Below are 132,936 nucleotides of genomic sequence, written 5' to 3' on the forward strand. Positions count from 1 at the left end.
TTCGGTTATCTCCTCTATCGAATGCGCAGAATTTTGATCTCCCGAAGCAGGATCGCGTATGAGGATCCTAGCTCGTACGCGATCCACGATCGATAGATCGAACGATTGACGTATGTATTTTTCTCTTATAAGCGCCAAAAAGTGATGGCATTATTGACGTATATCTGTTTCTTGAGGCCGACTTGGTTCCGCGATGGCTGCTGCGGCACCGCCAGTTACAAACAGAGGTGCGAGATACGAGCGCGCGGTACGAGATACCTAAAAGAAAATCCAACAACCATTTCATTACCGTTTCCACACAAGTTTTGCGAAAAAGCGCGCCGTCACTTTTTTTTCTTTTTTTTTTCTTTTTTTTTTTCTTTTTTTAGCGTCATGGCGGCCAGAACGCGGCTGGAGGAGGAGAGAAACAATCGAGCGCGCGCGCGCGCGCAACCACGTACTGGAAAGCAGCGCGGAGCAGACGACAGCATGCTTTTCGATGCTCGCGAGTTTTGTGGTGAGTGCAGCCCCGAAATGAAAGAACACAGAAGGTAGATGCTGCAGCGGCATGTCGTCAACGTACTACACACGTTAACGGATATCAAAAAGACTGTCTATAAGACTGGATATAAAAAAGCCCTATATAGCGACCCATATTGAGGCTCTCTTCGGGAAAGTAAGGTTAATGTGCGGAAGGGAACGACATATGCTAGATGCGAGGGCCGTAACAGCTCAAGGTGGGCGTTTCATCGAAGAGCAAAATCAAGGCACTGAAGGAAGTGGTGGCATCTCCTACCATCCCATTTCCCACTGTCACATATTCTGGTTTACCAATTACGTCGCTGGATATATCGTTTAGTTAATCAACTTCGGGTGTGACGCTTGCGCTATTCTTCTTGAAACTAGCGAAAGAAGCAGCCCCGTGTAGTACACTCTTCTACGAGGACAATATTCTAGTGGACTGCATTATCCAAAACCAGAGCTTGTTGCCCTTGAACAATCTTTTTTTTTTTTTTTTATTTTCGAAAAAGCTGCCGTGTAAATACACTCAAATGTTCTCGAAGTACTTAAGATCCTGATTCAGTCAGCAATTCAGAATTCAACTCTGAGTTGCCCGAAAGGAATTGACAACAGCTATGTTATTAGGTCTGCTTCTTTGATATTTGGAACATTACTCAGAATTCCTCTTCTCTGACAGAGAAGACCGAGAGGCCAACTCCTTATGTGCACAAGCCGTGCAGGAAGATTTTGAGACTGAATTTTCTAGACGCGGGTCACATTTTGATGAATTGATGAATATGTAGTGCAATGTGTAACTTTGAAGGACAATTTTTTTGTTGTTGGCAGCAATTTTCGATTCTGCCTAACTGTTTATGCCCGTTTCCTTGATTAAAAGTAGTCGCGAGACTGCATATATATATCTACGGTCTTTCAACCGACTGATATGTTTTGAACGAAGCTAGAACAGCCCACCCCACTAGACAAGTGAAATTTTTACTATATGAGTAAATTTTTGTTCTTTACTCTGAATCTGAGACGCGCCATGAATTTTTGCCGGTGCCTCTTCTGATCTAAACGAAAACGGTAGCGGTTGACAGAATCTCCACCCAACAGTTCACCATGCACTCGCGTCAGGTCGCGCTTTACCAGACTAGGCACATTGCATAGTCTGGTAAATTTATTTTTGTACAAAACTTAGGGGTAAAAAATGTTGAAGTGTACCCGAAGTTTCATTCGACCGTGCACGGCCGCACTGACGAAGGCGCGCGCGCGCGAGCGGATTGTTGACTGTATTTTATTAATCGAATACGATAAATGTTCGATGCTGATTACGGCCTTTGTATAAACCATAAGGGGCGAAATGTCAGGACCTGCCGGTTGCAACTGACGCAGGCGAAGCTAAAAGGCACTGTACCCTGTACTAAAAGCGAGCGCGCGTTTCCCTTGCGTACCTTGCGCGTGAACGCGATTGGTGTCGCTGGCAATGGGTTTCCTTGGTTCCAAGTAACGCGATCATCAAGCCAAGCTGATCCAGTGTGCTTGATTACACGCGCAAGACACAAGACACGCGTGCGCGTGCCAAGCAACTAGGGCTTAGGAAGGCTTCGTGCGTACTGCGCAAGTAGTGCGCGCTTTCAGCATTCGAGGGGGCTAAGTTACCGGAGATGGGAGCAAAGAAACGAAAAGTAATCTTATTTCTGGATTTTACAGCATTTTGATTACTGATGCACTGTCTCCAATGCTTCTACGTGCAGTGTGGTTCTGCTGGCTAATGAAGGATTGGTTAGCGTGATGATGTTCCACGGCTCTTTTTTCGTAATCACGTTGTTTTAATGCAGGGACGCGCCGTGAAGGCGGCTAAGAAGGGAGCTGCCTCTGTGGAACCAGAGGAGATTTCGAAGGCACCTCACACATTTGTGATATCTCGCGGAACGCTTGGCAAGAATGCATCGGAGCTCATGCTGAATTTCAGGAAGGTTATGGAGCCATACACAGCATCGAGACTGAAGGCAAGTGTTGACTTTTTCTCTTCTTTTCTTGCAGCTAGTATTTCCATTTCACCACCTTAATCGACGGCAGTTATGGTGTTAAGGACAGGCGGAATTAGCATTGCGTTAATGATGTCAGCCTAGTGATACTGCCTTTTAAAGATAAAGTAGCCGTGCTTCTGCGCGCCCCATAGTCCGCAGTTTCCCATCGTCTCTCTCCTTTAATTCAGAAACGTAACCGAGGCGTTTCATGAATGCTTTCTTCCTGCGCCCTTTGATTGCGGCATAGCACTATTTACATAGTCTTTTGTGCTGTCACCAGGGCACATGATGCATTTTTCGACGGATTGATAGTACAGAGGTCTTTCCAGTGTACTAATGGACGAATAATCTTGAGGGGTGCGAAGCCTAATTTTCATTCTTTAGGGCAACTTTACTTTCGAGTACACACTCTTCAAGTTCATAATTGTGCAAGTAGGAGGCTATTGGTTTGGGGCTAATGCAAGGATGTGCATGGGGTGGTATTGGAAGCAAGGGGATCTTGCTCCAGGACAGCAGAGAGAAAAGCCTTGCCATGGTTGCTGAGAAGATGCGAGGCTCCATCGTACAGAAGAAAGGCTACAGGGGTAAAACGGACTATTTCTGTTGTGCACGGAGGCTATTGGTTTGGGGCTAATGCAAGGATGTGCATGGGGTGGTATTGGAAGCAAGGGGATCTTGCTCCAGGACAGCAGAGAGAAAAGCCTTGCCATGGTTGCTGAGAAGATGCGAGGCTCCATCGTACAGAAGAAAGGCTACAGGGGTAAAACGGACTATTTCTGTTGTGCACCCAGAAGAGAGAGCAGCAGTTTCAGTGTATCTGGTGTGGTAGTCCATTTCGGTGATTATCCAGTGATTGCCCGCCAGTTTCAACGGCAAAGATCTGTAAGTATTCATGCCTGTGACTTCGAACAAGGTTCACCCTTTTGAAGGAAGCCCACAAGACGAGACTTAGATTGACAGGGTACACAGGAGGGGGTGCATTTTGCTACAGTAGTCAAAGAGCCCACCTAGAATATAGCAAGTCCTGCTCATAATGAAATACAGGACAAGCAAATATTTGTTGCATGTCTTGTAGTTGTATTTAGCCAAACTGCACACAGTAGTTTTGTTTCTACACAATCACATACAAGTTGGAGTTCACTGAAGAATGAGCAATAGAGAGTTCCGCGTTTCAACAAATGCCTGCTGCAACTCTGAACAGAAGCTCATTGGAGACAGTGGTCTTGAAGTTCATAATAGACAGCTGTGGTTTTGTGCTTTCCACCATCTAGAGCAGGAGTTCAAACGCACAGAATATGAAGCCTTCTCTACAAAGAAAACTCCAGTAGCAACACATTACTGAACATGCAGAAATATTGCACATTGCTTTTAATATAGCCTCGCCACTGTGGCCTATTGATTAGTCCACTTGAGTGCCGAGCTTGAGGATACAGGCTTGATACTGGCTGCTGCAGCTGCATTGAGATGGGGATGGAATGCATGATGCCTCTATACTGTGTGTTAAAGGCCGGGGTCACAGTGACGTTTGTTAGGCCGCTAATTCCAACCAACCTCTAGGTTCTTTGCACCGTGCCGACGTCAGTTCAAAAAGAATTACAAAAATCGGCGCATGGAAATGAGAGTTATTCGGTTTATAAAATACTACATACAAGAAAAAAAAACAGCGCGTCTGAGCCAGTGTGAGAGGGAGCCCCTCTTCCATTTCGTTTGCAGAGCGGTCGACTTGGGTGGAACCTATGAGAAACGCAGCTGTCCACCATGCTTACCTGCCCAACTCAACCTGTAGCCGCGCTTTTTGGCAGCATTGTTACCATGGTAACGATGCTGCGAAGCTGTGCTATGAGGACCAGCTTCTCTGTCTGCCCAAAGCTAGCCAACCCCACCAGATACCACTGCTCCACACCATCTTTGCGGGGGTGTCGACGAGGCTGACCCGGCGGTCAGCCAATCTGCATAGTCATTTTGGTGCTCTGCTGGTGTCCATCGCTGCTGCTGCGGATCACTCGAGTGCTACTTGTGCGAAAGTTCGAGAACAAGTGCAGAAGGCGGAGACGGAGGAATGGCGTACGGGAGCTAAGGCAAATCTGTACAGGGCCAGCAAGGAGGTCATCTGCCGGGAACGACTATATGACAACTCCCTGGGCAGTGGCCTGCTGGCAGAAGCCTGCTGCGGAGTGCTGCAGACTTGGATGTGGCGAGCACGCTTCACGAGTGATCTCGACACAGCTTGTGCCATCTGTGGAGCGTCGGCAGAAACGATCAACCACATGATTTTTGACTGTCCACCGATTTTGCCGACCTCCGAGATCCGAATGTTGTCAGCTGCCTTGGGATTTGAGGAGCCTGCGGGAGGGGTGACCACAAAGCGGGCATCTTGAATCCTGGTGGCAACAAAGGTCACACAGCCCTGCAGTTCACATAGCCCTGCGGCTGTGTGACCTTTGTGCTTGTAACAACTGGAACTGGCGGACGTTTTTTTCTTTGTTTTTTTTTTCTCTCTATTCTTTTTTTGTTTCTTTTTTTTTTTTTTTCTGATTTCGCTGCACCAGAAGTCAGCTGCGATTCGCTGCAAAGGGCAAAGCCATCATCACCATCGTCACAGCAAGCAGACACTCCACCGCGCCTGTTGACAACAGCGCATTTACCCGAGTTTACAGTGCCTATCTTTACAAGCACTTCAATGAACAGACATGGAACTAAAACACCTTTTTGTTTTCTGCGTAGTAACTTGAAGAACATTCGATTGTATAATCTTAAGTGCGTGCTCAACCAATCAGCGAAGCAGCACCCAAGCGATAAGGAAATGTCATATCCGTTAACAAACTTCGCCGTCATTTGTTGCTCACATCGGTATCAAAACACTGATTATTGAAGCGGATTAAAATATTAGGTGCTACGATTTTGCCGTTATGATTGGGCTTTGAGGCATCGGGAAGGCATAAAGAACCTAGAGGCCTGCTAGAATTAGTGGTCTGGCGAACGTCATGGCACCCCTTTAAAAGGGTTAAATGTTAGGCTAGTTGGTGTTCGGACTTCATGAGCATATTTCTTAGTGCAAAAATACAGGACGACAGAGAGACAAGATGAACACAGCGCCCATATTTGTCTAATATTTCTGTCATTCTGTTTTTTTTTTGCGGTAAAAAATATGCTTGTAAAGTACTGTGCGATGTTAGTGTATATTAAGGGACCTTAGATGGTCAAAATTACTGGAGCCTTCCGCTATGGCATCCCTTGTAGCTGATGCCACTTTGGGACATTGAACCCCACATACTGTGTCGTGCCATACCGTACCACTATAGACCATAGTCTTTTATCCTCGCATGCAGGCTGTTTGCATACTCTTGACTCCTACACCAGGCACCATCGTTAGCACGCATAGCCCTGTGGGCTACGGATAGTGTGGCCATTGTGCATAAAATGCTTGTGTGTGTGGAAGTGTCCTTCAACTCTATCTTTAATGTGCTCTAATCCAAAATTTATGTATTTAGGTGTTTGCTCTACATCACTACTGGTATTTTTCCTGTACCAGGTAGTGCTATAGTTATTTTACATGCATTCATTTTTCGACACGATACTTGATGTTATGGCCTAGCAGACATGTTAAGAACTGGATGTCAGCATATATAAGTAGGGGGATGCGCTACCTTTTCCTTGTGACAAATGCTTGCCTGGTTTTTTCAAGTGTTGATGGCTTTGGACATGAGAATGTTTGTGTTTATTGGTTTAACCCAACAGTGTAATTATGTGCAAGATGGAGCCAGATCAGTGAACTGCAAAATGAAAGCTTTTAAGGCGAAATGTGCGTTTTTAATTACCAGTGGCTTGTCTTCTGCACCTATGTGCTGAGCTTTTTATAGCTTGCATAAACAAACTTCGCTTATGGGTATGTAAGTACGACCACTAGCAATTCAAATTATTTTCCTATAGGAAAGGGAAGCAGGCGTGCCAAACGGCTGACCGTAGTACCTTCCTGCTGTTGGTGTCTGTCTGAATAGCTGGAAAATAAACACTATTTTATTAGATTCTATTACACTAGCCCAAACGGCTGGGAATGCTCTCACACATGCAGGTTTCTTCTAAATAAAGCATACTCGTCTTCTAACTGCAGACATTATGAAAGCTGCCTTAATTGGTACTTATTCAGAATTTAATAGTGTGAGGGAAAACAGCGTTGCCGCAGCGTCTCAGTGGTTAGGCTGCTCAATTGCTGAGCATGAAGTTGTGTTAAAATCCAAAACTTCCTTTCACCTTGTAGCTCAGATCACAATGACAATTTGTTGATGTGACTGGCACTCCACCACACAGGCAACAACACAGTTGATGAGTGGCGTTTGTTATGGCTGGCAGGAAGGAGAGGCGACTGCACTGGAATTGGGATTGCATGCGAGTGCAATTGTCCAAAAAGAGCTTCGCTCGTCCTGTCTTCTCCTATGTCTGTGTCTGTGTTATTTGCGCTAGTCTTTTATTTATCATGACACACCAACTAGCCCAGCTTTCTGCATTGACAGCTTTCCCACCAGCAGTGTGCCAAGACGGCATCATCAGCATGAACGTGTGCTGAACACCAACACAAATAGCAGAAATGTGAAACTTATTCTGATGTCTAACGCATCGATTTTATCCCTAAGGTACCATGGAAAACTTACTGAAATGCAACATGCTGTCGAAATATTTTAAGCAGTCTATCACAGTGCTGGTAGAGCAACAAATTGTGGCTATCATACAAGCATGGCTGCAGAGAAAGCAGTGCCTGGCAGGCACCAAAACAACACCTGCGCGGCAGCGTGCTAGTCTGCAGAAAATGACCGCGTGCAAGAACGGCTCTGGATTCTGGTTTATAGGGTGGGTGCCTCAAGGCAAACATGGCAATATGCAAGTCTGTGTAAAGGAATGACGACGAATATGGTACGTTACACGCTGTCTTAGGGGATGACCCCATGGAAACCTTGCTATTGGAGGTGAAATTTTCAGGGCAGAGGTAGTGTGTACCTTGCTCAAGCAGTTGTGGATGTTGTTATCACTGCATGCTGTTGCTCACTATAGATTGCAAAGAAGTCACATGTTGGGAGGTACTAAAGTAGCTGCTTTTTTAAAGTAAAGTGTACATTTCAACCTGAGTATTAATTCTGGTTTGAGTAAACAGGACTGTAGGGCCGCGCCCGAGGATAATCACTTGCAGGTGCGCGTCTCTGCATGGTGCCGCCACCCGCCTGTTTGCTTCTGGTATTGTGGACGCGGTCCCCCTTCTACAAGTGTGGCGCGTGTGAGGAAAGCCGACCGGACTGTCGGCGCCGGATTTGCGGGACCGTTTTAGCCCAAAGGTCATTCATGGGGACAGGCGCAGCGGAACATGCTGCCGGGTGCTCACATGTATGGTACCCTTCGTACTGGCCAGTGGCGGGCACCCAAATGACCTTTAAGCCTTTTTTTTTTTTACACTGCGACTGAGCAGTGCGAAAGGCAGTCTCGTTTATCCTGTCTGCAGATGCGACAGAGCGCCCGAAGAGGCACTCAGGATTCGTCTCGGGCATTGTTCTCAGAGCGGGCACGCCAGAAGCTCTCCTTTAATCTGGCGCCAGGCCTTCAGCATTGTGGCTGGTTGATCTTTCCCTTTCCATGTCGTTGCTCGTAGTGGTAAACACGGTTGGCGCAGGGCAATGCACTGTGGAAAGGATTTAGCCAGCAGCAGCAGTGTGGATGGGGCAGCGGTGTGCGGGAGACAAGTGGGAAGAAAGTCTCCCCAGAGGAGAGGGTTCGACACCCTCACCGGGGAGAGCTTCACCGTGCCTTGTTTGTTGTAATTTGTATTGCTAGTGGGGCCCTGGGTTAGAGGCTAAGGCCAACCCACGGGGCTGTGTCCATCTAGCATATTTCCTTATTGGACAGTTGATGTATGGGGCTTGCCTCTGAAAATGACCGCCCCTATTTCTTTGTTTTGTGAAGGTGTAAAACGGGACGTGATCCAAGAGAGTTCAGTCCAGTCTGAGCTGGGGCTCCATGCGTAGGCATGTAACACGGCTGTTCTGCTTAGGCTCTAACCAGTTAGGTTGAAGAGTAAAGTAGCGCAGAGTGTTCTATTTGTAAATTCATTTCAACTTCCAGTTTTACTCTCTGTATATATATGTCATGCTGTAAATATATGCTCTACCATAATCACCTTCAAGTACGCCTCCTAGTCTTCCCTACGCCGAACTACATAACAGGAAGGGTTTAAAGAACCTTCCGAAGAGGAACGAACGACATAAATTCTACTAGGACCATTTGTTTTTTGGGTGCAATTAAAAATAGTTTTTCATGTAGCACCTAATTATTTATTTTTTTTATTTTTTTTTTTTGATGGTCACATTCTGAGAGATGTACAGAAATTGCATGTCGTTATTAATTTATTGTGCCTCTGTAGCATGAGCATTTGTTATTTTCTATCATATGCCTCTGAAAAGGGGCCCTTGTAACAAAGTGTGCGCGTATATGCAACCAAGGCATCTCTCAATGTGCAGCAGCTGGGCTGATTCTTTTCCCTTCCCAGTGATTGGGCCACCTGTTGTGGGATGGCAGTTGTGAAGATGCTGCTGAAAAGGGCCCCTTGTAACAAAGTGTGCACGTATATGCAACCAAGGCAACTCTCGATGTGCAGCAGCTGGGCTGATTCTTTTCCCTTCCCAGTGATTGGGCCACCTGTTGTGGGATGGCAGTTGTGGCGGAACACATCTGTAGATTTTACACTGCTGAAAACTGCTTGAGGCGAACTATGAATTAAATTTTTTGGGTTTGTAAGTGGGCTGGGGTAGTGTTTTGCTTCTAATGCAAAGGTGCTCATTGTTTCAATTAGCTGGGTGACCAAAAGCCCAGCACTGGAGGCGTCTTCAAACATTTTGCCATGCTTATTTGTACATGCAGTAGTGATCGAAAATATGTATTTCTGAATTCGTTCTTTTTTCATAAATTCAAGATGTTCTGAAAATAAACTACCTATTTGTTGTTTCTGAACTGGCCCTAATGCTTTGCACGTGTATTATTGTTTATTATTGGTGTCCCTTTTGGTTGGAGTAAAAAAATGCTTCCATGGTAGTAACCTAGCTTGGCAGGATTATCGGGGAGTGGGTGATGTGTGTATATGTGACAGTATCAATTCTCTACTGCCTTATTTTAGGTGCGCCGCAAGAATGTGGTAAAGGACTTTGTCTCGGTGGCGGGACTGCTGCATGTGACGCACCTGGTGGTGTTCACCAAGACACAAAAAGCCATCTACATGCGGTTGGCAAGGCTACCTCGAGGCCCCACGCTCACCTTTAGAGTGGAGAACTATGCTCTGGCACGAGATATTATCTCAAGCCTCAAGAAGCCCGTTACATACACGCATCAGTTCAGCTCGCACCCACTGCTTGTGCTAAATAACTTCAGTGGTGAAGGCATGCACTTCAAGTTGATGGCTTCCATGTTCCAGAACATGTTCCCCTCCATCAACATACACAAGGTAAGTAAAAATTACTTTCATTGCTGCCAGTGCTCCATTTACCTATGCAAACATTGTGGCTGTGTCAAAACTTTACTTACTTTGTCTACAGCTTGAGTAATGAATTAAGAAAGGCCATTATAGTCGAAGCTTGCTCTCTTACTTCCATGAATGGTAGGCATGAAAGTTATTGTGTGCTTGAGACACTTCCACTGCTATGTATTGTGTATTAATTCCTTGATGAGGGAGACCTGTGTTTATAGGTTGAGGAGAAGTTTGTAATTGAAAGAGTGGGAAATTGAATTTTGAATTAAGTAAACAACTTTAACAGAAAGTTGTCTAGCTAGCAAAACTGAAAGGGGCAAGAAAAGAACTCGAGTGATTGGGGAAAGCACTTAATATTTGGTCCTAAAACCTGGGGCTTCATTCAAGAACTTGACTGGAGTCCCTTTCAACTATCTGAAAATGGAAAGTACTGGACTGACATAATGAGGCCAACATTTGTAGAATTTGCATTTGTTGTACACAGCAGTGCACTTGGAGGAGGAGGAGGAAGAAACAACTTTATTTAACGCACTATTAAGCGTCAAGAATGTCCTGGGTCAGGGTCACTAAGGCCAACTGGTCTTTCAGCTAGTCAGAGGCTAACCAAGCCCGCCGCGTTGAGGGAGGAGGGTGTGAAAAGCGAGGTGACTGAATTGGAACAGGGCAGGAAAGCATGCAGCGTTCTAAGTTTTCATAGTGCTCAGAATAATTCTGGCATGCAGGGGAATGTCTGATTCGGCATAGAAAAGATACCCGTGCACTTAGTTGTTTGTGCTGCAGACTTCCTTTTATTGCACTCAGGATGTACCAGCTTGGTGCAAAGTATATTTTTGTTCACAGATAAAGATGCATTTAGAACATTCACCAAATCAAACCTTCATTTTTAAATGCAGTAGAATCTCATTAGTTTGATGTCTGTCAGGCTGTGAGAATTGTTTGATTTTCTGAAAGTGAATAAAAACAGAAGCAGCCAGTGAAAAACATTGTTGAATATGTACATCACCTTTATTGTTTATGTGCATATTTTAAACAGTGTGGGGTTGTAATAGGGGGATAAATGCGTTTTCCCCGCTTAATCGCGACTGAGAGTCCAAACCGCCGACCCCACCCAGTGATCGCGTGTGCTGCCGAGCGCACGCCGACCACTGCGGGCTGTGCTCTTGGAAACAAAGGAACAACACATGCTGACAACAAACGGGCATTTATTGCTGCAGTAACAACGCCAACTAGCAATAAAACACACTAATGAAGCCAGTTCCCCTACCGAAGAGAACTGGCTTTCTGGCGTGCGCAGGGGGGAAGGCTCCCGGGACTCCCCAGCTACCGGCACGCTGCCGTCATCTCTCGATAAGTTACTGGTAACCGCCAATGCTGACGCTATTTCGCGATAGCTAGAGTAACTACCGCGGGGGGAGAGCCGACTTTATAGAGGAACGAGGGGAAATCGTTCCCCACAACAGTCAGCGGTGACAGTGCCAATTCTCATTTCATAGTTACTGGCATTTGGGTTGTGTTTTGTGGTTGGCGAACCGCTTGCGGAATTTCATAACTGCCACCTTTGTACTCGGTAACACTGTGGAAGGTGTTCAGCAATGATACTGCTTGACTCCTGGCAAGCTTATTATGATTGATGTCTTAGCCTGTCCACTAAAACCGTCTGACGTTGAGGGAGTTGGCGCATGTATTAGTTTATCAGGGGCTGAGTTCAGTGTTGTGTGCACAGGGCTGTCACATGGAAATCTTGCATGGTTATCCGGAGCCTGCTCAGAGACCTGTGACAGTAGTCAACAGTGTAGCAGGCAAAGTGTTGAGTTGCTTATCAATTGATACAGGCTAGTCTCAGAAGTGCTGCAGGGTTTTAGTCAGGCAAAGTTATGTTTTGCTTGCTGTTTTTCCTCTTCCAGCTTTGCCACTTAGCTCTTCTTGCTTTTCTTGCCTTTATCTTCTGCAGTGCAAGTACACTTATGTGCATGCATGCATTGCTTCTTCCTCTTTCTAATTGTCTATCATGTGCAGTGTTTTAGAGATATGCACAGTTCCACCACAGAAGGTGCTGCAGCGTAGAACTTCTCACCCGTTGTGGTGGTGCAGTTGTTAGGGCGCTTGACTTGTGCTCACGGATGCGGCATCATATCCTGGCCACGGCTGCCGCTTTTCGACGGAGCCGAAAAGCAAGGCACCCATGTGTTGTGCGATGTCAGTGCATGTTAAAGAAATGGGCCGAAAAAAAATGGATTTCAGTTTTCCCCACAGAAGACGGTGGCAGTTATGTTTTCGCTCAAGCGAGGTATTCAGAACAGCCCTGTCCTCCACTTAAATAAAAAAGAATTACCGGTGAAAACTGAACACAAATTTCTAGGCATTACGTTCGACAAAAAACTTACATTTCTACCACACATAAATATACTGAAAAAGAAAGCTTCCAAATCTCTTAACATACTGAAAGTTCTTTCGCGGAAACGTTGGGGATCCGACAGGGCATGTATCTACATATATACCGCTCTGTTATACGCTCACGCTTAGACTGGGAGCATAGTATATGGTTCGGCTAGACCTTCATACCTTAAAATATTAGACCCGGTACATAACTTAGGCCTTCGCCTTGCGTGCGGAGCGTACAGAACGTCCCCAATAAATAGCCTTTATGTGGAAACGAACGAGCCTTCACTGAAAGACAGACGAAATGCACTCACATGCGCTTATGTTCTCAGAATAAGGACACGGAAAAAACACATCTGTTACCCGATTGTCACAACTTGCCCCTCCCGAACAAGATTCACAAATAAGCCTCAGGCAACAACACCATTGAAAATGCGATTTGAAGACATTTGCCGTGAGCTCCATATTCTGGACACCTTGCCTGATGTCGCTCAAGAAAATAGGCCCCTGGCCCCATGGTACAACTTTCCAACAGTCTGTGACCTCACTCTTACACAGTTCAAAAAGAGCGAAACTCCTACAGAACATATATTACAAGAATATCGCGCACTAAAAGAGAAATACAGCAAATGCACAGAGTTTTACACGGACGGATCAAAAACTGCCTCCTATGTTGGCTGCGCTGTAGTGGATCGGAACTCTGAAAAAATTATTCGACTTCCTCAATGTGCATCAGTATTTGCAGCCGAGTGTTATGCTGTCCTGGTAGCTGTAGCAAAAATTGTGTACGAGGGCACTGAGAACAGTGTTATCTATACAGATTCACTGAGTGTACTCACAGCTCTAAACTCCAGAAATGCAGTCATGCCATTACTCGGTAGCATAATACACAATGTAATAAAGATTCTCAACCCAAGGACATAACATAATATTCTGTTGGGTTCCAAGCCACATGGGCATTGAAGAAAACGAGAGAGCGGACGTGTGTGCTGCTCAAGCAGGCAGGAAAGAAATAAAGTAAACATACCTTATAAGAATTGCATAAAGTTAATTAAATGAAAACAAAAGAATATATGGCAGTCTATATGAAATAACCAAGAAAGTAATAAATTGCACCTCGTAAAGCCCATAATCGAAGAATGGGAAACAAGCACTCATCAGGAACGCTTCATGGAGGTTACAGTATGCCGTCTGCGTATCGGGCACACACATCTCACACATAACTTTTTACTAATGAAACAAGATAAGCCTATGTGTGGAGAATGCGGAGAAGTGCTCACAGTCAACCACATCCTGATTACATGCCCAAAACTAGAGACACTACAGAGAAAGCATTTCACTATTTTTTATGATCATGCCATCCCTTTCCATCCCAAATTACTTTTATGAGAAAGAGCAATAATAAACTTAACATGTGTTCTTAGTTTTTTAAAAGAAGTAGACGTTCTGAATAAACTGTAAACTTTAAGAACCTTTTTCCCCTTTTCAAATAAGAACAGATTTTAACCTTGCTCTTGGCACATGATAGCCTCAGTTGCTTATGCGCCAAAAAACCCCAATACAATACAATTCTCATAGCCTGAGTCGCTTTGTGATGCTGAACCCCATAAGCCAAACCTTAACTTCTAAAGACTTGAGACTTGAAGACTAGCCTAACCAAGTGGCTAAGCAGTTATGTTCTAAGGTCCAGCACTGCAGCCTGCATTCATTTTATTTGCATTCTTTTCATCAAGATGAATAGCATGCTGATATGCAAATGGCAGCAAGTCTGAGCACAAACCTTGGTAACAATTCATCATTGAAGTAGTTGTGCGAGCATAGGCACTGAGTGAATATAACTCCTTTGCCGACAGGGGCGCTGCTTGCGGTGAGGAGTGCACCTCTTGCAGGATAATCTTGCCGTCGCCTCAGCTACAGCGGCAGCATTCTGATTTCGGCATGAATGCTGTTGCTTTCTTTGTTTATGTTCAACATACACTGTTGCGTTAACTGCGCAGTCATGCACATAGTATTTTTAACCAGGAAATTTATTTATTTACCAGGAAGTTTTACAGTGTCATGCAGTCACTTGGTCATACTTTTCTCGCCTAGCTTTCTTCATGAAGGCTGGCATTTGTGGCTTACTGGGGGACGAATGCAGTTGGTATGAAGGCCAATGTAAATTTGTTCTTCAGGCGTCACTGAACAACATTGAGCAAGCATTTTGTTGGTGTTGTTAAAACATATGAAGAGATTACTGCTCGGCTGTGTTTATAAAAACGGTACTCTGACCATTGCTAGAGGATTGCTGTATTAGTACAATTTTTTCTGAAAGAACAAATCCTTCAGAAGTTCAATTTGGTGCGCCTACATTCGCAAAGCCAATATGACACCATCAAACACGAAATCGAGGCCGTCGAAGCTGTTTATTTGCGACGCACTAGTTGAATTTTCTAGTACACATGCGTTCGTTAAACAGTTGGTTGGTGCAAAGAAATACCTTGCTGACGCGATGGCTTTCCCAGGCTTCACACAGCACAGACTTCCACATCCCTGTTGAACCTGCCGCAGTTTCCCTCAATTTGATAGCCAACATATGCATATTTCAGGAAACAATAGCACATGGGGAAGGCACTCTTCTGCAGAACCTGTTTGTACATAAATCATGTTATTCAGTCCGTACTTTCCTAACAAAACATCAGTACATGGATCTCAGGGAAACTTTGGGTGCATTCTGTAAAATTAAGAAAATAAAAGTAGTTTTGAGGGACTATCCAGGAATGCTGTACTTCGTCTTGCTTGAAAGAGTGTGGTTATTTTGCTACTTGATTAGTATAGTGCTTTGTAAAGACACATCACCCATCTGCTCTCAGTATCTTCAAAGGCCAAAGTGCTTTAAGAAAGCTTATTTTAGCTAGTATCTACTGATTTATTTTGGCTGGAATCAACTGTCTCCCCACTTAATGTATTTTATCTTACCTGAACCGAATGCTGATAGTAATTACTGCCTTCATGCACTGCTGCGCTCCTTATGTTGGCCAGTTTCTCTAAGTCACCAAAACCTTACTCCTTGAATGAACAGTGCAGCAGTTGCACCATGCATATGTTTTTAAAGTGATAGCATTATAGGGCACATTACGCAAAACATCCGTCATCAGTATCAGTGTCGATGTCAGCATTGTGAGCGAAAAATCACTGGCATGGCGCCTGCAAGTGGTAGCTGGCAGCTGATATGGCAGAACACCGTGTTCTTCAATAGTTTCTGTGACTTGACTAGATCACACGATGTCAAAGTTTGTCGGAGCTGCCAACTCAAGTTGCCCATTTGAGGTGGGAAGGTGGAATAAGAATCAACCTTGCAGTGTTCTTGGATGCTGAATCAGGCACGCTACTCCTGGACCACGCAGACATGTTCACATAGCTTGGTTAAAGCAGGGTTTTATAGTATTTCGAGTGGCAGCCTACGCTGTCCTAAAGGCGGAATTTTAGTAGCACATTTGTGCTGTGTGGCTATAAAGATGTGACCTGACAGCAACACTTTAAAATCTGTTTTTTTTTCTCCCAGGTCAAACTGAACACAGTTCGGAGATGCCTTCTGTTGAACTACAATTCATCTGACCAGAGTATTGACTTTCGTCATTAGTAAGTTTGCCCCTGTGTCTTATATAGAACTAGCCACTATTTTTCATTGCATATAAATATTTTGAATGTTATTTGTAGTGATGGTACTGATGATGATAATAATAATACAGCAAACTTGTTAATTTGGCCTTCAAGGAACAAAAAAAAAATTTCAAATGAATTGAAAGCTCGAATTATCGAAAGGGCCTGAAAAAACTGCCAAAAACTGTGCGTCTCAGTAATTGCTTCTAATGAACGCCTGCATATATGCTTGCATTTGAGATGAAAACCAAATGAGAACAACAGTGCTTCCTAGTTCCTTCGATTGCTTTTCTTTGTGCACACTGTTGGGAACGTTGAAGAAGTGGACTAAAACCGGAAACTACTCCGTTACCCTTTTCGCAATGTGACGCAGTATCAGTGGTACCTCCTTACAAAACAGCCCCGTTACATTTTAAGGATGCTTTTCCGCATAGTTTATGGGGTGAGTTATCGCGGTAAAGCACACAGTGTGGTGAAACTTATTTCAGTGTACTAGAAGCAGCTGGTGTATATACTGTATTTGAGGAATATATGTGTAGGAGTTAGAACAGTGTTAGGTCATTTGAAAATAAAAATAAAAACAGTGGCGCTAAGCAGCGTCGAAAACACCGCAATTGACCAACATGTATGCCCAATCGCAGCTGCAAGGTGGCAATGTTTTGGCAATTGAGAACTTCTGACCATTGTCATACCCTGCCATAGTGCGCACACAGTGTGCAGACACCGCTTTTCCATGCAACTGAGGTTCAGGGAGGCCTGTTTCAGTGACCACTGGCTGCGTGGGTTGCACCTCGACGTGATTCCCTGTTAGAGTTAACCGAAGAAAGCCCACCCATTTTTCAGAATGTTTTACGGGCTTCCTGCGTCATAGTCATGCATGGGCGTCGGCTGGGATCGCTCCCCTAGTTTGAGTTATCAGAATTTTCGAAATTAAAGGGGGTTATTTTAAGGGGGGATGCAGGGCTAAAATCGTAATTTTCACCAAAAAAACATGTTCTTGAATTTTTGATGCTTTGGATTAAGCATGTACCGAAGAAACTTCTCATCAAGTATGGTTGTCATCTGTGCAGTGCAAAAGTTGTTTTTTTTTCTTGAAATGAGGTGCACTCACCACCGAAAGCGCCTATGAACACCGATTTGAAGATGCAGCCAGATAGCGGGCAAGAAGCTGAACGCGATATGCATTCCCAAGTTAGAATGCTTATTTTGTACGCTCTCTAGCCAAAAAGGGCCTCCTATAGAGGGTACGGCACACAGCTAAAAAGAAAAACAGACTGAAAAGGCAAATTTTGGGCTGTGGCAACAGTGGATTGGCTGGAAAAGCGAAATGGAAGCTTTTCTTTTTTTATTAAAGCGGGGCATGTAGTCTGTGAACACTGCTCTAGCACCACTGTGTGCCTCGCTAACCAAAGTGGTTGACAAGCTAGAGATAGAATAGGGAGCCTAGACGAAAATGCATGCCCAGCAACCAACCAAGCAAAGAATTTCACGAGCGCAGACAAGGGCACTGGACAACTGTAAAGCTGATGAAAAAAGAGGAAACTTGAAGCAGTCCCCACAGAGCAGTGTCATGTTGAAAAGGACAGCCCGACGTATACACCAGGCTACTTTGATATACTATTTTAGGCCCTAAACTTGAATAGCGTGTTCTGAAATCTTTGACTCATTTTTAATAATAATAATAATAGGCTCACAGGAAGGGAAAGGCGCAGTATTTGTCAAACTTATTTCGGTGGACACCTAAACTGCACCGTAGGGGAAGGGGGAATGTGGGAGTGAAAGTGTAAAGAGAGAAAGAGGAGTCGTAGGGAAGAGCTACGGAGTAATTTCTATCACCTGGGTATCTTTATCCTGTGCACTGACATCGCACAGCACACGAACGCCTCTTTGTTTTGCCTCCATCGAAACGCAGCCGCCTGCGGTCGGGACCGAACCCGGGTGCTCCGGCACAGTAGTCGGGCGTCTTACCACTGCACCACCACGGTGGAGCAACTCATTTTTCTCAGTTGGCACTTTTTGCAAAAGCAGAACCGTTAGGAAAACTGCCATTTCTGAACTCTTCTGCGAAAGGCTGCTTGGAAGATGGTTTCCAAACAAAAATTTTGTTGGGAACAAGATAGGGTACTTTTTGGATTCCTAATTATTCTATAAGAAAAAAAGATATCAAATATGTGACATGCAATGACAACAGAAAAAATGAAGTTCGTTCTTAAAATGCTCGCATTTCTACAAGGATGTCATGAAGAACCCTCAATTTGCCTTATCCTGCACAGTGAACTACCTGGAAGTTTTCTAAGCACAAATGGTTAGTACTTCGTCATGATTTGTGAAATAATAGCTTTCCTAAGCTGACACACTTACTCATTAGGACAGCTACAACTATTTTCTGTTTTTGCTAGTGTGATGAAACTTGGCATATGTTCTAGTAAGAGGAAGATAAGCCATCCCTGAAAATTTCATCAAAATTATCCAGCAGTTCAAAAGTTGACCCTTAGCCCGGCATCCCCCCCTTTAATGAGATTTGCTGAAATAATTTTTGTTGATTTTTCAGAAACAGATTTTTCAGAAACAGATCAAAAGTGCTAAAGCTGCATTAGGCTTTCGGTGCAGCACCTGAAAGGTGCACACATATGATGCGCAGTAATCGCCTCAAGGCCGGTTCCCTGCTTGATGTTTTAACTTTTTGTTTCCCCCCTTTGCATCTAGCTCAAAGAATTGTGCTTAGTGTAATTACCATATAAACCATATATAGGTCGGGTGGCAATATAGGTCGACCTCCTTATCTTGAAGTGAAAAAAGAAAAAAAAAAAAGAAAACAAGAACAAAGTAGAGAAGTGCATATATTTACAATATCAGCTTTGTCACTGCATCACCGAAGCTATGGTCTCGCTCCGAACTTTCAGCAGCGTCGTCGGAAGATGACTCTTTGCCGCTCGCTACCTCTCACAGTGCGTCATCGTTCATCTTAACCAGCCAAAAACACTGCACAGAAAAGCGAAGAAAGAAAGAGAAGAGTTTGCTTCTCTTTTCTTTGTCATGTTTTTTGGCTGGTTTAAGATGAATGATTACCAACTTGCCTAGTCGTCAACCTTGTCGATCAAACATGTTAATTAGGCAACATTTCTTGAAAGGTTGCATGTCAACAATTGATTTTATCCACGCCACCGCATTCTCTTGTTTAATGTTTTTTTTTTAAGTGACAAACTGTCGCTGAGCGAGCAACCATGGTGCCGTTTGCTTCAGTGAGCACCAACTTTTTCTGTAAAGCCGCTGTAAACTGCCTTCAATGCAGTTATTCATTCCTAATAAGGTATTATATGCCATTATAGGTTGAACAAAGGGGCGCACTCAAAGGCAAACATGCGTTGAACTGAACAAAGAAAATGCGAGCAACTGCAGGATGTCGATACATCTTTGACTGTCCGTTCATGGGCAGGCACACCACATGTTGCCAGACTGTGCCTCAAATTCTGCTAAAGACCGCTATATAAGATGGACGGCTTTAGCTCGCTTTTTTTTTTTTTTTTTCGTGAAAAAATCTCGACTTGTAGTTCGGTTTATACGGTAACCAGTGTTTTGTCTTGTGAACTTTAACATAAAATGTGCAGAGATTTTGCCGATAGTGCTGCTACCCAAGGGGGGAAGCTTCTAACACTTGATTAGCTCTGGAAGGGGGAGCTGTAAATGCTAATTTGATTGCTTGTGTCAGTGGTGAGGTTGTGAATTTTTTTGTATGTAGCTTAACATTTTTATGCCATTTGCAGTACCATCAAAGTTGCTCCATGTGGAATTAACCGTGCTGTCAAGAAACTTGTGCAAAGTAAAGTTCCCGATTTGGGCCATCTACGGGACATCAGTGAATACGTGGACCAGGGAGGCCTGTCGGAAAGTGAAGTTGAACTAGATGGGGCAACCAATCAAGTTGTTCTCCCTCAGAAGATCTCCAGCAGGGGCAACACGCTCAATCAACAAAGCTCTGTCCGGTGAGCTCTCACTTCTTGCCGTATGGACAATGTTCTGTATTAAATTTCAGGCATTTAGGAACTTGCTGCATACAAAAGCTGTTGTTCTGGTACAAAACGGTTGGTATCTGTGCACTTTTATGCTGGGGGCAGCACTATTCCTGTTTTGTGTCTTGTTACAAGTTAATACTGCAGTATATATGTAATTATGCCTGATACATGTAGCTTCTGTATAGATCTGGACATAAGTGGAAATCTTGGCTTTGAGAAACTTGCAATCGTAGTGCAGAAGTGTACGGAAGCCTGCCTTCTCCTGTCTCTCCTCTGCTAGTTGTACTGTGCAGCACATTGCCCATTATTCATTATTTTGGCTTCCACTAACTAACATCTATGTCGCTTCATTTGGACTAACTGTATGCCTTCTGAATTACAGATGCATTGTACACCATAGATGTTTAAAGAAGCTTTGAAAGTGTATTGATAAAGACATCATCTTTTTCATTTTGTGTGTCAGGATGGTTGAACTTGGCCCACGGATAAAGCTGAAATTGGTGAAGATTGAGGAAGGACTTATGACTGGGGAGGTGATGTACCATGCATTAGTCCAGAGGACCCCTGAAGAGGTTAAGGCGCTTCGTGAGCGGCGATTGAAGCTCAAGTAAGTGTAAACATAAGTGTTGGTATTTGACTTTCACAGACCACACTGCAGTAGTTAGTGTTATGTAATAACAACAGACTATATTCTCTATTTCATACATCATTTCATACATCAAGAGCAATGCAGCAAAAGCTACGCAAATAGTCCACAAGGAGCAAAAAGGCGTGTCCCTTCGCGCTTGTTTTGTGGCTGAGTGCTCTAAGGCGTCGCTTTGGGCCTTCTGGGAACTTATAGGGTGTAGGTTCAAATCCACTTCAAGAATCTCTCTCTCACTCTCTTTTTTTTTTTTTCAGCATTTCATTTTGGCATGACAGGGAACTTGGAGTAAGCAGCTTCCAATCCAGCTCACAATGTGTTTTTTTTTTAATAGCATTTTCTACTTGGCACCAATTTATTCATTTTTTTTCTTCAGGGCAGCTTTAGTACAGGGTAGAAACGATGGTGCAAAATGGCCTTTTCTTCATGATTTAGGCCATTTGTAATTTTTGTTTTTGCTGTAACCAAGGGCATTGCTCGTTCCTCTACTTCAGTTGTGGTACCGGGCATGGAATGAAAAATTCCATGCATGCAGCAGAGCAGCGGATTGTGGAATTGCGCGATGCACTTCTTATACTTCTTATTCTCAGACTATACTGATGTCATTTTTTTAAGCATTTTTTTGCAATTTTTGTTTTGTCTAGATATGAATGTCCTGTTTCTTGTCGTACAAGAGGCCTCTTTTAGCTGCATTCTTATGTGCAGAGCAAGATGCTTAAATTTCTGATAAAAAAAAAACTTCTTACGCCACTCTCGAATGGCATTTTCTCGCATAAGGAAAGGTAAATTTCGAGGAGTCTTGATTCATGCAGTAACAAAGTGTTAATTCTAATTTTTTGGGATCTTGCATACTGGCACAAAAAAAACACCAATATTCTAATGTAGCAATGAACAGGAGGCCAACCTTTGCAGTTGTTAAAACATTTACTTTTATTTTATTTATTTTTTATTTATTGTTACCCTCAGGGTAAGAACATTACAGAGGGGTGTGGGTGGAGTACAAGAATACAAAAAATGCACAACATAAAAAAGTATACAAGTAAAAAAAGATGTCAGCATAGTTAAGAATTGCGTAATGTTTCACAAGTATTATTTCGGACTCAAAAAATGTATTAGAAGATATCAGTACACAATATGTAAACAGTATTTTCTCGGAAATGTTTAAATACACGGTACTCTGAGGGGAACACAGAAAAATTAAAGCAAAAGTTATACAGTATTAACGAAAATTTGCATGGTCGACATTGCGCACGGCAGACTGGAATAATGAAAAATTAGTGATAGTTGCAATAGGAGTGGGAAGGCGATTCTAGTCTTTCGATGTGCGGGGTATAAATGAGTCAAGGAAACTTCTACTATTGCATGCAGTTACGCCCACTTTGTGAATGTGATCTATGCGAGATGATATATAAGAAGGTGGAATGAGCAGTTTATTGCGTAGGTCATCATGATAAAATATCTTATAAAAGAGGCATATACGTGCGAGCTTTCGACGAGTTGTGAGAGTTAACAGGTTGAGATTAGATTTCATTGTGGATACGCTGGCAGTGTGGTGATAGAGAAGATGAATCGAGCTGCGTTGTTCTGAGTCATTTCTAGCTGGTTAATAAGATCATTAGTGCGTGGATCCGAAACTGACGATGCATATTTGAGTTGCGAACGAACAATGGTTTTGTAGAAGAGAAGCTTAGTGCTAGCAGGGGCTGAGTGAAAGTTCCGTTTGAAGTAGCCTATCAGGCGGTTAGCTTTGTTGACAATAAATTCGACGTGAGTTTTCCAGCTAAGGTTAGATGTGATGCGACTGCCTTGGTACTTATATGATGTTACCGATTCGAGAGCAACGTTGTTAAGATGATATGCAGGTAAGTTGCCAGTCGACCTTGGCACTCGTAAGAATTTCCATTTGTTAACATTTAGTGTCATTTCCCCTGCATTGCACCAAGAGGAGATATTGTTAGTATCAGTTTGTATTGCGCGTACGTCATCATCATTTATTATTTCACGGAAAAGGACACAATCATCGGCAAATAGATGAATTGATGAGGTAACAGTATCAGGCAGGTCATTGAAGAATATTAAGAAGAGTAAGGGCCCAGGCACGGTACCTTGCGGAACACCAGAAAGGACGGGATATAAGCTTGAGTTAGTGCCATTAGCTGCTACGAACTGCTGACGTTCTGTTAGAAAGCATTCAAGCCATTTCAGTACATTAGTATCAAGTCCTATTGTGCGCAGTTTTAGTAGCAGAAGCCGGTGGCAAACCTTATCAAACGCCTTAGCGAAATCTAAAAAGATGCAATGTGCAGTTGAATGACGATCAAGAATTATATGCAGCCTGTGAGTAAAAAGGACAAGTTGTGTTTCGCACAAATATGACTTGCGAAAACCATGTTGTGCATGATGAAAAAACGAGTTAGATTCTAAAAAGTTTACTATGTGTGAAAAAAGGATATGTTCGAGAATCTTACAGGGGATACTGGTAATTGAAATAGGGCGATACAGTGAAATCTCGTTACTACGAACACCACATTAGCGAACTTTTCAAATTAACAAATTTTTTAAGAATCCCCGGCAGATTTGCCATGTTTTCAATGTAAAACTATTTCAGAATTACGAATTTCAAAATAGCGTATATTTCAGAATAACGAACATATTTTATTTCTTGTTCTATAATTTTGGAACATCAGTATTACGAATTTGGCTAAAATTAACAGCACCGCAGCTTGCAGCTCTCGCGTGAAACGAAACAGAAACCGCCGTTTCTGTGTGTATGGTCCGTGGGCTGTAGCTATCATCATCAAGACGTCTAGGACCAGCTCCTAGCGCCACCATGAAGCTATGGTTTATTACGCAGTAGCCAGCAGGCCTAGCTGCCTGCGTTTTTTTTTCTTCCTGTGTTGTGTGCCGTACGCAACTCGGTCGTTCGTGCGTTCGCGCATGCGGGCGGTATTTTTTTTTTTTTTTTGCCGCTGGTTATCTTATTGCGAAGTTTGTGCGAGATTGGCGATGATATTAGCCAGCGAAGTGCCAAGAAGATATGAATGCAGCTGCTTTCACTGCAAGAAATCGACGCAGGGAAAAAGCGATTCGGCCTCTACAGACAGCTAGCATTGCCCCATCGACTGCCGCAATCATTATAAAAGACCGAGACAAAATTTTCAAAGCTCAGGGAGCATTGAAGATGGGGTCATAAAAAACTCCGATTTTCTTTTTTTTTTTTTTTTTGCACATGGACAAAGTCCGTACTTTCATCGCTCGGTGCAATCACGCACGCGATGAGGTGTTCCGGAAAGTGGAAGGTGCAAGGTCTGAAGGTGTATGTGCTGTAGTGGTGTAATGTAGTGCGCGGTCGTGTTTGCTGCACGCGGCAGAAGAAAATAATGGATTTCTTCAAATAAATCACCTTTGGAGTTAGTGCAACCTTTTCACTTGAGGTTTTGCTTGTCTACACACGTGCCTACTGCCAAGGTACGTCATTTTCATACCTAGGTTTGACCACTGGCTTATAATCGCAGATTTTTCATTGCAACGATATTTCAAAATAACGAATGATTTTTCGCTGTCTCGCGGGATTCGTTATATCGAGATTTGACTGAGTTATTAGGTGAACGCTTGTTTCCAGATTTATGTACTGGAATAACTTTCCCTATTTTCCAGTCTGCCGGCATTGTACTATGCTCAAGAGATTGCTGGAATACTTTAGAGAGAATAATAGAGGAATATGATCTTGTTCTTTTTAAAAACTTTCAGTTTATGCAGTCAGTTCTGGCAGCTGAAAAAGGTTACAGGCCATCAATAATTTTGGCGATCCCATCGGGGTTGATAGTGATAGGGTACATTGGTAGATAATTATAGGCTCGACAAAAAGGTAAGTTGTTAGACAGAGATTTATTGAAAAACTGGAGAAAACATTTTTTAATATTGATGAGCATTCACTGTCAGGAATAGGTTCGTCGTCGGAGCTTGTTAGTGTGATTTTAGACCTGTCTGCTGGATTAACAACTTTCCGAAATTTTCTAGGATTTGCTAGCAGCATATCCGGTAAAGTCTTAGTGAGGAACATCTTTTTTTAGCATTTTTAACGGCTGAAATATAAGCATCATTTGCGGCGCGATATGTTGACTAGCGAAACTGGCTGCGTGAGGTTTTAGCTAGCCAGTATAAGCGTTTCTTTCGGTTAGATAGCCGCCTAATGTGCGAGTTATACCCCGGTGCCTTTGGATTATATGGGATATTTCGAATAGGAATGAAATGGTTAGTAAGCTCAGCAACCTTGTTCTTGAACAATGTCCAGTTAGCTTTAACGGGGCGTAGCTCGAAGCCTTCTAGAAGCTTCGTTAGAAAGAGGCTAAGCTCGTGGTTGATTTGGTTAAAATCGGCGCGATAGTAATTACGCAGTGTTTTAGTCATCTTTGATCTTTTCTGTTTGGAGATGGTAATGTGAAAATTTAGTACAAGATGATCACTCAAACCTGGTAAGAATTTTATTTCTGAGCATAATTCAGGGCTTGAACAAAGAACTAGATCTAGTATATTAGCTGTAGTATCTGTTATGCGTGTTGGTTGTGTGACAATCTGCGCTAGGTTAAAACATGAACATAAGTCTACAAATTCTTTAGAAGTCGAACTGGAATTTATAGGTATAGCGCCATCCAGCCTGTTAATTTCAGGAAAATTAAAATCACCCAGTAAAAGCATAGGTGTTCTCGGGAATCGCGTCGTTACGATGTTAATGGTGTCATGAAGCTCCTAGACAAATGTCGGTAATGAGTTCGGAGCACGATAACAAGCCCCTAATGTAACATGACGGTAGGTTAGCTTTAGATGTACCCATATCATTTCCAAAAACGTAGCTATGTTAAGAGCGAAAGATTCGATGTGTTTGTTAACGGCTATGAGGACGCCGTCACCTTGCCTTGCGCTCCTATCGCATCGATAGAATTGAAATTTGTTAGGCGAGTCAAGAATTTCACTGTCGCCAATGTGCCCATGAAGCCATGTCTCGGTTAGCACTAAAATATCAGCAGAACAAGAGTCAACAAGAGACGAAAGTTCAGTACATTTTTTGATAGCGCTTCTTATGTTAGTGAACAAGACAGACACGGGTGTTGGTGGGGAGCTGCAGCCACTACCCATCTGTAAACGTTAATCGGATGACGATGCATTTTGCTGCTGAGAAGGCGACTGTGCTGAACTAGCGATAGTTTGCTTTGAGGTAGTGTGGGTTAACTCTGATATTGTTACGATGAAATAGCAAAGGGGTGTTTATTTACAGTGATCTGGCAGTGGGATAAGGTGAAGCCTACTAGCCCCAGGCACCAACGCTTCGTCTTCTTCTTCTGCCTCACCATCACCATCCCTCATCGTCGTCATTAGCGTGACATTTCCCCCCTACTCAGACGAAGCCCTCTGGGCGTGTTCGTGAGTCGTGCGAGGCTGACACGGCTTCAAGCGGGCAACATGACACAGTTCGGTTTTGGCAGACCGGCGACCCGATGCTGTCAGGCGGGCTATCCCATAAGTTAAATCACTAAGGCGTTTGATAACCACATATGGGCCGTCATAATGGGCCAAGAGTTTTTGATGTAGGCCACGGCGCCGAATTGGACGCCATAGCCAGACTAAATCACCTACAGAGTACGTGACCCGCCGGTGACTGGAATCGTATCGCACTTTGGAACGTTCTTGTGAAGCACCAGACCGTAATCGGGCGATTCTCCGAGCTTCTTCGGCGAGACAGAGGGTCTCAGCCAGGCAGGGGTCTTCACGGCTTGTGAAGGGCAGGATAGTATCCAGAGAGTAGCGTGGCGGTCTGGCGTAAAGCAGAAAAAATGGACTGTACCCAGTCGTCTCATGCGTGGCGGTATTAAACGCATACGTGATGAAGGGCAGTATGGTGTCCCAGTTCTTATGCCCTGCGTCCACATACATGGCTAGCATGTTGATAAGCGTTCTGTTGACGCGCTCAGTCAAGCCATTTGTCTGGGGATGGTATGGCGTCGAGTGTCGGAAAGTTACGGCGCATAAACGCATGAGCTCTTCAACAACATCAGCAGTGAATTGTCGGCCCCGGTCAGTGATGACAATTCGTGGCGGCCCGTGTCGTAAGATGACTGAGTGCAGCAAGAAAAGCGACACCTGATGCGCCGTAGCAGATAGAAGAGCGGCGGTTTCACAGTAACGTGTGAGATAGTCCACGCAGATTACAATCCAGCGATTTCCATCCACGGACTTCGGAAACGGACCTACGAGGTCAATGCCTACTTGATCAAACGGTGCTGTCGGGGTCTTCACAGGGTGCAGCAAGCCAGACGGAGTTGCAGTTGGACGTTTGTGGCGTTGACATTGCTTGCAACTGGCAACGTATTGTTCAACCGTCGAGCGCATTCTGGGCCAGTAAAATCTTTCTTGAGCACGGTGGAGTGTTCTAACCGATCCCAAATGCCCAGAAGTTGGATTATCATGCATAACACGCAATACGTCCGTGCACAACGTCTTGGGAACTACGAGTAGGTATCGCTGGCCGACAGGCGAATAACTCTTTTTCCATAGGAGGCCATCATGCACACAAAAACGGCTTGTAGGTACGTTGGCTTGGGCAAAGAGAGGCTGCAGACTGGTATCATTTTGCTGTTCCGTTTTGAAAACATTCGTGTCGGGGAACGCTGGCTCGAGGGTCGATATATAATTGTCGAAATCGTCGCTTTCAGGTCCAGTCGTGGCCATTGGCATCCTAGAAAGACAATCTGCGTCTGCATGACGCCTCCCGCTTTTGTAAACCACGGCAAAGTCATATTCCTGTAACCGGAGGGCCCAGCGTGCGAGGCGACCACATGGGTCTCGAAGGTTCCGCAACCAACAGAGTGAATGATGGTCAGTTACGATAGTAAACGAACGTCCGTACAAATATGAACGGAAACGCTGCACAGCGAAAACTACAGCTAGGCATTCCTGTTCGGTGACTGTGTAGTTTCGCTCCGGCTTGCTCAGGGTACGACTTGCATACGCGATAACATGCTCTCGTTCATTGTGCCGTTGGACAAGGACTGCACCAAGACCGATTCCACTAGCGTCCGTGTGTACTTCTGTCATTGCAGTAGGATCGAAGTGACGTAAGATGGGTTTCGATATTAAAAGAAACTTCAGTTGACGGAATGACGCGTCGCAGTCTGGTGTCCAGTTAAAAGTAGAGTTTTTGTGGAGAAGGCACGTCAATGGGTAAGCAACGTCAGCAAAGCGATGTATAAAGCGTCTAAAATACGAGCACAACCCTAGAAAACTGCGCAACTCCTTCACTGTCTGCGGGGGTTTAAAAGACTCAACAGCGGCAGTTTTCTGGGGATCCGGCATTACACCATCACCATTGACAAGGTGTCCTAGCACCAGCGCTTGGCGCTCTCCAAAGCGGCACTTTTTGGAGTTCAGAATTAGGGCGGCGTTGTGCAGGCAATTCAAGACACGTACTAGACGGTCATTGTGTTCTTGGAAGGATTTCCCAAATATCACGACATCGTCCAGATAGCAAAGACAAATGTCCCATTTTAAGCCGCGCAAAACTGTGTCCATAAAGCGTTCGAATGTAGCTGGCGCATTACACAGCCCGAATGGCATAACATTAAACTCATAAAGGCCATCTGGCGTTACGAAGGCTGTTTTTTTCTTATCTGCAGGGTCCATTGGAATTTGCCAGTAGCCAGATCTGAGATCAAGACAAGAAAAATAGGACGCACCAAAGAGGCAGTCGAGGGCATCGTCTATGCGAGGAAGAGGATAGACGTCCTTTTTCGTAACAGAATTTAAACGCCGATAATCGACGCAGAATCGCCACGAACCGTCTTTCTTGCGTACAAGAATAACAGGGGCAGCCCAGGGGCTAGATGACTCCTGTATCACCTTTTTCTGTAGCATGTCCTCCACTTGCTCATGAATGACTTTGCGCTCAGATGGAGACACGCGATATGGCTTTTGACGAATGGGACGAGCCGAACCAGTGTCGATGCTATGATGGGTCCGATGTGCAGGGCGAGAGGTTGGTCCATCTGTTTCAGAAAAGTCAAACATAGGCGAAAAAGGTAGAAGAATATCCACAAGAGTACGGCGTTGAGGTGAGCTGAGATCGGCGCTGATCACGCGGGAGATTGAAGTTTCATCAGCAGGCAAAGGTACGGTGGCACTCGTAGCATCTGTGACCAAAGCAACGACGTGGGGCGCATCGGGTCCACAAGAGGCAAGCTTCAATCCCGTTGGTAAAACTGCGGGCTCGGACGATGGGTTGATGGTCCATAACGAGGCACTACCATGATGCACGGATATCATACAGTGAGGGATAATTACATTTTTCTTCAGGCATGCTGAGTGAACTGGGTGCACCATGGCCTGGAATGAAACCTTCTCAAGAAGTGGAACGGACACGGGGACGAACATGGCAGACAAGGGTGGAACTACTGTGTCTTCGGTAATACTAAAAACTGTTTCTTCATCACGGCCACTTTCAAAAAGTGTCGGCAGATGCGAGCCATCAAAATGAACCTCTTGACTTCGGCAGTCCACGGTAGCGCCACAAAACTTCAAGAAGTCCATTCCTAAAATGATGTCATGCGTAGAGTGGGGTAAGACTACGAATTCGGCTTGAAAAATTGCACCACCCACAGACACTTGCGCACTACACACACCCAGTGGCCGCAACGCCTCTCCACTCACACCACAAAACGTTGAAGCACGGTCATATTCAAACATCACTTTGCGTCCCAACAAGCGCCTAAACTGATTACTCATCACAGACACAGTCGCACCCGTATCCACCAAAGCTAATGTATACACACCATCAATAAACACACGAATTTTGTTTTTGAGCATTATAGTTGGAGGGATGTTGGAACACAGCACATTTCCAGCGGCCTCACCCCCATTGGTCGCGCTGGTTAGTTTTCCTGCTGAGGATGCTGAGGCGACATGGGGCGCCGTCGTGGTGATGGAGAACGACGCGCACGGAAGGCGGGTGGTGGAGTAACACTTCTATCAGATGCAGGGGAGTGGTCGCGGATATTCTGGTTATGGATGTTGCGGTAATACCCACGCTGAGTATTTGATTGTTGAAAAACGGGATTGTATTGCCGATTGTTGGGTACTGTTGGAAGCGCCGGACGGTTATAGCGAGGTGGGAACCTACTGCGGCAGTATCTGGCGATGTGACCTTCGACGCCGCAGCGGTAGCATATCGGCGGAGAAGGTAGAAAATGCTGTTGCGAATAAGAGCAGGGAACAGCTGGGTGCGTCGTAGGTCTGTCTGAATGCTCATACTGCTCAGGAATCCTGGTAGATCGAATGGAAGATCTATGGGCACTTGAGGCGACGTCATACCTTGGGGCGTCAGGCACCGACGCATTCCGGTTGGCGAAATGCATAGGAGGATAGTCAATGGAAGCTGCAACTTCAGGAGCTTGTGGGAAAGGCTGAACGGTAATCGCTTGTGGTGGTGAAGCCGGCCGTCTAGATACCCTCTGGACAGAGACCTCAGCAGATTCGTGCAGGGGAAGTGGGTTGAGCCGCAGGAGTTCTTCCCGCACGATTTGCCGGATCGTCGACGGAAGATCTAGTTGGGCGTGGTCATCAAGGCTGGCCACGGTAGGCACGTTGGCCAGCCGCCCAAATTTTGGCACTATACGACGCGTTCTCAGGGCTTGAAAAGCGCGGATGTGTTTAATGACATCGGAGACGGTTTCAAGGCTGTCTTTGGCGATTAAAAAGTTGTATACGTCAGCCGCGATACCCTTCAAAATGTGGCCGACTCTATCTTCTTCGGGCATGTTGGAATTGACACATCTGCACAATCGGAGGATCTCTTCTGTATAAGTGGTACAAGTTTCATCCGGCAACTGAGCTCTTTGGGCAAGGGTCTGCTCAGCCCGTTTTTTGCTCGGTACAGAGTCACCAAAGTTGTCTGCGATAGGATCATATGTAAAGCACTTGTTGTCGATAACTAGCTTATTGTACTTGAGCTTGAAGAATGGCGAGTCATGTAGGGATTTGGCATATTCGATTAACCTCTTTCTGGCTTGGCGTGTGGCTGGGGAAAAATCCTCTGTTATACTTATTTTGTTACCTTTTAGCTTTGCTTTTGCTTGCAAAACTTTTTCTTTGGTCTTGTAATTCGTGAATTTCACTATAACTGTGTTGCCCGATTCTATGCGCGCGGTGAATGTCCGATGAAGCTATCTCGTTATCGAGCAGGTTCAGCACTTTCGCATCGTTTTGCTGCCATGTTTCGTTTTCATCCACAATTCCGTAGAATAACAAGTTATCACGCCGGCTTCTGTCCTCCAGTTCGCTCAAACGCAATTGCAAAAACGCATTTTGCTTGCGGAGATCGCTGATTGTGTGTTCCATATTTTCTTTAAGATTGTCTATTTCTTCCACTTTTCGTTCAGCGTGTGCAAGCCTGCTGCCTATGTCTCCGAGAACCAATCCAATATTTTCCTGACCTTGACGGATTTCTTCAACACTTTGTTTTAGCTCCTGATTACTGGCGGTCATTGAAGCCGACTGCTCCTGCAGAAGCCTTAGGACGTGCAGTATCTCGTCGTTTTGGAAAGTTGTTGCTTGGGTTATAGGCACGCATGGTTCTACTTGGTCCGCGGAGCTTTCAATTGCGCTAGCGGATCCTTTATTTTGAGCACTGCGTGTTAAGGGGGGAGGGCCGGGATTTTCTTCAACATCTCCTGACATCAGTAATAAAACACCATTGTTTAGGCACTCGAATCATATTTCAAAGCAAACCCGTGGGCACGGGAACAGCAACAGGCAGTGATTGTCATTCTTTTGTGCGTGTATAGAAAGACAGTTACGCACCTGTAGCAGTAGAATAGGTTGTCTGTCAGACATGGCTGAAGCCATGCTGTCCGCGTGCCCACTGAAGAGCGCAGGGTGTTGCTGTATCTTTATATCAGGCGCTGTGGAGCATGTCGATGATGATGCGATTCGCCACACGATGCAAGAGGCACCGGCTATTTACAGCAGCGCCTCTATGTCTTTTCGCAGCGCAGGGGTATAGGCCTGTAGTGGAATGGGGCAAACTACCGGAACAGGGCGAGCCGCAGGGACGGGACAAGGCGCATGGACAGGATAAGCCATAGGGATGGGGCCGATGAAGCAGTGGGCTGAGATTCACCGCCGTGCTGAGAACCACAGTGCACCAGAACGGAAAGCAGGACCTGTAGCAGTAGAAAAGGTTGTCTGTCAGACATGGCTGAAGCCGTGCTGTCCGCGTGCCCACACTGAGAATAATGGGTTTAGGGAAAGAGAATAGGTATTCGGGTCCTCATTCCCTGGCTTCGTTGGGCAAAAAAAAAAAAAGACTGCTTGATGAGTGCTCGTCGCTTCTTGTGGTTTGGGCTAGACAGAACTGCCTCTAATGTTGGCTCCACTACAGTTAAACCTCGATATAACGAAGTCGGAAAAATCGGCACTTTGCTTCGTTAAATTGAAATTTCGTTATGCCGAAATTCGCCTTCCAGCATGCAAAGGAACTTCCAAAACGTGTTGTGAGTGCGGTGCACGCACGGCAAAACGCTTTATTAATGGTGAAAATAGTCTTATCTTTTTCTGCGCTTTTTTTTTCATCAACAAAGGCGTCGCACGTCGTTCGTAGGCCCAGAGTGACTGGATGGCATCTTGGTCTTCTTCTGCGCTAGCAAACCGCCTGAGCACATCGATCGCGTCGGCCACTTCGCAAGTGGTTGGGATGTCGCACTCATCGTCGGCTTCGCCTTCGCTGTCGTCTTGAGAGTTTCCCAACACGTCGTTCACGATCGTTTCCACCGTCACCTCCTCCGTCGCGAGGACACAGGAGTCTCCAAAAAGATAGTCATCCAGCTCGACTCCTTCCGGGATGGCACCGTCGCTGCGAAGACGCTGCCACCTCTCATCAAGCGCCTCTTCTTCCAGCGCGGGCAAGTCCGCCTCAGAACTAGCTGCTTCATCTGTCTTGAAGCCCGCTTTGCGGAAGCAATTCTCAAAAATCTCCTTTGAGGTGGAGTTCCAGGACGCGGACAACATCTCAAGGGCCTGAAACAAGTCCACTTTAGTGGGGCGTTCTAGTCGGAGGTCTTCAAGAGCTAGGACTTTGCGTTTCCCACTCATTCTTTCCGAGATGTCAGGCGCGCGCACAAAAACACAGCGCGAGACACATCGACGCGTACACTTCAGCAGCACAAAACCGTCAGAAAACTTGCCGTGCACGCTTCGGTGGCAAGGCCTAGACTGCGTGGGTGAGAAAACTGCGCGACTGAATATGTCGATGCTAGTGTCCTCTAGCGGACTTGCTCGACACAACGTTCGGCAGTGTCACCCGTGCTACCCCAGATGGCGTGGCAAACGCAACCTTGTCATCATCATCGCGATTGCCAGCCATGTACAGCTGCGCCGCGGCCGTTTTTAGGGGCACAGGTTAGTGCGTGCACACTTTTCAACCACTAAACTTCGCAGTATGCTTTTATTAAATTATTTTGGTTCATCTCGAGCCAGCAACAAAATTTTGTTACGTTGAAAGTGCGCCAGAACTACTTCGTTATACAGAGGTTGAAAATACATTGTGTTCTATGGAAGCGAAGTTATAGAAACTGAAATACTTCGTTACATCGAGGATTTCGTTACACTGAAGTTCGTTACATTGAGGTTTAACTGTATATCCCAGATTTCACTATATCTTTGCACGGAGTGCAAATTTCCACCTTTGAATTTGGCACCCGTAACATTTAAACTTCCCCTGTCTAAAGCCTTTCAATAAACCAAAAGTAGCGCCAACATGTGAAGATTGCCGCCTGCCTTCACTCCGGTGCTCTCCTTCGGCATTCGACGATTCCATTGGCCGAGCGCCGTCACGTGTTTCTGCATGCTTTTTTCTTGCTTGTTGCGTTGGCTGCCTCCTTTCTACCAGTGTAAAACGACGCGTGCAGTGTGCATATGGTCGTGTGCTTGGCTACGGCTTGCACCCCTTTCACCCCCTTTTTTTTTTTAGTTGCTTTGTTCGAAATGCCATGTGCTTTCCAGTGCAGCACACTTGGACATGATGACAAACGGTTGTTTATAATGCCGTCCGCGAATCTAGATGCGGCGCGGAGGAAGATTTCACGGCACCCAATCGACCGGGCGGACTCTAACTCAACACTACGGTCGCGGCTCTGTGAGTTAAGTGAGCAATTGCTCATCTCTAAACTAATATGCCACCACGCACTTTGTACAGATTTGCTCATTTTTTTTATCTAAGTATAGAATAAGGTCCTTGGTTTCTAGCTACTCAGCTATGTTTTCCGAGGCGTTGTCTTTGTCGTGAATGTAAGCTAACTGCATGTTTTGAGCATGCCGCCGCATTTAACGAAACAGTGACTGCTCTTAGGCGACCGGATAAAGCCGCATATTTCGTGCTTTGCGTTCGTTTGGTGTGCTATTACTCGATTTCGCACGCCACGCATGCAAGCGCAGATAGATCTGCAGCTGAAGTTGTAAACACATGGAAGACAACTGCTGCTACGCTTCTCAAATTTACCGGCAGCTCGCAAATCAATCAAAGCTGCAAAGAAACCATACTGAGACTGTTGCTAAATTGTTCCCGTCTGCCGCCTAGTTACAATTTTTTTAAAGCATGCCACTCAGTTTGGCCAACGGGTGACCAACTACAGATGCATGGAGGTGAAGGCGAGTTGAACCAACGCCAAAATTGCGCACATGTGGTGTAAGACACTGACAGCTGAAACTATTTTGGCGGGAAATTCCTGTCAACATTCTGTATTGATGTTTCAGCAGCGAATATTTTAACCTGAACACATTCCGACAAAATGCAAGCTGAAATGCTCTGGTGAGACCCGGCACCAGCGCTTTTACCGGCGTGCGCGCTGATCCAGGCCGCCGTGACCAGCGCGTAGGTGGAACCACGGTCGAAACTCGAGAGGAGGAGCGGCAGCTCCAGAGGAGACAGGAGATAAGGCTACATTTAGTTTTTTGAGGGGTTTTAGCCCTTTCGAGTATGTGGTGCCATCTCTTGTTGCTACAGCGAAATGTGTTTGTAAACAGCAAGTAAAGGTGGACGTCGCAGCGTTTTATGGCTGGACGGATCAGCACTTCTTATTCTTGCTTGCCTCTTTCTAAACCGACACCTAATAATAGTATTTATTGTAATGAATGTGTCAATAAGGGAATGTAGATGTTGCATGCCAGATTTTATCATCTTAGACATAGAAAAAGTGCTTCAGTGGACTTTTAGAGTTTTGCGTCTACAGATGTGGACACGGCGACTTAATGCCGAAATTGTTAATGTGTCCGTGGTACTTCGTTATTTCGTGCAAGAGCAGTACATGATACGCTGATTTGCGTGCAGGTGTCACAGTCTTGCAGGTGCCAAGGTATTCGCAGAGGAAAACATTTATTCATGCCTAATAATTACTTAGAAAATGCTGAAAATGTTGCAATGTTTTCATTCATGTAGCAGCTTTTATGCGCCATGTCCACATATGTGGACGCGAATAAAATATAAATATTTTTGCATAATATTTTATATTTAAATTCTGCCTGGCTTACTGCTCATGCATGATGCAAAAAATATTTTTCTTTTCAGAAAATTTAATTGGTGCCCGAAGGGGATATTAAGTGACAGGCCCATCATTTATAAAATAGGTCCACTTTTTGGCCGCAGAATTTGGAATGAACTAGAAACTATTCCTTGTCAGTGGCGCATAGTTTATATTGACTGGTGTATGTCATGGTTTGGAGCCATCTGAGATGACACTCAATGGTCCTGGAAGCATTTTTTCTCAAGGCAGAGCTGCTGGAATATGTCTGAATACATAGTCAGCATGGCAAAGGAGACCGAGTTGGTAGGGGATGAGGAGGGGTCTGGGGAGGAATGATCGGGCCAAGGCCTGCGGGCTGCACTCATTTCCCTGTACACCTTGTTGACCAAGCACCCACACCAGCCGCTTTTGTGAGGCATGTACATGTGACATGTGCAAGAATTTTGTGGGCCTGTGGGACCACTATGCTTCGGTGGGTTCGATAAGTCAATGCAAAACGTTCCAGACGGATTTGGTGCCGAGGATTCCGCAGAAGGAACCACACCTGGAGAGCAAACTGTCTTCAGCAGGGATCGATGTGCAATCCTCTGCTTGTTGCATGAACTTGGCAATTTTGAGCTTGAGTTTGCCATTATGCTGTTGGCAACACCAGCACCTGAGATGTCGAGATGCCCAGAGATGGAGAAGATGAGTGTATTTCGCGGAGTGGGCGTCTGCTGTTTGTAGTGTTGATTCATAGTAGTGGTGAGGGATTGAGTGCACTGATCATAGTTTGTGACTGGTGCAGAAAGAGGTTTCTGTGTAAGGAGCCAAACTCGTAGAGTCAGCTGTCTTTGGAAAGGAGCCCGTTATACTTTGTGGCACGGGCAAAGGCATGTTATTTTTTATTTTTTTAGGTGGCCCCACCATAGAATATGTCTCTGGAAAGGGTCAATGCGCAGTCCTCTGCATGTGGTATGAGCTTGGCAATTTTGAGTTTGCAATTATGCTGTTGGCGACACCAGCACCTGATGAGACGTACAGCTTCCCAGAGGTGGAAAAGGCGAGTGCCCATCGCAGGGTGGGCGTTTCGTTGAAATGTCTTAGGCTATTGATCAATAGTAGCAGTGAAGTATTCAGCTCACTAGTCATAGTTTGTGATGAGCACAGTAAGGATCGCCTTGGAAAAGAGTCCAGTGAGCTTGGCTTGTCCACATAGTTGGCGGTGCTTTTTTTTTGTAGTCAAGGCTGATTTGGTGGACACAGTGGTCTTTGCAAAGTGTTCTGCTATTCATTTTTTTGTGCGTCTTTGGCCAGAATAAGGTTTGGGTAGGTATCTCATGAGACGCTGTTCCAAAAATTTTATGATAGATGTGCAGCACTGACTGATTCCCTGCTGTGGCTGCTCACTGGTTAAGGCACGTGACTGCTGTACTCAAAGATGTAGGTTCAATACTGGCCACAGTGGCTGCTTTTTGATAGAGGCAAAAAGCGAGGTGTCTGTATGCTGTGCGATGTCAGTGCACGTTAAAGAATCCCAGGTGGTCAAAATTTCCGGAGTCCTCCGCTGCAGTGTCTCATAGCCTCAGTTGCTTTGGGATATTAAACCCCCCAAACAAAGAAATGAACAAACAAACAAGCACTTCACCTAAGTCACATGCTCTTCAACACCTTTGAAATCTTCATCGCTGAAATGAGCAATCGACTCATCAGAGAAGAAATCACACAAGTTGCAGATACTGAAGACGAGAGGTTCCATCTGTGTTCACAATCATGTCCTTTTTCCAAGCCTCAGCCTCAACTTGCTGGGCATGGGCACAATATTTTCCCCTGTTTTATTGGGTTACACAAGCCAGCACTTCCGGTAGGAGCATTTTAATCGCCACCAAAGTGAAACCTTTGTTTCTGCTTGCAGTATAGCCCTTAACTTGGCTTCAAATAAGTTCATTTGTGTTGAACTCTCAGTGGTATTGCGAGATGCTGCGAACATTGTGGCCATGGCAGCCGCCAAGGTGTCGCTCCTGTAGACAATGCTTGGAATGTTGGCCTTTTCTGCGAGCTTTGCCCTCATCATGTCGGCAGTCCAGGGGACCCCCTTCTGTGTCAGCCAAAGCTGAATATCTGCTTTGCAGGTTGATGTTGTAAGGGCCTTTTCAAGCGCCACACTGCGGTATGGCGCATCATCTATGACAATAATGCTGTTGCCTGAAATTTTAGGCTGAAGCATCTCTGTGAACCACTTCTCGAAGCATTTTCCATCCATATAGAAGTGGTAGTTAGCCTTATTTCTCTTCTTTGCTTGGAAGAAGTCACCAGCTCCTTGCACAAAGCCTGTTGCACTGCTCCCAGCATGCACAAGGATAAAACGGGCCTCTTTGCTCGAGGGCGTAGGCAGTCCCGTTGTTGGGGCTTTTAGAAACGTATCGTGTGAAGACTTGACAGTTTTGTCCTGCCAGACAGTTTCCTTTCGTGTGTCTGGTATTCACCCAGGTTTCATCATGGTAGAGGATGCACGTGCACGAAGCAAAACAAAATAATGGACGGGTTAATTCACATTATTAAACATCACCCCTGGCTATGCCACAGCAGCAATATGACTCTTGTCATGAATATCACTGACAACACAGCGCAGAATACAGTTAAACCTGGCTATAATGAAATCGTAATATGTCCACGATTTTTCGTTACATCCAGGTTTTCGTTACATGCAGTTTTAGCGTGAAGACCCAAAATGACAATGTAGAACGAAAACCAAGTGAAGAATTGATGTAAGGGAAAATACCTTGAAAGTGTTTACAGTAAATCAGAATTATTTGAAGTCATACAAGGGGATGTTTCGCGATCGCGCTGATAGCGCGGCTGCCTCCGCGGCTTGCGCGACGCGTCCACGAGGGAGCGAGCGGGGAAAAGGGGTGGAGGAGAAATCAGTGTGAACGAGAGCTTGCGCGTTGTCCCCCCCCCCCCTTCCACATGCCATGTCACGCGCTCTCGCCCACTACCGTTGCCCAAGGAAACCGACTTTGCCTCGCGTCGCCAGCGCGCTCCGCTGTTCCCGCTGCCGACGCGCGGGAGCCCGCGAGCGGCCACGTGGCAGCGATGGACGTGCGCTGCTCACCCTGTGTCCTCTTTCTGTTATTTTTGGCAGCTTTTACGCATGAACTATTGTAGTGCCATGCTCCGACAGCGAAAGAAGCGGAGACTGCTGTGCTGTGGAGATGCGGCGTCGGCGCTGAAAAACGGCGAGCTGTATCTGCTGCTGTCACTCGTTGCTATAGTAGGCGTTCCTCTCACTTCAGTTCGTGTTTTATCGTCCTGAAACTTGCGGGGTTCTGGCAAATTTCCCCTAACTCAGCTAAGAGACAGTCGGCGCCTCGAGTTCGTTATATCAAGGTCAACCACCGTGACATGTTCGTTACATGGAGTTTTCAAATACATTCACTTCAATGGGGGCGGCATTAGAGAATTGAAAAACTTCGTAATATCGAGGAATTTGCTACATGGAGATTCGTTACATAGAGGTTTAACTGTATAATTAAAAAAAAAAGCACGAAATGTTACTCGAGGATTACCTTCATTCTTTGGCTGTCAAATGATATATACACGAGATTACCAGTTGCTTCACCTTGCACCCCTCGCAAGAATGAGTTCTGTGATTGATTTCTCTGATGACAGCAAGATGGTGCAATGCATACTGGGGCCTTGATCACTGCAGACTTGTTTTTGGCTTGTTTTAGCAGACAGTGGGAATAAAAATGATTAATTCTGACCGCCCCACCGGGGTGGCGCAGTGGTTACAACACTCGACTACTGTGCCCAAGGAAGCGGGATCGAATCCCGGCCTCGGCGGCTGCGTTTCGATGGAGGCGAAACAAAGTGGCATCTGTGTGCTGTGCAATCTCAGTGCACGTTAAAGAACCCCAGGTGGTCGAAATTTCCGGAGTCCTCTACTACGGCCTCTCTCATAGCCTGAGTCACCCTGGGACGTTAAACCCTACAAACCAACCAACCATTAATTCTGACCACTTCAGGCATAAAACATAACCAGCCGTCAAATGCCGCCTCTGTGCGAAATTTACGTCGAAGCGACTGCGTGGTTCAGTAAATTTTTCGTTTTTTTTTAGTATGCAAAATTCATTACCAGTTCTGCAAGAAATCTAGTATTAATATTATTAAATTGTAAATGTTTACATAAGTTTGATGGGCCATTCTAAACATGCTGTGTGAGAAAGGATGCTAAGCATCATTCTTACCTGCCCTGCCCTATCTTCAGAATTCCTTAATCGCCTGCAGGTACCATTGACGCCAGGCAACGATATCACTGCGCTCGATCAGAGAAATAGTAATGATATTTGATTTACAGGAAAGGAAAGGCACAGTATCTGTCACACTTATTCTGTGGACACCTGAACCGCACTGTAAAGGGAGGGAGGAAGGTGGGAGTGAAAGAAGAGAGGAATGGGTGCCATAGCAGAGTGCTACGGAGTAATTTCGATCGCCTAGGGATCTTTAACGTGCACTGGCATCGCACAGCGCACGGATGCCTCTTCGTTTTGCCTCCATTGAAATGCAGCCGGCGGCAGTTGGGATCGAATCCGGGTACTTCGACACAATAGTTGGGCGTATTAACCACTGCACCACCGTGGTGGGGCCGATTAGAGCAAGATTCCATTTTCTCTTCTCGAATATGAAGCCAGTGTCCTTCAACAATCTCCATAAGGCAGTTTTTCTTGAGGTTCGGCATGTCGTCGTCTTTGTTGACAGCCTTTTGAATACTGTTCAGTGTGGGTATCTACCTCTTAGTGTATATAACATGTTCCTTTAGACGGATGGCATGCAACGTGAAGTTGTTACGCTTTACCATTCGTGAACTTAAGATCTTTTCTTCGGAGACTGCAGTGGTCCACACAGGTGCTTCGGAGCACCTTGTATTTTGTGATGACACGCGAAGACACTTCCGTATCCTCACTCGCAACACTCGGAATATTCCGCACAGATGTTTTTGGGAAACGGGCTCTATTTCGAGCATACACGTTTGCACTAACCTACTGTGCGTGTCTGGACATCTTCGAAGGATGAATTTTGAAAAAAACTGCTCCAGAGAGGCGGTAAAAATCTCTTCGTTGGACGCTATTTTCTCAAAGAGATATGTGCAGGATGAAGAGCACAACTGGCATGGTTATGGGGCAGCAAAAACGCGACATGAACAAAAACGACGAAGCATATAAATTCACCGATTCGGATCCTTTCCCTAAGAAGTTGTGGATGAAACGTACATGGCACAGAACTTATTTTTATTACTGTGCTTTGAATAACCTGTTGTTATGCGCTGTGCTTTTGATTTCTCAGTGTCCAGAAGCAAGCTTTTCTGAAACTTGTAGAAACGAGCTGCAGTTTCATTCCTTAGCTCTGCACATGCAACAAAGCCACCAAGAGCATCTAATACTTGGTGCTCTGCCAACTTCACTGAGAACGTCACCCCCGCAGATCTCATCAAAAGATAAACACTTGGGGATGTTATTGGCACTGTGGAGCATTTTTTTCCTCCATGATCGGCACGCAGCATCTTGGTACGCTGCCAAGGTCAATGCTGCGGACTGCAACAGCAAGGTCGTGAAACTGAGACCCACTAGCATATTTAAAAAAAGAAAGTAAATTCTTGGTGACATAAGAGAGAGGGGTTCATTACACGAACAAATCATACATAAACATTGGCTACGTGCTTTGCCGTTACTGTAGTTACTATCACCCCCTGCTAGCACTTTTGCACTACCTCTTGGAGGGAAATTCGAAACCACGCAAATGTTTTTTCGGTTTATTATTATTTTTATTATTATTATTATTATTATTATTATTATTATTATTATTATTATTATTAGTGATCATATTATCCAAACCCATGTGAAAAAATTGAGGGGGGGGGGGGGGGGTTAAGCATGGCTGGAACCTAGTGATAGAGCAAAAGCTGTGAGTGTTTGTGATTGCCTCTTTAACACCCACTTTTCTTTCAGAGTTTTTTTTGATAACTTTTATCTAAATTAGGTTTTGAGGAAAGGAAGGAGTCTTACACTTTTGAGTGCACGCTAGGAATTGCGGACAACTACACTTCACCAAGTCAAGATCATGTTTTCATTTTTTTTTTTTTTTTGTATGTTGTACATTGGGGGGGGGGGGGGGTATAAGGAAGGAAAGGCGCAGTATCTGCCATACTTGAGAGAAGGCAGATAAGAGTGAAAGCGGGAAGAAAGAGGTCCCGTAGTGGAAGGCTACAAAGTAATTTAGCCACCTCTGGGCCTTTAACGTTCCTGGACATCGCACAACCCAGGGCTGCCTTTCCATTTAAGGGGGGATGAGGGTCATGAAAACATTTTTTTATTTCTTATCTTATCTTGCTGAAAACTGCCATGGTGATATATATTTGAACGCTGATTCCAAATATGTATTTAGATTTGAAATACCTCATCTAGACATGAAGATATGGCAAGATAATGTACCGCACATAGTGTCTTTTCTTACGGGCCATTACAATATTTTCTTAATTAACTGGTTTTAAAAATATGCTGTCATTTCCAAGGGCCTACTGCACATCCTAAAGCTAAGGAAATTTTTAAGAAGTCATTACATAGGTCATGAATGAATAACAAAGTTGGGGGGAAAAAAACAATGTGGGAGTAATTAGTTTACATCTGATCTAATTGCTGGTCTATCAGACTTTATCAAAAATGGAAAGCTTTAAGATGTAGCTGGGATTTTACTGAAAAAAATGACACCAAGTTCAATAAAATCCGTGCATGCAAACATTATGAAAAGTTCCGTAAGGCAAGGCTTTTTACCAAATAAACAAAGCTGAGAAAATGCATTCAAAGTTTTACTCACTATGCCACTTTTGTTTACCAATCACATGGAAAAATTTAATGCTTTAGCATGCAGCCCAGTTATTGCTGAACACAATGACACCGAACTTACATAAATCTGTTCATGTAATGGTTGTGAAAATCTATGTGTGACATTGGCAGTTGACAAAAAAAGGCACTCAGAAAGTCACTTGCTACAGTCTCTGAATCCTAAGTCATTCACATAAGTCCTGGGCAGTAGTCTTGGGTTTTGTCAGGCCTGTGCCTCTTGGCCATCTTCTTCACCTTTTCACTATCGGTGTGACCCTTATCAGGCTTGCACAGCCTCAGTTTATCTTTTTCAAGGCTCCTACGAATGAGGCATCTGCCAAGACTATAACCAAGCTGCGCTGCAACAGCTCTGCTGATTGCTGCCATCCCTTGATTGAAAGGAGTATAGACACCATTTTTTGAAGCGTCGGAAGGAATACGATTGCTTTCCTGGTTATACAGAGATGCTCCTTAAGCAATTCCAACCTCGCACGTTGCCGCGAAGATATTTTAATTTGATTTTAAAAACAAGCCAAGCAAGTACTCCGCTTTTCAAAACCCATTGGCATCGACAGCTCTGTGACGAAAACGTGTACATAGGTAAACAACATGACGTCATCAAACAACTGTGACGTGGAGTCGGCAAAGCAAAGAGCAGTGACGACACATGGCCGGACTCGAACAGCGCCGCCGCCGCTTCCGGCCGTGCCCTGAGAAAGAACTCCGCTTCTGCTCGCTTTACTCGATGGCTTCTTCGTTGGTGCATGTTACAATTACCTCACCGGTGTACGTATGGAGACTGCCTGCTAAACTCAGGCCCCAACAGCATGTCTGCACTGCACAAGTGCAGGGTTTACAGCAACGGTGCCTGTCGATGGCGCGCCGGGAACATACTGCGCCGCTCCCCGCCTACCTAGCCCTAGCTGGTTTCACATCGAAGCGTCAGCGAAAGGCGCTTCGGAACGAGCTAACGCTGTAAAAAACGTCGGAGTTTAGCACCGCTTTACTGGCAAGCCCATCTCGTAAAATAATTTCTTGCTTTGCGCGACGCCTTCAGCAGCGGAGCTAGCTGACATCAGGTGCGTCGCACCGGGCAGCAGCTGTCGGAAAAAAAATGTTTGCTTGTATCACTGTAAATATTTCTACCACGACCTCCGTATTGGTCGAATAATCCTCGCAATTTAATCGTGACTGATAGTCCTTTGTACAAACAGCTATGTAAGCGAATGAACAGCGATCTGCGATAGCTAGATTACCGATAGCGGATGCTGAGGCAGCTATGACTTGGGAGCCGATCGCGGCGACCACGGCTTTACCCACCCAGATTGCCTTGACTGCGCCAGATGACGCCACTTGCTTTGACGGCGGCACGCAGGCCTGCCGCGTTGGGACCAATCAGCGCGTGAACAGGCGTGAGCACAGGAGCCATCGGGAGAGCTTACGGGTTACGGTGGCTGATCGCATCATTACTAAAACATTTTTTTAGAACAGCTTGGCTCACAGCGTTGGCCAACCGGACTGATAAAGCAGCATCTTCACGGTTCCTTTGTTCAACATTCCTACCAGTTGACATTTCCTGCGCGTCAACCCACCAAGCTTTCGTGGCTGCTGCTGATTCCTTCTTCGTCGCATGAGTCGCAGGCGAGCGGGTCGGGATTAAAGTGCCCGGCAATGTTCGTAACATCCACGCTCCTGGGCAAAACAACGTCGCAGTACTAATTATGCTACGCTGAAGCGCTGCTCGACGACGATATTTTCGTGCACGTGCGACAGCAAGCAGACGAAAAACGCGACCCGAATGCGTCATCAGATTTTGTGTTTACGCGATCACCAACCTTGCCAGTAGGGAGCGCTCGTGTGGCGTTCTCGTATCTTTGACGTCATCGCGCGCTCGTGTCCTGATAGATCAAAACCGAAACTGGCCCTGATAAATGCACTGATAACAAATTAATTGATCTGTGCTGGGGCTTTTTGGGTCGCAGTCCCTCTGTTTTGGACCATGTGGATCAATTAAAGCAAAAATACCGGAACAGAAAATGTACGTGTCTATACTCCTTGAAGCGAGAAATTGCTTCTGCAACGGCCCTTTGAACAGCCAGCAAAGAGTGATGCGTGTTTTTAGAGCATTGGCGAGTGCAGGCACTCGATGGCATTCTGTGTCATGCCATCTTTGCAGCACTCCAAGAGGGCCTCGTTGCCCAGCCTGCCAAAAACTGGTTCAAACGCAGTGCGAACATGGCCTGGCAGAGGGTTTTTGTGTGGTGGCGGCTCCACCTGGTTAGCCAAAGCACGATTGAAGGCACACCATGAATCAACTCCTTGAGGACAGCAACTGTGATCTGGGGCTTCATCTGTTGAGGTCAGGTGCAACAACGTGGCTTGCACTGCCTTTTTCATGCCTGCGACGTCGTGGCTATGGCTCTGTAAGGCATACCCATATTAATTGGTGATCTTTTTTATCTTTTCTTGAGTAAGGTTGCCCTTTCCACTAAGAGATTGCCCTTGTGCCTTCTTTTTCTCAACGAAGTTGCTAAGAGCCGTCCCCATCCGCTTGTGGACATGGTTCAGGCAGTCCTTCTTTTCAATGGATATATATCCATACACGCCTTCCTGGGCCAATGCGTGAAATGTGCGACTATCACCATCCGAAAGTATGGTTGTGTACCGCAACCCATTCTTTTGCAAGGACCTATTGAATAAAATCATAGCTGCTTCGGTCTCCATCCGTCCGGCATTGCAGTCAATGTTCTTCATAGACTTGTGGTTCACAGCCAAGTCCCCGTAACCATCATCACTGGGATCAGGTGCCCCTTGGCACCATTGACAGTACCTCGAAAGCACAACATGGTCTAGTACAAGGCCAGTGTACAGTTCTATAATGCAGCCAGCTGCAATATTTGAATTGTGGCCACGCGTTTTCCATGTGCCATCGAATATCACGTCTACATTTCCTGTTGGGTTCAGGAAGTCTTGGTATAAGTCCTTCACCACTTTGACACTTGCTGCTTCTGTAGCAGTAGCAACTGCCTGGCAAGCTTTCACCATGATGTTCATGTGCCCCCTGAAAGTTTTGTGGTGAAGTCCTCGGTGGGAGAGGTTCATTGTTGCACAAAAATCCGCTAGAGCAGTCACTCCCTTCCTTATACTTTGTATGCCTTTCATCGCCCGTAGATTTACTTCAGAGGGTGTGATGCTAGATTTCCTGGGCACCCGTGGTGACGAAAAGTGCCGCTCGGCGAAATCGCAATTCGAACATGTGAGCACCAACTTCACAGCTAAGCCATACTCTCTTCCGCTGCATTTCGCGAGTTGAATACTGGCCATCCCACACTTGCTGCAGCTTGTGGATGCAAACAGCTTCTTTAGTATGCTCATATCAACGATTATGTACTCAGTGTCGCAATCGTCGTCTACACTTACTGTGCTGACGTTCATCAGCTCGAACTTGCGGGAAGGCGCGGACTTCTTCGCCAATGACGTCTTGGCATTATCTGCGTATTTTTTGTCTCCCGAGTACTCCGCCTCCGTGAAAAACTGTGTCCAAGCGTTGACCACGCGAGCTCGGTTTAGCCGCGTCCGCCGACGCTGAAGTGACGTGCGGAAACGCCGAAGTCGTCATTAGGCTTAGCTCAGCCGGCTGGGCCGCTTCCGACGACACTGAATTCGAAGCGACTCGCAGAGCATCAAAAGTTGATATTGTGAAAGAAGGCTAGGTTAAGACGGCAAGGTCGTGACGGCAAGGCCAGCGATGCCTTGTCTAGCGTTTTAATCCGATGACAAAACCCAGGCGCGTGCCGGAGCCGGCGCCGCGGGACGATGATGATGGTATGTACAAATGAAAGAGGAAGATCATGGCATGTACAAATTAAAGAACATCCACGGAAGGCTCACACATCTGCCCGGGGGGTCGGAAGCGGCCAGCCTGGCCGCTCCTAACTAACCGATGCATCGCGGCGCACAAACGGTTTCAAGCGAGACACATGAACAATTTCAGTTCCACGGTGGCTTCGATCAGGTGGGGGATCAACAGGCGTCACTTTGTAGTTCGCTGGGGAAGTTTGGCTTATGACCTCATAGGGACCTACGTAGCGGTGGTGGAATTTGCCACTAAGGCCAGGGGTGCGCAATGGTGTATAAAGCAGTACTTCGTCACCAGGACGAAAAGAGACCACCCTAGCAAAAAAATCCAATAGAAAACTAATAGCCTATCAGATTATTGATATTGGTTTTGTAGGTCTGCCAGAGTATTGGTCGTATGGGTATCCTAGCCTGTTGGTTTTACAGGTCTGCTTGAGTGTTGGTTTTATATGTCTTGTTGTTTATTGGTTGTATAGGTTATGTTTTTATCGGTCCTATGGCATCTGGTAAAACAGATAGGTCTGTAATGCCAGTACGCCCATAGCTGTCAATAATCTGATAGACCTACAAAACCAATAAGCTTCCTACTGGTTTTGCAGGTCTTATTGAATATTTGTCTTATCAAGTACCTGCGTGTGTTTACCTCTCCGGACACCTGAAGGTAGAGGGCAGCTATGTTGCATTTTCTGGGGATGAGTTACGCAGCAGGTGCATGTATGCACATTTTATTCCACAATGACAGCGGCAACGCATACTGGCACATAATCCAAACATTAGCTGCATCATCCGAAGCGCCGATAAGGTGGTCGATGATAGAACGGCAGTAGGCATCAGCTAATTGCTGTGAGCGGAGAGCGTGCTTGTTCTGAGAGTCGTCAAAACAAACGGTTGTGATATACGTCGGGCAAAGAGATGGTCGGCTCTGGTGAGGTGGAAATGCATTGGGAAGAAAAACAGCAAGTTGATTCCGAAAGGGGACAGCGAGAGAGAGCGTCGCAGTCTTGGTGTTGGCGACCAGATTTATAAGTGACGTCGAAATGGTATTCTTGCAGGCGTAGAATCCAGCGGCCAAGTCAGCCTGTCAAATTTTTGAGTGAAGACAACCAGCAAAGAGCATGGTGGTCGGTCACTACTGTGAAGTGCCGACCGTATAGGTAAGGGCGAAATTTTTGGACAGCCCAGACGACGGCAAGACATTCCTGCTCGATAATGGTGTAGTTTTTCTCAGCTGGAGTCAGAGTCCGACTGGCAAAGGCAATCATTTTCTCACGCGATGTTGCATCACGCTGCAGAAGTACAGCGCCAAGACCGTGACCACTGGCATCGGTGTGCAGGATAGTTGGAGCGCTGTCACTGAAGTGGCCAAGAACAGGATCTGATGTGAGGGCGTGGTTTAGGTCATTAAAAGCAGTTTCGCACTGTTCAGTCCACACGAAAGGGCTGCGTGCTTTAAGTAGCTCATGAAGTGGTGCAGCAATAGTTGCAAAATGCCTTATAAAACGCCGGAAATAAGACACGAGGCCGAGGAAACTGCGCAAATCTGTAGTCCGTTGTGGACGAGCAAAGTTCAAGACCGCGATGATTTTTTCAGGATCTGGGCGAATGCCGTCATGGCTGACCAGATGTCCCAAATTCTAATTTCCTTCTGTGCAAAGTGGCACTTCTTGGTGTTGAGCTGAAGGCCTGCCGAAGCGAGACAGGTGAGGACTTCATTCAGGCGTGTAAGATGGTCATTAAAGGTTGCCGAAAAGATAACAATGTCGTCCAAATAACACAAACAGGTTCTCCATTTTAGGCCACGAAGCACAGTATCGATCATTCTTTCAAATGTCGCTGGTGCGTTACAAAGTCCGAAAGGCATAACATTAAATTCGTAAAGGCCATCGGGTGTTGCGAAAGCGGTTTTTTCTTTGTCGTCCTCGTGCATAGGTATTTGCCAATAACCTGAGCGGAGGTCCAAGGTCGAGAAATATTGGGAGCCTTGGAGAGAGTCAAGGGCGTCATCAATTTGCGGCATCGGATATACATCTTTGCGGGTAATTTTGTTGAGTGCGCGGTAATCAACACAAAAGTGTACCGAGCCGTCCTTTTTTTTTTACTAGCACTACTGGGGAGGACCATGGGCTTGTTGAGAGACGAATTATATTACGATGGAGCATGTCATTTACATTTTCTTCAATTACTTTTCGTTCAGAAAGGGAAACCCGATAAGGCCGTTGGTGAACGATAGAGTTACCTTCAGTAATGATGCGATGGTGCGCAACACTAGTCCGTCCCAGTGGTGGGGAAGTGGCATCAAAAATGGCTTGGTGGTATTGAAGCAATGTCAGCAGTTCTTGGCGTTGGTTCGGCGTGAGTTTAGGATTAATAGTCTTTGCGAGAACAGAAAGAGAGACATCTGACGAAACACGTTGCTGAGGCGGAGGGGCGGTGAGCACCATCAGGGAAAAGGGTTGAACATCCACCATGCAATGCAGAGAAGTTCCTTTTGGGAGCACGAGGAATTCACATGAAGTGTTAGTGGCCACTACTGTCGCAGAGCCGTTGTGGAACCGGACAAGACTTGACGGGAAGGCGATGCCGCGTGCAAGATGACTATATGATGGTGCTATGAGTACGTCCCCGTCAGTGATGTGGTCAGAAACAACAGTAAGCAGTTTTTCGCACTGAGGAGGCAAAACAGTATCAGCGGCAGCAACGAGGGGACGATGTCGTTCAGAAAAGTCAGATGAAAAATCGCTGTCTGTCAATGGATAACACGGTCGCCACAAGAAATTAACGCTGAAGTGGTTGGCAAAAAATCCCATCCAAAAATCATCAGATACGCACAAAGTGAGAGCACAGCAAACTGCACATGATGGCGAATGCCGTCGATAACAACTCATACGGTGCACTTCGCTGAAGGGCGCAAAGGGACGTCATTGGCTCCACGGAGTTCAGGCCCATAATATGGTGTGGTCACTTTTCGCAAACGGTAGCACAAATCAGCATGAATGACAGAAATTGCAGCCCCTGTATCAATCAAAGCTTCGACTGGTAAACCTTCAGTGATAACAGCAATCACGTTATACGGGCGATCAGGAGGACTTTTAGTAAGTTTGCAGAGTGCAGTTTGACCTCCGGAAACTGCAACACTTAGTTTTCCGGATGGCGGACAGAGAGAACGGTTGCTGGGCGGAGAGGGGAAACTGAGCGGCGGTATGGGGATGTGGACCGGCATCGAGATACATGGTTCCCACGAGGCTCAGAGGAAGATACTGGAGGTGGGGAGGATCGTCGAGGTGGGCTTGGTATAGACCGGCGTTGATAATATGAGGTTGAAGGCATATCAGTTTCGAAGGTGTCGTAACCACGGCGCTCGTTCTGAAGGCGGCGACGACAGAAGCGGGATATATGTCCTCTAATACCACAGTAATAGCAGACTGGTCGGGAGGGACGCCAAGGTGCGTAATAGGGTGGTGTAGGTTGAGTCATCGCCATTGCATTGACGTGATTGTAGGTTGGTGCCGGTCGGGGCGGGGGAACCAAAGAAGGGGGGGGGGGATGCAGCGATGTGCGCGTAGGTCGGCGCTGGGCGGATTGCAGAAGGTTCGGATGTCATAGGGTGGCTGATTTTTGAAAACATTTTTATTTCAAGTAATATACAGGAAATGGGCCTCGGGCGAAAAGCTACAGCGATAGCTTGAGAGATGCCCGAGTCCCAGTAATGGCAGAGCAACAGGACGTGTGATGTTAAGACGAAGATATACATATATAACATAAAAATTATGACGCACAGAAAGAGCACATATATACAAATGAAACAGCAAGTTAAAAAACAGCACAGTAAATTAACGACCCACAATAGTGTAACAGTATGCACAAAATATGGCAAAACGTAATGAAAATGAAGTGACTATTCTTGTAATAATGTTTAAGGCAAGGAACGGAAAGTACAGAGAGACAGCGCAGAATTTATAAAATATAGCTTAAAGTCCTTAATTGACGCGGTAAAGATGTTTGGGTTGTGTATGCTATAATGATTTAATATGCATGGTAAAGTAAAACGAAGGCTCTGGTTACCGTATAACGTCCTCGTTTGAGGAACGTCCCATATTTGTTTACTTCTGGTGTGAAAGGGTTTCTCATAAGGCTTAAGTCCAGATATATTGATGGTTGCTAACTCTTCTTTAATCATGTTGGGGAGAACGGCGTCATTAGAAGGTAAGGAAGAATGATCGCACCCATGTCGACAGAAAGGATTGAGGGCTTGGAGCTCCTCGCGGATGATTGCTCGAATCATTGCCCGCAGATCAAGGTCAGCAGTGGTCGGACCAGTTGCGAAGCGGGCTGTAATCGAGAGAACTGCAGCTGGTCGTGGCGTTGACAGGTCATAATAATCGAATTAACACTTGAAGGATTCTGGGCAACTAAGGTGTGATAAAGCCATAGAATTGATCCCTTTTAAGACTTGGTGCACACGTTCAGGTTCTGTCATGGTGGGACTAATGCGCCGACAAAGTGCAAGAACAGCCTCTATGTAAGACGCATATGATTCATCGGGACCTTGAAGGCGGGGGGAAGCGAGCTTGTTTCTCGCCATCTCGGTCCGAACTGCCGGGTCGGCGAAGTATTGTCGGAACTGCTCTTTGAAAGTGGTCCAGTTAGTAGTGTGGGGTTCGCGAATAATGAACCAGTTTCTGGCGACCTTAATGAGATAGAACGAAACGTTGAGGAATTTTAAAGCATCGTCCCACCGGTTATAGGCACTGCAGCGTTCATATGTGTCGAGCCAGTCATCGACGTCTTCGTCGCGACGACCAACGAACAGCGGCGGGTCGCGTTGACGTGTGGGCAGAGTCGGAGGCGTCGGTGCAGCCGAGGTAGAGGGTCCGGCCAGGTCGGGATTGCTCTCGGTGGACATGATGGCAGTTGCCAAACGGCGACCGGAACGTAGCTCCAACGAGAGGCAGGGCCCAAGGCAGCAAGGGGATCGAATTTGACCTCCACCACTTGTGAAAGAAGGCTAGGTTGAGACGGCAAGGTCGTGACGGCAAGGCCAGCGATGCCTTGTCTAGCGTTTTAATCCGGTGACAAAACCCAGGCGCGTGCCGGAGCCGGCGCCGCGGGACGATGATGATGGTATGTACAAATGAAAGAGGAAGATCATGGCATGTACAAATTAAAGAACATCCACGGAAGGCTCACAATATTTTCGACGGGCTAAGTCCAAGCGCATCCACTGGCACTGCAGACACTTGCGGTAACATCGAAGTTGACGCCGATCGGCACGGTACAGCCGCGGCGTCCACCAACGAAGCTGACATCGACGGTGTCGGTCCAGCCGCGTCCATCGGCAAAACTGTGGTCGACGAGTTCAATCCAGCCGCATCCGCCGATGGCCCTGCAGTTTGCGGCAACACCGAAGCTGGGGTTCTCGATGTGGCACTCTTCTTATTCCACGCGCGTCTCTTTTTGCCGACTGCTTTTCACGTGCTTGCTTTCAAGTGCGCGTCCCGCGTCATCGAGACACGTAGAACAGACAAGAGGTCTGTTCGATTCAGCTGCACTCTTTGCACCAGTTCCGTAAAGTTCTGCGGCGGTGCCGCAAGCGTGCAGCACTAGTTCCAGCATTTCAGGTGCAGCATTGGCACCAGCTACTACTTATAAACGGATGGTAGAGTGCAGGCCGGGCCGTCTGCTAGCCTTGGCGTCGCCAACAAGTTGCGGCCGGCTGTGTGTAACATCGAGTCAGCCGACGCCAGCGTTCCGGTTAACTTGATAAATTTTCAAATAGCACATGACAACGAAGTTTTGACATTCTCCAGCCGCGATGCTTTTGGCCTGTGCTTTGTAATAAACGGCACTTGTCAATGAGAAACGATCGAGTTCCCCAAGGTATCGGCTACGCATACTCAAGAAGTAGACACGCATGCGGTGTGAAGCATGCTGATTATATATTTCAATCATGACCATGCGTGCTTCGATCGCCGGCTGCCGCAAAAGGTGCATATATGTGCATTTGCACAAGACGATGTGCGATGTGATATACTTGAAAATCTTCATGTTTGGGATGATTAGCGCCGTTGATCGAGCGGCATATACACAGATGATGGAATTCATTCATTCATTAATATGCGATGCATATATGTACAAAAGCCAACTGCATGTGGTCTGCTATCTGTGAATTATATAGCCACTCACATCAACCGGTGCCAACATGCCGAATAAAATCAATTTTCAAACAGCACATCGCAAGCGTTGACACGAACCAGCCTCGATCGATGTATGTGTATGCACGCACCATGTGGCAGCTGGCACGAAGTGCAAACAAACTTCGATCACGATTGAAGTCAGCGTGAACCATATAACACATGCACGTGCTTACTTGGTAGACATGGTTTGAAGTATGCGTCATCGTTTCTTTGGCAAACACAGGCACCGTTCCCGTTGACGAGTGGAATAAGGGTCGCTTCACTGTTTATCACAACACGCAAGCTGTCGTCTGCTTTCATGCGGCAGCTGCAGCTGCACCATTTCGGCACTGACCGCTGAGGAGGTGCACAGTTTTGCTGAACTTTTCATGAGCTCGACCTGCACGACGTCTGCACTTTTTGAAACTAACGGCGTGGTGCAGAGGGCGCCATCTTGCATCGCTGAACCGAATGGTGAAGTGCAGCACCACGTGAACCAGTTCACGTAGTGCAGGTGAAACGAACGGACCTAAGGTATATGTACTATGGTAGCGAAGGCTCCATAGACGCCCATATGTACAAAACATGGCGGCTCATGGGTTCCAGCGACCAATGAAAATTGGGGGGCCATGACGTCGAATGACGTCACGCATACGTTTATTTTGGCACGAATTATAAACAAGTCTTTTTAAAAAACCGCCGCGTTGAATTGACGAGCCTGGATCTTTTGAAGGTTGTTGCCTTTCAGCGCGCGCCAACCTTTGCCATATAAAAGAACTCGAGTTTCTGTTGTTTACGCCCTTGTTTATAAACAGTTGGCCCAGCACAATGAAAGTGGTTGGCAAAGGTGGCGGCATAGAAAGTCAGCAACACTTCCAAACATAGACCAAGCATGCAAATTCATAATGCAAATACTGCTGCAAGCCATGCAAGTACTCTGGCCATGTAATTTGTCCTTCAGCAGAGTAAGGTGTGGCCCAGAAACAATGGTACAACCGGGCTGTCGTGCCCAGTTCGCAACAGAGTGTAGCAAGTGTACCAAGTGAACAATTATGGTTTTCATATTCATGGTTTATTGCATCAACCAAGCAAATACAGCAATAAAGCCCAACAATAAAAAATGCATGTCGCAGACAGCACAAACAGTAACGCTGTTTAAGCGGGCTAATCATCTCAATGATCACAGCCAAGGCATGAAGAAGGCTTGAAGTGCCTGCCACAAAACATCACTAGATAAGAAACATGCATGTACAGAAAACAAAGTTAGGTGCATTGAAACATATGTGGAGCATAGAGCACTGGGGTTACTCTTCACATTTAAATTCTTCGGCAGAAAGTATACAGCAGTTTTCAAGGCAATTTCAATGTTGCACCAGTCTAGACAGCTTTAGCATCAACAAATGTGCTTAGCACAGGAGCATTAGAGCATACATTGAGTCTGTGTGCAACCTCCAGATCTGGTCACCGGTGAAAGTCAGCCGGGAAGCGGTGTAATAAAAGGCACGGACGGTTGAGTTACGCTGTCGCAATGTGCCACAGAGCATCGCTTCCTCACTTTGTGCGGGTTCATCTAGCGATAAAACGCTAAGCGCAATACAATGCTGCAAAAAGACTTCGCACTGGCCGCACAACGAAGGGGACGAAACCAAAGAAAACACGGCTGCAGGGGGATAGTAAATCTCACCAAACGGCGACAGAGCAGCGACCAGCATAGACGTCGAAATCTTCGCAAAAGGGATATTTTCAGACTTGCGAACTAAATTTATACGCTTTCCCGGGCGCACCAAGGCCCGCACCACAGTAGACAAGCAGAGACAACGATAAGAAACCGTTTCGTGCTTCGTCAGCTTTATTATCTCCGTTGCCTTGGTTACCTCTGGCTGCCTACTTCATAAGAACCTAGCAAGGCCTGAAAAGTTTCGTCAAGACTGATGCAACATCAGGGGGGGCTGGGGGGTAGTCTGAGATAAGGGTAATCTAATTAGGGTACTGAGATTAGTGTAATATCAGTAATCTGCGATTTGCTGATGACATTGCCTTGCTAAGTAACTCGGGGGATGAACTGCAAATAATGATTGATGACCTAGACGGGAAAAGTAGAAAGGTAGGCTTGAAACTCAATATGCGGAAGACTAAGGTAATGTTCAACAGCCTTGGGAAGGAACAGCAGTTTAGGTTAGGTAGCGAAGCACTGGAAGTAGTAGGCAAATATGTCTACTTAGGACAGGTAGTAACCGTAGATCCGGACCATGAAAACGAAATAACAAGAATAAGATTGGGATGGAGCGCATTTGGCAAGCACTCACAGATTATGACTAGCAGCTTACCGGTATCACTCAAGAGGAAAGTATACAACAGTTGGATCTTACCTGTGCTCACCTATGGGGCTGAAATGTGGAGGCTAACCAAGAGGGTTCTACTTAAGTTGAGGACAACGCAGAGGGCTATGGAATGAAAATTGGTAGGGGTAACATTAAGAGATAGGAAGCGTGCAGAGTGGGTCGGAGAAATAACTCAAGTTACTGACATTCTAGTGGAAATCAAGAAGAAGAAATGGGCATGGGCAGGACATGTAGTGCAAAGAGAGGATAACTGATGGTCGCTTAGGGTAGCAAACTGGATTCCAAGTGAAGGAAAACGTAGCAGGGGGCGGCAGAAAGTTAGGTGGGCGGAGGGTCAAGTGAATGCAGCTAGCACAGAACCGGGTTAATTGGAGAAATATGGGAGAGGCCTTCGCCCTGCAGTGGGTATAGTCAGGCTGATGATGAACAGGAATTGTACAGCTTATCAGAACTTGACCAAGCAATTTGAGAGGTTCCTAGTTCTGGTCTTTGGCGGCCTCAGAATTTTTTTTTTTTGGTGTGCTTTCCTCAAAGTTTATCGTAAAAGATCTGGAGGAGGCTGGTATTTTAGTGGTCAAATTGAATAGCTCACGGATTCCTGCTTTATTGCAGGCTTCTCAATTTAGTACTTAAATTGGGCCTAGTTGGTTAGAATTGCTGTTATTTGAGCCTAAATAATTTAATGACATTCTGCATTTCAGGAAGCTGAAAGAAAAACGTAAGCGTGAGCAGGAAGAAAACAAAAAAAGGAAAGAATCCTCACAAAGAAAACATGATGATGAAGAAGGGAGTGATGCAGACGTGGAAGCTGAGAGTGAAGATGACGACCAAGAGTGGTACCGGCGTGAAGTTGGTGAAGATCCTGAAGGGGATGGTGAGTTCTGAATGTAATGGCATGGTGTCATTGCTGAGGTCTTAGTAGGCCTCTTATGCTTGTAAACATGAGCATGTGGTGGGAGGGAGCTCAGTTGAAAGTAGAAAGTGTGACTTCTGAATTTGTCTATTTGTTCCTCAGATCATTATGTATGCCTATAAGTGATACAACTGTTACGCAAGCATATTATCATAAAGTTTCAACCTTTGTTTTATTGTAATGAATTTTTGGACTGGGAAGATTTTTTAAAACCTTTCCAGCCTGTAACACAAAGCAGGAACATATTATTTCCTATACAACGTCAGGAGCGTATTTTTACAAGCTGCAATCGTAACGAATTTTACTTTCATGCTCTCGTAATGGTATGCTGTGAATGCCTCATACACATTGAAGTGGGTTGTGCACTGTGATGTGTGACCTACAACACAAAGGTGTTTTATAAAGCAGCCGCCAAGCTTTAGTTTCCTGTGACCAGCTGAGTATGGAGTCAGTGCAGGTGAAATATTTCTGTAGCATGAGGTTAGTGTTTTGTTTGTATGCCTGATCACCATTGTTTCAAAGCAAGAATAAGGGCCAGAAGCATCGCTGTATTGATGATAAGATTAAAAAGCTGACAGTTATCATTTCATGAGCAGTTATCATTTCATCAATTACTGGGTTTACGTGGAGCTTTTGTTTAGCTCCGTGTAAACGCACCTTTGTGAATGCTCACAAAGGTGTGTTACTTTAGAGTATGACCAAAAGTTATTTCGGGATCCTTGAAGAGAGTTGAACATTCAACAGTTGTAAGAAGAGCATGTTATGAAGCATGTACAGTCATGAGCAATATGAGCTATAACAAAGTTTGAGCGTTGATTTATTGATTACTCTATAACTTTGTTTGACAAGAACAAGTTATTTACTTTTTTAAAGAGATTTCCTTTGAATATATAGTATTCGTAGGTCACCATCATATTTAATGGAGAAATACCGAGAATGTTCGCAATTTTGTGCAAAAAGTTTGTTCTTGCTCATAATACTCATGACTGTACAAGGCCACCAAAGTCGTTTATTTCAAAGTACAGGAAGGCATACGAGTGCAGTGGACATTATAAATGCGTAAGCATTAAGTGGCTATGTTCGAGGAGTTTTTCACCAGAACTTTGTCAGCAGGATTGCGTCGAAGCGAGGGGAGATAGGAAAAACCGAATAGTTGTAGTTGATATAGGATGAAAAAATGTCACCACAGAAAAAATTGATGCATGTGGAATCATTAGTTAATTAATTAAAGCCAGTTAAGTCAATTAGATGTTGAAATAGCTAAACGGAGTAATGTGGCCTACGAGGACGTCGGAGTAGTGATGTAGGCATGTCGACGTTGGATTTGACATTAGTGTGTGGTGACAAAACTGGAAATGGACATGCTTATGCATTCCTCCAATGCGGGTGCACGCAGTAATCTCAAACTTTTTTTTTTTTTTTGCTTTTTTTAATTTGGCTGATTGTTTGATTATTGTCTGATATGCATAATCATCTTCAGTGTTTTTCTGACAGGTGAAGGAATTTGTCATTCAGGAATAGTATTTCTAAAAAAAAAAGAACATTAAAATTACGGTAGCACTTGTTCTAGTGCCAGGTGAGACCTCTCTTGGTTATCACCCGTGTTACCCTTATGAATAGTGCTGAGCTTCTGCTGTATAAAGTGTTCATCTCCTTTGGATGGTCCTAGTTCGGAAAAGTGTGAGTTGGTTTATGATAATTGATTACTTGTAATTCATTACATTTTTGTGTAATTTTGTAATCAATCTTTTCAAACTAACATCTCAAGTAATTCAATTACTTTTTTTCTATTACTGGTAATTACTTTTTCGTAGAAAAAGGCTGCAGGGACAAATCGTTTATGACGGTATGATTGCGTCAAATTGTTCAACCGCACGGCGGTGTGCAAGGCTGCGGGACATGTTGCTTTTTACGCAGTGTTTATTCTTGGTGTAGCTCGCACCATCTACGGATGCTTCTTACAGTAAGTTGTGCCTAGCTAATTTCCTGGTATAAAAGAATTTTTTTTCTTTACTTTAACTGTTTCTTGTTGGCAGTTGTGCGAAAAACTTGCTCAAAATTGCCTGCAGAACCTTTTTGTACTTCCAGCGACGAAGTGCGGCACTTCAAAGGGGACATAGAAACTGGCATTAAAACATTGTGCAAGTTCAAGCGGATGCGCAAGGTGCTCATATGGTATAACATCGCCCTATCCCGTAGCGCTTACATTGAGTCAGCAGAATGGGTGATGTCTTCATAGGAAACATTACAAAACCAGCAGCGACAACTTTTGAAAACAACTCCTGTCGAAAATTAAAACTTGTAAGAAACTTTCAAAGAAGACACATTAGTTTACCGCTGTTTGAGCAAGTTATGCTCAAAGTTGGGCCAACAAAGTTTTGTTAAGGGTAACGTTGTTGTAATCTATTATTCTTTTTTAAATTTTCAGTTGCTTTTCTGGTGCTGTAACTGGCCATTGTAATCAGTTATAGGTTACTTATTTTCTGTAACGTGTACAAGGTTGGTTAGGCATTTATCACCGCATTCTGTTAAGCAGTCTATTGACTTTGTGTTCAGTGCCTGTGAAATGTTGACTGGTTTATTTTTGTCGAGCATACTTTTCAGACAATGTGTACATTAAAGTGCTCCAAAAAGTGAAGGTTTAAGTGCTGCAATTTTTATTGTCTACTTGATATACACAAAACCAAATGAGACTCTTCCAGAAATAACTGACAGCTGATTAAGAGGTTGACTGTCCTTTCTAGTTTTCATAGCTGAGATCGCATGTTAAATAATTATCTGTGCTCTTTTATTTATTGCTGCCTTTTAGCATTGTTTGCTAAACTGCTGACTGTCAGAGGTGATGGAGCAAATGTGCTAGCATCTGAATGAGTTCTGTGTTCAAGCTAGAGATTGTGAAAAATATAATGCTGGCAGTGTTGTTAATTTATCATTTTTAAATATGTGGCTGTGGATGTAATTTTTCTTTCTGTAGAGTAATTTTAGTGTAGTTACATTTAGCTTTGAACTGCAGTTGCAAAAACATATGAAAGAACCCAACCGTCAGCGATGCCAAGAAAAGCGTAGTATTTTTTTTTTTTTTTTGTCCTTTCGTTCATGACACGAACTTATAAATTAAATAAAAAGTAGAAGAAAAATCAACATGCTGCTGGTGGGATCCTAACGCTGACCTCTCAGTATTGCGTCCAGTGCTCTTACCAACTAAGCTACAGCAACAATTCTTCAGTCCTCACATTTTTAGGCATTAATGTTGCTTGTGACCTAAATTTGAGAGTGTTCATCAGCACCACCCTTATTCATAGCAGCACACAACAACTTGTCTTACCGCGAGGTAAGATAAGACATTGCATTGGTTCAGTTGCTAAGAGCACCTGACGCAATATTTGGAGGTTGCGGTTTTGGATCCCACTAGTGGCATGTTGTTTTTTCTTCTACTTTATACTTAACTATCTTTCACCTAGAAAATATTGCAACATGGATTCATGTTAAGAAGAAAAAAAAAATCTATGCTTGGCTTTTTTCATTTGTGTATCATAACAAGCACCCTATTTTTTTCTACATTTGTCTGCTTAATACCATCAAATTGGGAACATATGAAAAAAAAAAAAAAAAATCTTATTTCAGATGCACCACCAAAGGCCAAAAGAGCAAAAAGAAGAGGCGTTGACATCGTAGACACCAAGTCTCCTGCACCTAGAAAGCTACAATGCCAGCAGAAGCAGCAAGGACGGATAGGAAAGGGACTAGCATTGAAGAAAAGCAAGGAAAGTGCTGGTGAGCGACGGGATGGCAAGAAGCCGCCTAAGCGCAAGCTGTCGGACTTCGAGGTCATCATGCAGAGACGAAAGAAGCGCAAAAAGCTCAAAGAGAAGACGAAAGAGAAGCGCTTGCGCTCACAGAAAGTGGCTAAGCTCCGGGCGCAACAGAAGCAGGATGTGCCTTTCAAGAAGGCTAAGCACAAGAGGAGCCGTTGAGGAAATGAAGGGGCAAAGTTGGTTCAAAGAAATAAATTTATGAAGTCACAATTGTGCAAATTGCAGGGCATATGTATTTTAGTGTTCTGTTTCCCAATATGTCATGCACTTTTTTTTTCTAGGAGCTTTTAACCTTTTGATTGTTTTTGCCGTATGGGTACTGCGGCCTCATTCCGTCCCGCGGCGTTTTTGCCGTACGGTTACTAAAAATTTGACACTGGGGGTGAATTTTTTCGGAACATTCGATAGTGAAAAGGTTAAAAAATGCTGCTGCAAGGAACTTTCTGAAACGCGTGTTATTGTTTGTCATGATATATATATAGGAATGCAGTAAGAGTAAAGATATCATCTTGCTTACCATACATTCATTGTGGGGTTTTTGAAGTCACTTCAGAAATGGCAAACTTAATATTCTTGTTTCTGAGTGGCGACGTCAAAACACCGTAATTCAAGTTCTGTTGTAAGCAGGGTGATGGTTTTATCCTTTTTTCATTTCTTGATGAAATGGAAGTGAACATGGGGAAGTCCGAATGGAGAGACTAAATATGAAATAAATTTTATATTGTGCTCTAACCCAGGCATTGTGCAGATGTGCAGATTATTGGAAAGTTGCGATGCAGTGGCCATAGGATGGGAAGGTCTTAAATTAGTCTAGATTTGAAGAGGGAATGGAATAAACTAGTAAGAAAGATTACTGAGGCTGATTAATGATCTAGACAGGTAAAGCACAGTAGTAGGCCGAAAATTTAATATGCAGAAGACTAAAGTAATGCTGAACAACCTCGGAAAGAAACGGTAGATTACAATAGGTAGCAAGGCACTGAAAGTGGCAAGAGAATATCTTTATTTAGGGCAGGTACTGATTGTAGATCTGGACCACAGGAAAATAGCTAGAAAAATCAGATTGTGACAATGTATCTGGCAAGTACTCACAAATCATGAATGGCAGCTTTTTACTACCCCTGAAAAGGCAAGTATATAACAGCTGTATTTTACTAGTACTCACCGGTGGGGAACAAACATAGAAGCTAACGAAAAGGGCTCTACTGAAATTGAGGACAACATGGAGAGCTATGAAACGGAAAATGGTTGTTGCAGCGTTAGATAGATGGGAAGCAAGCAGAGGGGATAAAGGAACAAACATGAGTTACTGACATCGTCAAAATTGAGAAGTGGGTGTGGGTAAGATGTGGTGTGAAGAGAAGATAACCAATGGTCTCCAAGAGTAACCATTTGGATTCCAAGGGAAGGAAAGCGTAGCAAGGGGCAGCAGAAGGTTAGGTGGATGGATGCGGTTATGAAGTTTGCAGGGGCTGACACATGATTGGGTTATTTGGAAGAATATGAGAGGGGGGCTTTTGCCTGCCATGGGTGTACTCGGGCTGATTAGGGCATCAGAAAAAAGCAACTGCATACTGGAGAGTGCACCTCAAGTTTGCATCCACTGCAGCAGCACTGCAGCAGTTCTGAAACGGCCACCCCTAGTGGCCATTTCAGAACTTTTTTCCGGGCATGTTGCTGGCGGTGCACTCAAGAGTCCACTACGTCTTGAACGGTGCACGTGCTGCTTGCACCACTGGCACGCTCTCATTATGTTCATGCCGTCCTGCTTGCAAGTGCGCTAAAGAGGTGTTGGCGCTTGTTGTCATGGCTGGAATTCCACGGTGCTCGAAGGTTAGAGAAATTTGTCTCATGGGGTGCAGTATGGCTCCTCGTAGTGGTTTATAATAGCACACTTGCAGTGCTTGCAGTGCATGCTTGCAGTGACCCTGAATGCCTTGCAAGTGCATTCGCTACTGCTTATTGTAAGCTGTTGCTTTTGAGGGCATGGCCATGAATTCTGAAGAAAAAAATGTTGATAGTGGAAATGCATTGGTGCAAAATTTACAAGTACAGACAAAAGGAACACAGGACACATGCCCACAAATTTTTGTCATGGACAACCTGCAGCTAGCCCAGCTTTCTATCGTATTGAAAAAAAAAAAAATATGCCATCATTTACTTATAATAACATTTAATTACTGAAATTTTGTGTGGAATCGTAATATTTAGTGGACTAGCTGTTACTGTAATTGTTCGCAGATTAGTGTTCATGTGGCCAAATGCAGATTCTGAGAAAAATGTAGTTAAACGTAAAAATGTTTGCTTGCTCTTGAATGAGGATTTGCATACGAAAATACAAATTGGTTTGGGGATATGCGTGCTCTATGATCAGCATTAAGATTAATATACCAACCATTTATCTCCATGATAGTGACTGATGAAACTAAAGCATTTTGCTTTTATGGGCAGCTGGTAAGCGCATTCGTGTTGCGTGCTTTCATTTTTCTCTTCAGCCTTGCATATCTTCAGGGCACCCTATTTTATGTTCAAATAAATATTACTTTCATTTTGTGAAAAATGTGTCATTTTAAAATAGTTGACAAACAAAATTGCATGCACTGAACTGCACTGCCATTGTATAAAAATGATTATGCCAAAAAAAAAAAAAGGCGTTTGTCTCGAATTTCACATCATAAACGTTCATGTCATTTTGACACATTTCGCTGTTACGGTAACGGCGTTTTCTTGAACAGTCTCCTTCATGGTTTCGACAATGATCTTTTAGCAGTTCTTTTAACGCTATATTATTAAGGGTCTCGTGTCACAGAAATGCCGGTGTTTGCATTGTGATTGTAACGCGAAAATGAGAAGAAAGTAACAAAACAGAAAAAGTTTTACGGAAACCCACAGAGTCAAACACTGCTCCTTTGCAGTGTGAGGCGAGTACACAACCACTCTGCCACAGAACCGCATTGCTTCTCTCCGAATAAAGGTATGGACCAAATGTATGCATTGCCTTATGACTGTCAGCTAATGTTTAGGTACGTCATTAGAAACTAATTATGGAAGTAATAGTTAAGTGTGTAGCAAAGGGCATTTCTGCTTTTCTTACCTGCGATGCGGCGCTCATGGAAAATATGTTCGATCGTACGGCGCTGCTGCAACAGGTGGTGCAAGCCACTGCCCGATTCAAAGCCTTATACATCCATTCATCGTCTTCAAAGCATTGGGGTTTAAACGCTATTGTGTTCAACTTGACGACGCTTAAACGACGCTTGACGACGCTCCATATTTTTTTTATCAAGTTTGCGCTGCGACAAAAAAATTTTATCGTCCACAATTTCTTTGAACCCGTATCATACACTGTACATATTCCTAATCCTCTGAAGTCTGTCAGCGTTTAATCATAGGAAAAAAGCATGTGACTGTGCAAACATTTGTAGCAGGCCTACACATGCAAGGCATATGCAAAACTGCCTTTTTCAAGAACAAGCACTCTACTCATGTAGCTATTCAATGGGAGGGGTTACTGCCCTACCCAGACAACTGTAGGGAGCTGGCTGAAGAGGGTGCTTTTCACTTATGCCTGCAGTGCCCTCCTGTGGAGCTGCGGTCTACTTTATATTAAAGTCCCTTGATAATTTGAAAGTAGCGACACTCTCCTCCGCGCCGCGCTTTCCTCGATTCTCCTCGCGCGGCGGCGGCGAGCGCTGCGCACGACACGCTTTTCCTCCTTGGCGCCCGCCAGCCGGCCGCAGCAGTGAGTGAAGCGCGAGCTTTCAGGCCAGGTCTGCACTCCAGAAGAGCACAAAAGTTTTGAAAAATTGTGAGAAAAGCATTGAGAATGCCGAAAGTAACGTTCATAAAGGGTTTGGTTTCTTCTTAGAACTGTTTGAATGAGAAATACTGATAAACAAAGCTTTCAGGCGAGTTATGTGCTGCAGACAGTTTTTAAGTCACATGATAAGATGTTTTACTTTGTGCACCTAATCTAGTACTGCCTCTGACTTTGTCTGTGTTTGTTTCTTTTAGAGCGTGAAATCTATCACCGTGGTAAAACTTCGGAAAACGATCCAGGATGGTGCTTTGAACTTCAAGATCAGAGAAGGTCGAAGCAGGATTAGTCTATTTCGCTACTGTGAAGCTGTCTAAGCTGAGTATATGTCACGTGATCAACCATGAGTTTGGATTATTGGTTAACTGTACAAGTATTTTGATCAATTACTGGGCCAAATAATTGATATTTAGTAAATTGCAAATAAAACCAAAATTTTATCTGCAGCATCAAACTGTATACCGTTGAAAAGCTTAGACCAAGTGTAATGGCACTGTGCTAGTTAGCGATCCGCATTAATCTGCGTTAATTTTGTATAAAACTAAACATTGAGCTGTTACTTGCCGCTTCAGGGCAAGGAACAAGTTCGCCACGGCAGTCTTGATATGATGCTGATGGAGGAATTAAATAATTGTATCAGTACGCGGGCACTCACTGACTTCGCGGTTGGTAAAAGGCAGCAGAGTACACTGGGGGAAGTGGTGGGCCCTATTGCCAGCACACTGAAGTTCTGGGGCAAGCATGCTGTGGCCTCATGCGCTATGTAAAAGAATGTAATTTCATTGAACGCTACAATCAAATAAAAAAATTACAGGGTGCACATAAGTCTCCAACGTGCGGAAATGCGAAAGCATATAACTGCCAAATCATTAACTAGCGCTTTCCTATCTATCACCAAATCTACTAATGCCGTCAAGTGACCTATCATAACTGTCACTATGCGTAACGAATACTACCACCTCACTATCCGGGCATATTAGTATTATTTACTATTATTATTCGTAACAGTCACCATCATTAGCTATCACTATTCATAACCATCACTATTTAATCTGATGCCGTCCCATGACCCATTTATATACCTCAATTTTCATTCACTTACAGTCAGTCATATCTCTATTATCTCGTAATACCTGACGAGACAACTATACATTGACTTTTATTTCTTATACTTTCTTGTTTTCTCATAAATGGAGGTGGGAAAAGAGCAAGCCACAGAAATAACCGACTACTATCAGCGCTAGATTCATGTCTCTATCGAGGAGGCTTCCTTTGCTTTGGGACAGGTCGGTGAGAGAAGACTGACGGAACTGCGTTGGGCCTCTGCTTTTTTTTTCGAGTTCGTGTAATATTTGCGGCTGAAACGCGTCTTCAGTGAAATGTAGCTAGAACATATAGCGATGAGTTAATCATTCAGGCTAAATGAAAAAAAAAAATCTTCTTGCATACAATTGAAATGAGTAATATGTTACAGTGCTAAGGATTGTTGCTCGCAAAATGTTCCCCTATTTTTACATAACTATAATCATTATTGATTGTTTAAGTTTCGTAAATACAGCAAATTGATGCAATGATTCTGGCTGATTTTACATCGATGGGAAAACTTTTCCCGCAGTCAATGAATATGCGGAATTGCGGTTTTAGAGCTCCAGCTTTCAAAGCGAAGGTAACCTGCCAATGCCTAGTAGTCATGATCAAAGTGAAGCGTGTGTTATCATGTGAACACCCTGTGCACTTTGGCAATATCCCTGATAAAACGAAGCCATACTTTTTAAACCCACGCATGCGTGGAAGTATGGCAAGACACATTCAAGAATTGAAAAAAAAAATACAGTACGACCTACTAGTTAGTGCTGATTACCCGCGGGCTTACTTGCCAAACAGTTTTTCAAGGCCAGCATTCATTGCTCCTAAGTAGCCGACGCACACTACAAGTACAAGCTGGAAAGACTAGCTCCTCTACAAGCCCCAATTTTGATTTTTAGTAAAGGAGGCCAGGGATCCAAGCATAATCGCGACAAATGCAATCGAGAGGCTGTACTTTTCCAGTTATCACTGACAGCAAAAAGCAGATTATATTGCCGTATTTCTGACTGTACAGAAGTTGACAGCATATGAAATGATGCAGCCTCGCTGAATATTCAGCATGCTGCAGAGGACAACCTTATTTTTATGCAATGAACAAGTTGCCGCCACAAAAATATTGAAGAGCAAGCAGGAAGAATAGAAAATGCAGTGTCAGGTGACGCGTTATTGCGGGGAGTAAGAAAGGCGTCTTACGACGCAAACAACTCTTTTCTTTCTAGGAATAAACTTCTTTCGACAAATCTTGTGAATCCATTGTCTCATGCGCAAGCCCCCACGCTAGCCTTGTGATATTATGAATACCACATAACCATCTTCAGGCAGCTTGCTGCAGCTGTACGCGCAACAGCAGGGCATAGAGCTTGCACGGCCTTGGAGTAACCTTCTTACTTAAAGCTGAAACGTCCCGGAACATATTTCGAAATATAACTTTTCCATGGAGGCATGTTTGTACAGTTCGGTTAACGCGAGGCTTACAGAGGTCTACGCCAGGTTGTCTATCACATAACAGGGCAGCCTACGACCGTATCTTATAAAGTATGTGTGAGATAACAGAGACATGAATTAAGAAATTAGTGATTAAGTTTTGTAGGAAAGGGCATGTAAATGAATGGGAATCCAAACTGGGATCTGCAGACAAGAGCCATTAATGCTGGTGCATCATACCCTTACAGGTGGAGATTAGGTGCCTCCCTAATTTTTTGTCCGCTCAAGGCTTGTCATTTTCTTCGTTCTTTAAGGTGAGGAAGATGTGAAAATGATAGCATCGAGAATGCCCGAGACCATCGTTAACAAGGATGCTGATCTGAACAGCGTAAAAAAATACTTCGAAATTCCCATTCATTTACATGCCCTTTCCTACAAAACTTAATCACTAATTTCTTAATTCATGTCTATGTTATCTCACACATACTTTATAGGATATGGTCGTAGGCTGCCCTGTTATGTGATAGACAACCTGGCGTAGACCTCTGTAAGCCTCGCGTTAACCGAACTGTACAAACATGCCTCCATGGCCTTGGAGTAACCTTTCTTACTTAAAGCTGAAACGTCCCGGAACATATTTCGAAACATAACTTTGTAAGCTCGAGTTAACAGCTTTTGCCATGTCGTGTGGCCTCGTGACATTTGGCTTGTGCACAGGGTCCATCTGTTAATCATGATGGTTAACATGCATGAAAAAGACATTTTCGCACAAACATTGGTGGCAAATGGTCAAGTGGTGCATTGCAGATTCTGAAATGTATACCTATATGCATGCAAGGTCGGCGTCATCACATAGCATGATCAAGAGTTATGTCAGTACCTGCAGTTACATGGCACTTCAATGCCCATTTAAGGACAACCTCAGACAGTGGTTATTGTTACCACAAGACCTGTTCTAACAGCATGCAGTCACCATTCCACTGAGCGATGGACATATATATACATACCTTAGATAGCTCACGATTGTGGGTCTCGTTTATATCTATGACTTCCAAAGAGTTCCTGTCATCAGAAGCCCTACGCTTTATGAAAGCGGGACAGCTGTCTTGAAAGGTGATGAAAAGAAATAACCAGGTTACCTTACCACAACGCTAAATTAGAGAGTGAATATGCAGCATGAAGATACCAAGAAGCTCGTACGAAGAAAATTGAGAGTGAAATGGCAGGATTTTTAAAACATTAAAATAAACAACTAAACTTTTTCAAACCTGTCATTGAGGAATGGAAATTATATAGTCATCAAAAACACATTATGGGGTACATTTTAGGTCATCTTCACAAAAGACACTACACCTGACACACAGCATGAAAGAGGACAGACCAATATGCAAGGAGTGGATATGAACTAACAATAAACCATATCTTACTTACATGTGTGCCAGACTCGAGAAAATAAGACGAAAATGTTTTGTACAATTTTGCAACGACCCTTTCCATCCCAGCATGATCCTAGGAGAGAATGCACTAGTCCAAATTCTCAGCATTTTTGGTTTGCTAAAATGAAGCAATGTTCCTAAAGCCACATCATAAAGAACACTTGTCATTACACACAAAATAAATACATTAAACCTTGTTCTTGGTGCATGGGAGCATAAGTCGCTTATGCACCATAAAAATCAACACAACGCTTATAAACTTTTGGTCTGGTGTAGTCCTTATTCAGGTGACAGCGCTGTCATGCAGGTCTAGTGTCTCAGTGATCAGAAAGTGACCTTTTCCAAATTCTAGCATAAGTTCAAAAACTGTGAAGGCGATTCTACAGAAGACGTTCGGGTGTTTGGTCTCGACTGGAGTACTTAACTGTTTTATCAGTGTCCGCCTGCTTTGTTTGATGGACAGCCTGTAGTGAAAGTGTTAAAGACATTTTTGAACATTTAGTGCATTTCTGAAGGCGCTGCTTTCCATTACGGAGCCCACAAAAAGCAGCTGAATGTCAAACGCTGCCTAGGTAGGTTTTCTAGCAAGACAGCGGTGTAGTGTGGAAAGTCGCTCCACCGGTCCAGCGCTGGCCGTGGACTTGAAAGGCGAACTGTTCGAACTTGTAGCTACTGACCATACCTGAAACACTGAGTTGTGCATGGTCAAGGAAGAATTTCTCTAATACTTAGCACTGGTAGCTATCGATTTCGAGCCCAATATTATGAAAATCCGTCCTCTCTTCGATCATTGATACGTCCACAGTGCACATCAGGGTGGGCCAGCCGTGGGAACGGATGCGTGGTTGTAGCAACAATCGCTTGCATGGCACTCTCTGCAAAATTCCAAGAGTCAGCATCTGCAACGATATGTGCAGCGCACGTTTTCTACCGCATACCGAAGTCCGCTGACGCATGCATATCTCCTGCTCGTTTCAAAGCTGCGGCCGTTCAGTCGGGTCACGCGCTAACCTCGAGCATGCGGGGGTTTAAACTGAGGTTATTCAAAAGTCATGCAGTCCCTGGGCTAGAACGTCTCGATCACGACGCTAAGGGCGTAATAATATGTAGCTATGAAGAATACTGTAGTGGAGAGCTCCAGACTAATTTGACTGCCTGGGCTTTGTGCTTTGCGTTGACATCTGGTAGGAAACATGCATTTGCATTTCACCTGCACCAAAATGCGACTGCCATCACTGGCATTAAACATCATGCACCAAAGTGCGACTGCCATCACTGGCATTAAACATCACGACCTTGGGGAAAGCAGCCAAACGAGTTGCTGAGATCTCGCAGCATGTACGTACATGCTATACACGTCAACCTTTCCAGCATTAAAGCTGTCACATGCATGGCAGATATTCATGTTCAACTTTGGACTGACAAGTTTAAAAGTGTACCATTTGTGTTTGTCTAGCATGAAAAACAAAGGAAACACGAAAAAGAAAATGAACATAATATATTGAAAAAGAACTAGTCATTAACACATAAAGCATATTCGTTCCTTTATTAATGATAAAGTGGCCTTCAACAATAGTACAAAGCCTGAACATTTAGGAAGGTGCTGTGCCAGGCAGCTATTTTACAGAAGCCTGAACCATTTCACCTGTAGTAATGCACATCTCGGCGGTGTGGGCTGGGCACTTATTTTTCTGTCCACTCGAACAGAACAGACTATCATTTGCATTCCCATTTTCCCAGTTTTGGGTTCTGTAGTGCAGTTTGATAACAAATTTTTGATGACTTATTTTCGTCTGACTGTCGCACAGCGCGTGTAAATAAATTACCACTGCACCTAATAAACACTGACATACACGTGGAACATCGCCAATCATAAACGGACACACTTATGTCCGTCTAGACATTGGCACACTCATCACGGCACTCTCATAGGACATAATCTGTTCATCACAGTATCTCACGGTAAGCACAAACCACACCTCCAGTTGTACAACAAACATGAATGACGCGATGCTTGGGCTAGAGACACGCCGGCGATGCCAAGTTTTTCAGCACCGCTTGCATGTATGTAGAACTTGCAGCACCAAACCTCAATACGAGCAGAAAGCGATGCGTTACTTGCCACCCTGCCGCGGTCCAACTCATGTAAACCTATAATTATGCCATCACATAGTCTACCACCCATTCTAGGCACTATTCTTGCCACTGTACTATTCTTCGTAATTTCACATTTCACATATGCAGTGCACCTCGCACACCTCGTACCAACTTCGATTTGGCTACTAATGGCTATCGCTACCAAGTTGTTGCTACAGCCACACATCCGGAGATCTCGGATCTGTCCGGCAGTCCGGCTTTCCCGACGTATCTCAAGGCCCATTGGAGAAAAATGCGTTGGGTCAGTCAGACATAAACCGAACCTCACCGATCGGGTCCGTTCACCATACCCCTCCCGGATCCGTCCGGCTTTCCCAACGTACCCCAGAAAAACGCATCATGTCCATCAGACGTAAACGCCTGATTGGGTCCGTCCGCCGTACCTCTGAAAAATATTTCCCGGATCTGTCCGACGTATCCCGGAGAAAAACACACCGGGTCCGTCGGACTTACTTTTAAGACCATTGATCGGGTCCGTCCGACGTACCTTTAGCCACAGCCTATTTTTTTTGTAATCGAACACAGTTTGTAATAGCTAATAACATTCCTTCTCCGTCAACCTCCGTGCTCTCTGGGGTTCCTCAGGGCTCTGTACTAGGGCCCCTTCTGTTTCTAATTTATATTAATGACCTCCCTCTTTTTGTTTCCTCTAACATTAATTTTTTGCAGATGACTGCATAATATTTTGTGAAATTAACGACTTTAACGGCACTTTTCTTTTGCAAAGTGACCTTGATAGAATTTGTGAGTGGTGTACCACGTGGTCAATGCAACTAAATATAACCAAATGTAAATCGCTACATGTGTCGCGCATTTCGACCCAGCCCACTCCTTATCATCTGAATAACATCGAACTAGAACAAGTGTCTTCATACCGCAATTTAGGCATTCACATAACAGGTGATCTAACTTAATCTTTTCATATCACTTCCGTAATTAACAACGCCAACCGAGCTCTCGGCTACCTTCGTCGTAACTTTTTTTCTGCTCCCACCTCACTCAAACTTCTCCTCCACAAATCTTTAGTTCGCAGTAAGTTGGAATATGTTGCGTCCATTTGGGATCCCTTCACTGAAAACCTAATCAGCGCCCTCGAACTAATTCAAAATAACTGCACGTTTCATCCTTCGGAACTATAACCGCTCCGCCAGTGTAACATCTATGAAGAATTCATTACTGTTAGTCTGCGCAGCGATCTTATACCCCTTCCATCATATGTTTCGTCACGATTTGATCATTCGCATAAGATCGGTATTCCGTTTTTAAAACTAAACATGCAGCTGAGTCTTTCCTCCCACGAACAGCAAAGGACTGGAACCACCTTCCCGGAACCACTGCTTCCATCATTGATCATCAGCGTTTTTGTTCCGCATTAGCTAAAATTGTATAATTAGAATTGAAACACCCTGTACATAACTACTGTGTACTACACTTCCCTCTTCAATGCCCTCGGGCCTTGAGGGTAAAATAAATGAAATGAAATAGGTCACTGCCATTAAACAATTTTCTGTTGAAAGTTCATTCCACCCGATTTTATGTATTTTGTTGTTGTTACAGTGTATTGCTGCATTCTTGTTTTGGTACTGTTATTCTAAATTACATTTTTATCATCTGTTTCTCGTGAATTTTTAAATTTTAATGTTTAGTTGTTTTTGTATGACGTTTGCAATAAATTTGTATAACCCACTCCTGCAATAGCCCCATAAAGGGGCTGTAGTACAAATAAATAAATAAACAAAAAAACTAACTTTTGTGGCATGATGTTCACATCATCAGGTCTGCTGTTCAGTTCAGGGTTGCATAAAGCACTCATTTGTGACTGCCTTGCTATACAAAGGCACAAATTGTGCGACCAATTAAGCGACTGCAACCATCTAAGTGATGCTGACCAAAGCTCATGTGCTGGCACTATTATTTTGAGCGGACATTTCAACTTACCGAAAACGGAGCAAAATAAGTTGGTGTGACCTTCTCCATGGCCAGCAAGTGCAATGCGAGGCTGAACGTCCCGAAGCTGCATACGGGGCTATGACATCTGCTGATGAGGGACACCGCTGTTGAGGGCGCCTACAGATTTGTTTTGATCACCTGGGGTTCGTCAGCATGCACTGAAATCGCAAAGCTCACAGGTGCCTTGATAACTTGAATAAGCGCATATTTACTGCTGCCTCTGAGCTCATACCTTGCAATGCAAGACCTGTTGTAGAGTGTCACTACCCTAAAAGGTGATTGCCGAGCTGCAAAATGATTAAGCTCCCAGCCATGTGACGAGTGGGTTTAATAATAAAAAAAAAATGAGAGCCTGCATGTTTTTACACGTGGGACAAGGGCTCTTAAGAACAGCCCTTTTTAATTGTCTTACTTTTTTTTTTCCAGCACAGTGGCCGTCAACCTTGGTAAGCTGTAGGGCCCATACTGCAAGCTCGGGCTGAGGTATCTTACAAGGGCCGCGCCTACTGTGCTCTGTGGCAGAATTCGTTGTGCTTGGCAGAATCCATTCAGTGAAAAATAATGAGCATGCCTTTGGCAAATGTTGGCAGGTGACATGGTCGGGCACTGATTGGCCGATTGGATTGCGTGACATCATGAGGCCACATCACATGGCGGATTTGTCAGGCACTGCAGGTTGAGTTTGTGTCCCCCATCTTTTTCCATGCCACCTGACTGCATCTATGAAAGCTGCACATGGCATTGGTCAGCTTAAACGGGTACACTGATAACACACAGGCAAGGAATTTAATCGTCCAAATGATGTATTTAATCATTCAAAATGCACCCTCGTGTTAGTTGCAGCACACGTAACCCATGGCAGCAGTTGTGATGTGCAGTGAAACATTTGCAGCATCACCTGGCAGTGCAGGTTGCTGATACCTAGGCTTACGAAATTAATGCATAGTAAACGAATACTTCAGGGACATCTGTTAAAAATTTTAATAAACTGCAAAAATTTTAAGGAACTCAAAATTACTAAATGCCTATTCATAAATATGCTGATAACTATAATTATCATTGCCTTTAAACTGCTTATACAGCTTTCAGAATACTTGAACACATTTTTTCACACATCACAACTTTTATGGCTAAGAACAATTTAGTCAATAGCACTCGGCAAGGATTTTATGAATGCCTGCCAACTACCACCCAACTAATTGAAACCGCACAACTGCAGCTTAATTATTGACAACTGTAGGTAAACTGCTATTCTCCATCCTAATCTGTCAAAACTATCTGACCATGTATAAAATCATCAGTTTATAAACTGCATATTACATTCAAACTTGAGAACTTGTATCTGTTTGATGAACAAGAAGTGCAGCATTTCAGCTGCATCAAAATATCTGGCATACCCCAGGGCACAGTTCTGGCTGATGTTTTTATCTTCAAGTACACCTCTGAAGGTAAAACTGGTATGTATTGACAGAGCCAAACACAGATATGGCTTTTGACATTTACCCTGGATGAGGCAGTCTGTATAACAGTTCTCAGAAAGGGAGATGCTAAAAAAGCTGAAAAATGTCAGAACCAGAGATTGTGTTCTCATTGAGCACAAATGCAAGATACGTTTGGGTTTATAATGAAGGCAATATTCAAACTCTATACACTATGTTCCCTCAAATCCATTCACACTAATACAAAATTATTACATTTCTCAAGTTTGCTTAGTGCTGGAATACATAATCAGTTGTTTTCATTTGGTAGCCAATGTGCAGCCCAGCTAAAAGGCTTTAGGTTCACGTACAAGAAACCATCCTCACCTGCACACCAGAAGCTGGTCTCACAGTAGCCCACTAAAAGGACTACAACACACAAGGATGAGGGCTCCAAAGAACACTGTCACAGTGAACACGTTAATACAGAAGGGCTGCCAAAAAATATGGAACATGCTTCAGTGTCCGAACTTCTCTTATGCATTGCACGGAGGAAATATGGTTTTTTTGGGACAATGACTAGTGGCATATTAAGTACCTGATAACTTTGTTGATTAAGGAGTGTCACCAGTATATTATCACAAGCTGTACACAAGCACCAATTTGCCGTGACAGTGACGTAAGCACAAATGACTGTGATGCACTTTTTTTGCATGCTTTGATGCAAGGAATTGAGAGCTTTCAATTCCAAAGCACTGCTTTAAATACATTCAGATGTGGAAAATTGTTTTATTCCTTGCTGTGTGCAAATTGTTGCAAAATGATCGCTGGCAATGGGAACAGTCTGTCAGAATGAAAGTCCATGAGCATGTGAGTGTGCTTCTACGTTAAAAAAGAAACAAAAGCACCATCCTAAAAGTGCAACAAATAATCAACTCTCAAGTCCATGCCTTGTTTAAAAATGACATTCTTGCCTGACCTTTACTTGAGTGGTTCTGTCTTGAAAAACGAACAAATAATCAACTCTCATTTCTATGCCTTGTTGAAAAATGACGTTATTCTTTTTTGACCCTCACTTGAGGAGCTGTCTGAAGCCTGTTTCTTTTTTTTCGTGCCACTTATATCATCGAGTATGCGACGCTTGGCAGCTTTCTTCGCAGATTTCAGTTCGGCCAGTGGAGCTTCATCTGCACTGTCATAGACTTTTGGTGGGATGCAGAGTACATTCTCCAACTGCAGGTCACAGCGTGCCTTGTACGCCTTCTTTTTGCGGTTACTTCTTTTGTTTTTTTTTTCGATGTCAGCATGAAGCTGAGCCAAACATTCTCGCTGACTATCAGTACAGTATTTTTCAAGGCGCTTGTGCAATGGCACATCATAACCATCATCATCTTCATCCTCAGACACTGGTGTCCTGAAATACTTCACCATCTCAGGAATATTCAAAGGTGTCTTATTGTGCTCATAATTGTCGATCAGTTCTGCTGTCATATAGCTGGTGCGGCGTGTTGACAAAAAGTCGGCGAGGCGTTGCAGTATATTCTGCGTGGCACTCCCCAGCATTCCACCCTTGGCATCATCCACATCGACATCTTCATCCTGAAGCCTGCCGGCCAGTTGCATCAGTTCAGTCTTGAAATGAAGCACCTTCTCCCAGACGAGCCCGTGTTTTTTAGCGCCGTTGATTCGACGAACAAGTGTGCTTATGATGTTAGAAACCGCGTCCGCTGTCGGACGTTCCTCAACGGCCGCTTGCAAGTCGCTTAACAGGTCAACAAACAAAGCCAACTTGTAAATGTATGGCTTAAGGGGGCACTTTTCGGGTGCTGCGTAGCTCTTGCCGCCCAACCTTGCTCGCTTTACATATGAAATCGCCGACTGACACATGGGCATTTTCCTATCGAGCGAGAGACGCTTGAGCTTAGTAAAGGCGTCATGCGGTAGCTCGATGATGGGGGATGCCATGGCCGTGGCAAGCGCCAGTTCATCTCGACTGTTCAAAAGGACACGGATGAACGCATTTGTAATGCACACCATGTACCCTACGGTGTTGGAGTCCCATTTCTCAACTGTCGAACAGTTTGGCAGAGGCACATCGACGACTTCTGAACTGACGCTCACATCTTTGATGTTGTAGTCTTCGTTGGCGCTGATATCAAGTGGTGCCTCAGTGATGATGCGTCGAACTTTCCTGCCTTGAGACAGCAACCCGATGCATTCTTTAGCGAAATTCGTTGTGATTGGCCCGTGCACGAGATACACCGAACTGGCAAGTTGGGCTGCAAACGTGCTATCCTCTTCCAGGGCGTCGCGGAACATTCGCAAGATTTGCCAATTGTTCACCGTGTTGGTGTGCGAGAGAAAGTCGATATATTCTTGCACATATTCGGACTCGTATACAGGTGTAGCATCACGCTTTAAGAGGCGCTTTTGATACATGACGTCCGCGACACCAACCTCGGGTGAACGCGCGTCGAAGTCGCAAGCTTCCCTCAGCTTTACACGCGCCGTGCAGAGGTAAATAGCCTGAATGTGCTCCGGAATGGACAACACAGACGTGTTCCTATTCACAAATGCGCTGCGCTTACGCAACTCATTTACCAGAAAGCCGAATACTGTAGAGCTGCTCAGATCATCGGCCAATGTCTCCGTCCTCAGTACATGAAGCTCCTTCTCTCCTACTTCTTCTTTCACATATTCAAAAACAGCTTTTTGAACGGATGGCTCAGAAGTTGTCCACAGAAAAATACTTGCATTCTCATTATCACTCATGACGCTAGCAGGGTCAAGTGCGCGCTGAACACAGAGCGTCTGTTTTCGTCGTAGCGCACAAAAAATAAGCTATGGTCAACACCGACGTTGGCGCCAAGTAACCGACTTGACTTAGATTTGGCTCGAAAGTTACGTTCTCAACCAAGCCAACCAAACACCAAGCCTCGGCTGCCTTTTTTTTTTTTTTTTTTTGAAGGAGTTTTGATTTTTATTGACATAAAACCATGCTGTGAAAATTATTGTCGTATTATATTTTAAACTTTGCACAGCTATTATTTATTGCTAAGACCAGCCTTTTCAAATATTTAAGTGCTTTCCACGCTTTTTGCTTAGTGCGGTAAGTAACGCCATCTTTTCTAAATAGAGGGCAGCCGAGGTGCGACCTCGTTTCTCCTTTTTCTTCACGCCAATCCTGTCATACATTCCTTCCGTGGACGTCAGCAAGCGCAGGTATTGTACCAACTTCAACCGATTCCGTCGTGTCCACGCCTCTCACTGTATCGAAACCAGGTGAGTGAATTTTCGAAACAATAGCGCACAGCTGTTCAGTTCGGAGAGCTTCTTCTTAGAGGCGCTCCGATCCGTTCAGCGCACCCAACGTCCGTGCGGCAACTGACAGCGGAAGGTCTAAAATGCACGGTCGGAGACCCGCAGTCAGTCGTGCCGTGTTTATTGTGATCAGCTGTTTTGTGCCTCATGTGTTACTCTAACTGGAATTTTATATTTTTGTCTCAGATCATCTTCGGGATAGCGAGAACGTCTGAGACGTAGATACCTGTATCAAGCGTATTTTTTTTTTTTTTTCTTGCGCAGCTTCACGCCTTTGAATCGATGCTTGCAGCTAGTGCAGATGTTCTAATTACGCCGTCACCTGGCCGCACACAGCATCAGAAGTGATTTAAAATTCGTCCATTTCCATGCAAACTCGTCGGCGCCCTTTGAAAAGTGTAAAAAAAAATGATAAAAAATAGAATAAAAACGAGGTACCCGCGCTATGTCCCTCTTTACCTGTGTGCGCTCGACAGGTGCCTTATTTTCTCTTATCATGGTGTGCCTTTTACACCAATACGGATTGACCGAACTTGAATATTGACTTTAAATTTCAAAGTTTAGCTTTCGTGTTGTTTGTGACCGCACGTCGTTGAGAAATTTATTATCGTCAACCTATAAAATTACCACTAGCAAGAGCCTTTCTCGATGTGTTGTAATGATGTCACAGTGAACAGTTTAGGTGCCTTGCAAAATGTGGGTGTCTTGCCTGTCGTTTACATAACCTGTGCAGTCCGAACGGTTGTCTAAACAGACTTTCGCAGCTGCCCTGGAGCTTATCTGGAATATGACTGCAGAGTAGCCGAAGGTTGTTTCTTTCACAGCATGGTGACATATAAGTCTATAACAAGGTCATGAAAAAGCAATATCAACGTTTATGTTTTCCAGCTATTGTCTGCTGATTTGTTTTCTTCATTTTTTGGAAGAGTGCAAGCAGACGACAATTCCATTCGTTTGCGCGCATGTAGCAGCCGTGGTAGCCGTGTTGCGAAGCAGTCATTTTGGATTAAAAAGGTAGCTCATGTCGCACTATGTTTTACTAAATAAATATGAATATCCAGAAATAATCTAAATCTGCCATTTCAGGTGCGTTAACAGTTAATAACCATTGCATGTGAAATGTACGCTGGATTACGTAAAAGGTACCGCTGCATTTGCCCGACTACTGTGCCGGAGTACCCGGGTTCGATCCCGACCGCGACGCGTTTCGATGGAGGCGAAACGAAGAGGCGTCCGTGTGCTGTGCGAAGTCAGCGCATATTACAGATCCCCACCAGGTGGTCGAAATTACTCCGTTGACCTCCACTACGGCTTTTCTCTTTCCACTTTCACTCCCACCTTTCTTCCTTCCCTTACAGCGCGGTTCAGGTGTCCACAGAAACAAATGTGACAGATAGTGTGTCTTTCCCTTCCTGTGAGCCAATTTTTATTATTATATTTGCATATGGCGAGCCATCAGCTTGCTGCTGACTGGTGATCGCATCTAGTTTTGTCCTCACCCATGTCGCCAATTGTACTGGTATGGTGCTGATTGCTGCTTCGAGGATTCGAAATGAGAGAGAGACGCCTCCCGCACCCTGAAAGAACGAACAAACGTAACGAAATTATGTTCCCAACCGTAAGCGTCATGTCTTCTTCTTAAATTGAACTAATTTCGCTTTTGTTCTTGTTTCCCCGTATACTTAGGTTGCGCCGTACTTAAGGTGCACCTAAGGTTCTGCCTATAAAATTATCAGCTGGGCACTGCTCCGTCTACTTTCTGCCTTGAAGGATGAAATGGGGCCGTAAATGCGCCGTAAGGCAGTATGGACAGGACACCATTTCTTCTTTATCTCACCTTAGCGATGTTCAAGAGGTAGGCAGGCATACTTGGAGCCACGCAGGGAAGTCAGTGCAGCACCAAGAATAAAGGCACCGTATGACGCACTGGCAAACGACACTCACGTACAGTACTTGCTGGCAGTGTCAATAAAGTGTGGCGCCACTGTGGAAGCAGCAGCGGGCGCCAGAAAGGCGCTACATTTTCACAACTGTCCTTGCTGTGGAACGATCTGTTATATGCGCCTTCACGAACGAAAGGCAATCGTGAACTGTTATAACGTGCAAACACGGCGTCAGCTGTAGCTTGCACGATTTAGTGAGAAGGTATGAGCTTGGCTGAAGGGCAAGGGCAGCTTAAAGCAAAGAACACACGAAAGAAATAATAGACGGGACCCGGCACCGACTTGTTTGGATGCATATTCATCGTTCTTAAAAGGACAAATCATTGCACTTTAAGCGTCCATTTTTTTCTTTCGGTGCTGTGGAAAACTTCCTACTTCTAGTGGTTGATTTCGGAGAGGTTTTGTTACAAACGATGTAGAAACTTTTACCGATAATTTTGCGATCAATGCATGCGCCTGAAATTCTTTACCTCATCCGCTCACCTAACTTTCTGCTGGCCCCTGATACGCCTTCTTCCCTTGGAATCCAATTTGTTACCCTAAGCGACCATCAGTTATCCTCTCTTCGCAGTACATGCCCTGTTCATGCCCATCGTTAACTCGGGTTATTTCTCTGACTCACTCTGCATGCTTCCTATCTTGTAACGTTACACCTACCATTTTACATTCCGTAACCCTCTGCGTTGTCCTCAACTTAAGTAGAACCCTTTCGGTTAGCCTCCACGTTTTAGCTTCATAGATGAGTACAGGTAAGATGAAAGTGTTGCATACTTTCCTCTTGAGCGATACCGGTGAGCTGCTAGTCATAATCTGCGAGTTCTTGCCAAATGCGCTCCATCCCAATCTTATTCTCCAGGTATTTCCCTTCATCAAATCTCACCCTCCAGACTGTAATTAGGCATTTTTTTTTACTGCAGAGTTACGTGAATTTTAGTTTCCACTCTCAAGGCTGCTACGGCACTGGAATCGCACCTCATCGGACGAAAGCTTTAGTGGGCCGTGGTCACCGCTTCATCCAAGGAATTAAAAACAACTTTGGCGCTGTCTAGTGTCGAAAGCTAAAGGAAGGTGGTTTTTACTGACGGGCGCACTAGAGAGCGCGAAATATAAAACGTGACGAACACGTGCACGTTCTTAAAAAAAAATAAGTGGCATTTTCCCGAGATGGGGTCACGTGGGGTACTACAGTTATAATGACAGCGTTTCGCTGCAAGAGGTCACTTCAGTCGTTTTTATGCAATTTTCAGTGCCAAATTGAAATGATAAAACTGGCAAGATCTTGTCATTTCCACCGTGCTCTCATTAATACTGTGGCTGACACTCTGCTGCTTTAAACAACGAAACGGGGGAGGGGGTGGGGGGTGGGGGGGGGAGACCGAGAATGCAAACTTCAAGGCTGCACTCGTAGCCTGCACAATGGTCTTCAGACAACTTTAGCCCACAGCGGCAGAGAACACCGCCGACACTTCTCACGACCGAGTGGCCCGACGACATGTAGTGATAAATCGGAGGTCAATTCTTAGCATCTCTATGCAACAAGAAATCGAGGGATGCTCCTCGATTTGATCAAAAACTAGAAGATTTAGGAAGAACAAAACAAATTCTAGAGGGCACTTTGGACCGCTAAAGTGCGATGCCATTAGCGCGGTGGACTAAAGCCATTAGCGCGGTGGATCGCAGCCCTCCACTACGGCACCTCTATCTCCCTTATTTCTTTCGCTCCCACCTTCCTCCCTTCTTTTACCGCGTGGTACATGTCTCCGCTACATTTTCGGCGGTGGTCCCCCGTCCCTGAGGAGACAGTTGAACGCGCCGATCCTCCCCTTTCATCTTCCCCAACAAGAACCACCTCTCCGCTGAAAACTGTGACAGATACTACGCCTTTTCTATCTGTGAATCAACTTGAAATATCGCTGATGCCTGCTGTACTAACGCGACATCTGGGTCTGCTTCTGTTCCCTGTGCGGAGCTGCGTTCGAGGAAGCGGCAAATGAAAGGCGCCGCACGGACGCCTGGATCGGACACCCGGCGGGGCCAGCTTCGTCTATGCATGAATCGCCTGGTGACGTCATGACCAGTCCGGACGGTACATGGCGCGCCCCGTTGTCGAACACAACGAGCATCCCATTGAACACATCAAAGTCCACCGGCGTTCTATAATTAGTTTCCAGGGAATTAAAGGCGTAGTATCTGTCACTCGCGGAATTATGATGAACGTTTCGCGATCCGGGGCGTGGCGCAGTTCGTACAGCGCTCGGATGGCTATCCAAGGGATGAAGGTTCGATTCCCGGTGGAGGCAAGGTTTATTTATTTATTTATTTATTTATTTTATTGTCACGCAAGCATGCACGCACGCAACGGTCTAACGGCAAAACGAAGTTGCAGCCCCGAAACCATGGATTTTCAGTATTAAACTCTACTTCTTCGGCGTAAGATCATGAAACGGACATAATTGAAGAAGCCCTGACTGTAAGCACCAAACGTTTACCGGATGCGCGTGCTCGGAAAATCATTTATTGTGGGGTTGCCTTGCGGTCTATATTCGGATACAACTCGAGACTGCAGTAACCGCCACTCATAATTCCTCCGTGACAAAGTACAGTCCGCCGTTAAAGCTTTTCTGATTACCTGAATAAAAATCTACACGCTCAAGAATTTCCATCTAAAACAAATCCGACAAGAAAAAATGTTGTAATAACTTCCCTTAGAGTGAAAGGTTGCACAGATGCATCGAGTAAAAAATGACAACAGTTTTGTGTGCAAGCGGCAGGGCTCCAAACTTTCAACTTTTTGAAATGGCAAAAGCGGCATTTTTCGCCTGTAGTGATAGATAATTTTAGAGAACGCTAGTATACATACCTTGCAAAACTAAGGTTCAGTTCTTTGTATCGAGACATTTGCCCACCGCATATAAAAATTTAATTGAAAACAAAATATAATCATGGGACCTCGATTTTTTTTTTTTTTTTTTCAGTTTTTCGACTGCTTATTGTTGGTTTTTCCTGTTTAAAAACAAGCTTTCTGCGAAATGTTGTTAATAGATATTAAAAAGAATAGGGGTTTACAGCGTTGGTCAAAGTTTTCAGTCCATATAGTTTATTTCAACGTGTACAGCGGCACTTACAGCGACCTAACGCTATTCATCTAACAGCGGAGAGTCTTCATTTGCATGTTTCTAAGCTGCTGTGGATTATCGATGGGGCCCGCGCACCACTAAAAGAGAAAGAAAAAGCAACCACATAACCTGAAAATTTTTAATCCCTGTTGCAGCACTCATCATCACACAAATGGCCCGGGATGCCTAACATTCGCCACTTCAATATTGTATGACATGTGAGTGAATAGCGATGGGACGTGTCTCGGCGCTGACTGTAAAGGGCTACTCAGCAGCGCTACGTTGTTGAGGGTAGCATTTTGAAGTCTTGCCTAAGAGAACAAGCTGGCGAGCATTAAGTGAATACAGGAGCAAGAAGGATTCTGATAAGTTTAGGATATGATTACACCGAAGTTTTCGAAAGCAGATAGAAGTGCGCAAGACCGCATTATGGCATGCTCAAGCAAACGTGTAGGTCGAGCTTTTGGCAGAACATGTGTTCTTTTATTTGGTGCTGAACTTAGATCTCGTAAGTAGCCAAGTTAAAATTTTTGTCTCCAAGTGGACCGGAAAGTAGAAAATTTGGCACAAAGTAGCTAAACAGAGCAGCGGGAGCAAAAGGCATTCATCGAGCCGCAATCATTTAGAGTGGGCGTCAAAAGAATACTGGCAGATGACTGCAAGCTGTACGGCTCGACTGTCGGCGTCATTGCCATCCTTATATTTTGGTTCCGCGTCCACTGCAAAGTCCGACTTTCGGGGGCGCCTTTTAATTGTGAGATAACTGTGGGATTTTCTGAGATACTGTTGTGCGCATGCTGACGAGGATGGACTAAGCTTCCGGCGTGCCGCGAAAATTAGCTTTTAAATTTTTTCTCTGCTCGCACCGAGTAGTTACAACTGCCATAGAAACCCAATTGGGGTGCATCTTTGAAAATAACTGCGAGGCATATTACTTAAGATATTGTTAATGACCATATTGGTAGAAATGGCGCGTAAGCTTCCGACACGTAGCACTGAAGTTTGTCCTGCGCTAACAACGAGTAAATTAAGACTGCCATAGAAAACCAATGTGGTACGTTATTAAAAATAATTGTGATGCAACTGTGGGATATTGTAATATGGAAATATATTCATTGCTATGGTGGAGTTATGCAGTGCGAAAAAACAAAAAACAAAATGCGTTCAAGAACTCTTTTGCAGAGTTTGTTCAACATTTCTGCGTACGTACCGTCTCCTTTGAGGCGGTTCTGTTAGTAGTGCGATTGTGAAGATGCGCTCAGAAACGGTTACGCGATGGCTGTGACCAATCACAACGTCACTTGCTGTTCCACTGGGGCGAGACACCGACTTCTCATGCGCCGTCTTACCCAATTTAGCGTCGGAATTGAACACCCACCGGTGTGCCGAGCTGCAAGGTTGATGGTGATGATAATTGTGGGGGTCAGACTTTCTCGAGTCGCGGTGGTCATAACCAGGTCAGTATAAGACACATAAAAAAAAAAAAAAATTCACAGCGGGCCACCCGAGGTACGCGAGGCGCCTCACGGGCTTACACATGCCGCTAGAGCACCGTCTATCTCGCTACGGAGGAGCGTTATCCAGCGCTCCACTGCGCTGTTGGCAGGTGCTGTGACCAGTGGCGCAGTAGCCGTTTGACGTAGGCAGGGTGCGGTCGAGCGGCATTTTTAAGTGTCAGCAGTGAAACACGTCACTCTTGAGACATGGCATAATGAATTTGGTAGCAACTTTTTATATTCTTTAGATTTTTTTTTTTCATTTATAATATGCACTGTAGTAACTAGCAGTGTTTCTTAATATTAGATTACTATTTTATTACTGCGTTGACAAGCGTGTACGACTATGGGCCCAAACTAAAGTTTTGACTACGGGCCGAGCAGTTTTTAATGTATGTATGGCTTGTGTGTTGAATAAAGTAATTCGATTCTTATTTTCCTTACGGTAAGAGTCTATAAATTTATTGGCAAGCGTGCGCAAATTTGACCCTGTAGAAGAGCATGCTGCATACGTTTTTATCCAGTGAGAAAAATGGCGCATAATCACGCATTGCACACAAGCGAAAATACTTCTCCTCTAGGAAGGCTGCATTATTCCCTCTTTCTTGGACGAAGAAAAGCTCTACGAAGGCGTGGTGCCAGTACGACCGCACAGGTCCAAACATGGGCGAAGGTAACCTCTTGTATAGCGGAGCGAAACAGGGTATGAACGACGACAGACACGGAGAAAAGAGCGTTGACTTCCAGGTGTTTATTTTGCTGAAGATGCCATGCTTAAATACTAAGCGAAGCGCCAGCAGGAAAGGGAGAAATTGGGAAGGTAAGAAACAAACACAAATGACACATCATACATGATAGTTTAGTTAGTTTAGTGGGGTTTAACGTCCCAAAGCAACTCAGGCTATGAGAGACGCCGTAGTGGAGGACTCCGGAAATTTCGACCACCTGGGGTTCTTTAACGTGCACTGACATCGCACAGCACACGGGCGCCTTGCTTTTCGCCTCCATCGAAAAGCTGCCGCCGAGGCCGGGATTCGATCCCGCGTCCTTGGGAACAATAGTCGAGCGCCGTAACCACTGCGCCACCCCGGCGGGGTCATACATGATAGAAGGAGGCCTGTAATCACCAATCATGTATAATAACCTAAGCCATTTCTTGGTCAGTGTAAGTGACGGCACGCTTATACGCCCTTCTCCTGCACGACCAATCGGTTCGCGCTGCTATACAAGATACCACGAACCAACCAGTTCAGCAAGCAGCTATTCTCAAGGTAACCTCGGTTTTGCTTGCGAAGAAGACAGCTCTGTCCTATTTCCGTCTTTCATTGGGCCGCTTTTCTCATCGCGTAATTCAGGTAGCGTTGCATTGGGCGCGGCTGAGTCGGCGATCCGCATCATATATCCTCTGGGCTTTGATGAGCGTAGATCCAACGTGTGCGTAGTTAGCCTTCCGTGTCGGCCTGTTTGCTCATCGATCACGTTTCACATGGCGTCAAATCTTATTGATCACCGTTAATTATTTCCACACCAGACGTCTGTTCGCTACGAATTTTTGTTCGGCTTCATGCGCGACACTGGCGCCCACCAGGGCTGGCTGTAGTAGCGAAATGCGCTTTGATTTGCGTACTGTGCTTTTAAGGCGAAAGCCTTACTTGGATCATGGTGGAAATCTCGCGTAGGCGAGATCTGTCCGCGAGGTATCAGCGGGGTTCTGTCTAGCCTCCGCCGGGAACTTACTACTCCGATGACCAGCCGAGCGCGGACAAAAGGTTGCTACATCTAGTTTGCCTGTTATAAATCCGAACATACCATAGTCGGATGCAATTCAAGAACGGAGTGGTAAATGCCCATCCAATGGCGTCGATCGCGATTGTTGGGGTTAATCTCGCGGGCAGCTTATTCTGTGGCGCTACAGCGGGAGCTAGTCAGAATAGAGAAGGAGGCATGTTTTTGTTACCATGACCTAGCGCGTATTGTTCATAGCAGAGGTGCGGTGGCGTGAAGGGGGGAATTGGAGTAAGTTGGAGAGGTGGTAGGTGGGCCCAGTCTCCACGGGACGGGGACAAAAGCCCGCCACCTCCTCTTTCCTGCCGCGCCTTCTCAGCAGAGCTACTTAATGTTGTCCTCGAATATAGTATTCACTACGACTTGACGGTACGTGGTTAACCACCACGTCACGGGAACCAAACGACGCTATAGAATGGAGGGCCTCCTTTAAATAGTATTTTCCAACGTAACAGCAGTTAGTAGCAATAAGCCATTATCCACGGCATCCCATATTACATGACTGGTGAGTCAAAGCAACCGTAATCACTTTTTCATTTTTTTTTCTTGTGCAGAGCTTCAAATTTAGGCAACAAGAAAAAGGCCTCCTTTGATCGGTATTTGCCACTCCGTTCTTGAGCTGTCGTGCCGTCTCCATGGTAACGTAGGGGCGCTACGATGACACCTTCACCGCGGTGTCCAGGAGGTATATCGATGGTGGCACTCCATGTAAACTCTCTCCACTCCTTTACTAATCGTGTTTGCAGCCATGATGGTACATCTCACATACTACAGCTGCGTACAGCCGGGCACCCTCTAGTTCTAGGTACAGCAGACGAAACGATGCGAAACTATCGCAAGTACGCTTTGTCAGCCTTTATATCACTTAAATTTTACAACTTTAAGGAAATCAAATGTGAAAATGTTTTTATGAACTCTAATGCTTTATAGATCTACTTTTTAGAGTTTTGTGTGCGAATAAAACAAAATAGGAGTGCCATCATGGCGCTACATGAGTGTAGCATAGCCTCCTCGCCGCGCTTTACCCCCCTGCCAGAAGGGAACGTGGCGCACGCCATCTGCCGCCAGCTATGCAGATCAAACGCCGCAACGAACGCGCGCCATCGCCGTCGAGTGGAGCTACTCACCTCGAATCCGGCAAGGAGGAAACCGGTGTCCTACTCTGTGTTATGGCGGGATTCTGTCAAATAAACGCTGCAGAACCAGCCCCAAAGGCTTTCTTCGTCTTGTAGCTTTTCATCATCATCATCATCACCATCGTCAGCCGGATTATACCCACTGCAGGGCGCCGGCCTCTCCCATATTACTCCAACTAACCCGGTCCTGTACTAGCTGCATCCACTTGACCCCTGCAACTTTTTAACCTCATTCGCTCACCTAACATCTGCTTCCTCCTACGCTTTCCTTCCCTTGAAATCCAATATTTTACCCTTCGCGACCATTAGTTCGCACTGCATGCCCTGTTCATGCCCATTTCTTCTTGATTTCCATTAGAATGTCAGTAACTTGAGTTATTTCTCTGGCCCACTGTGCACGCTTCCGATCTCTTAATGTTACCCCTACCATTTTTATTTCCATAGCCCTCTGGGTGGTCATCAACTTAAGTAGAACCCTTTTCGTTAGCCTCCACGTTTCAGCCCCATAGGCCAGTACAGGTAATACGCAGCTGTTGTATACTCTCCTCTTGAGTTATACCGGTAAGCTGCTAGTCATAATATGCGAGTACTTGCCAAATGAGCTCCATCCTAATCTTATTCTCCTGGTTATTTCCCTTTCTTGGTCCTGATCTGCGGTTACTACCTGTCCTAAGTAGACATATTCGCCTACCACTTCCAGTGTTTCGCTACCTATTGTATACTGCTGTTCCTTTCCTGGGCTGTTGTTAAGGGGCATGAAGTGCTTCAAGGATTTTGGTAAGCGGAGCCGCGCGTCGTTCTCAGCCGCGGAGCGAAAATGAGTAGAGGAGTGCAATGGTCACATCTCTGTACTCTGCCCTTATGCCAGCATCAACCCTTGAATCGGCTGCACCATTGTCCAAGTTCAGAGTTAGTGCGTAATTGATTACTTATATTTAATTTCATTTCTGATTAATTTTGTAGTCGATTGATTACTTTTTTTTTCTTTTTCAACTAGCAACGTTTCGAGTTATTCGCTTATATTTTTTTGGTAACTGATTGCCAGTTAGTAATTCCTAGGCAGAAAAGCCTACGGGGGCGAAGCGTTCGTGACGCAGTCCTGTATACATGGACTCGACAGCATCGGGTCGAGTCAGCGAAGTCGCCATTACTCGGCCCCGTTTGTGTGTACATGAACTCGCTTTCTAGCGAGTATATCGAGGCACCCTATAGCGAGTAAGTATCGCAGCGGCGCGTAGCGTCGAGATTCGGAATCATTGTGCAAGTTTCTTACTCGTATTTGATTCCGTTGCCTTTTAATATCGAGAGCTTCGATTAATATTTTTTTTTATCATTGCTGAGGGCTAAAAGGAATTCAAATTCGCTGACGCTCCTCGCCGCTCCGGCGGCTTTTTGATCTCTGAGCTCCCCATAACTCGACTCCCTGACTCGACAGCGTCTACATGCTTCTAGACAAGCGGAAAAAGCGTGTTAACCTACCCCCTGCAAACGAGTTAACGCGACCCGTTCCGCCGCCTATTTTACTCGACCCGACTGCGTATACATGAACCCGACAACTGGTTTTTTACTCGACAAGCTTACTCGACCCGACTACTTGCTACGTCAGATTGTTCGGCCGCACGACGGCGCGCATGGCTGCCTGGTATGTTGCGCTCTCCGCGCTCTTCGTTCTGCTGGCATTTGCCTCGATTTAAGGCCAAGGGGGTGTCTAGTGAAGGACGGCGTGAGGAGCTGCTTTTTCTTTTTTTTTTTTTGTGGGGGGGGGGGGGGGGGGGGGGGGGGGGAATTCAACCACCCTTACTATGGTTCCACACCAGAATCCGTGCCATGGTATTCCAAATAAAACACCGACACGATTTTTTCAGCTTTTTATCGACCTTAACTACAGTGCCTTGTCACAGCGCCAACAACAAAGCACGACGCTTCATAGATAATTGGTTTGATGTGTAGGGTTTAACGTCCCAAAGGAGAGATATAGTTCTGTGCAGTGTCTGATGCCTTCACGGAGAAACTTAGCAAAATCAGTGACAACAACTTTGAAAAACAGCTAGTGCTGAAAATAACTGCGTCTAAAAAGCACAAGCAAGGCGCACTATAGTTTATTGCAGTTTGGTTAGTCTGTGTGGTTTAACGTCCCAAAGCGACTCAAGCTATGAGAGACGCCGTAGTGGAGGGCTCCGGAAATTTAGACCACCTGGGGTTCTTTAACGTGCACTGACATCGCACAGCACACGGGCGCCTTGCTTTTCGCCTCCATCGAAAAGCGGCCGCCGAGGCCGGGATTCGATCCCGCGCCCTTGGGAACAGTAGTCGAGCGCCGTAACCACTGCGCCACCCTGGCGGGGTTTGTATTGCAATTTGAGCGAGTCTGTGTTATGACGATAAAGTGCGAAGAAAAGTAACGCGGTTCTAATCAATTACTGTTCTTTAATTATCAGTTACTTTTGTGGGGCTGTAATTGTCCGCTGTAATCGGTTATATATAAAGTAGAGTAATTGTAATTAGTTACTTATTCTCTGGCCAAGGTGCAGCCTAGCGCGTTGTACGCGTTTAGCTTATCACGTAAACGCTTGCTTGCGCGATGCGCGCGCGGGTCGCGTCTGGATAATGGCGTGCTATTTAAGAGTATCGGGACTTCATATGCCATGTGAAGCAGCAGGCTGGAATCTGTCCGGCCATGTGTGCAAACCCTCACCTCTTGCTGGTGCTATCATTTCCGCACTGTGTTCGCTGTGTGACCAGAATTTCCGCTGCTGGACCCGTGTACTACGTGGGCGGCATTTCTCATATGTTCCGACTTGACGAGTTGGGCGAAATTTATTGGAACCGCGGCGAAAGCTGCGACAGAGAGCCTGCGTTTCCCCCTACCATCCGCGCGCTGTCAGGCCCGCCGAGGCCATCAGTGGCCCTCGGAGGGAAGAGGCCCCGGGCATCTGTTGGTCTGCTGGCTTGTGGCTGCTGTCGACGACGGGTACAAATGGTGCCGTGCGCGGCGCCCATCGTTTTCGTCCGCCCTGCGGCTGTCGCCCGGTGCCCCGCGCCTCCCCCGCCGTCTAGTTTCGGTCATTGTCGCTACAGTGGCAGCGCCTCTTTGGGTGGAAACTCGGATTCTCCCAACGTTCTTCTGGCCCGTGCAACGTCGGCAGATGGAGGAATTCGACTGCCAGGACCTCCGTGCTTCTTTTTTTTTTTTTTTTAATAACGTTGTTTTTTGCCTCGGGGCATACTGGAATATGTAAAAATTAAATGGGGATAATAAATGAAAGAAAGAAGGTCAGCTGTTCTAATAAAGTTCAAGAGAGAGCGATGATAAGGCCCTTGAGTCCATGCAATGTATGAAGATGAGTTGTTCGGCGAAAGGCCCACTGCCGTCAGGTGCCGAATTCTCGTCGGCTGCAGTGCCGGACAAACCCACAACAAGTGGTGAATATCTGCCTCATGATCTTTTGACTTGTAGACAGGACATCCTGGACGCTGATATAAATACCTCTGTGCTTACTCTTTGTTTTTGCTGAGATTCCGCTTTATAATCGCGCGACATTATTTATCTGCATCGTATAATGCGCGCTGCCGGCCAACACCTGCACGCGCGAGTGTTATACTATGTGCGTGTGTGTGTGTGTGTGTGTGTGTGTGTGTGTGTGTGTGTGTGTGTGTGTGTGTGTGTGTGTGTGTGTGTGTGTGTGTGTGTGTGTGTGTGCGCATCGTAAAAGAGCGGCCGCCAGTAGCCGGAAACACATGGTTAAGTCTAAACTCTGAAATTATAAACCATCACCACGTTTTTTTTTCTTTTTTTTTTTAACGCAGAGTCATTGTCGCCGGTACAGACGCATGAGTGCTGCTCGTGCCCCGTTGATAGCCGCCGGTCTCTGCAGCCGCAAAATCTTCGCGGATCCGACAGGCCGGCTTGCGCGCATCCCCCTGTACTGCAACATTTCTGCCTCCTCTGCTACGTGCTCATAAGAGCGCCGCTTTGTCTTCGTTCCCTGCTTCGCTCATTGGCCCGACACTATTATGCACTGACGTATTGCGGGTGACACAGCAGTTCCTGCCCGATATGTCCCGCGTCCAGTTCTTCGCAAGCCGCCGAGCTTGGCCTCAGATTACGCGGAGAGCGGTGCAGGAAACTCGTCTATTCTATATAGCGCGGCTTCGCTTGGTATGAGTGCTCTGGTGCTGCTCCCTCTTGCGCTGATGCTTCCCAGAGGTCATCTTTTTCATTACTCTCTGATTCGCTTTCTTTAGCCATTCACCTACTTCAGCGCTTGCGAATGGCGAAGAACGCCTGGCGTTTTTATTTTTTTTTTCTGCCTCTCTTTCTCCGCTTGTTCGACACTGTCCTTGTGTCTCCTTTCGCTCGTTCGAGTCCCGTTACGCCTACTTAGCTTACGAATTCCCGAAAGGAGAGGCATGAAGAGGCGTCCGAATCGAGGCGAGCATGAAAAATCACATTATTATTATTATTATTATTATTATTATTATTATTATTATTATTATTATTATTATTATTATTATTATTATTATTATTACTGCTGCTTCTATCACCGTCTCTGGCTGTCCCTAACCACTATACTTTGCACTTTGGCTGACGTACGCGTACTCATTTGCGTAATCAAATCGGTATAAAGGGCTGAGATTGATATTAAGGTTTGAACAAAGAATATATGTAAGCACAACTGGATTAGGAGGCCGAAGCTTTAGTTAGTGATCAGTGAAAAAAAAAAAGAGCAAGGTGCGAAACATAAATCGATGCAGCCACACCAGGGGCTGACTCAGAAGAGCCCAGAAAGGCTCGGGCCGTGAGAAATTGGAAGCGGGAGTCGGAAATATGGACGTCGTTAGTTCGAGGCAAAGACGTGGGGCGCCTTTCATTTGGTAGCTATAGATGGGGTAGAACCGAATTCAAGTAAGGGCTTTGCTCAGACATTATACAAGGCGTCCCAGCTAAATGTAATCCAGCCATTCTCCTTTTTTTTTTTTTTTTTTTTTTTTTTTTTTTTTTTTTTTTTTTTAGCCGGTGTGTCCTAGCCCAACTGGGGGCTGTTGGGAGTAGCGTGGCCAAGTGGCAATTAATTATTTCAGAACTTTTATATTGTCTTGAAAAGCAACTGTCTGCTCTGTTTTCGGCAAGGCACCATTTACGCAGCTTGCAAGCTCTTGTTGGGTGGGGAAACCATTTTTGCGGGGCACTTCACTTTAGCTGATACTCAGGCGTCCTTGATCGCTTTCTATCTTGATCGCTCGCTTGCAATGATATTCTACTCACTTGCAAGAAGTGATTGGAGTTTCGCTTTAAAGAACCTCCAAAAGAGCTAATGAATGATATCACTCTCCTAAGCGACTCGGGGCAGGGATTACAATGCTGATTGAGGATCTAATACTAGCCAAGCGCAGCGGCTGGCTTGAAAACTAATACGAAGAAGCAAACAGCTCCACGATAGAGGTATTAGCTAAGGCAGCTAGATAACCCAGGACCCTTCCAGCGTGTGCCGTCTGAAGCCGCTATACCTGGCGAAGAACGTGTCGACACCAGAAGTGTTTCAACAGATGGCACGCAATGCAGTATGCTTCGCGTGCAGGAGTCAAATAATTTCGCTTACGATAGTATATGTACAGAGCCGATCACACTCGTCTAGAGCGCTGGGGCAGTGTGCTTCGGAGCAGACGAAGCTAAACCCTTTCGCAGCTACTTTGTTTTATGCAAGGGGCTGGTGCTATTCTCATGCATAGTCGACTGTGCTCGAGCGGGCGTATTAGTACACTGTACTATTATCAGTGCAGATCAGTAGTGCTTTAGGCTGCCGCTCTATACAGGCGTGATCGATTCTGTACATCGTGTTAGCCATATGGTGACCGTAGGTATACGATCGATAAAAGAATCTAGTACGAGGTTGATAAGAATGGTTTATTGGTCAGCACTCAGGTTGTGAACAGAGATAGCAGTCGTATCCTTGTAGTATGGAGCCGCTAGCGGAAAGGTTTATGTTACGTTGTCTAATGACAATGTCGCAGCGAGTGTGGAAACGTATAAGGTTAGGACGTATGTGAAGCTGACTCCTGCGAAGGAGTAATTGGTGCTGTTGGTCATGGAGGTGATCGTTTGCTGCCGCCCATGAAGTCAGGGCTATTGATAGCCAGGAAGCCATATCGATGGCCGGCTGCACTACCCGAGGAAAAGAGTCACCACAAAATATGTTCCCCGAGAGATAGTTGCCCAGCGTTCCAGTGACCGATACCGGAATGCGCGACGTGTTGCGCGGTTTCCTTGCTCTCTGCGCCCTTAGCTGACGTGATCTACTTCATTTCGACGTGGTCGCACTATGCAGTCGATTCCTTCCCAAGTTCGGCGCTGCGTTGCAAGAATGTCTCCACCGGTGGTTGCGAAAATATCACACGCTCATTTCGTGTTGCGCTTCTACTGGCAGCCAGAGAAGCAAATTCGAAAGATGGTGCGACGCCGGAGATAACCTCGTCGCCTAGAGGCGCCCGGTCCGCTTGTAGTCTGAACTCGGGTCTGTCGTCTTGCCCTTTGCACTTCACTTTTGCCCTTTTCTAGATGTTGGTAAAACTATATACGTTGTCTTCCGCATCGTCGCCCGTGACGCTCTCTTGACTTTCTCGTTGCGAGCTACGACGCGTTCTGCTGTCCCGCTTCTGCGGCCCCCTTTAACGAGCGCGACGAGGCGAATTTACGGCATCGCGACAGCCTGCCGAACCCTGCATACGATACGGTCGCGACATCGTGTAAAAGACGGACGAGAATAGACGTCGTCTTCGCCGCTGCATGGCCTGGCATCTCCGCTTGCATGCGCAACTTTGTCACGCTCGTCTCGTCATGATGGCGAGGTGGCGGCCGCTCCTTCGCTGTCGATTCTTGTCGGCAGTGTCTCATTTTATGCACCGCGAATATGCGCAGCCGTCCGCATTGCTTCCCGTGGACGCTTTTCTGCCGGTGCATTTCGTCGGATACTTTCCCGCAAAAATAAGTAGCTTTAGCGCCTTCAGGTTGCTTTGAACTTTTTCGGCGATGTCTGCCAGGAATGTGTGTCCTAGACCAGATTTATCTGATTGGGCAAAGTGACCATGCTCAAAGCGCCCTTCCCGACGAAACAATACGTGTTACTATACAAAGCAGCACTTAGAGCGCGTTTACCGACCTTTGCTTTTCGACTCGATGGTGACGAGTACGCACCCGGGAAAGAGTATGGTGTTGAGCCGCATGAAACTCGTAAATGACTACACAGTGCTTCCACACAAGTGTTTTGGAGTACTAGCAATCAAGCAAGCGAAGCGAATAAACGGTGGAGGGATGTTTTAGTACTTCGGCGCGGCAATCACCATTGGATACTTTTAGCTTATGAGTGCGTCTTGAATCTATAGCGTTTAATACTCTGTTCTTATACACAACAGGCTTCACCCCATATCGGCTTTTCTCCACGAGCGTCTAGTGTGCTGCAGCCGTGTATGTAAAAAAAAAAAAAAAAAAAAAAAAAAACCTTTGCAAACGCGGTCATTTACTTCGTTGATTCCCGATTTTTTTTTCTTTTTCTTTTCTTTTTTCTGACAACGTTTAATGCAGTGCCGTAGCATCCGAAGATGGTGGCAATGTCGGTGCGCTCCGGTGCTGTAGAGTTGAACGCTGTTGGCCCTACTTTTGTCTCACGGTTATCGAATGACTGCATATGACTGGTTCCGTGGTCTTTGTTACGTGCTCCAAAATATATGAGTGCCACGTTGGCTCTATAATAGCAAGATCGGCCGCTTCAAATCAAGATTACGAGAAAGGCAGGGTAAAATGGTAAAAGCAGGAAAATAAATGACGAAATGACCAGTGACTACGTATTAAAACAGTGAACAGGATTTCGGCGTAAGATAAGCTTTGTAGGAAGCACCAGAGGTTCCCTATAGTTTACGTCTGGCCATTATAGTTGCGTCATAGAAACGCCGCCGGACATTAGAACGAAGTAAAGAACAGAAAATGTAATGGGATCTCTCAAAAATACATAGCTTCATTAGAAGCTGATTAAAATGCAGCACATTGCGCTTTCTATAGTGCTCATTAGTGTAGCGCGCGTCAATTGACGAGCAAGCTTAATTCCTAATCATGTTCCTTTCCGCGCAAGGATGGAGAAAATTAGCTGAAGGCCGGCGCTTCAAAAAGGTGGCGCCGCTTCAGCGGTATGGCCTTAACTCGCCTGAACTTCGAGAGCACCTGCTTTGCTTCTTGCGTATTGCTGGGCTAACATCGCTCGCGACACTAATGTATTCCGCTCTCTCCTCGATTTCGCTGCCTTTGTGCCGTGCCGCCTGCGTGGGCATATACTGTCGGAGTGCAGGGAGTACGCTCTCTCTAACTCACCTGTTTCCGAAAGCTGTCTTTTGCAAATACTGTCTCGGTAAATCTTCTTTCTGTGCATTCTGTATTTTATATAAATAAGCGCGAAATTATTCTTTTTTCTTCTTCTCTGAACGTTGTGCGAGAAAATGTAAAGACTGAGCATGCGCTGCTGATTACGCCGAAGAGCGTTAATTAACACGCGTTTTTAGCTCTGTCGAGTGAAGCGTCCAGTGTAGACGCAAAAAAGAAACAAAACAACAGGGGAGACGCGCATTCTATTTTTCTGGCCGAGGTGCTGAATAAGAGCAAAAAAAGGAAATAGGCAGAACGAAGTAAAAAAAAAAAAGATTAAAGGGAACGCTTTTGCTGAATATGACCAGTGAATAAATACAGAAATGTTACACGGTGTAGCGTCAACTGCAGAAGTACTCCGTTGAAAGGGGGTCCAACTAAGCTAACTAAAGGGTTAAGAGAACAAAGAAAGAGCTTGAATGGATTGCGGTAAAGAAAAGGACAGCGTTGTTGACGGCCGCGTGGAACAAACTGGATCACTGGTGTAACTGATTTGTTGAACTGATTATTTCTCTACACCGCTGTAGGAAGGGCAAAGAACCGCAGGTGCGTTCCTGATGAATTGCTCGTCATTGGCTTACGGATATGCTATATACCCAGCCCAGTAAACGGCGTGCCTCGGAGCTCACAGCAGTGCTTCGGCTCGTAAAAGTCCATTATTGCAGTCCGCAGATTATAGTGCTATATACCACAGATGACCTTTTTTTTTTCTTCATGGTATATTTATTGCATTCCTTTTTTTGTGTGTGTGCTATGAGCGCAGTCCTATATTTGGTCTCGGTATTTAACTTCCGCACTTGGCAGGGCTCAAATGTGAGGGTTTCATGTGTTGCCTTCTGGGAATATAAATTCTAGAGTTACACCTTTCAGAAATTCCCTCATTTGGCGTTTTTTGTTTTCCAAACCTAAACAACTTTCTGAATCGGTTTTTTTTTTTTTCTTGTGTTGTGGCTTTTGAAAAAGTGTTAAATTGGTATTCACTGATTGGCTGTGTACATGTGAAATAAAATTATGCCATATAGTAAATATCCCGGTGGATGGACAGCTCTGCTCTGTGTCCACCGTTGTCTGTTCCAGTCTTTCGCGTTTTTATTTGGCCACTTTGACGAGCTAAGTAAGTTAACATCTTGGAGTAATCATATCTGCAACACTAAGTTAGTTCGAATTCCGGGCAGTCTTTTTTAATCCTTGGCTTACGGTACCTTGGTTTCCGGATGTATTTAGAACGCGCGTTTACCGCGTGCAGTGTTGCAGTCTTGCACCTCATGCGGCGAATAAGGCCGAGGCAGCGTTCCGTGTGCAGGCATTGACCGCTGAGGCTGCGCGTCGTCGCTGACGCCTGTTTACCGCGGGATCAGCGAATTCCGGAGCTCCTTTCTGTCGTCATATGTTGCGTCCTCCGCCATGCGGACACGGAGCCGCTTGTTCTCACGCTTGCCATTGGTACACCTCTTCTTTTTCTTTTTTTTTTTTTCTTTTTTTTAAAGCGGATGCCTGGAGTTTTGCGCCCACGTCGCCGATTACTTCGAGGCAGAGCTGTGAAAGAATAACAACCGAGATTGGTTCCTGAGAGGGATCGTGCGTGCATATATCTATTGAAATGTCTTGAAAGCTCACTGCAAAGTCGAACTGAAAGATATGATGTCTCCGAGTTCGGCATGTGGTCGTATAGCGGTGTTCGATGTATTAAGAAATTTGGCGCATACCACATGTCTCACCGTGCAGACCAGCGTTCGCTTACGTGTGTGCTTTATTATTGCAAAACTGCAGCGTGAAAGCCTGTACAACAGTAAGCTTGGCTGCATTACGCTAACGTACAAGTCTTTCGCTTTTTTTTTTTTTTTTTTTTTGCACTTGGAATATATAGAGGCACATACACTCCTATGGGGGCGACTGTTTTCATGCTTTGAACGCAGCCACGTTCGGAACGGTTTTATTGGATGAATGTGTGGGCAGCTAGGGGCGAGGCCTCTTTCGTTGTCGTTATGAACGGCATCGAATCGAGCGATGTTGCTGTATGCGGACGGTGACGTACCGCGATTGTGTGGGTGAGCTCACGGGCCTTGAAATCATCTCCGATGTCTCAGCTAATGCGGAAGCCGGTAAAGACGTCGGCAGCACCTCCGCGCGTGGCATGACGTGCTGCCAGCTGTATGAACATGGGTTGCTGCTACGCCGCGAAGGAAGGTGCACGATAGTCCCTTTCGGAGAGGCGTCGTGCGCTGGTTGGAATGGGCATGAGAAAAAAAAGAATAGTTCGTGGCTGATTTGGTTTCAGTTTAGCCGCTAAAACCAATTAAAACTGCGTTTGCCAACGCGGCATTTCTTTCATCTCCCCGAAAGCCATGATTCCGTTGTCCACTGACGTGGCACTTCATTTTTGGCGTTTTTGCCCTTTCCCCTCGTAAAGAACGCTTGGTCAAGCTGCACTGGCTTTGTAATAGGCACAGCACTCATTGGAATCCCCTAATGTCTGCAATTTTAGCTGTAGACGAGATTTTTCTTCTGGCATCCATGGGACTGCAGGGCGGAAAGAAGAGCGGCACTCTCGTCCTGCGTGCTGTTACCAAACTACGATGACTTCAAGCTAGCCAGCCCATTTGGTCGACTGTGCGCCTTGCCTGAAACTAAAGCGGTCATGTTTGCGATGACTCTTGATTGTGTCATCGTTCCACGCGCATGCGCGATTGCCCTGAAGTCTGCGTCCCGTCAGCCGGTCGTCTTTGAGCTCGTCGCTTCGTTCGCGCCTCCATGCTTGTCACGTAGTCAGTTTTCAACTTTAGTCCGTGCTATACGGTAGCGCTGTTCGTGTTAATATCGTTATTGCGAGCCCAGTATGCGCAGTGATAAAGTCTGAAAGCCAGGGATGGGGAGTGGCTTTATTTCGTGGTCGCAACAGCGCATCACACGTTCATTGCAGCTTATCTGTGACGCTGCCACCACATAGTGCGCGCGTTGCGCGAGGCTTCGGAGCAGTGCAAAGGCGTGCGTCGATAATGCGTGGCCGTGGAGCGCCGGGACGATCGCGTGCCGGCAGCCGGCCGAGCTTGCTTGCTGCTCCGGCGGCTCCGGCTGCATACTTGTTCCGGTCACGTTCCGTTGACCAAGGTGACTCAGTGCGGCGGCGGCGATTGTGGAAATGCAGCCGTTGCAGCTACGGGCGCGAAAGGAAGCTGACATAACGCGCCAGACCCGGTGTGTTCTGTGTGCGCCGTGGTTGCCCTTGGGGGAGAGTCGCCTTGGGCGACGCTGACTCACAGGTGCACCTCGCGCCCGCACGCCGTCTGTGCCGCGGAAAGGAAATGATGGACGGACACGTTGTATCAAGTTTTATACTAAGCTGTACTTCTCGATATATGGAGCATGAGGGTGCAGTGCATTGTTGTTGCTACTTGTGCTGCCGGGTGGTAGTGGGTGCCCGATTTTTGTTCCGATCGGATAGTCGTCTTGCGCGCGAGCTGGAAGCGTTTTCGCGGACAAGAGTGACGTCCAATCGGAGTCGAAAAATGAAATATTGTATGGTGTGGTATGGTATGAAATGAAATGGGACGGGATGAAATGGAGTGGTATGCTGTGGATGGTATGGTATGGTGTGGTATGGTAGGGGATGATAAACGGGGATTTAACGTTCGAAAGCGACATTGGCTAAAAGAGATGAGGAGGGCGCCGGTATTTTCGACCACCGGGGGTCTTTAACATGCACTGACATCGCTCAGCACACGGGCACCTTGCGTTTCGCCTCCATCGAGCCGCAGCCGGCGCGGCCAGGATCACACTCTTGTCCTCAGCAGTGCCCACTGAGCCACCGCAGCAGGGAAATTCGAAGTGCGAAACCGACTAAGATATACTCCATTTTCACGAACTGTTTGCAGTAAGGGCGACCGCAACTGATCAGGATGGCGCGCAGGACACGATTGTGAATTCCTACCACACTTCCACCGCGGTGGACAGGCGTGTACACAGTCTGTACAAGGCGTTATTTTAGAAGGCCCAAAATTCAACAAAAGAAAGAAACTGGATTTTGATTTTGTTTAGCCCTGGGGCTATATTGGGGGCTATGGCGGACACCAGGTAAGAGGCAGACTCCTTCAATTACTTCTTTAGTTAACTGCATACGTAATTCGCTTTCCAAAAATTTTTAATAACGTTGTTTATTTCGTCAGGGCATAAATGATTATGTAAAAATAATAAAATGGGTATTTTAGACGGTCTGTTGTATGTGCAAATTGGAGCTCGTCCCCCAAAATAGTATGGCCGAGAAAAAAAAAAAAAAAAAGAACCCTTAAGACAATCGTAGCGCGCGTCACAAGGTCCACATATGTTTGCCTGACAGGCGGCCTCACATCGTCAGCGGGCGCGTCCGGCATTGATCGCTCGGCCACTGCGCTCGTGACGAGGCCGAATCACTAGCGAAATGACTTCGCGCATTGAAAACCGAGGCCGCGCGCACGTTTAGAGTGATGCCAGCAGAGCGATGAAATCTCTGGGTCTGTACGCCACATGCGCTGTGTTACGGTGTGACATTAGGGTGATATCTCTGGGCCTTGTAACGCGCTCTAGTTTTTTTTTTTTTTTTCCTCTCTGCTATACTGTTTGGCGGGCGAGGTCCAATCATTCAATACAACATGTCCCCTAAAAAAGAAAATGAATATTTTAACGTGTTTAGTTAATAGCAAGCTGATTGAAGCAGTCTGCTCCTTACCTAATAATATCCCCGTAGCCCCAAATGTAGCTCCAGGGCTAAATGAATCTAAAACCAGTTACCTTTCTCCCAAAATTTTGAAACTTCTAAAGAAGTATCCTACCGGCCCTGTTCGCCCTTTACTTCTCGTATACTGATGCCAACAGATTGTCACGCGGAGTATAGTGTGTGTGTCGCGGGCAATGACTGCTTTATGCGATACGAGCCAGTGATATAAGACCGAGTTGCCCTGTGCATGGCATTTGAGTTGCGTCTGATGGGCTCAGGGTGCAATACGGAGTGGGCCTGCCTGAGTAAACGGAGCACCCTCTGTGGCGTCACTTGTTGCGTGTAAAGCCCCTGCATAGAGAAGGCTTAGTTGCTCGTGCTGATAGCGAGTTCGACGCGTGCGCTAGCGGTGCGGTCCTTGAGTCAAGTGCTGCTGCGGCGTGTTCTGTCTCCTTGCTTTTTCGGCACGGCCTCAGGCGGTGACTGTTCGTTGGCGGTACGAGGTGTAGGAACTTTTGTACGAGGTCTATTGGCCATTGCTTTTTATTGTCCCATTTTGTACAAAGGCTGCCTCATCAACTCCGTCCGTCTTTACACTAATATATAAAAAAAAAAAAAAAAAAAAAACTGCAAACGCAGTCGCCGACGCGCCCCAATCAATAGTGCATGCTGTCGTACCGGGAATAACCTGGATGGTACAGTGGTTAAGCGCTCGACAGTTATGCCCAATGATGCGGGATCGAATCCCGGCCTCAGCGGCCGCTTTTCAGTGGAGGCGAAAAGCAAGGCGCCCGTGTGCTGTGCGATGTCAGAGCACGTTAAAGAACCCCAGGTAGTCTAAATTAATCCGAAGGCCTCCGCCACGGCGTCTCTCATAGCCTGAGTTGCTTTGGCACGTTAAACCCCACAAACCAACCAACCTTGTGACAAGAAACACGCAACAGTATAAAGCAATAGGTACGAGGTTGCTGATAACCAGCAGCGGGCCTTGAAATGGTAGCTGGTCAAGAAGGTACTTTCGTCGCAAGTAAATGAATCAACTCTGCATTCCGCACGGTGCTTTTTTCTTTTCTTTTTTTTTTTTTTTCCCGCGCTCAGCGAGGGACGGAATGCACGCCGCGGCGCGTTTCGAAAGTTTCTGGAGGCGCGCGACTGGCTCTCCGCAGTCTCACGGCAGCCGAGCGCGATCGCGCCGAGGACGATTGTCTTTTGAAACAGGCGTATGGGCGACCAGCCTTTGGCGCAAGGGGCCGCGAGAGAAAAAGGCGTCCGAAAACGAGGCCCGCTCGGCGAGTCGTTAGGACGTCACGGTTGGCTGGCCTTTCCGTCCTGCTGACGAGCAGGCACAGAGCAGGAATGAGCTGGGGGAACAAAAAAAAAAATGAAAACGAGGAATTGCCCGACAGAATAAATAAATAAATAAAAAAGGTTGGAAAGCTCCTGTGTGTGTGTGTGTGTGTGTGTGTGTGTGTGTGTGTGTGTGTGTGTGTGTGTGTGTGTGTGTGTGTGTGTGTGTGTGTGTGTGTGTGTGTGTGTGTGTGTGTGTGTGTGTGTGTGTGTGTGTGTGTGTGTGTGTGTGTGTGTGTGTGTGTGTGTGTGTGTGTGTGTGTGAGAGAGAGAGAGAGAGAGAGAGAGAGAGAGAGGGAGAGAGAGAGAGAGGGAGCTGTCCTGTTTGTGGGAGCCTGCAGTCTAGCGGCGGGGCTGCAAGATCTGAAAAGCGTGCGCGCATCGGCGTCGCGTGAGAGTTTTTCTGCTGCCGGGCGGAAGACGGTTGAGCACGTGGTGTTGCGCGAACGGCCAAACTCTCGCTGCAAAACTGCGCAAAGTCGTCTTGCTTCCCTTCAGACCGCCGCGATCGAGCTCAGCGTCGTGCTTGCGAAGGCCCGCGCTCTCGCCGCTCGCTCGGGGTCGCATGGAGATATCGCCGCGGCTCCGGAATAATTGGGTGTTTATAATACCGCGCTTTTACGCGGGGACCGACTGCGAAAACACGCCCACACTGAGATTTTTGCGCAAGTTTGGCCAGCCTTTTGGGCAGGGAAAGTTAAATCGTGGACGGTTCTCCGCCGCGGCGTCCTTCCTTTCGCGGGGGACGTAATCCTGAAGCCCCGAAATGGCGATTGTGGAGTAATGATTGGGCATACTTTAGTTTGAGTGGGCTTCGGTTTTCTAAGGGAGGCGTAAGTTCTCGCTTTGAGCGAGCTGCATTCTTCGTGCGGCGAAGTGAACTTTAGTGACGTCTTTTCTTTCACACCCAAACAGCGCACACGTAACCACGAAAGAAAGAAAATAACGAAGAAAAACTAATTGCGTTCGAGGCTCCCAGTGCGATGCGAGGGAGTAAAGTTGCTGTATTGGTTTGTGATCTGGCGCTAATTCGGCGCATTCGAGACACGGCTGCGGATTCGGCCAAGCTGTGTCTCGCATCCGTCGAAGAAATGCGGGGATCGGTTTGTATGTATCTTCACTTCCTTGGGTCAGGTATTCGCAACGCACACGTTTTCCCTAGACGTCGCCTCGCCTCGTTGTGCCTCTCACACTGAAATCACTTTCAGTGAAAACAACTCGCCCGATATTGTCCAGACGATATTACCACAGCGGAGCACACTGCAGGCTCGTCTGTCCCCCGATCGGAAGCGACGGTTCTTATCCTGGTGGCTGCCTTGAGGCGGAACGAGGTCGCTAAAAAGAACATACGGGAAAGAAAGCGTTGCGGAAGCATACTTTTGGCTAGGTTTTTTTTTTTTTTTCTACGTGACTACGGTAAGCGGTGCGAAAGGAGGCAGAAAAGACTTTAAACGACTGCCTGATGGGGTGACCTCTATTTCGGCTCCGTAATTAGTAGCATAGAGAAGAGCTGGTGTTACATTACTTAGCATGTCCATCTGGTGGCCGCCGTCAGAGCCACTTACGCCCACACTCCATCGTGTAGCGAGCGTGTCGAGAATACGAAACAACGGCTTGGCTAGCTCATCAAATGCACGCATTGTTATGTGTGTCAGCACGCGCATATATATACCGTTGTCTCACGTGTCAGCGCCGTAGTTGCCTATCTTGTTTGTCTGTCGCGCTTCTTTTCGCACTTTTTCGTCTGTGCTTATGTAGCTAAGACCAAAGCCAGATCGTTGCATGCGGACCGATTCTCGGGTCGCAAGCGCAGATTTATCGGCGGCGTCCAACCGCGCTGCTTTTTCCACAGTGTGACCTTCTGGGCTTTTTTTTTTTTTTTGTGTTACATTTTGCCAAACCTTCGTTTCTGATGAGAGGCATTGGCATAACATGATTGATGGATGGCCGTACGACGCTGAAGTATAACGGGGGAGAAGCATTTGCTCTCGGATCTTGTGGAGAGTATACGAGCTGGTGGCAGTGGCGGGCTTTCCCACTACGCATAGACCGAGCGGTAAATAGCTTCACTGCACAGCGTGGGCTGCGGGCAAGCCACCATCACAGGGGTAGTTGTGGTGATATGGAGGAGGAACGCTAAAATGCACGGACGAGGCGGCTGTATCGCATGTTGTTCAACTTGCTGGCGCTGTGAAACATAATTTCTGGGCCGGCCTGAGCTGCCGATTTTTATTTAGTAGGTATACTTACTTATTTTTGTCGCGGGCTTACGACCTGGGAAAAGCGAAGTGGCAAGTATAGTGTTTCGTGTCCCCCACCATTTCTTCTCTTATTCTCATCGACAGGGAAACCCATCTGTTTTCTTGCTGCCGGATTGCTTGCTTGTTTCTTCTAGCCTTTAGTCTAAGGATGATTTCTTTCGGCCCATGGGCTGAATTTTTATCACTGGACGCTTAAAAACTCATGAAATGCAGGCGCTTAATCTGAGCAACAAAATGTATTTAATGTTCGTGCTGGTCTGCGATAAAACATATAAACTGATGAGTTTCCAGATGCCCGGACCTTGCCATTTACAGTGAATGCCACTACTGACTGAATCGGGTGTTATTTTTATACTATTTATATATTTTTATTTTAACAACTATATGTAAGCTACCTCGATGCGTACTGTGCCGTAGGGTCGTACAGCAAGGCGGACATTATGCTGTACCCTGTAGAACTTAATATTTGGGCCAATACTTAAGTAAAATTGAGAGATTTAACGTTTTGTTTTTATTTTAAGAAGCAGCAATATATTGTGAAATCGAAGGCCGTTGACATCAAAAGTGCTTTTTTTTTTCTTATTTAAAATTTTTTAAATCGGCATTCCGGTTTGAAATATCGAACATCAAAAATACGCATCTGAAAGGTCGTTGAGTTGGCTTCCACGCATTACACATTTATAGACTGGCGTCACTGCGCGTGGTATCGTCGCCAAGGTGATGTAATTTCTTCTACATAATCAAATATGTAAACGGCGTCTGTTTTTGATGCATACAGGATGCAAACGACGTCATTTTATACATGTGCAGTGAGGAAAAGCCAACGCTGTGGCTTTCAGATACATATTTTTTGCCTTGGATATTTCGAGCCGTAGTGCAGATCAACAAGATTTGAAGGAAGAAGTTCGTTTTTAATGCAGGCGGCCTTCTATTTCAGAATATAGCATTTCCTCTTAAATTAAAGGTAAAAACTTTGATCAGTTAATTTCTAACCATTAAGTTAAGTCTAACGATTAAGTTCTATAATATGTACTTAATGCCCGTCTTATTATACTGCTCATCTGCACAGAACGCACGCAGGTATCTCTTATAGTTCCCAAAATACAAATCTGTAAGCAGTAAGGAAAAATCGCTTGGTACATCTCATTCAAGTATCCATTATACGCACTTGCGGCGCGGTTATTGTGTTTCGTAAGTTAACCGTCACTCACCGAGTGTGCACAGCCATTGCCTCTGTGTTGCCATTTTTGCCTGCGATTTTTTTTTTTTTTTTTTTTTTTTTCTGGATGCGACTGACGAGAGGAATCTCAAGTGCCGACGATGCTAACGTTCAGATCGTTGTTAGCCGCCTTGCAATGTAGTCGGGCGTCGGCGGCGCGTCTCGTTTGCATGCATATTGCGAGGGATGGATTCGAGTTTGAGTTCGCGCGTCTTTATGCGGCAGCAGCTGTGCCGACGCACACGCCCGTTCTGTCGGGGATCCGCGCCAGTTGGGGATTTGTCGCACGCGTGCGTGCTTGGCTCAAGCCGAACGAGGAATTTTCCTCGCGTGTGCATATTTTTCCGGGCGGAGCGCTGCCTTTTATTTTTTCTTACTTCGCCCCCCATCCCCTCTGTTTCCCTTCTTCTAATCTGTGTGCGGATCCAGAGAGCGTGTTGCACAGTGCACCGTGTGTATGCGGTAAGCATGGCCGCCTCTCGGTGCACCCTTAAGGTCAGTGAGATCGTGCGCCTGGCGCGTTCGCGTTTGGTTGCGCAATCCCCCGCAGCGGCTTCTCTTTCCGTTGCTCTTCCTACATGCCGATACGGCAATTGGCGAAACGGGCCCGCTGTGCCGTGCGCGAGCTTTGCGCCGAACGCGTACTTTCGGAGCTAAAACACTTGGAGCGGAACGAAAGCGCTTTTCGCCTTGCAGGGCTCGTGTGGTCGGACTGCGGTCCTTCCGTGTCGCGTGGCCACTTTTTTTTTTCTTCCCCCGGTGCTCACGCGGCCGCCCCCTCCGTATTACGAGAGACACGCGGGGAGAGGCTGCGTGAGCCTGTCGTGTGCCAGCAGCTGCACTCACCACTGCTGCGTAGTGATGCGCGTATAGCTGCGTATAGCGCTAGTCCCGTTGGGTGTCGCAGCAGCGTGGGCAGACAACAGCGCTACAGAACTGTGCTGAGTTGCACGCTCGTGCAACGTCAGAGGGCCTGTAATGGCTGCCCTGGCGAAACGGCGCCGCTGTGAAACCTTTTTTTTTTTTTTTTGTTACTTATCAGTGTCTTGTGACAGCTTCTACTTCGTATTTGCATTCTTTCGATGACAGTACATCGTAATTATTAGTCCAATACTGTCAGCACCATGGTAGAAGAACAAATGGTAGCGTAACTCCCATAGAAGCCTGCGTGTCGACTCTGAGCGAGGCTTTTACATCGAGGCACCCTAGAGGCTTTAGTTTCCCAGCGCCCCCTGCGAACTGTGAGGCACATCAAACACGTGACTTTCCTTGTGACGTCAGTGACGTACTTTTTGGCGGGGAATTTGATTGTCTTTTTACTTATGAACGAAAAACAAGGCCAACAACGACGGAGGCAGAACGATGCTCGGATAAGGCAGAAAAATGGACACCGTAACTGTTCAGCCAACTTTACTTGACATAGATTTCTACTGTCAAGTTTTACGTTAACTGAAATGTTACGGCATCTTTAACCACCTTATCATAGCATCGTTCTGCCTCCGTCGTCGTTAGCCTAGTCTTTCGTCGCGCGTCATGTAAACGCATTCTGGGGCTTATTTCTTCGGGCACGTTTGTGAACAAGGGCCTTCAAGTGAATTCGGCAAGCACATGGATAGAACCACATGGCTTGAGGCATTTCACTAAGGGCATAAATGAGTGAAGCTGCGCTGCACAGAAAGCCAGGCTTTATTAATTCACGATTACTTACATAGACGCTTCACGACAATGAAATCTAAGTGTAGGAGAGCGACCACCGCTCATTCGTCACGGTCTTCATGAAATCCTCGTGATAACAAAATGACCTGAGCGTAGGTCTCCAAACGAGACGCGGTGAGATTATAAAAGGGTAAAAGATCTTGCTAACAAACAAAGTATACATATCAGCTTCAAAGAACAACAAAAACAAACGAACGGAATAACTAACGCTAGCGCTAGAACGCCAACCTGTAAGAGCTTAGGTAAGCAATTCAAATTGGGATTGCTAGTATTTAGAAGTTAATGCGTCTGAGAAGTGAAAATATCTACGATATAGCTTCGCTCCAATAAATCTTGTCCTGTTCATGATTCCCATATTTTACTCGCGCTTCATTTGCCACTGAAAGGAGTCAATGTGAGGTTACAAATTTACAACTTAAGCATTTAACATGTTCATGAGAAAGATCCCATTGACAATAGGAACATCACTGCAATAACAGCTAAAGCACGTTCAGCGAACGTTGGTGCGGTAATACGACGCAGTAAGCAAAACACGCAGCAAGGGGAGCGGAACGGAAGGCTTTGAGCAATGCGACACGCTTCTTGGAGGCAATAAAATCTCACCTTCACCGCTCAATTAAAACATGCAGCGATACGCCGCTCATGCAGACGTGTATCCGTAAAACAAGCCACCACTTTTGCGACGTGCCTGGGAGGACGAGCCGAGCCGCCGAGCTGTGACGCAGCATTGTCCCATCGTCCGGAAATGCGCACATGCAGCGGCAATCAGTTTCTCATCCAGCACAGACAGTCTTCGCCTTGCAGTAAAGCTCTACCAAAACCAGCAGAATGAAATACTGACTGTTTGTTACAGATAACCCACTCTGTACGCAGCACGCAACGATGAACGTTGAACCGGGGCCGACGACGCACCCATTCCAAGGTCAATGTACAACTGGTCGCGCAACTCGGAAGAAAACGCGTGCAGCTGCCTACTGCCAGCGGCATCAACTCGATGATGAGGGCTCCTGCGAACTGTGAGGCAAATTACTAACGCACAGAAAATAAGATCTGCCAGAACTCCAAAGAACTAGAAAGTAAACATAATATTCGCGCTCAGGAATGAATGCAGTTTTTCTTTCTTGCGTAAGAAAAAACGTGTCACGTTTTTAATAATATTTTAACTTGTTTCTAACGGCCTCTCTCGGCCACTTATTATCCGCTGCGTAGTTGCCCAAAGCTCAGATAAGCTTTTTTTTCATCCGCGTAATGGGTGTGTCGTCGGCTGCGGTTCAACGTTCATCGTTGCGTGCTGCGTACAGAGTGGGTTATCTGTAACAAACAGTCAGTATTTCATTCTGCTGGTTTTGGTAGAGCTTTACTGCAAGGCGAAGACTGTCTGTGCTCGATGAGAAACTGATTGCCGCTGCATGTGCGCATTTCCGGACGATGGGACAATGCTGCGTCACAGCTCGGCGGCTCGGCTCGGCCTCCCAGGCACGTCGCAAAAGTGGTGGCTTGCTTTACGGATACACGTCTGCATGAGCGGCGTATCGCTGCATGTTTTAATTGAGCGGTGAAGGTGAGATTTTATTGCCCCCAAGAAGCGTGTCGCATTGCTCAAAGCCTTCCGTTCCGCTCCCCTTGCTGCGTGTTTTGCTTACTGCGTCGTATTACCGCACCAACGTTCGCTGAACGTGCTTTAGCTGTTATTACAGTGATGTTCCTATTGTCAATGGGATCTTTCTCATGAACATGTTAAATGCTTAAGTTGTAAATTTGTAACCTCACATTGACTCCTTTCAGTGGCAAATGAAGCGCGAGTAAAATATGGGAATCATGAACAGGGCAAGATTTATTGGAGCGAAGCTATATCGGAGATATTTTCACTTCTCAGACGCATTAACTTCTAAATACTAGCAATCCCAATTTGAATTGCTTACCTAAGCTCTTACAGGTTGGCGTTCTAGCGCTAGCGTTAGTTATTCCGTTCGTTTGTTTTTGTTCTTTGACGCTGATATGTATACTTTGTTAGCAAGATCTTTTACCCTTTTATAATCTCACCGCGTCTCGTTTGGAGACCTACGCTCAGGTCATTTTGTTATCACGAGGATTTCATGAAGACCGTGACGAATGAGCGGTGGTCGCTCTCCTACACTTAGATTTCATTGTCGTGAAGCGTCTATGTAAGTAATCGTGAATTAATAAAGCCTGGCTTTCTGTGCAGCGCAGCTTCACTCATTTATGCCCTTAGTGAAATGCCTCAAGCCATGTTGTTCTATCCATGTGCTTGCCGAATTCACTTGAAGGCCCTTGTTCACAAACGTGCCCGAAGAAATAAGCCCCAGAATGCGTTTACATGACGCGCGACGAAAGGCTAGGCTAACGACGACGGAGGCAGAACGATGCTATGATAAGGTGGTTAGATGCCGTAACATTTCAGTTAACGTAAAACTTGACAGTAGAAATCAAATCCATGTCAAGTAAAGTTGGCTGAACAGTTACGGTGTCCATTTTTCTGCCTTATCCGAGCATCGTTCTGCCTCCGTCGTTGTTGGCCTTGTTTTTCGTTCATAAGTTAAAAGGCAATCAAATTCCCCGCCAAAAGTACATCACTGTGACGTCACAAGCAACGTCACGTGTTTGTTGTGCCACACAGTTCGCAGGGGGCGCTGGGAAACTAAAGCCTCGCTCAGAGTCGACACGCAGGCTTCTATGGGAGTTACGCTACCATTTGTTCTTCTACCATGCCCATTCCGCGGATGAAAAAAGCTTGAGCTTTGGGCAACTACGCAGCGGATAATAAGTGGCCGAGAGAGGCCGTTAGAAACAAGTTAAAATATTATTAAAAATGTGACACGTTTTTTCTACGCAAGAAACAAAAACTGCATTCATTCCTGAGCGCGAATATTATGTTTACTTTCTAGTTCTTTGGAGTTCTGGCAGATCTTATTTTCTGTGCGTTAGTAATTTGCCTCACAGTTCGCAGGAGCCCTCATCATCGAGTTGATGCCGCTGGCAGTAGGCAGCTGCACGCGTTTTCTTCCGAGTTGCGCGACCAGTTGTACATTGACCTTGGTCAGCACTGCTGACGCGCATGTGTTGTGCGTGCCCACTTTGTAGAGTCGCTTTCAAAGGGGGCTTGAGACAACAAAATCAGCTGCGGCCGTGACTTGCAGCGGCTGTCCGATATGTCTGCGATGGTTTCATCGCCCGCGTAAGACAGTCGGCGAATGTGACGGTGCAAATTGCAGCTCGCTCGGCGAGCTGGCTGAGCGAGCAGCAGCCATCACCAACCACAGCCTAACGCTGGAACTGGGCCGTCGATTTGTTCACACAATCCACGGATGGGAGCAGCACAATCGTAACCCGCGAATGCGCTTGTTACGTTATTGTTTTTATGTTTCGGGGGCTTTGTTTGGGAGCTCGGGGAAAAAATATAGATATACGTCCGACTCTCTGTATCGCAAATAAATGGAATGATGGTTTCTAAAAATGCGCTCCAACTTTGCTAATCACATTTAATGTGTAAAGTCAGTATCAAATAAATTAGAAAAATGAGCCTAATTAACTAACGAATTATTTTCGAAACAAAAAAAATGCCTGTGGTGCACAAAACGGCTGGCAGCTGTATGTAACATGGTTTCTCTGGCCTATTTCAAATATTCAATTTTTTAACCGGTCGTCCAAGGTAGCTGGGACACCCGCTACCCTGTGTATATATATATATATATATATATATATATATATATATATATATATATATATATATATATATATCGCCAACTGCATTATATATTATTTTAGAGAACGACGAAGAGAAACAGGGCATGCATGTACAATGGAGCAGCCATATCGAATATCGAATTTGGCGTCTTGTTTGCAAGGCGTCATCAGCAGTCGTTGCGTCAACGCCAGAGATCATGCGCGCCTCTTGCGCTCAGTTTCGGTGCTGTGACGAAGAAAGCGCCAGATTTCGTTACGTTATAGAGATTCAGAGAAGTTTCTTCTATGTTTTATTTCGTTTGAAACCTCATACGGCGTCGCTTTTTTGCAGGGCTTAGAACTCTTCATCGGTGCTAATCACTAGATTTTGCTAATTTAAACGCCAATTAGTGGCTTTCAGGTAATTAGTCGCCACCTGTTACGGTTTTCCAAATTACTGACGTCCTCCACTGCTCACCAGCTTGCTCCTGAAAAATATTTTTCTTCTATTTGGAACTCCCTACATTTAGAAATTTTTGAAGGTGTTCGCTGAAACGCCCATTATAAGAATGGCTGATGGTCATGCCCATGTCCATTTCTTCTTCTTGATTTCTTAGAAGAAATGGACATGGGCAGGACATGTAGTGCGAAGAGAGGATAACCGATGGTCGCTGAGGGTAACAAACTGGATTCCAAGGGAGGGAAAGCGTAGCAGGGGGCGGCAGAAAGTTAGGTGGGCGGATGAGATTAGGAAGTTCGCAGGGGTCAAGTGGATGCAGCTAGCACAGAACCGGGTTAAGTGGAGAAATATGGGAGAGGCCTTCGCCCTGCAGTGGGTATAATCAGGCTGATGATGATGATGATGGTCATGTCATACATTTCTGTCGTTATGGAGTTTCAGCCGGTTGCGCTGAAATAATGGGCGCTTACCAGCTCGTCTCGTCCGCACTATTGAGCCGCAAAAACACGATGTTGGACTCGAATAAAGTGATCACTTTTAAATCCGCTCTAATACTTCGCTTGCCACGAATTCGCGGTTAAACAAACGGCCACGTGAAAGTACGGTGATGCTGTCGGTCGGTTCTGGTCTGACCCAGCGTTGAATTGAAAGAAACGTATTTTTTAAGCCTTCGCTGGGGCGAGCTGTGAGCAATGTTCATCTGGTCCAGGTTGATAACCGCGCATGCCGCAGTTCCGTTAACGACGACACGCTGGGCTGATCTTAGCTCTGTGGGAACCCCGTCAAGGCCTGCACTTTGCTTGATGCGATCTTCGCTCCCTGGCATTGCCTAGGTAGCAACGCGCGTGGTTTTGTTCCACGTGGGACTCTTCCCACCGCCTGGATTGTGTGGACCGGAACGCACGCTGGTGTGACGCAACTTCGCTGTTCCGCGACTCGTCGGCTGCTGACGCAAGGTAAATCCCATTGTTGTGAAGGTGCCGTCGACAGAGTCTTTCGCGGTCCTTTTCCTGGTTCAGCTGCGTATGCTCGGCGCACAGTTTCCGTAATTCGTCAGAAGTGGGCGACCGGTTAATCTGCGGCAGCGTCAAGTCCTACTCTGATGCACTCTTTATCATCACACCACTGAGCGCGGCATTGAAGCAGCAGATGTCTCGCGTTCAGTGTGCTCCTTGGTGGAGTAAGCCATGCACACTTGCGAGCCGTTATTTCTCTGTCTTCCTTTTAAAAACCCTCCTTTCACGGTATGGTTTAAATTGCCACCGTAAGTGAGATTGTTAGCAGGGGAAAGTCACTGCGCCTTTTCTCTTCACGGTTAACGCGAACGGGAGTGCGGTGGCCGCTGGAGCCAAGACTGTGCTGTCGTACAGTTTGCGGTGACAGATAGATAGCTGGGGCGCAGCTCGAGTTAACGTGTCTTTCGCCTTGACCGATGGGGAGAGTGCGCGCTATTTGCGGTTCCCTTTCTTTGTGTTGGTGCGTGGCTGCGACCCCGCGAACTTTTGCGACAGCTCGTGCACCTTAATCACTTAGTAAGATAGACAGGAGCGCCGACTCCGCTTTTGGGAAGGGCGAAAGTTTGCTACATCGGAGAAAGCTTGTTGGCGTATCCGATAGATGGCGCTGGGATTTATCACCGACGTAAGGGATAAGAAGTACGGAAGCTGTCAAGTATATGCAAAGGATTAAGACAAGATTGTCCTCTATCACTGCTGCTGTTCTTGCTTTATATGATAAACCTGGAACGGAGGATACAAGACTAGGTTTTAACCTGTCATATAGATTAGGTGGAAAGGCGGTAGAACAGCGCCTCCCCGGTTTGATGTATGCAGACGATATTGTGCTGCTAGCTGAGAGTCTGGAAGAATTGCAAACTCTAGTTAAGTATTGCGGAGACGAAGGGGACGCTCTAGGCTTCAGTTTCAGCGCAGTTAAGTCGGGTCTGATGATTTTCAACGGCTCAACTGATCAGGGTCTTAAAATACAAGGCCTCGAAATACCTAGAGTAGCAGAATATAAATATCTGGGGGTATGGGTAAACGAAGGATTGGCATACATTGGAAAGCATGAGCAACCACTTAAGGCCAAAGAGCGAAGGAATGCCGGGATAATGAAGCATAAGGCATTGTGGGGATACAATAGGTATGAGGTTTTGAGGGGTATTTGGAAAGGAATTATGGTGCCCGGGCTTAGTTTCAGAAATGCGGTTTTGTGCTTAAAATATGAGGTACAGTCGATATTAGAAATAAATCAGAGAGCCGTCGGACGATTTGCACTGGGTGCCCACGGCAAAACCACAAATGGGGCGGTACAGGGAGATATGGGTTGGGCATCTTTATAAGTACGGGTAGCTCAGAGTAAAATATTATGAGGAACGCCTGCGGAAATTGGACAGTAACAGATGGGCAGCTAAAGTATTTAAATACCTGTACTTAAAAAGCGTTGACTCACAATGGAGGAAAAAAAACTAGGAAACTAACCAGTAAGTATGCTGGTCACAAGGACGAAGAAATAAAGAGCGTTAAGCAACAGGTGAAAAACACAGAAGGTAAAAATTGGATAAATTCGATGAAAAAAAAAAAAAAAAAAAAAAAAAAAACAGAGTGTGGAACTATATCGAAAGTGGAAAAGGCAGATCAGGAAGAAAGCTTTCTTTGATAACTCAAGAGGCAGTGCCCTACTTTTTGAAGCTTTAGAACAGGGTGCCTTAGAACACGCAGCTACAAAAAGAAATTTAACAATGAAGGTGACGCATGTGCAGTATGTGGTAACTCCACTGAAACAATTGACCATGTTAAACTCGAATGTAATGGTATCCATCCGGAAGTCGATGCAGGCGCAGTCACTCTTCCTGAAGCTCTGGGGTTTAGAGATACCAGTGGCCGGGTGAATAAACCTGCGGTGGCAGCTAGCAAAAAACGATTGTAAGATTGACTTAAAAGCAGAAAAATGACATAATGTTAGTAATGTACAAACAAAAATTCAGTAAATAGAATGGGGGTATAATTAACCAATCTAAAACAATAATTAAGATATAGGGGGGAAAATGAGCATGATAGCATCTGCTACCACCCCGTTGCAGAGGGGACGCTCCTACATTCCATCCATCCCATCCCATCCCATCCCATCGACGTTGTTGAAGCTAAACTATACTTTGGCTAAACTATCAAGGGGCTTTAGTTGAATCGTGCCGCCGCGTCTGGCGTCTGCTTCCTGTCGGCTGTCGCATGCACTTGCGTATCGCTTGCATCGGCGCGGGAATATATCCCTTGAAATCGCGTTGCCTGCATCTTCGAGCTGCACTGAGGTGTCTGTTGCCTGCCTCATCGCTGGCACATATATCTTTCAGTGGCCTGCTTCATACAGCTCACCTGCCGCGTCCCGCTGACTCCTTCGTATATGCGAAGATCCCCATGCAGACAGCGCGTTTCACGTCTATTTTCTCGCGTTCTGTGGATGGAAGTGTTGTGTTACGATTAGAGAAACGGTACGGTATGTGAAGTCCAATGTCCGGCGCCTGCACACAGGCGAACAGAGGCCGAAGTAGATGGTTCTGGATCATATTGGGCCCCCTAGGGCTCTCTGGAATGTGCACTGAAATCGCACAGCGCGCGCATAATCTGCGTGTTTATTAAATTTCCGCAGCTCAACGTTGTAGATGCAGCATCAGTGGCAGAAGGATAGTTCACCGCGGAGCGAACAACTTGGTATGACTGTAAATGACTGATGTTGAGTCTTGCAGCATAAGAGTGAGTAGGTTTTCGACCATGCAGCCAAGGCCATGTAAACACACACCGGGGAAAAAAAGTACTTTATGCAGGGCCATTGCTGAAAGCTGCTATGAATATTTCAGAAGTTTATTTATTTCAAAACAGAAAAAAGAAACCGGCGACTGCTGTGTGCACTGACGTTCGCCAATCACACAAGAACAGCGAGTAGCTAGGACACTCTAATTGACTGATACTGTTTTGTGCACTACAAGCGTCATTTCGAGTTTTCCCCCTGATGCTGAGCGCACAACAGCTTTGTGTTCTTGATTTTGCTGAAGTATGGTGGGAATTCCGCCATTGACTTGGTGAGGCCGTTTTTCTTCATCAAGTAATACATTTCCTTAATAGCTGCTGTAGTATTTTCGGGAAAGAAATTCATCCTTGAAATGCTGCGCACACATCCTGTGCTTTTCAGTAATATCGGCAAATCTGGGGAAATTTCCGCTTCCACAGCTCAAAATGCCTTGAATCAGGTGGCGGCCGAAACAAGAGGATTTTTTCGTTTCCTTTGCCGCACCCAGAATTACAGCCCACGACAAAACACTTCATCACCTACCCTACCACCAGCATAAAAAAAAAAGAAAAAAAAAAAACATTATGCGCTTCTCCCGCGTCTGCCGTCCTGTGTGCCGTACCATCTGCGTACTGACCTCGCTGCGTGGTTTGTCGTCTGCATGCCCCTTTCGACTCATTCTCAAAGGAATACGTAGACGACAAAATAAAAACGACGCTGGAGGAGCTTTATCTTAATATTTTATCTTAAAAAAATATACTGGTTGGCTTACGCACAATGATGATCGATTCCACTTGTGCGTTTTCCATCTAGCTGACGACGCGCAAAGCTACCACTCGTCTGCTCTCCGGCCGTTGTACAGGACGCTCGCGCGGCCGCCTGGATCGAGCTCGGGGCATTTTGTTTCGCAACACTGTCGAGAGGTGGCGCACCAAGTTGCCTCTTCCTAAAGTCCCTCTCCTCTTCCTACCTCTTCCTAGAGTCACTGGAAAATTTCAGAGTACCGCATTCGTTTTCCACGCGCCGCCGGCCAACACCCTCTCGCCGGCTCGCCTAATGTCTGATGCGCGTCACGTGACCTCGCGTCGCCATATCCCTTCCAAGCGGGCGTACTGCAGTTCCTCTTTTTTCGATTGTTTCTCGCAGTGTACACGTGAGAGATTGTGCTTTTGGGTGCGGCTCCAGGCCTGAGTTAGGAAAGGTGTGTACTCTGTGCCTGAACGAAAAAAGCAATCTGCATTGTCAGAGAAAGAACGCTAGCAGACGACGGGCAAGGAAGAGGAGGACACACACGTCTGCTAGCGTTCTTTCTCTGACAATGAATAACCAACTCGCCCAGCAGCATATTCTGACCTGCATTAGGGGTCATTGTGGCTTCACAGAACCGACCGGCGAAAATTCGTGCCATCAAGGAACACCCTCTTGTGCGAGATACGCTGGTTCATTGGTTTCAAATTATTTTCGTTTAGCCGGGAAAGAAGCGTAGGAAATACTCAACGTGAACATGGTGCGCCTGATCGCAACATGTGTTTACCTTCCAACGAAATATATGTATTTACCTTCCAGCACAGGAACATGCAGCATCAGTTTTACTTGCGGAATTTGGCAAAAGCTACCCTCACAGTAAGATAAATATCTAGCCAGCTGGCAGCAGATACATCTATATTCAGTTAGGCGAAATCACGCTCTACTCGTGTATGAATGCGTATGGGCGCGTGTTCGTAGGCGGATCGCTCGCAGCTCTTCCTTTTTTATTTTTATTGTTAATGTAAACGTAGTCGTGGACAAAAGTCGCAACGATTGCATTTTTTTTTTCAGTATAAAAAAATGTGCCACAGAAAATTGCTCAGACTAGATGGAAAGTATACCAAGGAGGGTACGTATGCACATCTCAGAAATAACTGCTTCTCTGTTGGAAAAATCTGGCGGGCAGTTTTCTCGCAGCGCGTGGAATATACCATTTTTGCCCACGGGGGTACATAAAGCTTTATGCACTTATTTATTAGTCATTTATTTCTAGTTGCACGTTAAAGAAACCCAAGTGGTGGAAATTTCCGGAGCTATTCACTGCGGTGTTTCATAGTCAGAGTCGCTTCTGGATGTTAAAAAAACTAAACCAACCAACCATATTTATTGTGTGCTCGCAGCTGGCAACTTCTGGACAATGTGTGTCAACCATCGATGTACGATGTTGATGTCATTCAATTTTTGACGGCAGGTAATGAGCGAGGTTCTGGCAAATTGGCGGCACAAGGCGTACGGCGATGAAACAGCATCAGGCGACGCCATAAAACAATGAAAAGTACAATATTCACAACCGCGCGGTGATAGCGATGATATAGTAAGCCATGTTTTTCTTTGTTTGTTTGTTTCACGCTGAAAATGGGCGAGGCCAGTGCTTTAGTTTTCCTTCGCTTAATGACGGCGCCGCAAAAAAAAAAAATAAATAAGTTGGCGCAAAACAATATGCTTCAACAAATTAAGCCTGCTTGGCGTTCTTGGCGCAGCGACGGCGATACCACGTTGTATGTTATTTTGTTTACGCTATCTCGGCGAACCTGCTGCTTCACTTTATGCTGCTCATACAAAGCTATTCATCGTTTCAGAGCGTGATAACGATCCGCAGATCGCTCCATATTTTACCTTGTCCGGTCCTGCGGCGCCGACGGGCGGCATTCTCCACGACTTAACAATATACGCTCACGTTCCTGCGACCTTTGCTAACATGCTATTTCACACTCGGTCATTTTATAATGTTGCAACACCCCAGCACTGCGTGTAGAAAACAAGTCGATTCAAAGGGCCGGGGATTTGCAATAGCAGGCGACCTGCGGTTTTCGTCGATCCGCCCCCGCACTTATTTTCTCCCTCGATTGCTGACTACGGCAATAAAGTTAGTGACCGCACAATCAGTGTTTGCACTGTTTTGAATGAAAGTACCAGAGCCTTCCCGTTTTGCTGAGCTTAAAGACACGTGTCAGGCCTACGAATGCGGTCACTCGCCGTTGAGACACCGGCCGGGCCCGGCGGTCTGGAAGGGAAATGGCGCCCGCGGGCACCTTTGCGGTACTCTGAAAATATTCCAGTGATTCTACTTCTTCCTTCGGCAAGTGGTGGGAGAGGAGGAATGCCTGAGCAAAGCAGCGTAGGCGAGGAAAGGGGAGCGGTGGGAGAGAGTACAGTACGAAGCTGAACGCCAGACGCGAGCTCGGCGTTCGCGTGTAGCAAAATCGGCCTACGCCGAACATATTGCAGCGCGCCAGAGTCGGCGCTCCTGTATTATCTTACTCCGTGACCTTAATGAATACAAAATTGAAGAACGCGAGCAAGTCTAGACTGCAGATTCGTTTGTTATCCAACATTTAAAATGCCACAAAAATTTGTTCTGCTTTTATTTTCGAGAGGCGAATTCGAGGTTAAGCTCGATATGTGCGCGACGCGAGGTAAGCAAACTACACCGTGTCCTCTGCGCGTGTGTGACCATAGAGAGATTGTGTGACTCCGGAACAAAGAGTGAAACGCGGCGAGAACTGGCCCCTCATGAGCACGCTCTATCCCCGTTAGACACTAAGTTAGACACTGCACTCCAGCTATCGTAAGCCGACGCAAATATACCGAGCACAATGTATCGGGTCTAGCAAACGGCACTTCTTGGCGTCAGTCCAAACCATGCTGTTAAGCGTTCGTGTTAAGCGCGCTGATGGCGGTATATTTCCATGGTGTGGGAATCGCTCTTCAGTACCTCAAGGCTTGAGCGCTTCTTCCTCTTCAGGCTTTTGGCGTCATAAGATGCGGGTGTTTCCGACGGTGAGCACTGGCGTTTCTTGACAATATCGGTCTGCGCGGATGGGTGCAACTATCGTCGTGGGCTGTCGTGCATGCGTAACTTTTCTCGTCTCCCGATGCATGCAGAAACATTAGCCTGCGAGCCACTGGCAGCAACTGGCGAGTTTCTCTGTTACGAACCCATCGTTTTCAGCTGCTTGAACACGCACCCGTCGAAGCTATAATCAAATTGTACACGACAGTGCGATCGAGAGAACCGCGCGCAACTGTTTGTACGCGTGTGGGTGTGTGCACGCTGCCGGAGCGTCTCGCTTCGTGTCTGCGCGTGACCGAGCTGTGAGAACTTTGCGTATCGATCTGCGGCGTATTTCGCGACCGACGCCTTTCGGCGCCGCGTTGCTTCGAGAGCGGCTGGCTCAATGCGCGCCCGTATTGTGTAGGAAACGTGCGCGCACACTCCGTCTCCCACGGAAGCTTTGCTTCCCGTCAGCGGATCGATATGGGCCGTCTCGGGTATACGGTGATCGGGCGGCTTGGATTCCTGAGAGCCACTTATCGGCGAGGCGACCAGCCAACTTGGTCGACGTACCGAGACGCCTATATGTATATACGACCAGTGCTGCGTTGATTCAGCGATTCGAGCGAGGCGAGGATGGCCGCAACGAGTAATTCTGGCAGCCGGATACCACTAAACCTCCACCTACTTCCGTATTCATGCTCAGAAGCCGTCTGGCCGCAAGCAGATAAGCCTCACAACTGCGGAGTCCCTCTTTCGACTCGTCCGGTATAGCGGAAATGTTTAGCCAGTCACAAGGTCGGCCAGCAATCACTTCCTTAGGGCAGTAGGATAGTCACTGGGCGTCCCTAGAACCTCCCACGTAAACTATACCAGCATTGGGCACTTTCGAATGTAAGTCGACCATCACCCATTGAGCTGCTAACTACGTCTGCGCTACAACCAGCGTTAATTGACGTCATGCATTGTGCAACTGTTTAAATGCTGTCCCGATGGAAGAAGGAAGGAACCTCAGCGGAACAGCGCAGTCAATCGTCAGGCCGTCCACGGGAGGTAATCGCACCCTTACTCGTTCGGGGCAGTGTTGTTTCCGTCCATACCCTTTTTCGCTGACGCTAAATCCCACTGGGCTATCTATACCCACTGTCGGAAAGTATACGGCAGGCTGCATTGCAGGAGCTGGCCGAAGGTCTGCTTGCTTGCAGAGCTTGATGGCAGATTCCATTAATTCAGACTCGAAGCCACTTTAAAACTTACCGGAGGTTCAAAAACCATAGAAGGAAGGGCGGAATATTCGAGACAGGGCGTTGAGCTTTATCTATGGAAATGTATAAGAGTGCAAGAAACAAATGACACAAGTTAGGAACGGGCTTCTTGATGTTGAGGCAGAAATATTTAAGCAAACTAAACAGTTGCCTTTCGGACGCTGTGAAGTAGGTGATGATAGACGTGCGACCGCGCATGTCTTAGAGAACTAATTTGAAGAAGCATCTCCGTGATCTTGTGACTCAGAAATGAAGGTTATTTCTTTTTGCTTGCGTTCAGAGGCTCTGTGTGGTCCAGACATTGTTGGGCGTATTTCTTGAGCCTGCCTGAATACGTTTCTCTCGTTTATCGATCAAGTGATCGCTCGATCAATTCAGTCATTGCTTTACGAATCCTTTATGTACACCTAAGAAGGAGATAATTACTATTATTGTATATGGTTTGGAAGTTCGTATTATATCCAAGTTATTCCATGAAAACTTCAAGTTGCCATGAACCGCGTATATGGGAACGTGTGAATAGGAGATGGTTGTGTGTGATATCATTGCTTTGATTGTAGACATTAGCAGCGGGGCAATAATTGCAGTCTGAGTGGACTGACGGGCAGCCACAGTTAATCATTTTCGTCTGTCGTTTTCCTCTGGAGCCACTTCTAACTATCTGCGAATGTATAAACGGAATGAAAGCGAACGGGCCGAAATCAGTGAAACGGGCCTAGCTATCCGGGAAGTCGTACAACCGTCACAAGCCGGTACGTCTATTTCGGTCACAGTAAGCGGGACCCTGTGGCATTCGTATAGGATCGTTTCGTGCCAGCTCCATAAGGGTGCCGAATTTCATCACCGAGGGCTCTCTAAAGCGCGAACTTCCTGCTAGCCCAACGGAGTTTTCATGGGCGGAAAGCCTGTTAAATCGGGACGCCCACATCGTGTCTCAAGTGTGTAGGTAAACCGGGGAATGTAAATAGACAAAAAGGAAAAATTCGCAATCGATCGATGAGCTTCATGTGGCGTATACGCGAGAGCGTTACTTTTCTACAGCATGCTAAATGATTACCTCATAGCTTGTGTAAAGAAATGACAGAGCCATTAAGGCTAATTTCTGAATCATTAGTGCGGGAGCACTAATCGGAAGGATCAGTACGTCCGCTTATGATGCTTTCACATTAAAAAAAAAAAAGAAACAAAAAAGAAAAACGCCGGATCGGAGCGGATTCGAACCCAAGAAGTTTTCGGGGGAAGCGAGTAGCGAGCGTCGTAGCTCTTGGCACATTTTTTTTTTTCTTCTTCTTTATTGCATGCGAAAACTTCCGAGGAAGAGCAGCTGGTGCCGCAAATCACCGGGCTGCATAATGGCAGCCCGCTATAACCCAGTAATTCTCACCATAACAAATGCCAAAATTCCGGGAGGCACACATAAGCACTAAAATGCGGTAGCCAACTAGGCGGCTCTTTTTTTTTTTTCTTTATTGGGTGGGAAAATTTCCATAAGAAAAATAAAGAAACCCTTCATTTACTCAAACGTGTTCATGTCTGAAGTTACCGGGCTGCTTAATACGAGCCCGCCATATCCCTACCCCGACATTGCACCACCATCAAAACATCAAAATTCAGGGAGGCGCACACATGCATCTAGGTACGGCAGCCATGGTTTGGAGGTTCTTCGCATGCAGCATATACACCTCACCAAAGCACACTGCTCACGAAACACGGATTTGGACGATCTTGGTGGCTCGGCATGTCTGCCCATCGTACGGCTTTTCCAAAGACTAGCCCCATCAACACAAATAGATCATAAGGCACAGCAGAGTTTTTGTCAACAGGCAAAAATCTAATAGTATACAGTGTAATTTCAACGCCTTTCTTAAGAGTTCGCTGTAGCATGTCCCAAAAGAACATCGCATCATGGCACAGAATAAAGCAGTGACCAATTGTCTCAGGCACGTTACACAGACAACAATTCACCACCCAGGACACAACATTTTATCATGAAGAAATGTCTTGACAGGCAGCGTCGCTGTGTGTAGTTCGAAAAAGAGCGTTTTTGCGGCTGCCGGAATGCACATTCGCTTAACACGCTTTAGAACACTGGTGTCCGAAAACCCATGATAAGGCTGCCGGTACAGCGGTGTAGGGAACAAAGACTCAGTGAGAACCTGGGTCGTCTGCTTTCTGGAGAGGCTAATACAGGTAATCTACTGTGAAACGCACAGTGAGAAAACAAAGTGTCAGCAACCTCCTTAAGGAATCCCCATAAAGCCCCCTCACGAACCTGCCCAGTCGGTGCGAATAAGGCAAATGAGGACGCCTACTAGGACAGGCCAACTAGGCGGCTCTTCCAGGGCAGCATGCATTCCGCGAACCAAAACGCACTGCCCTCGGAATAAAAACTTCGATGATCGTGGTGGTTCAGCATGACGATCAATCATTCGGCTTTTCCATAAACTAAAGACCCATGGACATAAACAAATCGTAAGGCACATCACAGTTTTTTCCGAACAGGCAAAAAGCGAATATTTTATGGCGAGCATTCAACGTACTTCTTCCTCTGCAATATGTCCTAGAAAAGCAGCATCACGGCACTGAATAAAGCAGTGGTCAGTGGTCTCTGGCGTGTTCACGGCGATTCACGCCTCAGCCGATCGTCCTGAGTGAAAACTGCATGTGACAATCTCGCGCTGGGCATTTGCCGTCGTCGTCTCCATCCACTTCCATCTGTGCGCAAAACCTTTCTCATCGATTTAACTATACGGTAAAACCCTACCACTCTCTTAGGAAATTGCACCTCGGCCAACCAGTGTTCGGACATGTCACCTGCCATCTACCAAAAACTGCCAGATGCTTGCTTGAGATTTTTCAAGGCTGTGAGGCTTCAGTCGATCGACGCCACCGCTGTTTTTTTTTTTTTTTTGTTTGTTTTTTGTTCTTCCCTACTTTTGGCGACTAACGCTCGCCTGTTAAAATAAGACACACTCCAGAACGAACCTTGACTGGCGCTTCCGCAAGCGACTGAAAACACAGATAATTCTGTTTCCTGTTTAAACACTTGTCCATAGCGTGAGAAATCTGCCGTCGCGAAAGCACCATTTCAGTGCACTCGGTGCATTTAAAAGTTTCAGGCGAGAACAAAAGCATGCACACGTTGATTTTGCCTTGCATTCTCAGTGTGAACTTTTTTCATGCTGGATCGATTCGGACCGTCTGGCCCGAAATGTGGACGCACTAGTGTGTGAGTTGATTTTCGTCGCTACTGTTATTATTGCTTGTCGTGCCTAAGTTTGCGGCGCCGATGGTGGTGTGCGAGGAAATGGAACAGAAGGATGCCGGGTTTGTCAGACGTCGTTGTGAGGCCGACACGACCTTGCCTGTCCCCTGCTACTGGAGGGCGTCAGTTTCTTCCTTCCCCTGTCCTGCTCCATTGCGTCGGCTTCGCAGTGCTCTCGACGGCAAATTAAGTTCCCCGAGGCGGCTGTCGGCAAATTGGATCACAGGGAGGAGGAGGTGAACGAAGGGGGAACTATTGTTTTTCCTCCCCCTGCGCGATCTGTTGGGCCCCTTCCTGTGCCTTTTGGGTCGTGCCTGTCAAATACCGCCGGCGGCTGTGCACGCGGCGACGAACTGAGGGATGGATCGTCGTGGACGAAGCACTGCGCGGCTTTCGAAGATCCCGGATCAAATTACGTGTGGTGCGGGCTCTATTCTCTTGTTCCTCTCCGCGAAAAGCAAATCCAGTTCGCGCGATTCCTCCTCCTGCATATGTAGAAGAGCCCGTGGCAAGTGGTAGCTGGTGCGCATGCGCAAGCGTAGATCGTGGCTCTCCCACGCGCCCGCTCTGTCGCGCATCTTCTCGCTGGACTTCACTATGCATGTCCCTGCCTTTTGTGTCTACGCGTACAAGCCTCAAGTCGCAGTGTTTCAGAGACGTCCAGAATTTGATGAATTTCCTTGTTGCGCAACTTGTGTACCCTGGACCGGGGAATATGAGGCTGGAATCGGTACTCCCATCTTGGGGTAGCGAATTTATCTCTTCAGATAGTGGCTTGTTGGGCTGGTTGCGAGCGTTGTTGCACGTGCAGATAGATGCCTGTTGTATCATATCTGCCGTCGGGCGCATGTTGCATTCTGTTCGATTCAACGGCGTATGGAGGGCATGCCTTGGTCGTGCGCGCTATCTGAGCTCGCGCGGTTTTGCTAGATTCCGACGGGATGCGTTTGCTCTGGTGGAGCCGAGTTTCATGTTCAGATACTCGGGGCATATACTGGGTTGACACAACAGCGGTTCTGAATTCGCAATTTGGAGCATATTAAATTAAAGGGCAATTGTAGTGACTGGTAGATCCAGAACTTTCTTTGGCACTCATTCTTCTTTGTGAAATACGGTTATAAATTGTAGGACGTGACTGTCTAGAAACTTGCATTCTCTTAATGTTGCATTCTCTTAAGCAGATATCTGCATCACTTGGAAAGATACACGTTACAGAATATTTAAAACGGGCGAACTGTGCTCTTAAGCACTACTGTGTTTTTACCGTAGGTTGATAAGACGTTTGCAAAAAAAAAAAAAAAAAATAGTCTACGTCGCGTGCAGTCTCAACTTTGAATAGTCAGTAGCATTTGCTTTGGGTATAGAATTTGAAATTTCACGTTTTTCTTCTAATAAAAATGTCAAGTTAAGAAATTTCTTGTCATGGTTCTCTTGAATACAATATTTTTTTTAAATGTAATGTTTGTTATCTATATCGGATCAGGTTTAACCTTAGAATTTATTGATCATGCATTTGTAAAGGGAGTACTGTAGTTTCAATAAACTATTTGTGGAAGCGGCAATGACGAGGGTGTGGATGAGCCAGAGTGATGAGCCTTTGGACCCTATGTGAATGATCTGCGTGAGGAGGCGGCGAGAGACGACCGCTCGCGTTGACGACCAAATCCAGAAGCTCGTGGTCGTCTCTTCGCGGGAAGCCGCGTAGAAGCCTGGGTGGCGTATCCCTTTCCCCTAAGGGGAGATAATTATCTCCTCTCCCATGTGGCGCTGCTCCGATGCTCGAAGGCATGGTATGGTAATGGTAGCCATCCGGAAGTTGATGCAGGCGCAGTCACTGTTCCTGAAGCTCTGGGGTTTAGAGATGCCAGTGGCCGGGTGAATAAACCGGCGGTGGAAGCTAGCAAAAAACGACTGGAAGATTGGTGGCTTAAAAGCAGAGAAGTGACATAATGTTATTAATGTAGAAACAAAAATTTAATAAATAGAATGATGGTTTAGTTAACCATTCTAAAACAATAAAGATATAGAGAGAAAAATGAGCATGATAACTACTGCTACCACCCCGTTTCAAAGGGGACGCTCTTATATTCCATCCATCCCATCCAAGGGTGGTGGTGTCGGCAATGGAGGTGGAAACTGGCTCTCCACAATCTGCACTTAGTCGAATGCAGTAATACTGTGCATAAGCTATCCAATAATATAACACTTCTGGGTATCAAATTCGACATAAGCTATACAGCCACTACAGATATTCCGTAGACACATTCTGTACACGGCGGTCATGAGGGAAGTAATGACACGCATTATAAAATGGTTTGAGGTCAACGCTCGTCTTTGTGCGTCCTTTCTTATCGCGTTTTGATTTCGCCATGTTCTTAGACATGCCTTGAATGCGCCACAGAAATATGGCACCCTGTATCTGCAAACGATATTGTAACAGCTATAAGCAGACCTCCTTATTAACTTAGAGGCAACTGGAAACAAACATAGTTCTTTATTTATGACTTGACAACTGCTTTCCTTTTTGTTTTTGTTTTTCGACCTCTTGCAATATGGAGCACTCATTAAGTATTTCTCGAACCAGTAAGCTCCCGAGGAACACAACACCCAGGCATTTTACGTGTATCAAAGCAATGTGGATGCAGCAGCACTCCGCGTACGCAGCCAGAGCAGGCGGCCACGGAACGGCGGACGGCGCTCTCGAAAACCGCTGTTGGCGGCGTCGACTAGTTCTCCATAACGCTTCCAGGCATCCTAGTCGCTCTCGCGGGACGGAAGTGGTTCTGTTTGGAAACCAGCGCAACTAGCGATCGCGGGAAACGTGTTTGCTGTTGCATCTTACACCTGCAATGAGCTATGCTTGAAATCCTGGAACGGAGATGGGGCGAAGCAGCAACTGCGGGTCAATGTAGAATGCGCTGCATCATGTGCCGTATTTGGTCAGTACTCTACTCGACCGTCTAGGTGTTCAGAAATATCTCTCTGTATAAGTCACGCTCCTTCTAATCTGAATTAGGTTGCGCTGCATGTCTGAGTCGCAGTTTTTTTTTTTTCTGCGCTCGTGGACACTTTTAGAATGATTGTGCTAACGGCGTCCGAACTGAAGTATCGGTTTTCGAAACGAAATAAGATGAATAAATACTTTCCAGCATTCACCCGAGCTCGGATGGGTGTTATTAATTACCTCTTACCATAAATCTACTGCACCTTGGGGGATTCCACTAAACATTGGACTAATAGGGTGACTTCAGAGGGATTGGAAGCATGTATCGATGTTTAGTCGATGGTGAGACCTACCTTAGCCCTGTTTGCATGAAACCGACCCGACGAGCGGCAATTACGGCGGCGCCTCGCGTCGAGGCGAAGAACTAGCGTTTTTCGTGCTGATCTCTCCCACTGTACCTTGACAATTCGACCGCGCTTACGTGCTCCGGCAGCGGGGTCGAGTCGAGCCAACCCACCTCCTGCGCCGGACCCTACAACAGCCCTGTTTACATGGACCCGACAGCGGGGGTCGAGTTGAGTGGACGGGTCGAGTTGAGTGGACTCGACCCTACCGAGTTTACATGAACCCGACCCGACTAGCGCAGAACCGGCTCTGGACGAGCGGCGATTACGGCGGCACCCCGCATCGAGGCGAAGAACTAGCAGACGGCACCCGATTCCGTTTCAACGCGGTAGCGTTAAAGAGCTCGTGTCGCAGAAAAGCCGGTGTCGTCGGCGGCGTTGGCCGTGAGCGATAAATCCCGGCATGCACTTCATAAATAAAAAGCAACTTCCAAGATGGGCTGGGTGGGAATCGAACCAGGGTCTCCGGAGTGTGAGACGGAGACGCTACCACTCAGCCACGAATTCGATGCTTGAAAGCGGTACAAAAGCGCTTCTAGTGAATGCGGTGTTGCCTTAGAAACGTGCCGTAGAACGTTATACTGCGGTGTATATCGGTAATTATAAGCATGTTACTTACAGAAGTCGCTGTTACACGAGCAGCGAAGTACGTTTCCGCTACATTTCTTTTGCGCTCTGCGCACATGCAGAGCCATCTTGCGGCAAACACAGAACCCCTCCTCGCAATGTGCGGCGCTGCCCCGACACGTGGCGCGCCACTCGCCCCTGACGTTTCGCCGTGCACCCTCACGGGTTGTAGAATCAAGCGTATTTCCTTTCTTTAGATCACTATCTTCGCTCACCCGCTTCTCCCCTTCGGGCCGCGCGGGTACCGGTGCGAGGATGCCCCAATACCCTCGCGTTTAATAAGTTTTCTCGCTCTCTCCCCTTCCAACATCCAGCGTGCGTCACTCGAACAGTGGTGTTTAGGCGACGCGGCTCCTCTTTCCGCTCACAGCGCGATTGCTAGGTGCAGCGTCTGATGCCCGACGCCTCTGACGTGATCGCTGCACCGTAGCGCTTCTGCTGGGAAAGCGTCCCCTGCGATGTGTGCCGAGCTGCTTCCGAGGAATCATGCTTCTGCGTGGTGCTCAGAAGTGTTGAGTATGAAAACTATGTCTTTGTGTGACTCAAGAGCATACCGAGCGAATGAGTGGGCGGTGCGAACGAGGTGCAATAACGCAGTCGCGTTCCACTCTTGAAGGCGAAGCTTAAGCGTCCTCCAAATTTTTTTTCCCCCGCGCATCTTTAGCGTTTTCCGTACTGTTCTCTTCTCCCACTGTTCCCCGCTCAACTCGACCGCATTTACATGATTCCTGCAGGTCGGTTACAGTGTTCAAGTAAACGCTGTCGGGTTTGGTCAAAGTCGAGGCGTCGAGTCAACTCCGGCGCAGGGGGTGGGTTGACTGGACTTGTCTCCGCTGCAGGAAGCTTGTAAACGCTGTCGGGTTGAGTCGAGGCACAGTGGGAAAGAACAGTACCGAAAACGCTAGAAATGCGCGGGGAAAAAGAAAAGGAATCGGATGCCGTTTGCTAGCTTCGCCTTGATGCGATGTGCCGCCGTAATCGCCGCTCGTCCAGAGCCGGTTCTGCGCTCGTCGGATCGGGCTCATGTGAACTCGGTCGGGTCGAGCCCACTCAACTCAACTCAACTCGACTCCCGCTCTCGGGTCCATGTAAACAGGGCTTGTGCCCCGACTCAACTCGACAGCGTTTGCATGCTTCCTGCAGCCGGGTCGTGTCCAGTCAACCCACACCCTGCGCCGGAGTTGGCTCGACTCGATCCCTCGACATCTCGACCCAACCCGACTGTAACCCGACTGCGTTTACATGAATCCTGTAACTGGTTTTCGACCCGATAACTCAACTCAACCCGCTCCTATCAGGTCCGTGTAAACTATTATGTAAACACCGCTCCTCTTTACTCTACAGTTGTCGACCACAGTTCCCTTCTCGCCACTCGTCGCCTTCCTCCCTCTTTCCCAGGTTTTGTCCCTCCCTCCTCCCCGCTGAAATGGGATAGACGTTTCTGACCAATTTTCTTTCTCTTGAAGGCCTCACACGCCAACGCTGGACACTTTTTGCTGTCATGGGCGTTCTGATGTTAATGCATTAAAGAATAGGAAAAGGTGCGCACCACAGCACGACACACGTACACAGCAAAGAGCGCTCCATATGCGCGTTAAAAGCCCTACTGCGGCCCCTTTATTAGGCTACAGCTTGTGCCGCCGCTAGCGAGCCGTGGTACCGAGAGCCGCCGCGACGGAGTTCCAAATAGCCCCCGTCAGCTCGTCGTGGCGTCGACACAATCTCGCGGGAGGACACTGGACGAGTAAAGCCTTTACTGCGTTGTATATGAGAGGATAGTGCGGATGAGTGTCACCCAGAGGGACAGCTTCGGCGTCCGACCGGCCCCAGCTGTGCACGCAGACTGCTGCGCCCTTTTTGTATGTATAGTATACACACGGCTTCGCTGCTTTGAGCGCGGCGCTCGGGTTGATGCGCGTCGCGGAGTAGCGCAGTAGCGCTTCGTCGCTTGCACACTCTGGAGGCTGCGGAGCGAACGGAGCGCTGTCTCGGCGAGCTAGACGACGACGCGCGTCGACTGCTGGTCGACAGCGTGACACGAATGTGCACTCCGGGCACTGATAGGAAGGCTGGCGTGACGTTGCACCTTTTTCTTGATTGGTTCCTTTTTTTTTTTATTACTTCCAAAAATTGCAGAAATGACATCCTTGGTGAGAAAAAAAAAAAATAAGAAAACCCCACTGGAAAGCTTGTATGTCCGCAGCGGCAAATGGTCTATCAGTTTTTGGGTATGTATACGTTCAATACAGGCAAGTTGTCATCGAGGGTAAGTTTCAAAATGCGCCTTATTTTCGTCTGTGGAAGGTCTAGGAGAAGCTCTCATGGAAATATTGTGGCTTCCGATGCAGCAAGCTTTTTACGCCCGCCGGTCCAACTCCAGTAGTGTGAGAGACTCGTGTGTGAGAAGAGAAATGAGGTTTGGCCCGCGACTGCTGCTTTCAAAGTTGTCCAGCCGACTTCGTTACACTGCAGGGATGTTGGCAGCAGGGTTCATTATTCAAGCGATGGTTCGGCGTTAAACGCATGTCGACAGGCAGCTGCGCGAAGTAATTCCTACAAGAGCATGAAGATCTTTTCCACCACGACGCGTTGGCTCCGCATTTAACTTGTAGATTGTGCTGCAAAGGCTCCGTGGCGTTTTCCAAGGAGGCGTTTTGAACCACACGCCGTGCTCTCTGCTGACGTTGCCCCGCGTTTTCCTCTTTTTCGTTCAGCTTTCTTACTTCGCCTTTTCGAGCTTTCCAGCTGATTGGAGTAGAAGGCGCGATTGGCAGCTTGCGAAGGCGGCCGTGCGCGGTGACAGGCGCTATAGTCAGCGCGGCTCTGAATCGGTGATGCGGGGCACACGCCATCCGCTACCGCGTTGTCGTTTTTGGCGCGTAAAACCCCGCGTTATTATTGCGCCGGACATATCGCTGCTTCCGGCTGGTGGGGCAGGCCTGCGCGCCGCCCTTAATGAGCGTCCGTCAGGCCTCCCACTGGGGGCAGCGTATATCGAGCGAGAAGGAGGCATCCGCGGTCGCCAGGCTGACCCGGAGCCCAGACGCGCTGTCTGCTGGGCGGCTATTAAAAAGACATCGCCCGTACACGTATGGTGCACGCGCAGCAGCGCGCCAGGGAGACGGGCTCGTTCATCAATAACGAGCAGCGGGCAGTCGGCCCCGCCTCCGATCTCTGCCGACAGCCGTGCGGTCACTGCGGCGGCCAGACAGATAGCAGTCCTGCAGGGCCCCCGGGGAAGGAAGGCACTGTCACGGCACGTGGACTCGTGCGAACGGAGCGGCAGTGCGCGGGTGGCTGCGCGCCCAGTCTCATGCGCTGTCGGAACAGGGGGCCCAGGTAGCCCAACTTATCCGCGCCACGGAAACGCGTCAGTTGATTGGCGATAAGATGTGAAATGACATCGTTCACTTTCATTTTGATGGTGTCGCGAAGCGTCTGAGCATTCTCTTTGCGGTGCCCGAAGCGAACGAAGCGAATACGTAACGCCGAGAACTTTTTTACACAAGCGAAAGGAACGCGAGAAAAGAGCACGGAAGCGGAGAGATTGCCCACAGGATATAGTGGTGTGATTGAGCGGCGGCCCTAACGGCAGTCCGTGCGCGATTACGTGCAGCGCAATCCATGAAAAGCGTTACGGGCGTTAATGGTTAGTCTGCATTTAAAGGCTGCACTAAACAGAAGAAACATAGGCGCCTACGCTGTCGCACATTTCTTCACTTCCACCATCTTTGCAACGCAAGAGGTGCCACCTCGAATTTCCCTCGAGTCAAAATGTCTAATAATTTACAAGGCGACGTGTGGTCCTGTGTTGTTATCTCTGACTGCGTCTCTATCCGCTCGCTTTATTCTTTACTTATGTGTGTCAGCCCACCCAGCTCTTTACTCTACCAAGTCACTAACATTGCCCGCGGTCTCGAGCCGAATGTTACCTAAAAAGTCAACATTTGAAGCGGTTGCTCAATTTACTGAACCTTTTTTCCTGTACTTGTTTTACTTATTGCTGCAAAAAAGTAGTTTCCTATGTCACCGTCAGCTCTGAAGGTGCATAACTTCTACCACGTTGAGTAGTTGTAAAATTATGTAGACATAATTTTTCATTCAAAGCAGCTAGGCAATCAAGCCACTGTTAAGAAGGCTGAACAAAAGGGGTGGCGGGGTTAATTGCTTGATTGGTCTCGTGTTGAAGTTTGGGAACTGTTTCTTGAGTTGCGTTTTCTTTTTTTTTTTCTTTTTTTTTTTCATCCAGTGAGGCCTCGCTATATATAAAAGCTCATAGTAGCCATTTTTCGCGCTGCAGATATCTTGCAGCGCGAGCTTGTGTATTGGACAGAGCGAGCAACAACCTTCCTGATAGCGCTTTCTGTATTCTGCGCCCCGAAGGCGCACTTTGAAAGCGGTGCTCGCTGATCGTTTTCGACGACCTGAAGCAGTACGTGCCGGTTTCTGGCTATACATTAATCATTGTTTAGCGCTTTCTAGAGCAGAGATGAATACAAGTTTCCAACTAAATTGTTCGTAAGCTTGCCAGTCGGCAAATACAAATATGAGCAATCTCCTGTGTTTGGTGAAAGGCGCCGCTATAGGGTGGATAGATGAGCTCGTCGCTAACATCGCATGCACGTGCTATAGGCCTGCTTCGCTGGCAGCCCTCGGCTACTCGGGGGTAGGGCCGCCTCGTTACTTTATCTGGGGTTCCCTATTCCTTATGAAATGGTCCAAGTTACAGACACTGCGGAAAGAATGTATACGAATGCCTCGCTCGACAAGCGGTTTTATTGCAGTTTTCGCTTCACGGCTCGTAGCCATTGTTTCCAGCCGGTAGCCTCGCCTGATGATCTATACCCGCGGCTCCACATTGCACAAATCACGTGAGTGGGCGTAGGTATAACGTGCCAATTTTATCAGCACAGTTTCAGAAGGTCCGTGTCACTTCATTTAGTGCAGGACAGTCAGACACAGTGGCTGTTCGCTGTGAGACTTCGGAGCTACCTGGGCCTCTGTGCCTGTGCCTCCACTCAGTGCCGGCCTTTTGCTGCCGCGGTAGCTCAGTGGTCGGGATGTCCAGTTGCTTAGCCTAGTGCGGCGCGATGGGATGCGGGCCGCGGCCGACGCATTTCGATGGAGGCAAATTAAAAAGAGAAGACCTTGTGTTTTGCGATGTCATACGTTAAAGAACATCGAATGGACTAAACTATTTCGCGGAGCTCTCCTCTGCGGCTTCTATCATATGCACGTGTTGTTGCTTTGGGATTTAAAACCCCACGTAACGCTACTGCCATGGTGAATCAAGGCTGTGTGCCCTGCACTTTTCAATAAGCATATTTACTCGTGAACTTGCTGAGGCCACACGGCGTTGTTTTTAAGGAGCCGCTACGCCGTCAACGCCATGCTTAATTGAAGCAGTTGCCGTGCCAACTTCCTTTGCAGATCTATCATGTCTACCCGTCTGCTGTCAAAGGAGAGTCTGCGGTAGTGCGTCATGGCCCTTGCTTGGAAGAAGATACAAAATAAATAAATAAATAAATAAATAAATAAATAAATAAATAAATAAATAAATAAATAAATAAACGTCCGCATTTTCTGTCCAGGTAATGGAAACTGTTCTGTGAGTGCTCAATTGAATGTGCTCACTCTTCGCCGCCGTGCGACCGCTAGCCAGCCCGTCCAGAGTGGGACGGCCTACCTGCCTTGTATGCAACACGCCTATAATCTCACTTGCAGTGCACTTTGCCCAGCACGCCCATTTTTATCGCCTCCCTCGGCTTCTACCCATATTTGAGCCTGTGTGTACTGTTCAGGTCTCCCTCGTTCGTTTTCTTTTTGACCCGCGCTATCTCGCCACGTATCTCCCCCGAGCTGTGCACATGCGCGTGCAGCCACGACCTTGCGATCCCATCAGTCAAGCGAGCGGCAGCCTTCAGTGCACGTAATTAGGCTAATGTGCTCGCCGCGGAGGGAGGGCGCGTGGCTTAATTAATTCTCCCTCCCTTGTGTTCCCCGTTGAATAAGCTGGTGACGCTTCACGGGAGCTCATGAAGACGTCAACGCCGCCGTTGCTGTCCGCACAGGAAGGAGCGAAAGAGTAACGACGGGAGGCTGCCAGGGAGGGTAGATTTCAGTCTTATATCGTAGCGGGTATAAGGCCGGCTCAGCGCACGAGTCGGTGATTGGACGCCTACGACACGTGGTGGCACGCTTTAGCGTCAGGACTCTGGTAACTTGACCCGCCGCCAGGCATTGGCAAACTGACGCAAAGTCAAGGAGAGGGGGGGATAGGCTAGGCTTTTATGTTTTAACATCCAATGTCTCAAAGAGGGACGTCATAATGGAAAGACCCTGAAATTTCGGCCATCTTTAACGTGTACTAACACCGCACAGTACACGGGCGACTTGCTTACCGCCCTTCCGTTTCTACTTATTTTGCGCTTACAGCAATTGAATCACCACGGCAACGGGAACACCCGATAAGTGACGCGCACAGTCAATATTATTTGTCCTTGCAACGCTTCATGCTCCTCGTCGCCTGACGGGAACAAGTGTAACAGCCTTGTCACGCATGACGACCTTCTCGCAGCCAAGCAGCCGTTCACCTTTTCACGAATAGCTTCATCCATGCGTGCAGCGCCCTCCCACGTGTCAGCTCCGGTCTACAGTCGTCAGCGGAGATTCAAACAACGTCTTGAAAACGTAGCGCAAATATAGACACGGGCGATAGGGGCTACACAAACAAAAAAAGTAAAAAGGGGACAATCCTTCTCAAATTTTCAAGAGCGCTTTATCCTAACGGGTTTCCTAAACTATCAAAACCTAATAATTAACTTGGATAACATGAATAGAACAAACAAGAATGAGGATGAAGTGAAAAAGAAAAAGACGAGAGGGAGTGTACTAGGCTCTTACACTAAACTCTCATGAGGTGTGAACTTTACCCAGTAAAAAGAAAAAGCAAGGAATAAAATTAAGGGATAAAGATCAAAATTAGCACGCTGCCAGTGATAACCGAGCTCGCGCATCATCGCTTGCACAGACAGTGGCGTGTTGCATCCGGAGAGATATATCAGATGCATATTTGCTTGGTTGGCTAATGCAGCCCAAAATCATCACGTAATCATCCGAGGTGGCCTGTTTTTGGCGAAGTGGTGATAGCAGTTCACATCTAACTGAGCTGAGCGTTGCACTCGTGGCTACAGGTACGTCATTGCGCAATGACTAATGGCGATTCGGTTTCCTCTGGTCGATCGGAGCTGGGCGCCCGAGCCGACCTAAAGCGCTACAGAGCGAATCAGCTTGGTCGACCAGCGAAACGTGTAGAGCGCGCGGCGGAAGTAAAGCTGAGCCGGTTTCGAAAGTTGTAGTAGCCGCATCCCCAGCGCCAAAATTTTGCGGTTGATAAATAGCCAGGAGTGCGGCCCTCAACAACTTGCTTTCTCATTTTTTAACGCTGCAGACGTTTTTCGATAGACGCACTTCGACATATTCGCGCAAAAAACGGGGATGCCCAGTGTCCTCTGCCGATGTCGCTGAAACGGTCAAAAACAGCCAAAAGAATCCAGCAGCATCCGAAAGTGACCGCGTCTGCGACTAGGACTTCCGCGAGATCCGACTTCGGTCGGCGGATCGAGCTGGAGCGTCCCGAGCTGCCCAAAACGACCAGCGGAATGCGCGCAACCTATCTTGGTCGACCAGTGGAATTAAATCGTCGTCACGGAGCAAGAAAACGTGCTCCGTAGCGACCAGTGGCAATCGCCATAACTCGA

At 46.3% G+C, this 132,936-nt stretch overlaps 3 protein-coding genes across 3 annotated transcripts in view; 2 read left to right on the forward strand and 1 right to left on the reverse strand.

Annotated features, from left to right (window-relative positions):
* Nucleotides 1-2,009: 2,009 nt before the first annotated feature.
* On the forward strand, nt 2,010-59,448 carry ppan (Brix domain-containing protein peter pan). The gene is made up of 8 exons (XM_084589635.1): nt 2,010-2,165; nt 2,319-2,489; nt 9,664-9,987; nt 15,935-16,011; nt 19,797-20,015; nt 20,509-20,652; nt 55,187-55,359; nt 59,023-59,448. The coding sequence occupies exons 1-8, from the start codon at nt 2,145-2,147 to the stop codon at nt 59,370-59,372; spliced, it is 1,479 nt and encodes a 492-aa protein (XP_084445761.1). The 5' UTR covers nt 2,010-2,144; the 3' UTR covers nt 59,373-59,448.
* Nucleotides 59,449-71,544: 12,096 nt separating this feature from the next.
* Nucleotides 71,545-75,399, reverse strand: LOC146204953 (uncharacterized). Its single transcript, XM_084589637.1, has one exon. It carries the CDS (start codon nt 75,272-75,274, stop codon nt 73,535-73,537), a length of 1,740 nt encoding a protein of 579 aa, XP_084445763.1. The 5' UTR covers nt 75,275-75,399; the 3' UTR covers nt 71,545-73,534.
* Nucleotides 75,400-75,646: 247 nt separating this feature from the next.
* The window catches only part of LOC146204954 (ecotropic viral integration site 5 ortholog-like), a 235,032-nt gene continuing 177,742 nt past the window's right edge, over nt 75,647-132,936 (forward strand). Inside the window, exon 1 of the mRNA XM_084589640.1 lies at nt 75,647-75,784. The gene's annotated coding sequence lies outside the window, so the exon portion shown is untranslated. The remainder of the gene's footprint in view (nt 75,785-132,936) is intronic.

This window comes from Amblyomma maculatum, chromosome 1 (assembly GCF_055883805.1).
Source record: "Amblyomma maculatum isolate TAMU_Amacu chromosome 1, ASM5588380v1, whole genome shotgun sequence".
In the NCBI taxonomy this organism is placed as follows: Eukaryota; Metazoa; Arthropoda; class Arachnida; order Ixodida; family Ixodidae; genus Amblyomma; species Amblyomma maculatum.

Coding starts and splice junctions, on each gene's coding strand:
- LOC146204953 (XM_084589637.1), bottom strand. CDS start 75,274: ATGAGTGATAATGAGAATGCAAGTATTTTTCTGTGGACAACTTCTGAG.
- ppan (XM_084589635.1), top strand. CDS start 2,145: ATGGGAGCAAAGAAACGAAAA. Junction 20,016..20,508: donor AATCAACAAAGCTCTGTCCG/GTGAGCTCTCAC, acceptor TTTGTGTGTCAG/GATGGTTGAACTTGGCCCAC. Junction 20,653..55,186: donor GAGCGGCGATTGAAGCTCAA/GTAAGTGTAAAC, acceptor TCTGCATTTCAG/GAAGCTGAAAGAAAAACGTA.